We start from the raw sequence: 144,179 nt of genomic DNA on the forward strand, positions 1-144,179 counted from the left end.
GGACCCTCCAAAAATGTTAGGAGCATACACAGTGAGCTCCGCTGTGATGAAAACAGACCTGAAGAATCCAGAAACACTGTCCCAATTGTACTTCTGGAGAGACCACACATGACTTTGCACTCTGACAAAGTAACATATCTTTAAAGATTTATGAAATTTCAAAAATAAATTCTTCCTCTCTTTCCTACTCAGTAATATCATTTTAAACTGTTTGAATCACTGGTATGACTCAATCAAATTCAAATCATTTGACAGGTAAAAATGACAGAAAGAGATAAGTTCCATGTTAAAATAAAACTAGTTCAGTGCTCATGTGGTTTTCCTTGGGTCCTATAAAGCTACATCAGGTTAAGCTTTCTCTCGATCAGCTTCTCGAGTGAGTTTCATAAAGTTTTTCTTTTTCCCTTTGATACATTCAAGTAATCCACTCTCGTTTTAATCATTTGGGCAGATGTTATTTGATTTTTGTATGAACTGACTTTTCTAGGTGCTGGAAAGATATGAGAACACGTCATCAAGTATAGCTTTGTTTTGTCTATTATCAGTTTCCCTCATTCTTCCAAGGCAAGAATAAGAAATGAAGAGGTGATTGAGAGGCTTTCAGGAGAGAAAAACTACTGCACATCTTATCCATCTGTTCATTCAACAAATAATTATGAAGCACCTCTCATCTGGTGATGCAATACAGAGAGCTAAAGGAGACAGCCATGATCTCTGCCCTCATGAAACACTTTGGCTAGGAAGACATTTATTAAATATATAATCACAAGCACACTGAACTTTGTAATGGAGTACAAAGTATATTGGGTGTGTGTGAAGAGCTAATCAGGAAAACAAAAACCCCTTGAGTGTTTAAAACAGCATGGATTTATTGCAAAGGAATGGTGATAAAGGTGATGACAAACTGAGAAGCCCAACAGAGCTTCTATCAATGAGGCTATCAAGCCAGAGGCTAGAACAATAGGAACCCATTCTCCTCCCACTTCAGTCTGAAGGGACATAAAGGCAGAGATGGCATTATGAGAACACAGGGGCCAAGGTCACCTGGCCAAGACCAATTTGGCCTTGGCCAAGGCCAAAGCCTCCTGGAAGCTGGAGTCACATTAGGAAGCACAACTGCCACCAATTATGAAACCATGTGCCAGGAGATGGGAAAATGCCATCACTCCTACCTTCTTCCCACCCTTCAGTTTATCTACAATAATCTCCTGTCATTATGTTTGTGTGCTTGTGTGCTCAGTCATGTATGACTCTTTGTGACCCCATGGACTGTAGCCCACCAGCCTCCTCTATCCATGAGATTTCCCAGGCAAGAATACTGCAGTGGGTTGCCATTTCCTTCTCCAAGCCTGCCATTACAAACAGGAGATGACAAGAGTGAACATCGACATTCTAGGAATCAGCAAACAAAGATGGACTGGAATGGGTGAATTTAACTCAGATGACCATTATATCTACTACTGTGGGCAGGATTCCCCTAGAAGAAATGGAGTAGCCATCATAGTCAACAAAAGAGTCCGAAATTCAGTACTTGGATGCGATCTCAAAAACAACAGAATGATCCCTGTTCGTTTCCAAGGAAAACCATTCAATATCATGGTAATTCAAGTCTATGCCCCGACCAATAATGCTGAAGTAGCTGAAGCTGAACGGTTCTATGAAGACCTACAAGACCTTCTAGAACTAACACCCAAAAAAGATGTCCTTTTCATTATAGGGGACTGGAATGCAAAAGTAGGAAGTCAGGAAACACCTGGAGTAACAGGCAAATTTGGCCTTGGAGTACAGAATGAAGCAGGGCAAAGGCTAATAGAGTTTTGCCAAGAGAATGCATTGGTCATAGCAAACACTCTGTTCCAACAACACAAGAGAACACTCTTCACGTGGACATCACCAGATGGTCGACACAGAAATCAGATTGATTATATTCTTTGCAGCCAAAGATGGAAAAGCTCTATACAGTCAGCAAAAACAAGACCAGGAGCTGACTGTGGCTCAGATCATGAACTCCTTATTGCCAAATTCAGACTGAAATTGAAGAAAGTAGGGAAAATCACTAGACCATTGAGATATGACCTAAATCAAATCCCTTATGACTATACAGTGGAAGTGAGAAACAGATTTAAGGGGCTAGATCTGACAGACAGAGTGCCTGATGAACTATGGACAGAGGTTCATGACATTGTACAGGAGACAGGGATCAAGACCATCCCCATGGAAAAGAAATGCAGAAAAGCAAAATGGCTGTGTGAAGAGGCCTTACAAATAGCTGTGAAAAGAAGGGAAGCTAAAAGCAAAGGAGAAAAGGAAAGATATTCCCATTTGAATGCAGAGTTCCAAAGAATAGCAAGGAGAGATAAGAAAGCCTTCCTCAGTGATTAATGCAAAGAAATAGAAGAAAACAATAGAATGGGAAAGAGATCTCTTCAAGAAAATTAGAGATACCAAGGGAACATTTCATGCAAAGATGGGCTCAATAAAGGACAGAAATGGTAGGGACCTAACAGAAGCAGAAGATATTAAGAAGAGGTAGCAAGAATACACAGGAGAACTATACAAAAAAGATTTTCATGACCCAGATAATTATGATGGTGTGATCACTCACCTAGAGCCAGACATCCTGGAATGTGAGGTCAAGTGGGCCTTAGAAAGCATCACTACAAACAAAGCTAGTGGAGGTGATGGAATTCCAGTTGAGCTATTTTAAATCCTGAAAGATGATGCTGTGAAAGTGCTGCACTCAATAAGCCAGCAACTTTGGAAAACTCAGCAGTGGCCACAGGACTGGAAAAGGTCAGTTTTCATTCCAATTCCAAAGAAAGGCAATGCCAAAGAATGCTCAAACTACCGCACAATTGTACTTATCTCACATGCTAGTAAAGTAATGCTCAAAATTTTCCAAGCCAGGTTTCAACAGTATGTGAACTGTGTACTTCCAGATGTTCAAGCTGGATTTAGAAAAGGCAGAGGAACCAGAGATCAAATTACCAACATCTGTTGGATCATTGAAAAAGAAAGAGAGTTCCAGAAAAGACACCTCTTCTGCTTTATTGATTACGCCAAAGACTTTGACTGTGTGGATCACAACAAACTGTGGAAAATTCTGAAAGATATGGGAATACTAGACCACCTTACCTGCCTCCTGAGAAATCTGTATGCAGGTCAAGAAGTAACAGTTAGGACTGTACATGAAACAACAGACTGATCCCAAGTTGGGACAGGAGTATGTCAAGGCTGTATATTGTCACCCTGCTTATTTAACTTATATGCAGAGTATATCATGTGAAATGCTGGGCTGGATGAAGCACAAGCTGGAATCAAGATTGCCAAGAGGAGTATCAATAACCTCAGATATGCAGATGACACCGCCCTTATGGCAGAAAGCAAAGAAGAACTAAAGGGCCTCTTGATGAAAGTGAAAGAGGAAAATGAAAATGTTGGCTTAAAACTCAACATTCAGAAAACTAAGATCATGACATCTGATCCCATCACTTCATGGCAAATAGATGGGGAAAAAATGGAAACACTGAGAGACTATGATTTGGGGGGCTCCAAAATCACTGCAGATAGTGACTGCAGCCATGAAATTAAAAGACGCTTGCTCCTTGGAAGAAAAGCTATGGCCAACCTAGACAGCATATTTAAAAGCAGAGACATTACTTTGCCAGCAAAGGTCTGTCAAAGCTATGGCTTTTCCAGCAGTCATGTATGGATGTGAGAGTTGGACTGTGAAAAGAGCTGAGCACCGAAGAATTGGTGCTTTTGAACTGTGGTGTTAGAGAAAACTCTTGAGAGTCCCTTGGACTGCAAGGAGATCCAACCAGTCCATCCTAGAGGAAATCAGTCCTGAATATTCATTGGAAGGACTGATGCTGAAGCTGAAACTCCACTTTGGCCATTCGATGCGAAAAACTGACACGTTGATGCTGAGAAAGATTGAAGGCAGGAGGAGAAGGGGATGACACAGGATGAGATGGTTACATGGCATCACTGACCTGATGAACATGAGTTTGAGCAAGCTTAGGGAGTTGGTGATGGGCAGGGATACCGGGTGTGCTGCAGTCCATGGGGTCTCAGAGAGTCAGACACGACTGAACGACTGAACAGAACTGTTCTGAATCACTTCACAGTTACTGTGTGTGTGTGTGTGTGTGTGTGTGTGTGGTGAGAACACATAAGATCTACTCTTTTAGCAAATTTCAAATTTTTTAAAATAAATTTATTTATTTTAGTTGGGGGCTAATTACTTTACAATATTGTAGTAGTTTTGCCATACATGGACATGAATCAGCCATGGGTTTACATGTGTTCCCCATCCTGAACCCCCCTCCCACCTCTCTCCCCATCCCATCCCTCTGGGTCATCCCAATGCCCCAGACCTGAGCATCTGTCTCATGCATCGAACATGGAATGGTGTTCTGTTTCACATATGATAATATACATGTTTCAATGCTATTCTCCCAGAACGTCCCACCCTCACCTTCTCCCTCAGAGTCCATAAGACTGTTCTATGCATCTGTGTCTCTTATTCTGTCTCGCATATAGGGTTATCGTTACCATCTTTCAAATTCCATATATATGCATTAGTATACTGTATTGGTGTTTTTCTTTCTGGCTTACTTCACTCTCTATAATGGGCTCCAGTTTCATCCATCTCAATAGAACCGATTCAAATGTATTTTTTTAATGGCTGAGTAGTATTCCATTGTGTATATGCACCACAGCTTCCTTATCCATTCGTCTGCTGATGGACATCTAGGTTGCTTCCATGTCCTGGCTATTGTAAACAGTGCTGTGATGAACATTGGGGTACACGCGTCTCTTTCAATTCTGGTTTCCTCGGTGTATATGTCCAGCAGTGGGATTGCTGGGTCATATGGCAGTTCTATTCCCAGGTTTTTAAGGAATCTCCACACTGTTCTCCATAGTGGCTGTACTAGTTTGCATTCCCACCAACAGTGTAAGAGGTTCCCTTTTCTCCACACCCTCTCCAGCATTTATTGCTTGTAGACTTTTGGATAGCAGCCATTCTGACGGGCGTAAAATGGTACCTCATTGTGGTTTTGATTTGCATTGCTCTAATAATGAGTGATGTTGAGCATCTTTTCATGTGTTTGTTAGCCATCTGTATGTCTTCTTTGGAGAAATGTCTGTTTAGTTCTTTGATCCATTTTTTGATTGGGTCATTTATTTTTCTGGAATTCAGCTGCAGGAGTTGCTTGTATATTTTTGAGATTAATTGTTTGTCTGTTGCTTCGTTTGCTATTATTTTCTCCCATTCCGAGGGCTGTCTTTTCACCTTGCTTATAGATTCCTTTGTTGTGCAAAAGCTTTTAATTTCAACTAGGTCCCATTTGTTTATTTTTGCTTTTATTTCCAATATTCTGGGAGGTGGGTCATGGAGGATCCTGCTGTGATTTATGTCGGAGAGTGTTTTGCCTATGTTTTCCTCTAGGAGTTTTATAGTTTCTGGACTTACGTTTAGATCTTTAATCCATTTTGAGTTTATTTTTGTGTATGGTGTTAGGAAGTGTTCTAGTTTCATTCTTTTACAAGTGGTTGACCAGTTTTCCCAGCACAATTTGTTAAAGAGATTGCCTTTTCTCCATTGTATATTCTTGCCTCCTTTGTCGAAGATAAGGTGTCCATAGGTGCGTGGGTTTATCTCTGGGCTTTCTATTTTGTTCCATTGATCTATATTTCTATCTTTGTGCCAGTACCATACTGTCTTGATGACTGTGGCTTTCTAGTAGAGCCTGAAGTCGGGCAGGTTGATTCCTCCAGTTCCATTCTTCTTTCTCAAGATTGCTTTGGCTATTCGAGGTTTCTTATAGCAAATTTCAATTATACAACACAGTCATCATGATATATGTTAGATCTCCAGGATTTAGTCATCCTATGTTATTTAAATTTTGCATCTTTTGACCAATATCTTCTCATTTTCCCCACCCACCAACCCCTGGTAACCACCTTTCTAGTATCAGTTTCCATGAGTTTGACTTTTTTATATTTTACAAATAAGTGATTTTATGCGGTATTTATCTTTTTTGTCTGACATTTCACTTACCATATCCCTCAAGATCCATCCATATTGTAGCAAATGGAATGACTCCTTTCATTCCTATGGCTGAAAAATATTCTTTTATACATCTGTCTATCTATGTATGTGTATATGCTGCTGCTAAGTCACTTCAGTCATGTCTGACTCCTGGCACCCACCAGGATCTGCTGTCCCTGGGATTCTCCAGGCAAGAACACTGGAGTGGGTTGCCATTTCCTTCTCCAATGCATGAAAGTTAAAGTGAAGTCGCTCAGTGGTGTCTGACTCTTCACGACCCCATAGACTGCAGCCTACCAGGCTCCTCTGTCCATGGGATTTTCCAGGCAAGAGTACTGGAGTGGGTTGCCATTGCCTTCTCCTCTATGTGTATATATATGTGTGTATATATATATACACACATATATACATATATATCCAACAGGTATAGATGTTAGTATATATAGAATATATTAATTTATATTTTTAGAAATGCTCATATATTAGCAGTTTTCACTGTGTGATGTGACTAGGGAATGTTTTTATTGCCTTTTAAAATTTTTCCTATGTGCACAGTAACATTTTATTCCTAAGCAGAAAAAATAGTTATTATTTTTTTTCTAAAGCCAGCAGAGAATTACACTATCTGTTAAAAATAGATGGGAGAATAGAAGGGAATATCTCTTGCTATCTTGGATGTGGTGAAGTGTCCGAATGAGAGAGAGGGAGAAGGAAAGGCATGCACAAGAAAGAAGAGAGCAGAAAACAGCAAAGTAACAGAAGTTATACCAATTGATGCCCCTCATATTTGATAAAAATATCTACATTTACTTCTCAATTGAGTTTCTCTTGGACATTCAGACTCTTTAGAAAGGGATGAATGGTGACCTATTCAGATATAACATTGGGTCAAAATACTTTTTAAGGTTTCAAAAAGTCTTCTAGGATTGTTATAAACACACACACACACACACAGAAAGTAATTAAGCATGACATAAAAAATAAAATTTTATGTACCTCAAGATTGAAAGCTATTTTGAGCCAATCTCTCAGAAGAGTAGACACTCAAAAGTCTTGACTGCAGAACATGAGATGAAGTAAAAGGAAGAAAGGCAGTTTAACAGCAAGTCAAGTGAAGGGGGATAAGAATAACTGGATAGGTATTTTATGAAAATTCATACGGCAGGGAAGCCTGGTGGGCTGCTGTCTATGGGGTCGCACAGAGTCGGACATGACTGAAGTGACTTAGCAGCAGCAGCAGCAACATCGAACAATTAAAGAAATGGCAAACCAATATTTGCAGATTGAGCCAGAAGTTAAATGTGGACTAGGCACTGACTTGGGCCACCTGATGTGAAGAACTGACTCATTGGAAAAGACCCTGATTCTGGGAAAGATTGAAGGCAGGAGGAGAAGGGGAAGGCAGGAAGAGAAGGGGAGGACAGGATGAGATGGTTGGATAGCATCACTGACTCAATGGACACGAGTTTGAGCAAGTTCCAGGAGTTGGTGATGGACAGGGAAGCCTGGCATGCTGCGGTCCATGGGGTCGCAAAGAGTTGGACACGACTGAGAGACTGAACTGAACTGAACTGAGGCACTGACATGGTAATATTACAGAGCATTAGTTTTTCAGTCTGTGGTTTGGCACAAAGGTTATTGTTATAAAAGTTATATCTATGCTAAGTTGTATGTAAAGATACACCGAAATGCTATAATACAGATGAGCAACCAGAACACCACTGGAAAACAAAAGAATGAGAAAGACTAGGTCTTGGAATAGAAAGCTTTTCCTACAGAATATGAGAACCAAATATCAGACATCCTGGGCTCAGCCTTCCCAGCTCCCAGCTCCCACCTTCCTCTCAGGACACTTAAATTCTTTTCTGTGGTTTAGAGTCAAAGTAGATACCAGAGCGGGGCTAAGATGGTGGAGGAATAAGATGGGGAGACCAATCTCTTCCCCACAAATTAATCGAAAGAACATCTGAACACTGAGCAAACTTCACAAAACAACCTCTGAACGCTGGCAGAGGACATCAGGCATCCAGAAAAACAGCCCATTATCTTCATAAGGAGGTAGGACAAAATACAAAAGATAAAAAGAGAGACAAAAGAATTAGGGACGGAGACCCGTCCCGGGGAGGGAGTCGTAAAAGAGGAGAAGTTTCCAAACACCAGAAACCCTCTCACCGCGGGTGTGGGGGAAGATTTCGAATCTCAGAGGGCAACATAACTGGGAGGAAAAATAAATAAATAAAACCCACAGATTACGTGCCTAAAGGCAACTCCAAGTAAAGTACCCCAGACGCTCGCATCCGCCACCAGCAAGTGGGGGCTGAACTGAGAGGAGCGGGCGGCACTGCTTAGGGTAAGGACCGGGCCCGAGTGCCCTGAGGGCAATCTGAGGGAGCTAACGTGAGATAGCAACCTAAACTGTAGGACACCCAGAGACAGAGAACTATCCCATGAAAAGCCCAAATCTAAGGCACTGCCAGCCCGCTCACAGAACAAAGGACTGAGCAATACCAGAGGAGAACTAGCCGGCTGCAGACCGCTCCATCCCCCGCCGGACGCAGTGGGCAGGCGGGGCCAGCCAGAGCCTGAAAGGGGCAAACTCGGCCCCAGAGAGGGCACCCTCTACCAAACTGCAAACAGGCTTCCAGTTTCTAAGCAAAGACTGCCTGAGATCCTGGAGGGTTGACATCCGCCGGGAGGGTCACAGCCAGAGACCAGCTCCCCAGAACTGACACAAGACACACCGGAGCCGGAGGCGTCCAGAAACCGAGGCGGGGACCAGGGAGGTGGTAAGTCGCACCACCCCAACAGGGGAGAGCGCGCTCGCCAAACACCTGGCTGCCTGAGCTGCTCCCACCGGATCGGCACAAACCACGAGCCCAACTGAGTCTGCACCTTTGCAGAGTACCCGGGAACCTGAACCTGAGCGGCTTAGACCTGGGAAGTGCACGCGTCTCAGGGCCCACTCCCTGGCAGAGTAACCTGAAGCCTGAGCAGGGCAGACTGGGAAAGCACACACACCGTGAGTGGGGGCAAACCTAGTGCGGCTGAGACACTGCGAGCTCTCCACACACATGTCAGTGATATTGGTTTGCAGTGTTCCCCCCTCCTCACAGCACGACTGAACAAGTGAACCTAAAGAGACCACCTCCACCCCCTTGTGTCAGGGTGGAAATTAGACACTGAAGAGACCTGCTGCTGCTGCTGGTAAGTCGCTTCAGTCATGTCCAACTCTTTGTGATGCTATAGACGGCAGCCCACCAGGCTCCACCATCCCTAGAATTCTCCAGGCAAGAATATTGGAGTGGGTTGCCATTTCCTTCTCCAGTGCATGAAAAGGAAAAGGAAAAGTGAAGTCGCTCCGTTGTGTACGACTCTCAGTGACCCCATGGACTGTAGCTTACCAGGCTCCTCCGCCCATGGGATTCTCCAGGCAAGAGTACTGGAGTGGGGTGCCATTGCCTTCTCCGGAAGAGACCTGCAAACAGAGCCAAATAAACAGAGGGAACCGCCTTGGAAGTGACAGGTCAACAGATTAAAATCCCTGTAGTTAACACTGACTACATTGAAAGGGGCCAATAAATCTTGAAAAGCATAAGCAGGAACAAGGATCTATCTGAAACTGAACTGACCCCACACTGCCTACAACAGCTCCAGAGAGAGTCCTGGATATATTTTTACTATTATCATTTTTTTTAATTAAAAAATTTTTTTTCTCTTTTCTTTAAGTCCTTTATTACACCTTTAATTTTCATTTTTATAACCCACTATTGCCTTGCAAAAAAAAAAACAACCTTATTTTTAAAGCAAACTGCATGCATATATCTTATACTTTTTGTGATTTTTTTATACTGTATTTTTTTTAAGAGTCTAACCTCTACTCTAGATTTTTAATCTTTGTTTTACATATTTGATATCAATTTTGTACATTTAAGAACCCAATCTTTAGTACCCATTTTTACTCAGGAGTGTGATTACTGGCTTGATTACTCTCTCCCCCTACTGACTCTCTTTCTTCTCCCTCAGGGAACCTTTATCTCCCCCACCCCTTCTCTTCTCAACCCAATTCTGTGAATCTCTGTGGGTGTTACGGGCACTGGAGAACACTTCGGGAACAGAATACTGCCCAGATCTCTCTCTCCCTTCTTGATTCCCCCCTTTCTACTCATGCTAACCTCTATCTCCTTCCTCCCTCCTCTCTATGTATCTCCGTGAACCTCTCTGAGGGTTCCAGAATGTGGAAAGCACATAGGGAAGTGCTTACTGGCTAGACTGCTCTCTCCACATTTGAGTCCCCCTCTTCTCCTCCTGACCTAGATCAAATCCCTTATGAGTATACAGTGGAAGTGAGAAATAGATTTAAGGGACTAGACCTGATAGACAGAGTGCCTGATGAACTATGGACAGAGGTTCGTGACATTGTACAGGAGACAGGGATCAAGAAAATCCCCATGGAAAGGAAATGCAAAAAAGCAAAATGGCTGTCTGAGGAGGCCTTACAGATAGCTGGGAAGAGAAGAGAAGCGAAAAGCAAAGGAGAAAAGGAAAGATATTCCCGTCTGAATGCAGAGTTCCAAAGAATAGCAAGGATAGATAAGAAAGCCTTCCTCGGGGATCAGTGCAAAGAAATAGAGGAAAACAACAGATTGGGAAAGACTAGAGATCTCTTCAAGAAAATTAGAGATACCAAAGGAACATTTCATGCAAAGATAGGCTCGATAAGGGACAGAAATGGTATGGACCTAACAGAAGCAGAAGATATTAAGAAGAGGTGGCAAGAATACACAGAAGAACTGTACAAAAAAGATCTTCATGACCCAGATAATCATGATGGTGTGATCACTCACCTAGAGCCAGACATCCTGGAATGTGAAGTCAAGTGGGCCTTAGAAAGCATCACTACGAACAAAGCTACAGGAGGTGATGGAATTCCAGTTGAGCTATTTCAAGTCCTCAAAGGTGATGCTGTGAAAGTGCTGCACTCAATATGCCAGCAAATTTGGAAAACTCAGCAGTGGCCACAGGGCTGGAAGAGGTCAGTTTTCATTCCAATCTCAAAGAAAGGCAATGCCAAAGAATGCTCAAACTACTGCACAATTGCACGCATCTCACATGCTAGTAAAGTAATGCTCAAAATTCTCCAAACCAGGCTTCAGCAATATGTGAACCGTGAACTTCCAGATGTTCAAGCTGGTTTTAGAAAAGGCAGAGGAACCAGAGATCAAATTGCCAATATCCTCTGGATCATCGAAAAAGCAAGAGAGTTTCAGAAAAACATCTATTTCTGCTTTATTGACTATGCCAAAGCCTTTGACTGTGTGGATCACAATAAACTGTGGAAAATTCTGAAAGAGATGGAATACCAGACCATCTGACCTGTCTCTTGAGAAACCTGTATGCACATCAGGAAGCAACAGTTAGAACTGGACATGGAACAACAGACTGGTTCCAAATAGGAAAAGGAGTACATCAAGGCTGTATATTGTCACCTTGCTTATTTAACTTATATGCAGAGTACATCATGAGAAACACTGGGCTGGAAGAAACACAAACTGGAATCAAGATTGCCGGGAGAAATATCAATGACCTCAGATATGCAGATGACACCACCCTTATGGCAGAAAGTGAAGAAGAACTAAAGAGCCTCTTGATGAGAGTGAAAGAGGAGAGTGAAAAATTTGGCTTAAAGCTCAACATTCAGAAAACTAAGATCATGGCATCTGGTTCCATCACTTCATGGCAAATGGATGGGGAAACAGTGGAAACAGTGTCAGACTTTATTTTTTTGGGCTCCAAAATCACTGCTGATGGTAATTGCAGCCATGAAATTTAAAGATGCTTACTCCTTGGAAGGAAGGTTATGGCCAACCTAGATAGCATATTTAAAAGCAGGGACATTACTTTGCCAACAAAGGTCCGTCCAGTCAAGGCTATGGTTTTTCCAGTGGTCATGTATGGATGTGAGAGTTGGACGGTGAATAAAGCTGAGCGCCAACGAATTGATGCTTTTGAACTGTGGTGTTGGAGAATACTCTTGAGATTCCCTTGGACTGCAAGAAGATCCAATCAATCCATCCTAAAAGAGATCAATCCTGGGCGTTCATTGGAAAGTCTGATGTTGAAGCTGAAACTCCAATACTTCAGCCACCTCATGCGAAGGGTTGACTCATTGGAAAAGACTCTAATGCTGGGTAGGATTGGGGGCAGGAGGAGAAGCGGACGACAGAGGATGAGATGGTTGGATGGCATAACCGACTCGATGGATATGGGTTTGGGTAGACTCCGGGAGTTGGTGATGGACAGAGAGGCCTGGTGTGCTGCAATTCATGGGGTCGCAAAGAGTCGGACACGACTGAGCGACTGAAATGAACTGAACTCCTCCTGGTCATCCCTATCTCCTTCCTCCCTCTTCACCTCTCCATGTAACTCAGTGAACCTCTCTAGGTATCCCTCACGGTGGAGAATCTTTTCACCATTAACCTAGAAGTTTTATTATCAGTGCTGTATGGATGGAGAAGTCTTGAGGCTACTGCAAGAATAAGACTGAAAACCAGCAGCAGGAGGCTTAAGCCCAAAACCTGAGAACACCAGAGAACTCCTGACTCCAGGAAACATTAATTAATAAGAGATCATCTAAAAGCCTCCATACATACGCTGAAACCAAGCTCCACCCAAGAGCCAATAAGTTCCAGAGCAAGACTTACCATGCAAATTCTCCAGCAACGCAGGAACATAGCGCTGAGCATCGATATACCGGCTGCCCAGAGTCACACCAAACCCACAGACATCACAAAACTCAATACTGGATACTCCATTGCACTCCAGAGAGAAGAAATCCAGCTCCACCCACCAGAACACAGACACAAGCTTCCCCAATCAGGACACCTTGACAAGCCACCCGTCCAACCCCACCCACAGTGAGGAACCTCCACAATAAAGAGGAACTTCAAACTACCAGAATACAGAAAGGCCACCTCAAACACAGCAATATAAAAAAAGATAAAAAGGCAGAAAAATACTCAGCAAGTGAAGGAAAATGATAAATGCTCACCAAACCAAACAAAAGAGGAGGAGATAGGGAATGTATCTGAAAAAGAATTTAGAATAATGATAATAAAAATGATCCAAAATCTTGAAAACAAAATGGAGTTACAGATAAATAGCCTGGAGACAAGGATTGTGAAGATGCAAGAAATGTTTAACAAGGACATAGAAGAAATAAAAAAGAGTAGTATGTAATGAATAATGAAATAAAGGAGATAAAAAACACTCTGGAGGGAACCAACAGTAGAATAACGGAGGCAGAAGATAGGATAAGTGAGATAGAAGGTAGAATGGTGGAAATAAATGAAGCAGAGAGGAAAAAAGAAAAAATAATCAAAAGAAATGAGGAAAACCTCAGGGACATCTGGGACAATATGAAATGCCCCAACATTTGAATCATAGGAGTCCCAGAAGAAGAAGATAAAAGGAAAGGCCATGAAAAAATACTCGAGGAGATAATAGTTGAAAATTTCCCTAAAAATGGGGAAGGAAATAGTCACAGAAGTCCAAGAAACCCAGAGAGTCCCTAACAGGATAAACCCAAGGTGAAACACCCCAAGACACATATTAATCAAATTAACAAAGATCAAACACAAAGAACAAATATTAAAAGCAGCAAGGGGAAAAAAAAACACAAATAATACACAAGGGGATCCCCATAAGGATAACAGCTGATCTTTCAATAGAAACTCTTCAGACTAGAAGGGAATCACAGGACATACTTAAAGTAATGAGAGAGAATAATCTACAGCCCAGATTACTGTACCCAGCAAGGATCTCAGTCAGATATGAAGGAGAATTCAAAAGCTTTACAGACAAGCAAGAGCTGAGGGAATTCAGCACAACCAAACCAGCTCTCCAACAAAGGCTAAAGGATCTTCTCTAGACAGGAAACACAGAAAGAGTGTTTAAACTCGAACCCAAAACAACCAAGTAAATGGCAATGGGACCATACTTATCAATAATTACCTTAAATGTAAATGGGTTGAATGCCCCAACCAAAAGACAAAGACTGGCTGAATGGATACAAAAACAAGACCCCTATATATGCTGTCTACAAGAGACCCACCTCAAAACAAGGGACACATACAGACTGAAAGTGAAGGGCTGGAAAAAGATATTTCATGCAAATGGAGACCAAAAGAAAGCAGGAGTCGCAATACTCATTTCAGATAAAATAGACTTTAAAACAAAGGCTGTGAAAAGAGACAAAGAAGGACACTACATAATGATCAAAGGATCAATCCAAGAAGAAGATAAAACAATTATAAATATATATGCACCCAACATAGGAGCACCACAATATGTAAGGCAAATACTAACAAGTATGAAAGGGGAAATTAACAACAACACTATAATAGTGGGAGACTTTAATACCCCACTCACACATATGGACAGATCAACTAAACAAAATTAACCAGGAAATGCAAACTTTAAATGATACAGTAGACAAGTTAGATTTAATTGATATTTACAAGTCATTTCACCCCAAAACAATCAATTTCACCTTTTTCTCAAGTGCACACAGAACTTTCTCCAGGATAGAACACATCCTGGGCCATAAATCTAGCCTTGGTAAATTCAAAAAAATTGAAATCACCCTAATCATCTTCTCTGACCACAATGCAGTAAGATTAGACCTCAATTACAAGAAAAAAACCATTAAAAATTCCAACATATGGAGGCTAAACAACACTCTTCTGAATAACCAACATATCACAGAAGAAATCAAAAAAGAAATCAAAATAGGCATAGAAATGAATGAAAATAAAAACACAACAATCCCAAACCTATGGGACACTATAAAAGCAATGCTAAGGGGAAGTTTCATAGTAATATAGGTGTACCTCAAGAAACAAGAAAAAAATTAAATAAATAACCTAACTCTACAACTAAAGCAACTAGAGAAGGAAGAAATAAAGAACCCCAGGGTTAGTAGAAGGAAAGAAATCTTAAAAATTAGGGCAGAAAGAAATGCAAAAGAAACAGAAGAGACCATAGCAAAAATCAACAAAACTAAAACCTGGTTTTTTGAGAAGATAAACAAAGTTGACAAACCATTAGCCAGACTCATCAAGAAACAAAGGGAGAAGAATCAAATCAAGAAAATTAGAAATGAAACTGGAGAGATCACAAGAAACTACACAGAAATACAAAGGATCATAAGAGACTACTACCAACAGCTACATGCCTATAAAATGGACAACTTGGAAGAAATGGACAATTTCTTAGAAAAGTATAAGTTTCCAAAACTGAACCAGGAAGAAATAGAAGACCTTAACAGACCCATCACAAGCATGGAAATCAAAACTGTAATCAGAAATCTTCCAGCAAACAAAAGCCCAGGACCAGACGGCTTCACAGCTGAATTCTACCAAAAATTCAGAGAAGAGCTAACACCTATCCTACTCAAACTCATCCAGAAAATTGAAGAAGAAGGAAAACTTCCAAACTCATTTTATGAGGCCACCATCACCCTAATTCCAAAACCAGACAAAGATGCCACAAAAAAAGAAAACTATAGGCCAATATCACTGATGTACATAGATGCAAAAATCCTTAATAAAATTCTAGCAAACAGAATCCAACAACACATTAAAAAAATCATACATCATGACCAAGTGGGCTTTATCCCAGGAATGCAAGTCTTCTTTAATATCTGCAAATCAATCAATGTAATACACCACATTAACAAATTGAAAGATAAAAACCATATGATTATCTCAATAGATGCAGAAAAAGCCTTTGACAAAACTCAACATCCATTTATGATAAAAACCCTCCAGAAAGCAGGAATAGAAGGAACATACCTCAAGATAATAAAAGCTATATATATGACAAACCCACAGCAAACATTATCCTCAATGGTGAAAAACTGAAAGCATTTCCCCTAAAGGCAGGAACAAGGCAAGGGTGCCCACTTTCACCACTACTATTCAACATAGTTTTGGAAGTTTTGGCCACAGCAATCAGAGCTGAAAAAGAAATAAAAGGAATCCAGATAGGAAAAGAAGAAGTAAAACTCTCACTGCTTGCAGATGACATGATTCTCTACATAGAAAACCCTAAAGACTCCACCACAAAATTACTAGAGCTAATCAATGAGTATACTAAAGTTGCAGGATATAAAATTAACACACAGAAATCCCTTGCATTCCTATACACTAATAATGAGAAAACAGAAAGAGAAATTAAGGAAACAATACCATTCACCATTGCAACAAAAAGAATAAAATAATTAGGAATATATCTACCTAGAGAAACAAAAGACTTATATATAGAAAACTGTAAAACACTGATGAAAGAAATCAAAGAGGACACAAACAGAAGGAGAAATATACCGTGTTCATGGATTGGAAGAATTAATATAGTGAAAATGAGTATACTACCCAAAGCAATCTATAGATACAATGCAATCCCTATTAAGCTACCAATGGTATTTTTTCACAGAACTAGAACAAATAATTTCACAATTTGTATGGAAATATAAAAAACCTCAAATAGCCAAAGCAATCTTAAGAAAGAAGAATGGAACTGGAGGAATCAACTTGCCTGACTTCAGGCTCTACTACAAACCCACAATCATCAAGACAGTATGGTACTGGCACAAAGACAGAAATACAGATTAATGGAACAAAATAGAAAGCCCACAGATAAACCCACGCACCTATGGACACCTTAACTTCGACAAAAGAGGCAAGAATATACAATGGAGAAAAGGCAATCTCTTTAACAAGTGGTGCTGGGAAAACTGGTCAACCACTTGTAAAAGAATGAAACTAGAACACTTCCTAACACCATACACAAAAATAAACTCAAAATGGATTAAAGATCTAAACGTAAGACCAGAAACTATAAAACTCCTAGAGGAAAACATAGGCAAAACACTCTCCGACATAAACCACAGCAGGATCCTCTATGATCCACCTCCAAGAATATTGGAAATAAAAGCAAAAATAAACAAATGGGACCTAGTTAAAATTAAAAGCTTTTGCACAACAAAGGAAACTATAAGCAAGGTGAAAAGACAGCCTTCAGAATGGGAGAAAGTAATAGCAAACAAAGCAACAGACAAACAATTAATCTCAAAAATATACAAGCAACTTCTGCAGCTAAATTCCAGAAAAATAAATGACCCAATCAAAAAATGGAGCAAAGAACTAAACAGACATTTCTCCAAAGAAGACATACAGATGGCTAACAAACACATGAAAAGATGCTCAACATCACTCATTATTAGAGCAATGCAAATCAAAACCACAATGAGGTACCATTTTACGCCCGTCAGAATGGCTGCTATCCAAAAGTCTACAAGCAATAAATGCTGGAAAGGGTGTGGAGAAAAGGGAACCGTCTTACACTGTTGGTGGGAATGCAAACTAGTACAGCCACTATGGAGAACAGTGTGGAGATTCCTTAAAAACCTGGGAATAGAACTGCCATATGACCCAGCAATCCCACTGCTGGGCATACACACCGAGGAAACCAGAATTGAAAGAGACGCGTGTACCCCAATGTTCATCACAGCACTGTTTACAATAGCCAGGACATGGAAGCAACCTAGATGTCCATCAGCAGACGAATGGATAAGGAAGCTGTGGTGCATATACACAATGGAATACTACTCAGCCATTAAAAAAATACATTTGAATCGGTTCTATTGAGATGGATGAAACTGGAGCCCATTATAGAGAGTGAAGTAAGCCAGAAAGAAAAACACCAATACAGTATACTAATGCATATATGTGGAATTTGAAAGATGGTAACGATAACCCTATATGCGAGACAGAATAAGAGACACAGATGCATAGAACAGTCTTATGGACTCTGAGGGAGAAGGTGAGTGTGGGACATTCTGGGAGAATAGCATTGAAACATGTATATTATCACATGTGAAACAGAACACCATTCCATGTTCGATGCATGAGACAAATGCTCAGGGCTGGGGCAATGGGATGACCCAGAGGGATGGGATGGGGAGGGTGGGGGGAGGGGGCGTTCAGGATGGGGCACACAAGTAAACCCATGGCTGATTCGTGTCCATGTATGGCAAAAACCACTACAATACTGTAAATTAATTAGCCCCCAACTAAAATAAATAAATTTATTAAAAAAAAACAAATAAAACAAAGTAGATCCCAATATATCAAGGCTACTTACTTGGTGGCTCAGTTCGTAAAGAATCTCCCTGCAATGCACGACACCCAGGTTCAATCCCCAGGTGTCACGGCATGACACCACTGACATGTCACTGCAGATTCTCATCGCTTCCAATTACATGCCCATAGCTGTGGTTGAAGAGGCACTTCTGTGGGTGGAGCATGATAAGAGAAGAGAAATGCTGGCTAATCTCTTAGCATATTAGTTACAGAACTGAAATGCATATGTGTCATCTGTGCTACTTCCCATGATCTTCACTAGTTGCCAGACTTGTTCTTCCTCCAAACTCCTAAGTGCTTTGGACCCCTTTTGATTATGTATATAATTTTATAACCATATATATTAATACATGTGTAAAACTTTACATATTTTATCTCCTCAATTTGATGCTAAGTTCTTTGAGAACTGGCAAGTAACTAAATACTCAGAGAAAAGATAAGATATTGGATAGACTCATCCTTAAATGACACACTTTAAGAAAGAAAGATGCTATCAGGGATCTGTCAACCTTGGGAAAATGCAATATCTTTACTCCCATTCATTATGCAAAGTAGTTAGTGCTCCTGAATCACCTTTAAATCAAGTGCATATCTTGTTCAACAGCGTGTAATGGCCCAAGTTGCTCATTTCATATTTACAAGTGTATGCTCAGTTATGTCTCTTTGTGAGCCCCACGACTGTAGTCTGCCAGGTTCCTCTGTCCATGGGATTTTCCAGGCAAACATATTGGAGTGGGTTGTCATTTTCTCCTTCAGGAGATCTTCCCCACCCAGGGATCAAACACAAGCCTCCTGCATCTCCTTCATTGCAGGCAGATTCTTTTACTGCTGAACCACCGGGGAAGCCCCCCATTTCATACTGCTAGGTAGGAATTTACTCATGACAAAGAGAGGTGGCCTAGCAGAAAGGGATACAAGCTGACCTTTAAATCCCATCCAGGTACTCCCAGGAGAGCTCACAGATATGCTACAAAAATAACCACAGAGATTTTTCCAACTCCTGCACATGCACCCTAAGCACACAGTGGATACAAACTAACCACAGGGGCTTCCTCAAGTAACCATAGGCAGCCAGGAGCCAATTCACTTCAGTTCAGTTCAGTCGCTCAGTCGTGTCTGACCCTTGCGGCCCCATGAATCGCAGCACGCAGGCCTCCCTGTCCATCACCAACTCCCGGAGTTTACCCAAACCCATGTCCATCGAGTTGGTGATGCCATCCAACCATCTCATCCTCTGTCGTCCGCTTCTCCTCCTGCCCCCAATCCTTCCCAGCATTAGGGTCTTTTCCAATGAGTCAACTGTTTGCATGAGGTGGCCAAAGTATTGGAGTTTCAGCTTCAACATCAGACCTTCCAATGAACAACCAGAGCTCATCTCCTTTAGGATGGACTGGTTGGATCTTCTTGCAGTCCAAGGGAATCTCAAGAGTCTTCTCCAACACCACAGTTCAAAAGCATCAATTCTGCGGCGCTCAGCTTTCTTCACAGTCCAACTCTCACATCCATACATGACCACTGGAAAAACCATAGCCTTGACTAGACGGACCTTTGTTGGCAAAGTAATGTCTCTGCTTTTAAATATGCTATCTAGGTTGGTCATAACCTTCCTTCCAAGGAGTAAGTGTATTTTAATTTCATAGCTGCAATCACCATCAGCAGGGCTCATAAATAATCTATACATATACACATCTGATTATAACAGACTAAATTATGGGAAGACGTACACAACTGAGCCTGTTGTTATATAACTCGAAATTGTCAGTTGGCCTCGAATATATGCCCATCTGCATCCCCTTTCTTGATTGGTGGTGGGTATAAGCCCTATTTTGCACAGGGCACAACCAAAAGGAGGCTATGGGAAGTATAAAAAGGGGGATGCTGAGAGGGAGTATGAAGACTATGACCCCTTCAGAGTTGGCCTGCTCCCATGCCTTAGGAAGGTCCAAGGAGAGATCTGTCTGAGTTGAACGGAGCTGTGACTTGTTTATTGCTTTAAACCCTTTAGCCTGTCATTCCAAATTTATGTTGTGATAAGAACCGAGGAAGAGACATGAACTGCCCCAGTCATATCAAATAGAAATGAAATACTTCCAATAAGAACTTCCTATTGGTTCAATCTTGGTTGCCACTGCCTCCTTATTGTACACATCCTATTTATCAATCCTGTATTTACTGAGACCCACCTTCAGTCCTTCTCTTTGACAGTTCAGTCGCTGAGTCATGCCCGACTTTTTGTGACCCCATGAACTGCACCACACCAGGCTTCCCTGTCCATCATCAACTCCTGGAGCTTACTCAAAATCATGTCCATCCAATTGGTGATGCCATCCAACTATCTTATCCTATGTCTTCCTCTTTTCCTCCTCCCTTCAATCTTTCCCAGCATCAGAGTCTTTTCCAATGAGTCAGTTCTTCACATCAGGTGCCAGAAGTATTGGAGTTTCGGCTTCAACATCAGTCCTTCCAATGAATATTCAGGACTGAGTTCCTTTAGGATTGACTGGTTTGATCTCCTTGCAGTCCAAGGAACTCTCAAGAGTCTTATCCAACACCAGAGTTCAAAAGCATCAATTCTTCGGCACTCAGCTTTCTTTATAGTTCAACTCTCACATCCATACATGACAAAACATCCATCCATCCTCTTTGACAAAACAATCCCAAATACCAATCCTGGAGAAACATAAGGCTCCTTTCAGCCACCTTCCAAAGCATCTCTGATTGCCAAAGAACTGTAAGCTTGTTGAGCAGTATACAAATTGCCAACATCCGTTGGATCATCAAAAAAGCAAAAGAGTTCCATAAAAACGTCTACTTTTGCTTGATTGACTATGCCAAAGCCTTTGACTGCCAAGTCTTTTGACAAACTGTGGAAAATTCTTAAAGAGATGGGAATACCAGACAACCTGACCTGCCTCCTGAGAAATCTGATGCAGGTCAAGAAGCAACAGGTAGAACTGGATATGGAACAACAGACTGTTTTCAAATCAGGAAAGGAGTATACCAAGGTTGTATATTGTCACCCTGCTTATTTAACTTATATGCAGAGTACATAATGAGAAATGCTGGGCTGAAGGAAGCACAAGCTGGAATCAATATTGCCAGGAGAAATATCAATAACCTCAGATATGCAGATGACACCACCCTTATGGCAGAAAGTGAAGCACTAAAGAGCCTCTTGATGAAAGTGAAAGAGGAGAGTGAAAAAGTTGGCTTAATACTCATTCAGAAAACTAAGATCATGGCATCTGGTCCCATCACTTTGCGGCAACTAGATGGGGAAACAGTGGAAACCGTGAGAGACTTTATTTTGGGGGGCTCCAAAATCACTGCAGATGGTGACTGCAACCATGAAATTAAAAGATGTTTACACCTTGGAAGAAAAGTTATGACCACCCTAGACAGCATATTTAAAAGCAGAGACATTACTTTGCCAACAAAGGTCCGTCTAGTCAAAGCTATGGTTTTTCCAGTAGTCATGTATAGATGTGAGAGTTGCATTATAAAGAAAGCTGAGCACTGAAGAATTGATGCTTTTGAACTGTGGTGCTGGAGAAGGTTCTTGAGAGTACCCTGGTCAGCAAGGAGATCCAACCAGTCCATCCTAAAGGAGATCAGTCCTGAATATTCATTGTTAGGACTGATGCTGAAGCTGAAACTCCAATACTTTGGCTACTTGATGGGAAGAACTGACTCATTGGTAAAGACCTTGATGCTGGGAAAGATTGAAGGAGGGAGGAGAAGGGGACGACAGAGGATGAGATGGTTGGATGACATCACCGACTCAATGGACATGAGTTTGAGTAAGATCTGGGAGTTAGTGATGGACAGGGAGGCCTGGCGTGGTGCAGTCCATGGGGTCGCAAAGAGTTGGAGAGGACTGAGTGACTGAACTGAACTGAACTGAGCAGTATAATGAAGCTTCCTGGTGGCTCAGACGATAAACAATCTTCCTTCAGTGCAGGAGACTCAGGTTTGATCCCCAGGGTCCAGAAGATGCCCTGGAGAAGGGAATGGCAACCGATTCCAGTATTCTTGCCTAGAGAATTAGATGGACAGAGGAGCCTGGCGGGCTATAGTCCATGGGGTTGCAAAGAGTCGGACATGATTGAGAGACTAATACAGACACACAGACACACACACACACAGACACACACACACACAGACACACACACAATGCCCTTATCCCATGTGGTACATATGCTCAGTCTTTATCAACAAATCAACAACAAAAAATCTGTCTGCTCAAGAATGCACAACTCTGCTCAAGAGATGTTTAAGATACAGCCTTGACAACTTCTCTCCCCTCTTTGGAAATTCTCCTGAGCGGTCTTCCTTCTCTTCCACGTTTACACGGAAGCCTGAAAAAAAGCAGGACTGCAGGATTTCAGAGCTTCGGGGCCCCAGCCCTGCGTAGCGAAGCTCGGGCCCAGGGACCCGCTTTCCGAGCTCGCTTACTACACGAGCACCTGCGGGCACCTGGCAGAGAGCGGGGTGCTCCGCGTCGGGGGCGGGGCTCCAGGGTCTGGGGTGCCCCCCCAGGAGTGGAAAACCCAGGCGCCCGGAGAAGAAGCAGACACTTAAGACAGGAACCCGGACGCCGCCGGGAAGAGAGAGGGCGGCCAGCGCTGCGAGGGCGGGACGGGAAAACGGAAGGGGAGCCTGGCGGAGCGGCAGAGGGGCGCGTCGGGGCGGAAGAGGGCCGCGTCGGGGCGGAAGAGGGGCGCGTCGGGGCGGAAGAGGGACGCGGCGGGGCGGAAGGGGGTGTCGTCGCCCGTGCGGTCTTCAGGACTGTGTGGCTGCGGGGGCTGCACTTTAAGGCGAATGTCTTGGCGAACCCTAGCAGTCACTGTGTAATGGACTTTATCTCTTCTTCTCTGGAATTCCAGACTGCAACCCGCGGGGCTTCGGCGGCGCTGTCCGTGTGAGGCCGTACCACTGGCCCACTGCCCTGTGCTGGGCGCAGGGACGCTGTGCAGAGCGACGCAGAGCCCTTTGCCAGGTGAGGGAAGGTGATGGGGAAAGGTCAGTGGCTTTCCTGTGAAGGTGAAGAAATAGCTGATGTTGACGTTTTCAAAAGGATAGAGACGCGTGATTTCAGTGCTGAATTTATTTATTTAAATTTCATTTAAATGCTGCATAGTTTCCAATTCCTGTACTCAGTTGTTGTTCAGTGGCCAAGTCGTGTCGGACTCTCTGGGACCCCGTGAACTGCAGCACACCAGGCTTCCCGGTCCTTCAGTGTCTCCCTGAGTTTGCACAGTCTCATGTCCATTGAGCTTGTGATGCCATCCAACCATCTCATCCTCTGTCGCCGTCTTCTCCGCTTTCCCTCAGTCTTTCTCAGTAGTGTTAGAAAAAAAAAAAAAAAAGACAAAAGAAGATAATTTAGGTGATAAATTTAAGTTCACACTGCCATGAAGTGGGCAGCCCCCTTTTGGAGAAATGCAAAATAAAGTGGAAGGCATGAAGCTTTCAAGATAAAAATAAAACAGCCAGTTCTTTTACCAGCAAAATGGTCTTATTTGGGTGTAGCCAAGGAATTGGAGTTGGGACAAGCGAACTATAGCAAAAGCCATAGATAGGTTCAACAAACAAAGGAGAGGCCCATTATGTTAAAGAAGAGGAAGATAACAGGAGTTGCTCTGAAGAAAGTCCCTGGGTTGAGGTTAGAGTTCAGGTGTGTGGTGATGGTTTCTCATAGGCTAAGTAGCTGGGTACACAGAAAATGTTCCCTGGGTACACAGAAAATGGGTCTGTATATGATGCTCTCTTGTTGGAGTATGTAATTAACAAGGAGTAATTGATGCCTCCTTTGGTAGTGTGTCCTTCCAGGTAGTTAAAATGATGTTTTCTTTATTCAGTTTGACGTTTTCTACTTTTCTCTGAAAGCATCGCTGATGAAGAGTCAGGGTTTCCAGTTTCAGTGGCCTTTGTCCCCTGCTGCCAAGAAGGACTTCTTGCTGGGTGTTGTGCCCCACCTTGGAGAGGAAAGTGCAGCAATTGGAAACCTATTGAGGAAACCTAACAAGGAGGAGTAGGAGGTAGAAATTGTGGTCTAATCTTAAGATTTTAATCATTAGAGATCGTTCTCATCATTTTGAAATGTGGAGCAAGCATCACCTTGTTGGACAAACTGGTTTTACAAAGGTTTGACAGGCAACAAAATACAGAACTTAAAATAGTTATACAAAGCAGAATTAAAAGTAAAAGTTTAGAACCAAATTGTATGATGGTTCTAAACTAGGACCTTAAGCCTGAGAGTAGCCAATAGAAGAAATCATGCTGGGGAAGGGGGAGTGTCAGGTGACTCTGTTGCAGGTGGTCTTTCTCTCTGATTCTTCTATGCAGTTGAGTTTCTGCTTCTCTAATCATGTTTTCTTTGACATTTACTCGGACCCAAGGTAAAAAAGGCTCTTCCTACTGAGGCAAACCTGGAGTCACGTATGCTTCCTGGAAGTTCCCACTCAAGATGACCATACATGCATACTAATTCGTTTGAGTTGTCTCTGACTCTTTGTGACCCTATGGACTGTAGCCTGGCAGGTTCTTCTGTTTATAACATTCTCCTGACAAGAATACTAGAGTGGGTTGCCATGCCCTCCTCCAGGGGATCTTCCCGACCCAAGGATCTAACCCACATCTCCTTCACTGGCAGGTTCTTTACTACTAACACCACCTGGGAAGGCCGTTAAAATAGTATTGTTATTTCAAAAGAACTGTTTAGAACCAAATGTATTACCCAATAATACAGGCTGTAATGTTGCAAATTCAGAAACCATGAATCTGGGTAAGAATCCAGAAATAGTTAATAGTCCAGACAAAGAAAAGTGAATTCTGAACCTCCTAACTCTTAAAAAAAAAAAAAAAAAAAAAAAAAGGCAAGTGAAAAGATTAATTTGTCATGGGGATTCTGAAAGGCCATAATCAAAAGAAGAGGTTATCCCCTTTCGCAATAATTTGAGAAATACCAATAAGAGTATTGTCTTTCCTTGAAAGTGAGAAAGAGAAAAGCAATAGTGATGAAAAGGGTATACAAGCCTGGTCAGATCATCTTTGGAAAGCTGGCTGCCTCAGTTATTAGCTGCTTCTCTTTCTAATCAGTTTGATTTGGGCATTTCCGGTGTTTGTACAGGACCACGTGTCAGGTGCAGTCTTCTTTAGCTGTGAGATGTGTACTCAAGTTTCAAGTCCCTGATGTTTGGTTACCTTCCAGGTCGTGAGGAGGACCTGGTATAGACTGTTCTAAGGAAATTCAAAAGCAGTCTTTTTTCTTACTGATTTCAAACCAGAAAAGTGGAAGAAAATTGAAAACATTAGTTTGAAGAGAAGTAGCCAGTCATTTAAGGATAGTAAAAATATTTGACCAAAGAGTTACTTTGGCCACCTGCTGCCAAGAGCTGGCTCATTGGAAAATACCCTGATTCTAGGAAAGACTGAGGACAGAATGAGAATGGAGTGACAATTGAGATACTTGGGTTGCATCACCAACTCAATGGACATGAGTTTAAGCAAACTCTGGGAGGTAGGGAAGGACAGAGAAGCCTGGTGTACTGCAGTACACGGGGTCGCAAAGAGTCAGACATGGCTGAACAACAACAGCAGAAGAATTTGGGATCCAGTCTGGCATACAGGTATGTAACAAAACCTTAAAGATCACTGGTAGGACTGGAACTTAATATCTGTGTAAGTGAAAACATGATTTCTTTCTCCATGATTATCCTTTTGTTAAAGACAATCATAGTAAAACTAACTTGTTGGTATTGAACTTGGTTTGATTATTTGCATAAATGCCATGAGAATAGTGACTGACCATATAAGCTCTTTTTCAGAATTGTTTTGCTTGAACCTTGTAAACAAGGTACCCGGCCAATTTATTTATTTATTTTTCTTGAGTAGGCCCTTAAATCTGTCTGGTCATATCTGAGTCTATGTACACCTTTCTTGAGTATGATAATACAGCCAAAGCCATGGTAGTATAGCCAGTATTTCCAGTGGTGTCTTGTTATGAGGAGAACAGATTCCTAATGAATTTATGCAAATATACATATTGTCTTGAAAAAATACGTAGATTTTTAAGTTCTGGAGGGATCAGGAAGGGAGAAAAAAAATAAATGGTTTAACTCTTGTTGTAAAGATACATTTTCTTAAAGGAGAGGAAAAAAGGGGTCCTTTAAATCCAGTTCTGTGCAGTATCTTAAATTTATCTAATACTTTCATCCTAGACTATTTTTCAGGATCTTTTCCATGTATTTCTTTGAAGATAAATACATTTGCAAAAGCCTCGGAGTGTAAACAATAACTGTCTATAAATGACAAAAGACTTAAAAATAGTAATTAAAGATGAAGGTTCAATTTAATGTAATCGACAAGTCTGGTCATTTCTGTGACCACAGCTTTAAAACCATGGCTATATATCGTCAGCCTGCTTATTTAACTTATATGCAGAGTACATCATGAGAAATTCTGGGCTGGATGAAGCACAAACTAGAATCAAGATTACTGGGAGAAATATCAATAACCTCAGTTATGCAGATGACCACACTTATGGCAGAAAGGGAAGAAAAACTAAGGAGCCTCTTGATGAAAGTGAAAGAGGAGAGTGAAAAAGTTGGCTTAAAACTCAACATTCAGAAAACTAAGATCATGGCATCTGGTCTCATCACTTTGCAGCAACTAGATGGGGAAACAGTGGAAACCGTGAGAGACTTTATTTTTTGGGTCTTCAAAATCACTGCAGATGGAGACTGCAGCCTTGAAATTAAAAGATGCTTGCTCCTTGAAAGAAAGCTATGACAAACCTAGACAGCATATTTAAAAGCAGAGATGTTACTTTGCCAACAAAGGTCCATCTAGTCAAAGCTATGGTTTTTCCAATAGTCACGTATGGACGTGAGAGTTGCATTGTAAAGAAAGCTGAGCGCTGAAGAATTGGTGCTTTTGAACTGTGTTGTTGGAGAAGACTCTTGAAAGTCCCTTGGACAGCAAGGAGATCTAACTAGTCCATCCTAAAGGAGATCAGTCCTGGGTGTTCATTGGAAAGACTGATGCTGAAGCTGAAACTCCAATACTTTGGCCACCTGATGCAAAGAACTGACTCATTGGAAAAGACCCTAGTGCTGGGAAAAATTGAAGGTGGGAGGAGAAGGGGATGACAGAGGATGAGATGGTTGGATGGCATCACTGACTTGATGGGCATTATTTGAGCAAGCTCTGGGAGTTGGTGATGGACAGGGAGGCCTCGTGTGCTGCAGTCCATGGGATCTCAAAGAGTTGGACATGACTGAGCGACTGAACTGAACTGATAACATTATACTAGGACACATGATGATTGTCGGAATTTTCATACAATATCTAGAACATTTATTTTGATAACATTCATGTATACAAGATAACCTAAGAAAGTTTATTATAATTTCTTTGACAAAGCTTCCCATAAAATTTGACATATCAAATAAACCTAATTACCATCTCCTTTTATAAGAAGAGAGAACATGTCCTTTAAGAAGTTCTAGAGAGCCCTCTGGAGATTCCCAAAGTTATTTTCAGGTCAAAAAAATTTAATTTAGAGTTTGAATTTTTGGGGAAAGTTTTTCAAAAATATCAAAAGGTTTTGGACAATTCAACAAATAGGATTACAGAAGATTACAGAACACTAAGTATCTGTTTAATCAAAATGACAAAAAGATTTCAGAAGACAAATAGAGAAGGTTACATAGCTGCAAAACAAAAAAGCCAAACCAAACACTTAGCTCTTCTTTATAAAAAAAAGACAACTTTTAACATAAAGCACCTGAAATAATTTTAATTAATATTTTGCCAAAAGTTTTCACTTTTGTCTCAGGTTCAAAGAGTTTGTTAACCTAATAAGCCACTCATTCTATACAAATTAAATAATACCAATATTTATTAGAGAATTTTCTAGCTTACTTTCAATATATAATAACATTAAAAGAAAAGAGAAATAGAAATAGCAGAGGATACATCACCAAATTGGGTTTTAACCAACATCCAGACTAAAACAGCATTGGGAAGTCCCGTGACACAGCACATCTGGAGTCCTAATTGGGAAAAGATCCCAGGTAGTGTGTCCACTTCATGGAAGAGACGTCAAAGACTGCAGTTCAGGCTTCCTGCTTATAATCCTTGGACACAAACTGATATCATCCTCAACCTGTGAGCAAATTGCAGCTCTGAGTTCCTGTTTATCCTTAAAACTTGGAATGTTGTTAAGCCCTGGACTTGACTGGCCAGCCCGTCTTGAGGGGCTCAACAGTCTCAAGATTCGTCCCCTGTCTTATCTATGGTGCTGCAATTCTTACAGTCACAGCTGTCACAGTCAGGGCAGTGTCCAGGCAGCTTAGAAGCAAGGTCACAGGCCTGCTGTGTTTTGTCTCTGAAGCCTAAACAAGACTAATTTCTCTAACAATGAAATGGTCTCTTGAGGAAAATGAGAGATGCCAAGGGAACATTCCATGCAAAGATGGGCACAATAAAGGACAGAAATGGTATGGACCTAACAGAAGCAGAAAATATTAAGAAGAGGTGACAAGAATACACCGAAGAACTATATGAAAAAGATCTTAATGACCCAGATAACCACGATGGTGTGATCACCCACCTAGAGCCAGACATCCTGGAGTGTGAAGTCAAGTGGGCCTTATGAAGCATCACTACGAACAAAGCTAGTGCAGGTGATGGAATTCCAGCTGAGCTATTTCAAATCCTAAAAGATGATACTGTTAAAGTGCTGCATTCAATATACCAGCAAATTTGGAAAACTCAGCAGTGGCCATAGGACTGGAAAAGGTTGTTTTTCATTCTAATCCCAAAGAAAGGCAGTGCCAAAGAATGCACAAACTACCACACAACTGCACTCATTTCACATACTAGCAAAGTAATGCTCAAAATTCTCCAATCTATGCTTGAATGTATGTGAACCGAGAACATTCAGATGTTCAAGCTGTATTTAGAAAAGGCAGAGGAACCAGAGATCAAACTGCCAACATCCAATGTGTAGAAAAAGCAAGAGAATTCCAGAAGAACATCTACTTCTATTTCATTGACTACGCTAAAGCCTTTGACTGTGTGGATCACAACAAATCGTGGAAAATTCTTCAAAGAGATGGGAATTCCAGACCACCTTACCTGCCTCTTGAGAAACCTGTATGCAGGTCATGAAGCAACAGTTAGAACTGGACATGGCACAACAGACTGGTTCCAAATTGGGAAAGGAGTATATCAAAGTCGTATATTGTCACCTTGTTTGTTTAACTTACATGCAGAGTACATCATGTGAAATGCCAGACTAGATGAAGCACAAGCTAAAAACAAGATTGCTGGGAGAAATATCAGTCACCTAAGAAATGCAGGTGACACCACCCTTATGGGAGAAAGCAAAGAGGAACTAAAGAGCCTCTTGATGAAGGTGAAAGAGGAGAGTGAAAAGGCTGGCTTAAAACTCAACATTCAGAAAACTAAGATCATAGCATCCAGTCCCATCACTTCATGGCAAATAGATGGGTAAACAATGGAAACGGTAAGAGACTTTATTTTTGAGGGGGTTCCAAAATCACTGCAGATAGTGACTGCAGCCATGAAATTAAAAGATGCTTGCTTCTTGGAAGAAAAGCTATGACCAGTCTAGACAGCCTATTAAAAGCAGAGACAAAGGATGAAACAGAAGCGTTTAAAAAAGACACATGTAGGTGGGAAATTAGTGTGCATGATAAAAACAATTCTAGTCAATCATGTAATTTATCTTAGCAAAACTGACATCTTCAGTTACTTCAAAAGATTTCAGTATGCTATTTTTAAGTACATATATCATAAAATATAATTGTTCCACCTAAAAACTCTTATCCCATTTTCATCTATCTGAATTATTTGTTCCCAACATTTATGTTTAAGTTACTCACAAAAACTTAATGAGTCATTAGACAAAATCAGCCATCATCTCAAGAAAATTTTTTTTCTGACAGATTTGCAGCAGAGATAATGTGAATTTATCTGACTAGTAAATGCATGTGGAATAAAAGTATTATATTCAGTGCTGATGACTCTAGAGACATGCCTGTTTCAATTAGACTAACAAATTTAAACCATCACACGTCACATGAACCACAAAAGCATTTAAGTGAGTTGCTCTTATATTTCTGATAATTTATATAAGTAACATTTTTAGGCCAATTAAATGGAGCTCTTTTTATAAATTAATTTTGGCAGTACCATCTGAAAGTATAAAAATCAGACATACCTGTGACATAATGTACAGAGATCTTTTAGCCTGGTACAAAACTCAAAAGAGAATATTTAGATACAGATTGTACTTCTGACAGATGAACTAAGTTAAGCTTACCTGTTTATTTGCATGCTGTAAGGACCCTCTTAGAGCTGTCTTTTCATACTCATTGTGTTTTTTTAGAAATTTCTACATACCAATTAAAGAAAGCATTCCATTGTCTTTGAGATTAGGTGCCCTAAATATCAAACCTGAGTTTGAGCAAAACTACAATTTTTTGGAGACTTATATCCCCTTGAGGCCAAATGTTTTAAAAGGTAGGTGCTGTCTTCCTATGAAGAAATTGAGATATTTCAGGGGGGCAGGAAGAGAAACAGATTATTTACATAGTATAACACATAAAGTCTTCTTGTAAAATTTGATCTCAGTAAGAATGGATGTCAGTAGCATGTAGAAGTTGGAAACAATCAAGTGTCAAGGGATAACAGTGTTATTTATTGCTCCGACGTTCTGGGCAAACCTATCCTTCTGGCCTTGGGTTTTCTCACAGGAAAAATAGATGTGTTACAGGGAATGCGTTTATTGCTTTGAAAGATATTTATCTGCTGTCAAATTCTAGAATTATTAATTATTTCCTTTTTTGGGGAGAAAGAAATCCCAGCATGATACTTTTGTAAAAAGTCTTGGCCTAATGAATGAATAGGGCTGAGGAAGTTAAAGAGAGTAGAGTGAGTATTTCTCAAAAGGCCTGAAAGGAATAGGCATGGAGGTAGGAACCTAGGGTAGAGACTTCCATGGTCTGAACCATATTAGTACCTGTCCTGGAGAAGGTAAGGAGGAAGTTGGAACTGGAGGCAGGGCCTGAGACAAAGTGAAGGAGGGAAGAAGACCGCAGAAGACATGTTGTCTTTTTTTATTTGTTTGAAATGTTCATGAGAAAGAACTGCATTTTTTTTTTTTTTAATATTTATTAACTTGGCTGTGCCAGACTTAGTTGCAGCACACAGGATCTTTGATCTTCATTGTAGTATGCAAAATCTTAGTTGCAGCATGTGGGATCTAGTTCCCTGACCAGGGATTGAACCTGGTCTTCCTGTGTTGGTAATGCAGAGTCTTATCCACTGGACCACCAGGGAAGTCCAAGGGCTGTAATTTTTAAATACAACACCACCCAGCTATGATAGACTGTCAGGAAACATTTAACAGGAGGCTTCCTGTGTGCTGTTTTCAGTCTTGCATGAATTCTATGTTCCTTAACAGCACCTGAATACAGGTGCCAGAGAGCTGGCAAGCCAGCTTTCGGGAATAATAGAAATTCATGTATCTCATTCGTATGGCGGAGAAGGCAATGGCACCCCACTCCAGTACTCTTGCCTGGAAAATCCCATGGATGGAGGAGCCTGGTAGGCTACAGTCCATGCGGTCGCTAAGAGTCGGACACAACTGAGCGACTTCACTTTCACTTTTCCCTTTCATGCACTGGAGAAGGAAATGGCAACTCACTCCAGTATTCTTGCCTGGAGAATCCCAGGGACGGCGGAGCCTGGTGGGCTGTTGTCTATGGGGTCGCACAGAGTCGGACACGACTGAAGCGAAAGAGCAGCAGCAGCAGCAGTAGCAGCATTCGTATGGAAATTCCATATGGTGAACAGCAGCCATTTACAACTCTCTTCCCTTCTGATATGTAAAGTAACTTTCACAACCCCCTCTCTTGAGAATGATTCTAGCCTCTGGCTTTCTGGGTGACTTGTTAGATTTTTGATCCCTGTCTCAAGGGCTATCTTGTAGGAGTATATATATGCCCACAATATGTTAAATAAACGCCTTTGTTCCATCAGAGCACTGGTACCCGTGTCTTTCTCTCTCTCTCCTCTCTCTCTCACTCTGTCCCCTTCAGGCGGCTCAGCCTCTTTTCTTCCTTTTTTCACTTTCTTATTGGTCGACTCTGTACCCCCAAGTTCCGGTCCATTAAAGGACCACAACAATTGGCGCACCAGAACAGGGACTTGGGATACGGCAGGTCAGACAGAGTGACCCCGGAAAGCTTATTGAAGCTGGTAAGTACTAAAGACATGGGTATAACGGCGAGCCTGTTGAGGCTGGAAAATATTAAGGATGTAAATATAATGGTGGGAAATCCCAATCACTTTTTTACTTTATCACTTATTTTTACTTATATAAACTCAGGGATTTTTAGTTTTGCGCCAGAAAATAGAGACTGGCCTTCAAACAGTGGTTGAATGTAACCCTTGGTTCCCTGAGGAAAGTGATATTGATTTAGAAATTTGGCACCGGGTCAAAAAGAATGCTAAATGAGCCACCAGAAAGGGAAAAAACATTGCTACAGATTTCTGGCCTTTAAGGGCTCCTATTGAAACTATGATTCTGCCACTTCAAGGTAATCCTGGCCCTCCTGATATTCAACAACAGGCAGAACACTTATTACATAAACTAAATGATAAAACTTTACAAAAGGCCCAATTGGAACAACATAATATATTTACTAACTCTCCCTCGGTTGTCCAAGCGCTCCCTGTCTGTCAACAGAGGCAAATTTAAAAGCCTCTCCTTTGCTAGAACCTAATGATTTTAGCAACGACTCCCCTAAGCAATCTCCTTTGCGACAGAGGCCTTCTGAACGGCTGGCTTCTCAATCACATATCTCCGAAGCTGATGGTTTTTCCGCTTTTCTAGTTTTAAGAAATCCTGATGCTCAAGGGCATGTAATACCTCAATATAACGCTATTAACTTTTATCATATGCAACAAATAAAAAAGACTATACCTATGTACGGCACATATTCTTGAGTACAGTGCCCTCCATTGTTGCATGAACAAGTAAAAACAGTGGCCCTTAAGGCTTGGGAGCGAATTACTCCTCAAGGGGAGCCTACAGGTAGCTACACTAAAATATTGCAAGGACCTAATGAAACGTATGCTGATTTTTTAATTAGGTTAAAAACTGCTATTCCCCATACTGTAATTGGAGAAAAAGCTAAAAGACAACTAGAGAAACTACTCGCTTATGAAAATGCAAATCAGGAATGCCAAAAAGCCATACCTCTTATTTGGGAGGCAAAGACAATTATAGATTATTTGAAGGCTTGTTGCACTCTAGGATCAGAAACTCAAAAGATGCAAATGCTAGCTAAAACAGTGGTTGCTGTCCTTAATAAGGGAAATGAAGGATGTTTTACATATGGAGATAAAAGCCATTTAAAAAGGGATTGCTCTAAAAAGGTTAATAATAACCCCCCCAAAATCTGCCCTCGCTACCATAGAGAATGCATTGGGCCAAAGACTGTAAATCTAAATTTGACATTGAAGGGAAACCTATTCCGAAAAACTCCAAGCAGGGGACCCCCCAGGTCGCCTCCAACAATAACCAGGGACAAATTCCATCTTTTCCCTCAAGCCTTCAAACAGTCCCCTCTCCAACACCTACCAGACTGTTTGAAGAACTGCCCCCACAAACTTTCGGTCTTTTACTTGGCCGATCTAGTTTGACTTCTAAAGGAATTACTGTTCATCCTGGAGTAATTGATTCAGACTGTAGAGGAGAAATTCAAATTGTGATGTCATCCCAGATTTTATGGCAATTTAAAAAGGGAGACAAAATGGCTCCATTATTTCTTTTACCTTACATTTCTATTACCTCCTCTAAAGATGTACAGACGGGCGGATTCAGCAGTACAGATCAAAAACAATTCTTGTGGACTTCATTAATATCTGAATTTGCCCGACCAAATATAAATATCAAAATTAATGGTAAAAAATTTTCTGGTCTCCTCGACACTTGATCTGATATTACTATCATTTCCAAACATTTATGGCCCAAATCTTGGCCTATGCAAAAAATTTCTTGCCAAATTGCAAAAATTTCTCAAACTAAAGTACAGGAGGTTTATCAAAATACTCAAATATATCCATGTGAGGGACGAGAATGCCAACCTACAACATTAAAACTTTATGTGATAGTTCAGTTCAGTTCAGTCGCTCAGTCGTGTCCGACTCTTTGCGACCCCATGAATCGCAGCACGCCAGGACTCCCTGTCCATCACCAACTCCCGGAGTTTACCCAAACCAATGTCCATCGAGTCGGTGATGCCATCCAGCCATCTCATCCTCTGTCATCCCCTTCTCCTCCTTCCCCCAATCCTTCCAGCTTTAAGGTCTTTTCCAGTGAGTCAACTCTTCACATGTGGTGGCCAAAGTATTGACGTTTCAGCTTCAACATTAGTCCTTCCAATGAACACCCAGGACTGATCTCTTCTAGGATGGACTGGTTGGACTCCTTGCAGTCCAAGGGACTCTCAAGAGTCTTCTCCAACACCACAGTTCAAAAGCATCAACTCTTCGGTGCTCAGCTTTCTTAACCGTCCAACTCTCACATCCATACACGACTACTGGAAAAGCCATAGCCTTGACTAGACGGACCTTTGTTGGCAAAGTAATGTCTCTGCTTTTAAATATGCTATCTAGGTTGGTCGTAACCTTCCTTCCAAGGTGTAAGCGTCTTTTAATTTCATGGCTGCAATCACCATCAGCAGTGATTTTGGAGCCCAAAAGAATAAAGTCTGACACTGTTTCTACTGTTTCCCCATCTATTTCCCATGAAGTGTTGGGACCAAATGCCATGATCTTAGTTTTCTGAACGTTGAGCTTTAAGCCAACTTTTTCACTCTCCTCTTTCACTTTCATCAAGAGGCTCTTTAGTTCTTCCTCACTTTCTGCCATAAGGGTGGTGTCATCTGCATATCTGAGGTTATTGATATTTCTCCTGGCAATCTTGATTCCAGCTTGTGTTTCTTCCAGCCCAGCGTTTCTCATGATGTGCTCTGCATATAAGTTAAATAAGCAGGGTGACAATATACAGCCTTGATGTACTCCTTTTCCTATTTGGAACCAGTCTGTTGTTCCATGTCCAGTTCTTACTGTTGCTTCCTGACCTGTATACAGGTTTCTCAAGAGACAGGTCAGATGGTCTGGTATTCCCATCTCTTTCAGAATTTTCCACAGTTTATTGTGATCCACACAGTCAAAGGCTTTGGCATAGTCAATAAAGCAGAATTAGATGTTTTTCTGGAACTCTCTTGCTTTTTCGATGATCCAGCAGATGTTGGCAATTTGATCTCTGGTTCCTCTGCCTTTTCTAAAACCAGCTTGAACATCTGGAAGTTCACGGTTCACGTATTGCTGAAGCCTGGCTTGGAGAATTTTGAGCATTACTTTACTAGCATGTGAGATGAGTGCAATTGTGCAGTAGTTTGAGCATTCTTTGGCATTGCCTTTCTTTGGGATTGGAATGAAAACTGACCTTTTCCAGTCCTGTGGCCACTGCTGAGTTTTCCAGATTTGCTGGCATATCGAGCACAGCACTTTCACAGCATCATCTTTCAGGATTTGAAATAGCTCAACTGGAATTCCATCACCTCCACTAGCTTTGTTCATAGTGATGCTTTCTAAGGCCCACTTGACTTCACATTCCAGGATGTCTGGGTCTAGGTGAGTGATCACACCATCGTGATTATCTGGGTCATGAAGATCTTTTTTGTACAGTCTTCTGTGTATTTTTGCCACCTCTTCTTAATATCTTCTACTTCTACTAGGTCCATACCATTTCTGTCCTTTATTGAGCCCATCTTTGCATGAAATGTTCCCTTGGTAACTCTAATTTTCTTGAAGAGATCTCTAGTCTTTCCCATTCTGTTGTGATAGATGCCTTAATTTAATAGGGAGAAACTTTACTCACATTGTTGTAGCCATGCGTTCTGGGAAACAAACTCACTCAGAAGGACAACGCAGATAGTGGAGTACAGTTTGTTACATCGGCGGGCCCAAGGCAGAGTCTTCTCTTAGCCAAGGACCCTGACCAGCATTTGTGAAAATCTTTTATACCTCATGTGTATTCGTCCAAACTCACCACTCCAAATTCCTTGAGACTTGCGTAAACTAGGAAGGGTAAATGCAATCACAGTAATACCATCATTCTTGTGTTGTGTGGTCAAACAGTTAAACAATTGGCCAATAATCAATAAGCCCGAAGTTATACTCCCAGAAGTACAGAAAAATTTATGGCCTGTCTGGAGACAGGGGTGATTAGTGTATGTTCTCTAAAAATTAAAAAAGGGGGAATACACAGGACAGTACTGTCTCCCCTACCTAAAGCAGACTTTACTAGAATACAGCTTTATTTGTTTTAAAGTTTTTAAGTTTGCCACAGGGAGATAACTAGAGCAGAAAAACATTTTGAGGAATTGAGGACACTTCTCTTCCTCTGCTCGTTTGGTAACAAGACGGGTTAACAAAACAATGGAAATCTGGGAAACTAGTCTTACAGGGAAAGGGGTATTCTTGTATCTCCCCAGAAGGATCCAACGAACTCACATAGCTTCCTCTTCAGAAAATTGGACTCAAGGTGGCCCCCAGCCTTCAAAACAGAGACAAAACAACAAAAACCCCAGGAAGAAGAAATTCCAATACGGGTCATGGCAGCTCTAAAGATCTCCAGGAATCGCTACCCTTGGCGACATCAACCTTATAACCTCCCCACTTGGGGACAAATAAAAGCCCTTACTAATCGAGCTGAAAATTTGGTCTCTCAACAGAGAATGCTGCAGAATCCAGAAGATATTTTCCTAGCCATGCTTAGCTTGATTGCTTGTGCCACCCCTTTGCCCGAGGCAAATTGATCATACCCAACCCCCTTTTTTACTACAGGGGGTAAAATGGACAGAAAGAAGATCAATTGTTTCTACTAATGACTCTATACATATGCTTTCTCCCTAGAGCATTAGAAGGCCCTCACACCCTGAAGTAGAAGAAAAAACTAATTAACATTTCTCTAGGTTATGAAGTCCTTCCTTTGTGCATGGGACCAACAGAATTCCGACAAACTTGGGCTTTTGCCCTGACTCCCAAAAAAGACTTTCAGACTTTGCTTAAATTGTAAACCATGGTTACACTACAAAACCTTAGGGGAAGAATTCATTACCATGACAAAGGACTTCTTCAGTGACTTAACAGAAAAATCTCCCCACCTCGCCTTCAAATCAATAAACAGATTGGGCCTAAACTACAAGACACCTGGAAACTTGTTGCGAACACCTAAAAACTTGAAACTTGGAATGGACATTTTGCAAGGACATGCTAATAAGACTTTACCTTCTGTAACATGTATTAATTGCTATCTATATACTTGTTAAAAAATGATTCCCTTTTGATTGTGATTGAGATTCTATTCAATATTGTGTTACTCCTGTTCAATCTAATTATAGTACCTACAGCTGGGTACAAGTCAAAATTCATTTATGAAACATACATAATAATGCCTTGCTGTATGTACAAAAAGAACTCCTTGTTAAAATGTCTGCCTTCTTCCACTAATCTAGAGACTTCAGCTGAGCAACTAGCAGTTTAATTATCTGGGCTAAACCCACAAGGTTGATTTCAAAATATTATTCACAGCATCAGGTCTGAAACTGTAACTTTGGTGTTTGTCTTGGTGACTTTATTTGTTGTTTACTGTTGCCTTTCTACGAGATTGGTTGATACTAAACAAACTTATATGGTCAGGACCTTTTTTACAAATATAATAAAGCAAGGGGAGTTGTCGGGATACATTTAACAGGAGGCTTCCTGTGTGCTGTTTTCAGTCTTGCATGAATTCTATGTTCCTTAACAGCACCTGAATACAGGTGCCAGAGAGCTGGCAAGCCAGCTTTCGGAGATAATAAAAATTCATGTATCTCATCCGTATGAAAATTCCATACAGTGAACAGCAGCCATTTACAACTCTCTTCCCTTCTGATATATAAAGTAACTTTTACAACCCCCTCTATTGAGAATGATTCTAGCGTCTGGCTTTCTGGATGACTTGTTAGATTATTGATCCCTGTCTCTGCTAAAAAAGGCTATCTTGTAGGAGAGTATATATATGCCCACAATATGTTAAATAAACGCCTTTGTTCCATCAGAGCCCTGGTCCCCATGTCTTTCTCTCTCTCTCTGTCCCCTAAATGCTGCTCAGCCTCTTTTCTTCCTTCTTTCACTTTCTTATCGGTCGACTCTGTACCGCCAAGTTCCGGTCCATTAAAAGACCACAACAATAGACCTAGACAGCATACTAAACAGCAAAGACATCATTTTGCTGACAAAAGTCTGTATATTCAAAGCTGTGGTTTTTCCATTAGTCATGTACGGATGTGAGAGTTGGACCGTAAAGAAGGCTGAGTACCAAAGAATTGATGTTTTTGAACTATGGTTCTGGAGAAGACTCTTGCGAGTCCCTTGGACTGCAAAGGAGTTCCAACCAGTCCATCCTAAAGGAAATCAGTCCTGAATATTCATTGGAAGGACTGATGATGCTGAAGCTCCAAACCTTTGGCCACCTGATGAGAAGAGCTGACTCACTGGAAAAGATCTTGATGCTGGGAAAGATTGAGGGCAGGAGGAGAAGGGGATGACAGAGGATGAGATGGTTGGATGGCATCACTGACTCAATGGACATGAATTTGAACAAACTCCAGGAAATGGTGAAGGACAAGAAAGCTTGGCTTGCTGCAGTCCATGGGGTCACAAAGAGTTGAACACAACTGAGTGACTGAACAACAACAGAGTCCCTGAAGGGGGAAAATTCCTAAACAAATTGCAGGTCATAGCCCAGCACAATTCCAGTGGGAACAGCTTAATTTCAAAGGAGTTGGGCCAAATGCTAAGTGCGTGAGTGCTCACAGGAAGGATAAAGCCTTTAATACAGAAAGTTACCTGCTGGAGGTTGTCTAAGTTGCGATTTGCTGATGAGGCAGCCCTGGCAGCAGCAGCTCTATTTTGTGCCTAGAAATTGATTTCAACTGTCGATAATGTTCTCTGGAAACTCTATAATTGTCCTTCTCACTGCCCATATTAAGTTAACTTGCTTAAGTAAAATTTGCATCATTCATTTCATGCAGCCAGCTTTTCAACAACAAAAATGTATAACTCATTTTTGGTAAATGTTCTTTCATTTTAGTATTCTTTTTGAGCCTCAGCAATTCTTTTAATGCTGCACACATACATGTAATTGTGAAATCAGCTGGGAGAGGGAGAAGCATAGTAATAAAACAGCTGATCTTTTCTCGGTATTTTATTGGTCTGACCTGAAAGATGAGTAGAGCTTAGTTAGCTTGTGAGTTGGCAGTGATCAGCATTCCAAGAAGAGAGACCAGCTTGCAGAGAAGAACGGAACTGAAACGGTGTGAGTGGTGGGATTAATGAACAGGGTAGGTAGAGTTGACTTGTGGACAGATTCTTTAGCCTTGTCTCGCGTTGTGGATTCTCAAGCCTTGTGTGCCAAATTGTTATTGGCAAATATTATTTGTTAAGTACTGTACTAGGCATTGCAAACGTCCTCTTGCGGCTAAATCTAGTGGGAAGATTTTGTTAAAGGAGTAGTTAGAACAAAGTGTGAGTGAAGATTAATGAAGGATCTAAACATTGTGAGAGCAGACAGAGTATTTTGTGTAGTTGAGCGTATTAGAGGAATTGATTTGGAGTTGCTCTGAGAAAGAAAAAAGTGTAATGGGGAATCACATACTCAGAGGGTTGGAATGAATAGAACACATGAAGGATATGAAAAACTGAAAGAAGTTCATTTTGGCTGGGAGGAAAAAAGGTATGTGTGGCATACATACAGTAGTGTATGACTCAAGTAGTGAAACTTGAAAGGCAGGTTAATTAAGAAGGAAAGAAAGTGAAGTTGCTCAGTCGTGTCTGACTCTTTGTGACCCCATGGACTGTAGCCTACCACGCTCCTCTGTCCATGAGATTTTCCAGGCAAGAGTACTGGAGTGGGTTGCCATTTCCTTCTCCAGAGGATCTTCCTGACCCAGGGATCGAACCCTGGTCTCCCGATTGTAGGCAGATGCTTTACTGTCTGAGCCACCAGGGAAGTGAAGTGTTAATTAACGACAGCCTAAAACCAAATTCAAATGCCTAAAACCAAATTCAAATGCCAAAAACGGGTCATAAGCTGACAGTCTGAAATGGAATAGTTCTGATTTCTTGTTGTTTACTCCCTGCCTTATACTTACTGTTTTCTTGCTCAGTATGTGTTTGTGTTTACTTTCTGGATATTTCCAGCACCTGATGAAACAGGTTACAGCTTCTAAGAGAACAGAGAGCTTAGTCTCTGTGCAGGGAGGGGCGCTTACTTGTTCGCCTTTGAAAAAGTTAGAAAACATGGAGAGAGTGAAACCTTTGATCTCGGATCTCTTCTCTTTCCCCTTTCTGATGGCATGGTTGTGAGCTTGTTCAGCTATGCTGAATCTGCTTGTGGTAGGACAGCAAAGCAACCAGCAGGATGGGTTAGCAACCCTGACAGGCTACAGTCCATGGGGTTGCAAAGAGTCAGACATGACTGAGCGACTGAACTGAACTGATCCATGTGATAAGTGGTAAGTTGCTCAGTCGTGTCCAACTCTCTGCAACACCAAGGACTGTCACCTATCAGGCTCCTCTGTCCATGGGGATTCTCCAGGCAAGATACTGGAGTGGGTTGCTGTGCCATTCTCCAGAAAGTATTCATAATAGGCTCTTATCCAATGTCAAGGATTGGACCCCTAATCTTGGGGTCAGCAAACTTGAGAGGCTTAGCAGTGTCCTTGAGTTTCTCAGGTACTACTCTCTGCCACAGACAAGGGGATATGAGGAGAGAAAAGAAGGGAGAGTTAGTGGAAAGAGGACAGGAGTTTGGAGGGGGGAAAAAAATGGAATCAATAGAGAAAAGGATCCATGAGGTTTTTATTTGAGATTTCCATGGAAAAATCAGCACATCCAATATGTCCAATGAGGCAAAAATATTAGTGACATAATGTTTAAATTTGGTAATGATTTAAGTGTAAAGAGGTACAGATCTGATAATGTCTATACTGATTGCTCTTGTTTTGGGTATTGGAGTGGGGTGCCATGCTAAGTCACTTCAGTCATGTCTGACTCTTTGCAACCCTATGGACTGTAGCCCTGCAGACTCCTCTGTCCGTGGGATTCTCCATACAAGAATACTGGAGTGGAAATGGTTGCCATTTCCTTCTGCAAGGGATCTTCCCAACCCGGCGTCTCTTACGTCTCCTGCATTGGCAGGTGGATTCCTTTACCACTAGCGCCACCTGGGAAGCCTCATTGAAAGTGGTGGTGGTGGGGGGGTGGTGTATGTGAAGACAGAACAGACAGACTCCTTACAATGACAAAAGATATGTTGTTTATTGATTCTATTATCCCTTCATAATAATTAAAAATGCTAATGACTTTACAAGTCTTACTCCTCCTTATTTTCTAGTTTAACTCTTTTTTGTTTTCCCTTAACAGAATACTATGGAAAACATAGGCAACTTTTTTCTTTTTTTAAATAGCCTTCTAAGTTCTCATCTGTTGTCGTCCTTTAATGGACTGGAATGTGGGGGTACAGAGTCTTCCGATAAGAAACTGAAAGAAGAAAGAAAAGAGGCTGAGCCGCCTGAAGGAGAGAGAGAGAGAGAGAGAGATGGGGACCAGGGCTCTGATGGAACAAAGGAGTTTATTTAACATATTGTGGGCATATATATACTCTCCTACAAGATAGCCCTTTTTAGCAGAGACAGGGATCAAAAATCTAACAAATCATCCAGAAAGCCAGAGGCTAGAATCATTCTCAAGAGAGGGGGTTGTAAAAGTTACTTATCAGAAGTTACATATCAGTTACATATCAGAAGGGAAGAGAGTTGTAAATGGCTGCTGTTCACTGTTCACACACGAATGAGATACATGAATTTTTATTACCCCCGAAAGCTGGCTTGCCAGCTCTCTGGCACCTGTATTCAGGTGCTGTTAAGGAACATAGAATTCATGCAAGACTGAAAACAGCACACAGGAAGCCTCCTGTTAAATGTATCCCGACAACTCTCCCTGTTTTATTACATTTGTGAAAAAAGTCCTGACCATATGAGTTTGTTTATTATCAACCATCTCATAGAAAGGCAACAGTAAACAACAAATAAAGTCACCAAGACAAACACCAAAGTTACAGTTTCAGACCTGATGCTGTGAATAATATTTTGAAATCAATCTTGTGGGTTTAGCCCAGATAATTAAACTGCTAGTTGTTCAGCTAAAGTCTCCAGATTAGTGGAAGAAGGCAGACGTTTTAACAAGGAGGCTTTTTTGTACATACAGCGGGCATTATTATATTTGTTTTATAAATGAATTTTGATTTGTACCCAGCTGTAGGTACTATAATTAGATTGAACAGGAGTAACACAATATTGAATAGAATCTCAATAACAATCAAAAGGGAATCACTTTTTAACAAGTATATAGATAGCAATTAATACAGGTTACAGAAGATAAAGTCTTATTAGCATGTCCCTGTAAAATGTCCATTCCAAGTTTCAAGTTTTTAGGTGTTCGCAACAGGTTTCCAGGTGTCTCCAGGTGTCTCGTAATTTAGGCCCAATCTGTTTATTGATTTGAAGGCGAGGTGGGGAGATTTTTTTGTTAAGTCACTCAAGAAGTTCTTTGTTATGGTAATGAATTCTTTCCCTAATTTTTTCCCTAATGTTTTTGTAGTGTAACCATGGTTTACAATTCAAACAAAGTCCGAAAGTCTTTTTTGGGAGCAGGGCGAAAGCCCAAGTTTGTCGGAATTCTGTTAGTCCCACGCACAAAGGAAGGACTTCATAACCTAGAGAAATGTTAATTAGTTTTTTCTTCTGCTTCAGGGTGTGAGGGCCTTCTAATGCTCTAGGGAGAAAGCATATATATAGAGTCATTAGTAGAAACAATTGATCTTCTCTCAGTCCATTGTATCACCTGTAGTAAGAAAGGGGGCTGGGTATGAATGATTAATTTGCCTTGGGCAAAGGGGTGGCACAAGCGACCAAGCTAAGCATGGCTAGGAAAATGTCTTCAGGATTCTGCGGCATTTCCTGTTGAGAGACCAAATTTTCAGCTCGATTAGTAAGGGCTTTTATTTGTCCCCAACTGGGGAGGTTATAAAGTTGATGTCGCTAAGGGCGACGCTTTCTGGAGATCTTTAGAGCTGCCATGGCCCGTATTGGAATTTCTTCCTCCTGGGGTTTTTGTTGTTTTATCTCTCTTTCGAAGGCTGGGAGCCCTCTTGAGTCCAATTTTCTGAAGAGGAAGCTATGTGAGTTCGTTGGATCCTTCTGGGGAGATACAAGAATACCCCTTTCCCTGTAAGACTAGTTTCCCAGATTTCCATTGTTTTGTTAACCCGTCTTGTTACCAAACGAGCAGAGGAAGAGAAGTGTCCTCAATTCCTCAAAATGTTTTTCTGCTCTAGTTATCTCCCTGTGGCAAACTTAAAAACTTTAAAACAAATAAAGCTGTATTCTAGTAAAGTCTGCTTTAGGTAGGGGAGACAGTACTGTTCCTGTGTATCCCCGCTTTTTTAATTTTTACAGAACATACACTAATCACCCCTGTCTCCAGACAGGCCATAAATTTTTTTGTATCTCTCAGAGTGTAACCTCGGGCTTATTGATTATTGGCCAATTGTTTACTGTTTGAACACACAACACACGAATGATGGGATTACTGTGATTGCATTTACCCTTCTTAGTTTATGTAAGTCTCAAGGAATTTGGAGTGGTGAGTTTGGACAGGTACACATGGAGTATCAAAGATTTTTATAAATGCTGGTCAGGGTCCTTGGCTAAGGGAAGACTCTGCCTTGGGCCCGCCGATGTAATAAACTGTATTTTATTATCTGCATTGTCTTTCTGAGTGAGTTTGTTTCCCAGAACACTTGGCTACAACAATGTGAGTAAGAAATTGTTGTTGTAATTTATTTTGTACTAAATAGAGTTTTTCTCGTGCCTTTTGAGAAAGTGAATGAGGGCTATTTAAATCAGGATCTCCTTTTAAAGTATTAAATAGGTTATTGGTAATTAGCAATGCCTAAAGGTCTAATTTAATTTATATCACCTAAGGGCTTTAGCTATGTTGTATTGACACATGGAACAAGATTTTTTAATATGTTTTAATTTCAGTTGTGTATCTATAAGTTTTTTAGCTGCCTGTAATTTTTCTTTCGTGAGGGGCCACTGCTCTGTCCAAATCGGCTCGTCATTTTTCCAACTTATTTTAATACATGCATTGTTTGTTAAATGAGCAGTGTTCCTTAGGAAAAATGTGGAATGTGAATTTGAGTCTGCCATTGCATAAGTAAGTCTCTCTCTATTAAATTAAGGGGGGCATCTATCACATAAGGTTTTAGTGTTGTAGGTTGGCCTTCTGGTCCCTCACATGGATATATTTGAGTACTTTGATAAACCTCCTGTACTTTAGTTTGAGAAATTCTTGCAATTTGGCAAGAAATTTGTTGTATAGGCCAAGATTTGGGCCATAAATGTTTGGAAATGATAGTAATATCAGATCAAGTGTCGAGGAGACCAGAAAATTTTTTACCATTAATTTTGATATTTATATTTGGTCGGGCAAATTCAGATATTAATGAAGTCCACAAGAATTGTTTTTGATCTGTACTGCTGAATCCGCCCGTCTGTACATCTTTAGAGGAGGTAATAGAAATGTAAGGTAAAAGAAATAATGGAGCCATTTTGTCTCCCTTTTTAAATTGCCATAAAATCTGGGATGACATCACAATTTGAATTTCTCCTCTATAATCTGAATCAATTACTCCAGGGTGAACAATAATTCCTTTAGAAGTCAAACTAGATCGGCCAAGTAAAAGACGGAAAGTTTGTAGGGGCAGGGCTTCAAACAGTCTGGTAGGTATTGGAGAGGGGACTGTTTGAGGGCTTGAGAGAAAAGATGGAATTTGTCCCTGGTTATTGTTGGAGGCGACCTGGGGGGTCCCCTGCTTGGAGTTTCCCGGAATAGGTTTCCCTTCAATGTCAAATTTAGATTTACAGTCTTTGGCCCAATTCATTCTTCTACGACAGTGAGGACAGATATTGGAAGGCTTTTTATCAGCCTTTTTAGGGCAAGCCCTTTTTAAAATGGTTTTTATATCCACATGTAAAACATCCTTCATTTCCCTTATTAAGGGCAGCAACCATTGTGTTAGCTAGCATTTGCATCTTTTGAATTTCTGATCCTAGATTGCGACAAGCCTTCAAATAATCTATAATAGTCCCTGTCTCTCGAATAGGAGCTATGGCCTTTTGGCATTCCTGATTTTCATTTTCATAAGCAAGTAGTTTCTCTAGTTGTTTTTTAGCTTTTTCTCTGATTACAGTATGAGACATAGCAGTTTGTAATCTAGCTAAAAAATCAGCATACGTTTCATTACGTCCCTGCAATATTTTAGTATAGTTACCTGTAGGCTCCCCTTGAGGACTAATTCTCTCCCAAGCCTTAAAGGCCACTGTTTTTACTTGTTCATGCAACAAAGGAGGGCACTGTACTTGAGCTTCTAAAGCGTCAAATGGTCCTGTACCAGTTAACATCTCAAAAGTAATTTGATTTTGGGGAGTGCCAGCTCGATCATTTCTGTTAGCATGATCTCTGGCTATGTCATGAAACTACATTGTCCATTGAAGATATTCTCCTGGTTTAAGGAGAGCTTTTATTAAAGTATGCCAATCATGGGGAACAAAATTTCCCAGAGTGGATGTAATAGAATTTAGAAGTACTTTAGTAAAAGGTGAATATGGGCTGTGCATAGTTATAGCCTTTTTTATTTGTTGCATATGATAAAAGTTAATAGCCTCATATTGAGGTATTATGTGCCCTTGAGCATCAGGATTTCTTAAAACTGGAAAAGCGGAAAAACCATTGTGATTGAGAAGCCAGCCGTTCAGAAAGCCTCTGTCGCAAAGGAGATTGCTTAGGGGAGTCGTTGCTAAAATCATTAGGTTCTAGCAAAAGGAGAGTCTTTTAAGTCTGTGTCTGCTGGCAGATGGGGAGAGCTTGGAACAACCGAGGGAGGGTTAGTAAATATATTATGTTGTTCCAATTGGGCCTTTTGTAAGGTTTTATCATTTAGTGTATATTTATGTAATAAGTGTTCTGCCTGTTGTTGAATATCAGAAGGGCCAGGATTACCTTGAATTGGCAGAATCATAGTTTCAATAGGAGCCCTTAAAGGCCAGAAATCTGTAGCAATGTTTTTTCCCTTTCTGGCGGCTTGTTTAGCATTCTTTTTGACCTGGTGCCAAATTTCTAAATCTATATCGCTTTCCCCAGGGAACCAAGGGTTACATTCAACCACTGTTTGAAGGCCAGTCTCTATTTCCTGGCACAAAACTAAAAATCCCTGAGCTTTAAATAAGTGATAAAGTAAAAATAAGTGATAAAGTGAAGTAATAAATGATTGGGCTTTCCCGCCGTTACATTTACATCCTTAGTATTTACCAGCCTCAACAGGCTCGCCGTTATACCCGTGTCTTTAGTACTTACCAGCTTCAGTAAGCTTTCTGGGGTCACTCTGTCTGACCTGCCATACCCCAAGTCCCTGTTCTGGTGCGCCAATTGTTGTGGTCCTTTAATGGACCGGAACTTGGGGGTACAGAATCGACCGATAAGAAAGTGAAAGAAGGAAGAAAAGAGGCTGAGCCGCCTGAAGGGGGCAGAGAGAGAGAGAGAGGACAGAGAGAGAAAGACACTGGTACCAGTGCTCTGATCGAACAAAGGCATTTATTTAACATATTGTGGGCATATATATATATACTCTCCTACAAGATAGCCCTTGAGACAGGGATCAAAAATCTAACAAGTCATCCAGAAAGCCAGAGGCTAGAATCATTCTCAAGAGAGAAGGTTATAAAAGTTACTTTACATATCAGAAGGGAAGAGAGTTGTAAATGGCTGCTGTTCACTGTATGGAATTTCCACACGAATGAGATACATGAATTTTTATTATCTCCGAAAGCTGGCTTGCCAGCTCTCTGGCACCTGTATTCAGGTGCTGTTAAGGAACATAGAATTCATGCAAGACTAAAAACAGCACACAGGAAGCCTCCTGTTAAATGTATCCTGACACTCATCAAGTTTCTTTGGCACAGTTCTCTTACATTAAAGTCGTGGTCAACATGGAAAAGACCTCACCCCCAAATGAATTTTCTGTTTAACGGTCTCTTCTATATATGACTTATCACTAGGGGCAAAACATGCGGAGAGCATATTCTAGGCAAAAGCCAGCTTGGTCATGCTGTGTTTGGCTCTCTCTGTGTAGTAGGACTCTCAGTTTTGTGAACTGATCTGGCTAGTGACCTTGAGAGCTTATTTTTCCTAGACTAGAAGCAGGCCTAAGGAACCCTGAGCCCTACAGCTTTAATCTTCTTCAAATGCCTTCCCAAGATAAAGGCAGCCCCTGGTTCCATGTCCCACACAAGCCGAGAGGCAGAGACGGGAGCGTGAGAGAGAAGGCACTAGAGACGAAAAGGAGGAAAGAAGGGACATCAGAACAAAGCAAATCCAAAGTGGCAGCAGTACCAGTGGAAATGGTTTCACTTTGTTGCCTTCTGTGGAAAGCTGTAGTGCAGTGATTGAATGACTTATCTTGGCTCAAAACCAATAGTTTTGTTCTTTGGAAGAAGGACCCAGGAAAGTAGGGGAAAGTAGATCAAGTCAGCGATTCTCCACTTAAGTTTGCCACTAACAGTTACTAGGTCTTAGCCTTAGTACTCCCTGGGTAAAATGCCTCTGATTCTGAGAAAGTCAGAGAATGTAACCGCCTCGCTCTAACCCTTGTGAGAGAAATCTGTTACATAGTTAAAGTATGAAGTACACTACTAATCAAATCGTTGTAAAATGTGAATCACTAACCACAGACATTATAAGTAGGTAATGTCGTATTATCTATAACTTAACCGCATTTCTTAAAAAGTGTCAATATTTTTATTAATGATCTGGTAGAGATTGTGTTGTATGCAAACCTGATTTGTATACCTGGAAAAAAAAAAATCAGACCCACAGCTCTTGTCTTTCTTGTGAAGACGTGTAGGGACTCCTAAGCTGGTACTGATAGTGGAGTAGTGGTTCTGCATCAAACTGACCAGGGGTCAGTGAAAAGGAGACCTTCTTCTCTGGCTTACTATAACACCCTTAAGCACTTGGAGCTACATATTCTGGACTTGGAATTCCTAGAATCCCCACAATGAAACAAACTTTTTCTATATGGCAAATAGAGATCTTTTATTTAGTTTGGGAAATGATGGTTAGGTATACGGTATTCACTGGGCTTCCTAGGTGGCTCTAGGGGTAAAGAATTCGCTGCCAGTGCAGGAGATGCCAGAGATGCAGGTTTGGTCCCTGGGTGGGCAAGATTCCCTGGAGGAGGAAATGGCAACCCACTCCAGTATTCTTGCCTGGAAAATTCCATGAACAGAGGAGCCTGGAGGGCTAACAGTCTGTGGATCACAAAGAGTTGGACACGACTGAGCATACAACGATAACAACAACTGTAGTAATCCCTATACAGTAATAACCACATTAGGTATCATTTAGTACCAAAAATGTTAAATGTAAAAACTCTGTGCATTAAAACCATGAATAAGATGTGGTCCCTGCTGATAGGAGTTTTTTAATTTACTGGAGGCAGGAGCGTCATTATGAGTCATTATAATTTACTGGAGGCAGGAGCATCTCTAATTCTTTCTTATCTGGTTTCTGATCATACATCAAGTTTTAAGAAATATTATTACCATTAATGAGGACACTTCTTAGTTTTCAGAACTGCCAGAGACTCCAGATGCCTATGTGGCCACCTGTAGCAATATTTGTGTTATTAAATATCTTCTATGCAAAAAAACAGAATACTTAGAAAAATTAGTTTTGAAATTGGTATTTTAGAAGTATTGGGAGAGATTATTGGCAAAGGCAGAGACAGCTCTCCATTCCAAATTTGAAGTGGTATCCTTTAATAAAAAAAAAGTTTAATGAGAAATGTAGCATACTTGAGCATAGTTAAAAAAGCATAAGAAGAGTTTAAAGAACAGCAACAACAAAAATAAATACCTGTGTATCTATTGTCTAGGTTAAGAAACACAACACACTCATTCTGAAAACTAACTTTTTCAAAAGTATGTTAGGTTAGCTTTCTTCATGTCTATGTTTATTTTCATTCTAGACACTGTAATAAAACCTGATTTCAAATTTAAGATAGCAGTCTTTTATAGAAGTAATTTAGGGATAATAGTGTCACAGTTTCATAACATAAATATTTTTATTTCATCAGATACATATTTTATGTGAAATATATTCTTATCTATTCAAAAGATTTGTGATTCTGGGCAGCTGTTTAGTTACTTGAAGTGATGTCTCATGTTTTAAAGCTTTTTAATAATATTCTGCTATAAAAATATATGTATTTATTTGGAGAAAAAGAGTAAGAACTTTGAGATCTTTCCTGTTGCTTCAGAATTTGACAGTAAGTAGGTGGACTCCCTAGAGGAAAGCTTCACACATAGGTAAGCTTTCATTACTTGTGAAATGGAAATGTGGGCCTTGTTTCTTGTTTTCCTAGATTTGTTTTGGAAGGGGAGTGGGGCTGTATCATTTTCATTCTAATTGATTAGTGCTAATATAGTTAGATGAAGAACTGATACTCTGAAAGTATGTAAGATGAGAGTTTCTTAAAGGTAGCCCCCTCTGCCAATATTTTGGCTACAAGACACTGTAGAGAAAAGCTAATTTGAGTTTACTTTTTTCTTTTGTTACTTCCCAGCAAATTAGGATGTTGCTTAATTTTTGTTCTACTTTAATGAAGGGAAATAAAATGTAATCCTATACATTGATTTAGTATCTTCAGGTCCCTTTCTGCCTATAGAAAATTCTTAGACTTCATGACAAAAGTTTACTGGTGAAAAGAGGAAAAAAAAATCAAGTCTCTAATAAAGCTTAATAAAAGGAGGAATTTTGTTCTATTTTCAGTTAGAGAATTGAGTTATTTTTGCTTAGTGTGTACATACTTCGTTTCTTTGATAAAACTGAAATTTTGTTGAGGGTAAATTTTGTTTTCCTGAAATAGCTAGTTAATAAAGGGGAGATGACTAATAAGAACTCAGTTAATTTCCATTGAACTGTTAACCAATTATATCTTACCAAATGTATCTTATCATATGCACATGTGTTTATATACTAGGATCCCAGTCCTATGAATTTCTTGACTATAAAAACCTACATGTAGTGTGTTAATTTACTTAATGGCTGTTATGCACAGAAACTCTTCAACCCATTTTTTATTCTTAGAATGAAACTATTGTCTGCTTTAAATAATCCAATAAAGAATCCTGTCCTGTTTTAAAAGATTTATCTTAATTGCTAATCTAGTCGTTATGTATGTTTCTCAAATTTTGTCTTCAAAAAAGCAAAAAGGCTTCCAAGCTCATTTTGAAATGAAGTACAGTATTTTGATCTATTTCTTTACTTTTCCCACAAACGTTGATCACTGAACTTGAATCTGGGGATAGTGAAAGGGGAGATGAAAAAGAAAGAACAGTGTTTGGGGTCGAGATGGATTTTTTTATGCACGTGGCTAGAGTTATGAACTTATGTCTGTTGCAGGAAAGGGTCTGCAGGAAGGGAGAGGCCTTCCAGGGTCCAAGAGTAGGCTCTTGTCTAACACTTAGAAATGAATTGTTCCAGAAGATAAACGTGTTGACAAAGCAAGAGACTTCATTGGGAAGTGGCTCCCAGGTGAAGAGCAGCAGGGTAAGGGAACCGAGAACTGCTCTGCCATGTGGCTTGCAGTGTTGGGTTTTATGGTAATGGAGTTAGTTTCTGGGTTGTCTCTGGCTAATCATTCTGACTCAGGTTCCTTCCTGGTGGCCTGTGCATTGCTCAGCCAAGATGGATTCCAGCAAAAAGGATTCTGGGAGGTTGGCAGGACATATTAGTTGGTGGCTCACTCCTTTTGACTTTTCCCGAGTTCTTCCAGTTGGTGGTAGCTTCCGTGTTCCCTACCAAGGTCTCCTGTTGTAAGATAACTCATGCAAGTGGTTACTGTCGACCCTAGCCAGGGTAGGTGGTTTGGGGCAGTGGTTCCCCTAATATATATATATAAAATATATAGCCATGAGAATATAAGTTTTGTTTGCTGATTTGTTTCTAGCCCCATTGCTTGTCATTTCTCAACAACTCCTGAAATTTTTAGTGTAGATTTCCTCTGCTAGCTAAGAGAATCTTGAGAAAGCTTGATATTTACGTTTAGTCAATAATTTAGAAAGCCTCTAAAATCCTTTATTTTTTCATAGCTATTTCACATTTTAATTAGTAAAAATATTATATTTTTGAACTTCACCTTCCATTTCCCATAGACCTAAGTTTACCAACCTTTATCACTTTATTTCTTCTTCATGTTCATTTTTTAGGTTCATGCTGAAGTCCTGAGAAGTCACCTGTTTTAAATCTTTTCCGTTTCTTTGAAAATGTATTTGTAGATTTGTGCTTTTAGAAGCATACAGTAGAAAGACAGCTCTGATTTAAAGGAGTAGTGTGAAACTAATGGTGACCATTGTATTCATCCAGAGACATAGGTTTGAACTTTGTTGTAGGGGAAATAAAGGATTGGAAAAATAAAAAAGGTAGGTTGCACATGAGAAATGAAGGAGGGGAAGGAGATTGGCTTTTCTATTCTGGCTTTCTGTGTTGTTGATACTACAGATAGTTAAGGGAAGGAATAAAGTAGTTACATGTTTTAGTAGTGTGAGTTCAGGTTTAAACTGATTTTGAGAAGCCTGTGGTGCATCTAGAGGTGAGGAATAAGGAAGTAGATTTTTGTTTGATTTAAGAGTACACAGGCATAACATTTCCAATGGAGATGGAAATGCAGGATTTATTGTCTTAACAGCTTTAATAAAAGCTATAGGCAAATGAATAAAAGAATTTCTACAAGTTAGTAATAAAAGGTTCAGTTCAGTTCAGTGCAGTCACTCAGTCTTGTCCGACTCTCTGCGACCGCATGAGCTGCAGCACGCCAGGCCTCCCTGTTCAACACCAACTCCCGGAGCCTACCCAAACTCATGTCCATTGAGTCAGTGATGCCATCCAACCATCTCATCCTCTGTCATCCTTTCTCCTCCTGCCCTCAATCTTTCCCAGCGTCAGGGTCTTTTCAAATGAGTCAGCTCTTCGCATCAGGTGACCAAAGTATTGGAGTCAGCTTCAACATCAGTCCTTCTAATGAACGCCCAGGACTGATCTCCTTTAGGATGGACTGGTTGGAGCTCCTTGCAGTCCAAGGGACTCTCAAGAGTCTTCTCCAACACCACAGTTCAAAAGCATCAATTCTTCGGCACTCAGCTTTCTTCACAGTCCAACTCTCACATCCATACATGACCACTGGAAAAACCATAGCCTTGACTAGACGGACCTTTGTTGGCAAAGTAATGTCTCTGCTTTTTAATATGCTGTCTAGGTTGGTCATAACTTTCCTTCCAGGGAGTAAGCGTCTTTTAACTTCATGGCTGCGATCACCATCTGCAGTGATTTTGGAACCCCCCAAAATAAAGTCTCTTGCCAGAGTCCCACTCCAGCTGGTCCAGGGGCCCCCAAGGGATGAATGGCATTGGGGAAAGGAAAAGAAAGGAGACAGAGAGTTTTTGATGGCCCAAAGACCATAATCTTTATTGCTTTAGTCTCTATTTATATAGCACATGTTCTTCTATGTAATGATTCTTACAATATTTTTCCATTCAGATCAACATGTCCTGATTCTAAGATGTGTTAAAAGTTTTTTCCTAGTCTTTTGTCACATTTTGGTTACATGTTTACCCCGAAACCTATTTTTATTCTATAAATCATATTATTCCATCTACTTATCCTGTACAGCCTGCTACTACAGCGAATACAGCGTCTTGCTTCAGTGAATAAGTACTATAGCGGTGTCTAAGGGCAAAAGTTTCTCATAGTACAGCCATTGTCAGCGGTGGTTTGTTTACCCACATACCACACGACTATTTCTGGCAGGGGCAAATCTTTTGCAGTTTACCTAGAAACTATTTACAATACAATTCATATATTTCTTTTCCATTTACGCTTAGATTCTAAGGGGCACAAACATCTCTAGCATCCCAATCTTTATGAGAAAAGGCAATTGGCTTAGTTTCTGTAATTTTCCCTGATACATGACCCAAGTTTTCCAGTCATCAATAACAATCTCCTCATGAGGCCAGGTCACAATAGGCTTAGGGCTTGTTTTCCAAATGATCATGGCCTTATTCCCTGGCTGAATGTTAGGGACCCACCAGTCAGGGGCCTCAGTAGGTTTAATCATTTTTGGAATGTTTCTCTGGGGCAAGGGATCATTTTTCTTTTTCCTGGGCTCTTATGACCTCATCGTGGAAGCCCCTACAACTCCAGCCGTCAAAGAATGAAACAGAGTTAGCCACAACAAAAGCATAGAAACAGGAAGGAGGGAAGGTTCCGATCCTGGAGAGAAATCGCTTTGCAGTTTCTTCTTGAGTGGTGCCATGACTTTGTCATCCGGCAGTAGTTCCAGAACGGCTCCCAACAGTCTGTCACTGTTTCTACTCTTTCCCCATCTATTTGCCATGAAGTGATGGGACCAGATGCCATGATCTTCGTTTTCTGAATGTTGAGCTTTAAGCCAACTTTTTCACTCTCCTCTTTCACTCTCATCAAGAGGTTCTTTAGTTCTTCTTCACTTTCTGCCATAAGGGTGGTGTCATCTGCATATCTGAGGTTTATTGATATTTCTCCCGGAAATCTTGATTCCAGCTTGTGCTGGAATAAAAGGTAAATAAATAGAAAAAATGGGTAAAAAAAACTTGGAAGAGACACTTTACAAAAGATGATATACCAATAACAAATTAGCATATGAAAATGGAGCTTCTCTTCATTAGACGTCATAGAAATGCAAAGTGATACCACAATGACTGTACCACTATCTAGAATGCCTAAAATGGAAAGAAAGGAAATAAAAAGATATTAGCAAGTGATTAATAAGATCGTGGAGCAACTGGAATGTTCACTCTCTGTGGATATGAAAACTCTTATTAGCCAGTATCTCTTAAAGTGAACAAATGAACTGATGTGATCATTATGACCAGTCCTTGGAAAATGGAAAATGGCAATGTGTGTGTGATGAGTGTGAGAAAGAGAGAGAGATTGATATGTAGAGTTTGCTAATACTTTCACCATGAGTAATTTCTGTGGGAAATAAAGCCCACCGGCCCAGACTGAAAGAATGGACTTGCAGACACTAGGTGCAGCTGGAAGAGAGGCTTTAATGACGGTCTTGCAAGATCTGGTGTTGGTGGGTAGGCATACACAGTGTCATTAAAACAAGCAATTTTATCCCCTAGCATGCAAGTCCTTCCCCAAGTTCCTCTTGGCTGACTACTGTGGGGTGAAGAGTCTTCCCAGACGTTGCCTAGGTTTGTTCCCTCTCTCTTTATGGGCTGGCCCCTCCCTGACATCTTGTTTCTTCCTTTCCTGTGCACCTATTCCTGTTTTTCTGTTTTGAATTCACCAATAGAATGAGCCTCCACAAAAATCCTAGACATTCCACCCTCCCTTTGTTTGCCCAGACTTTCCAGTTTTATAACCCTTACGGTTTCTACATCAGTAAGCTGTTAGGCAACTTTGGCTAGTAGTAATTTTTCCACCCAAAGCCAGCACCCTTGAAAATGGACCATTTTAAAATTTTTTATTTGTTACAATTTCAAACTACCAGTGGTTTAAAAAACACAACTTGCAAAATTCTTCAATGTTTAACAATCAGTTTTAGCCAGCTGCTGCCTGATCCAGCACTTCTAGTTTTAGATATAGCCAACAGAAGTGCATATGTGTTGACACAAAAGACAGATACTAAAATGTTCACAGCAGCTCTACTTGTAATGCCAAAACCCAGAAACAACCCTAATGTCTCTTTACATCGGAATTGATGAATAGTGGTATATTCATAATTGAAATGCAACAATGAAAAGAATGGACTATTTAGAATCTCATTACACATAATAATAGCAATAGGTGTCACAAACATAGTTGAAACCAGACAAAAGAATATATGCCATATTTTTCAATTTATATAAAGTTCAATAGCAGGCCAACTAATCTTGAGTGTTAGAAGTCAAGATAGTTGTTATCCTTATTTGGAGTCATGACCAAAAGTTGACACAATGAATGGTGGACCTTGTAAGGTTCATGTTCTGTTTCTTGATCTGAGTGCTATTTACTTGAATGTATTTGCCTTGTGAAAATTCATTGAACTGTAACTTATGATTTGTATCATTTCTGAGTGTATTTTTTATGTCAACAAAAATACTTACAAAAAAGCATTTGAACAAATATGCGATTACCCAGAGATGAGATATATAAAATGAGAAGAGTTGACAGAACTTTGGGGAATGCAGAAACCTTGCACATGTGTTCCTATTTCTTTCCCCATTTTCCTCGGGACTCCTTCCAGCTTTTTCTGTGAAAGCATTACCTAAGGTAAGGATAATACCAAGAATACTGCTCTGTTGCATTTCTGCCTAGAGGTTGTTTCCAAAGGGACTTTTGGACTGAATTTTTTCTTAGATTTAGTGTTAGAAGAAGGACTGCCATCATGAAGAAGACTCCCTGAAGGCAGGAGATGGTGCTAACTACAGAACAGCAACAGTTTTCTAAACCCTCCTAGTGTGTTGGATCTCAGGAAATGCCCTGTAACTATGTCACCATCTCCCAGTGATGTACTGAAATAATGTACTTTGTGAATTGTTTGGTTTGAGAAGCTGGGAGAAGGGAAGAAACCCCATACTTAGAGTGCTTTGAGAAGTAGGGAAGTCCTTCCAGTAAACAGAAAGGTCTCTTGCTAAAGCCTATTAATGTATTATATTAGAAGAGTGTCTGTTTAGCTAGACTACTGCATACTTTTCTCTTTTTTCCAGAAATGGCAAGAAGTCTTTTGAAGACATCACCTAACCCTGTAAAGACAAAATTGCTGCATCAGATAGGATTGTCACTTTATAATACTTCTCATGGCTTCCATGAAGAAGAAGTGAAAAGAAAACTTGAACAGTTTCCTGGTGGATCCGTTGATCTTCAGAAGGAAAACAATGGCATTGGCATTCTTACTCTGAACAATCCAAGTAAAATGAATGCCTTCTCAGGTATAGAGATCTTTCTTATATTAAAGAATGATACCAAATCTAACCTGCTATCTTGTGATTTCTATCCTTAAACTCTGTAGACAGAATTCTTGAAAGTCATGGTACTCTTTGTAGACCATGAAAAAACAAAAAGTTGTCACATGAACCAGGAATATTTTTAAAATTTATTTATTTTTAATTGGAGGATAGCTATGTTATAATATTGTGTTGGTTTCTGCCATGCATCAATCAGTCATAGGTATACATATGTCCCCTCCCTCCTGAACCCCCCTCCCACCTCCCACCTGATCCCCTCTATGTTGCCACAGAGCACTGGTTTGAGCTCCCTGCATCATACAGAAAGTTCCCACTGGCTATCTGTTTTACATATGGTAATGTATATGTTTCCATGCTACTCTCTAAATTTCTCCCAGCTTCTCCTTCCCCTACTGTGTCCACAAGTCTGTTCTCTATGTCTGTGTCTCCATTGCTTCCCTGCACATAGGTTCATCAGTACCATCTTTCTAGATTCCATGTATATGTGTTAATATATGATACTTGTTTTCCTCCTTCAGACTTACTTCACTATGTATATTAGGCTCTAGGTTCATCCACCTCATTAGAACTGACTCAAATGCATTCCATTTTATGACTAATATTTCATTGTATATATGTACCACATCTTCTTTACCCATTCATCTATTGATGGACATCTAGGTTGCTTCCATGTCCTAGCTATTGTAAATAGTGCTGCAGTGGACATTGGGGTACATGTGTCTCTTTCAGTTTTGGTTTTCTCAGGGTATATGCCCAGTAGTACGATTGCTTGGTCATATGGTAGTTTTATTTCTAGTGTTTTAAGGAATCTCCATACTATGCTCCATAGTGGCTATACCAGTTTACATTCCCACCAACAGTGCTAGTGGGTTTCCTTTTCTCCATGCCCTCTCTAACATTTATTTTTGTAGTTTTTTGATGATGGCCATTCTGACCTGTGTGAGGTGATACCTGTAGTTTTGATTCGTATTTCTCTAATAATGAGTAACATTGAGCATCTTTTCATATGTTTGTTAGCTATCTGTATATCTTTTTTGGAGGAATGTCTGTTTAGGTCTTCTGCTCACTTTTTGATTGAGTTGTTTGTTTTTCTGGTATTAAGCTGCTTGAGCTGCTTATCTATTTTGGAGATTAATCCTTTGTTAGTTGTTTATTAGCTGTTATTTTCTCTCATTCTGAGGGTTGTCTTTATACCTTGTTTATAGTTTCCTTTGCTATGCAAAAACTTTTAAGTTTTTTAAGGTCCCCCTTGTTTGTTTTTGTTTTTATTTCCCTTAATCTAGAAGGTGGGTCATAGAGGATCTTGCTGTGATTTATGCCAAAGAGTATTCTGCTTATGTTTTCCTCTTAAGAGTTTTATAGTTTCTTGTCTCATATTTAGTTCTTTAATCCATTTTGAGTTTATTTTTGTGTATGGTGTTAGGAAGTGTTCTAATTTTCATTCTTTCACATGTGGCTGTCCAGTTTTCCCACAACCACTTATTGAAGAGACTGTCTTTTCTCCATTGTATATTCTTGCCTCCTTTGTCAAAAATAAGGTTCCCATAGGTATGTGGGTTTATCTCTGAGCTTTCTATCTTGCTCCATTGATCTATATTTCTGTTTTTGTGCCAGTACCATAATGTCTTGATGACTATAGCTTTGTAGTATAGTCTGAAATCAAGAAGGTTGATTCCTCTAGCTCCATTCTTCTTTCTCAAGACTGTTTTGGCTACTCAGAGTCTTTTGTGTTTCCATACAAATTGTGAGATTTTTTTTGTTTTAGTTCTGTGAAAAACACCACTGGTAATTTGATAGGGATGCATTGCTTTGGGTAGTGTAGTCATTTTCACAATATTGACTCTTCCAATCCAAAAACATGGTATATCTCTCCATCTGTTTATGTTGTCTTTGATTTTTTTCATCAGTGTCTCACAGTTTTCTGTCTACAGCTGTTTCATCTCCTTTAGGTAGATTTATTCCTAGGTATTTTATTCTTTTTGTTGTGGTAAATGGGATTGATTCCTTAATTTCTCTTTCTGATTTTTCATTGTTAGTATATAGGAATGCAAATAATTTCTGTGTATTGGTTAGTTTTGTATCCTGTGACTTTACTAAATTCAATGGTTGACTCCAGTAATTTTCTGATAATATCTTTGGGATTTTCTATGTATAGTATCATGTCCTCTGTAAGTAGTAAGAGTTTTACTACTTCTTTTCCAATATGGATCCCTTTTATTTCTTTTTCTTCTCTGATTGCTGTGGCAAGTACTTCTAGAACTATGTTGAATAATAGTGGTGAGAGTGGGCACCATTGTCTTGTTTGAACTAGGAACATTTTTTACTAATTGTGTATATTTTAATTTTTTTAAAAAAGTTTTACTACTTCTTTTCCAATATGGATCCCTTTTATTTCTTTTTCTTCTCTGATTGCTGTGGCAAGTACTTCTAGAACTATGTTGAATAATAGTGGTGAGAGTGGGCACCATTGTCTTGTTTGAACTAGGAACATTTTTTACTAATTTATTAATTTTTTAAAAAAATATATGAATACAGATGTTGATAAAATTAATCAAATTGAGTTTGATTATTTTTTCCATGGAAATTTTAAGTGCTTGATAACTTCATTTGTGTTCAGCTAATGTCACTAGGAGACAAAAGGAGGATATTTCAAAGATTAAAAACTAAAGAGAAAAGCCTAAAATGAAAAAAAAAATTAGTTTAATTTTTTTGTGAACTAAAATAAGACTGTCATTTTAACCGTGTAATTCTAATAATCAGTGAAAGCACTGCACTTGCCTGTTTGTTGCCCCTTTTCTAACTCTGAGATATAGGTAAATACCTTTGATTGCTAGGCCACACTCTTGGCATATAAGAATTTTACATTTAAGAGACCTCAAGGTCCAAGACCTGGATAAATTACAGATTATCCAGTAATTTTTTCCCAAAGCTCAAATTAGAGTTATTCTACCATGATGTAATACAGAATCAATGAATAACCTTGCTGACTACCCAGCACTCTCATGTTTCAAGGTGATTTTGGCAGTCTCTGTTTATCAGTTATATGCTTCATGGAGGGAAGGGGTTGTGAATTATACTTTGTAGTACCATTTGAAATATTGGGTTCAAAAATATCCCAATAAAGTTTTATGTGTCTTTATATATTCATAACTATAGACATAATTTGATAGACTGTAAACTTTGTAAATTATCAATGATGAGTCTTTAAACACAAGATGACTTCTCTTTACACACAGCAGAATTCAGAGATATCTCTTCCTATTAATGTTAATTTAATAACATTTGTTATTAGTCAAGGCTATGGTTTTTCCAGTGGCCATGTATGGATATGAGAGTTGAACTATAAAGAAAGCTGAGCACTGAAGAATTGATGCTTTTGAACTGTGGTGTTGGAGAAGACTCTTGAGAGTCCCTTGGACTGCAAGGAGATCCAACCAGTCCATCCTAAAGGAGATCAGTCCTGGGTGTTCATTGGAAGGACTGATGTTGAAGCTGAAACTCCAATACTTTGGCCACCTGATGCGAAGAGTTGACTCATTTGAAAAGACCCTGATGCTGGGAAGGATTGGGGGCAAGAGGAGAAGGGGACGATAGAGGATGAGATGGCTGGATGGCATCACCAACTCGATGGACATGGGTTTGGGTGGACTCCAGGAGTTGGTGATGGACAGGGAGGCCTGGCGTGCTGCAGTTCATGGGGTCTCAAAGAGTCGGACACGACTGAGTGACTGAACTGAACTGATTAATGTTAATGAATAGAAATATAATGCAGGACACAAGTGTCAGCTATATACATCATTTAAAATTTTCTGGTAGCCCTATTTTTAAAAGGAAAAATAAGGGTTAAATTAACTTTAATAATATTGTGTTTAATCAGTGTATTCAGAATATTGCAACTTGTGATTGATATAAAAAGTATCAATGAGATCTTTTCCTCTTTTTTTCATGCCAAGTCTTTGAAATCTGCTATGTATTTTACACTACTGTTAGCGAATTGGGTCTGGCTGCTTGCTACTCAAAAATCAGCATTCAAGACAAGTGTTGTTAGGAAAGAAATTTGCTTTTAGTCAGAATGCTGGCAGTCTGGGGAGATGGTGGACTCAGTTCAGTTCAGTTCAGTTGCTCAGTTGTGTCCGACTCTTTACGACCCCATAACTGCAGCACGCCAGGCCTCCCTGTCCATCACCAACTCTCGGAGTTTACCCAAACTCATGTCCATGGAGTCGGTGATGCCATCCAACCATCTCATCCTCTGTCGTCCCCTTCTCCTCCTGCTCCCAATCCTTCCCAGCATTAGGGGCTTTTCCAAAGAGTCAACTCTTCACATGAGGTGGCCAAAGTATTGGAGTTTCAGCTTCAACATCAGTCCTTCTAATGAACACCCAGGACTGATCTCCTTTAGGATGGACTGGTTGGACTCCTTGCAGTCAGCAGTCTTCTCCAACACCACAGTTCAAAAGCATCAATTCTTTGGCACTCAGCCTTCTGCACAGTCCAACTCTCACGTCCATACATGACTACTAGAAAAACCATAGCCTTGACTAGATGGACCTTTGTTGGCAAAGTAACGTCTCTGCTTTTAAATATGCTGTCTAGGTTGGTCATAACCTTCCTTCCAAGGAGTAAGCATCTTTTAATTTCATGGCTGCAATCACCATCTGCAGTGATTTTGGAGCCCCCAAAAATAAAGTCTGACACTGTTTCCACTGTTTCCCCATCTATTTCCCATGAAGTGATGGGACCAGATGCCATGATCTTAGTTTTCTGAAGGTTGAGCTTTAAGCCAACTTTTTCACTCTCCTCTTTCACTCTCATCAAGAGGTTCTTTAGTTCTTCTTCACTTTCTGCCATAAGGGTGGTGTCATCTGCATATCTGAGGTTATTGATATTTCTCCCGGCAATCTTGATTCCAGCTTGTGCTTCTTCCAGCCCAGCGTTTCTCATTATGTACTCTGCATATAAGTTAAATAAGCAGAGTGACAATATACAGCCTTGACGTACTCCTTTTCCTATTTGGAACCAGTCTGTTGTTCCATGTCCAGTTCTAACTGTTGCTTCCTGACCTGCATACAGGTTTCTCACTAGGCAGGTCAGGAGGTCTGGTATGCCCATCTGTTTCAGAATTTTCCACAGTTTGTTGTGATCCACACAGTCAAAGGCTTTGGCGTAGTCAATAAAGCAGAAATAGATGTTTTTCTGGAACTCTCTTGCTTTTTCAGTGATCCAACGGATGTTGGCAATTTGATCTCTGGTTCCTCTGCCTTTTCTAAAACCAGTTTGAACATCTGGAAGTTCACGGCTCACGTATTGCTGAAGCCTGGCTTGGAGAATTTTGAGCATTACTTTACTAGCATGTGAGATGAGTGCAATTGTGCGGTAGTTTGAGCATTCTTTGGCATTGCCTTTCTTTGGGATTGGAATGAAAACTGACCTTTTCCAGTCCTGTGGCCACTGCTGAGTTTTCCAAATTTGCTGGCATCTTGAGTGCAGCACTTTCACAGCATCATCTTTCAGGATTTGAAATAGTCCCACAAAAACCACCTCTGAAGATTCTGCTCAGAAGGAAAAGATTCTGCTCAAACTTTTTCCTTGAAAGTTTTAAAGGAAGAAGGGGACGTAATCTCAGTCACTGAGTAAGGTGTCTGAGTCATTGCCATCCCCCAGTGTGTGCTGGCTTGTTGACTTCTTGTGATTTTTCTTTAGATGCTCTGTTCACACAGTTTGTTTGCACAGATTTGTTCTTGAGATTTCTGAAGAAGAAGCTAGGGAAGAGATCTAGTCCTCTGTTACTTATTCTTCATCTCTACTTATCTGATCTATGGAAAGAACCAACAGGTTAGGCAATGTATAGTGTCATCCAGAGATCTGATAGTTGTGCCTAAGGCCAGAGATGAGTAGAGGATGGGGTTGCCTGGCCTAAGGTTAATGACAAGACAGAAGGGGCTTCTTGCAGAGAGCTCTTTCCTGCCAAAATCTGTTTACACTACTGCACATCTCAGTTTAGACTAGCTATATTTCAGGTGCTCAGTGACTTCATGCAGGTGGTGGCTACTTCACTGGACAGTGCAGCTCCATACCTTCAATTGGTTTAGAGAATAAAAGGCAACTTTTATATGAGCCTAGAAAAAATAAAATTAGAAAGGTAAGACTGTTCTAGAGATTTTAGACTAGTAGCTACTGATTTTAACTAACTACTGAATAGCTATACTTTATGATTTATATTAGTAAAGCTTTTAATTCAAATGGAAACAAGTATTAATTTGATGCCTAGTGTTTAAAACTAATACAAGCAGAGCTACTTTGATTAGAGTGATGGGGTTGGGTTGGGTTGAGAGATGATGAATGAGCCCTTCACTCACAACTCCCAGATCTTTGCCTGAAGATCACCCAAGCAGAAACTCTTCATGGTCCATTTCATCTCTTACGTTTATTTCACAGAGTCAATAAGATTAGTTGAACTACTGGTATAGGTTTCTCATACTCAGGGCCAGCTTTTTTTTCCTACCTAACCACATATTTATGTGGCTTCTTAGTTAAGGGGGAGAGAGAGATCACTAACAAATTCTAAATTTTTAAAACAGAGAGACTGTCATGCTTATCTTCTTTGTATATACTCAGTACCAACATTATAGGCATTTGATAGACAGTGAATATTTGTAAAATTTGTGATCTAAGAGTCTTGTTTGACACCTTACAGTTTCTAAATTATTTCTATTTGTCCAATATTTTATATGTCTGTGATTCCCCCTTCCCTCTCTGGCAGGCATTATGATGCTACAACTTCTGGAAAAAGTAATTGAATTGGAAAATTGGACAGAGGGGAAAGGTCTCATTGTCCGTGGTGCAAAAAATACTTTTTCCTCAGGATCTGATCTGAATGCAGTGAAAGCACTAGGAACTCCAGAGGCAAGTATTATATGAATTATGCAATAGATTCTACATGTTTGTCAGCCATCTATGGCTAAGATATTTATATTCTGCTTATATGGTTATTATGATGACAGCTGTTCTCTAATAGCTTCCCAAAGATCAGAGTTTTTGTTTTGTGTCTTAAGGATTAGCTTGTAATAGTGTGAAGTAATGGGGAAAAAATGAAGGACAGGAAGGTTAGCAATAAAACGTCCACTATTAAAACCAGCAAGGGTGTGAATTTTTTAAGTGGAAGCCCCTTAGCATTTCATGATATGGAGTTTTGCATGAGGTACATATATAAAATACCTAGCATGGCTTTGGCACATGGTAGGCTCCAACAAGTGCTGGCAGTTGAAACATTTGCTTTTGAATTATGGTGACAGAAAAGCAGTCTGAATCATCTCTCAGTATTTGTCCTCCAAGGAAGCTGTTTTTCTTGAATTCAGCCCTCCACTAACATTCCCTAGGCAGGAAAAAAAAAAAAGCAGATGAGAGAGAGAGAGAGGAAAAAGGGAGAAAAATGTATCTGTTACCATTTAATGATAGATGTGAACTGTATGTAGGTAATAATGTTTTAATGTTATTGGACAGCTCTTGCACCACTCTATGTAGTATAAGGATTTCTATTTGCATAGTATCTATGAGGAAAGATCTCTCTGTTTGTAATTTTGATAGATTTGTATTTGAAAGTTGGTTTCAACATTTTCTGGCAGGCAGGAGGGTGCCAGCCTAAGAACCGAGTGAGCTCCAGTTTTATAATCTAAGGAAAAGTGGAGACAGGGAGAAGACCGCTGTCTTCCTTATTCTTTAGGATTCCTTCATCAGTTCCTCCTCCATGTTGGGTGGGGGATTTTTCTTGTCCCTACGTGGTCAAACTGGCACTGTCACGGCGCAATGGAAATGAGCAAAATGGTGCTAACATATGCTAAAATATGGTAAATCATCTCAGGTTTCAGTATATATCACCTTTTCCTTATATTTTTGTTTTTACTGTGTATAGAGAACCATGTCATAGAAATCATTAACTTACTGAGCTTACTGGGCAGTATATGGGTCTCATTCCACTGTTATTTTATTATTTTGGGCCACATCTTATACATCTGTTGCATGATTTTGCTGCTAAGGAAGCCTGTTTGGTTTCGTGGTGAAGCAAAACTGCTGTCTTAAATGATCATTAACTTACTGGCTCTCCCACACTTTGGTTTTACTTACAATCCCCTCCTGGGATTAATTATTTAACCACTTGCTTTGTCCCTTTACTCTATCCCTATCAAGAATACTAAGCCAGCAATCTAAATATATGGATTCTTACCCAGGCTTTACTGGTAATTAACTATGGGCTCTGCAAGTCATTATAATTTTTCTCCTCTAGAATGATTCTGTTGCTAGACATCTTATTCTGTTCACAAAAGACACTGTAAGGATAGAATGAGATATTAATGATAGAATATTGTGGGTCTGGTATAAGTCAGTGTTGGGCTGTACTCTCAGGCCTATAAAGCCTGCACTTGCCCAGCTTCAAGACCAAAGAAAGAGCCTGGAGTCAGTGACAGGTATCAGTGGGCCAGTGGAAAGGGGAGCTTACATGTCTGAAGCAACACCCCACCAGCTGCGGCAGACAGAGCAGGACAGTCTTTGCTTCATGGAAAAGGGGAGCCACTTATAAGGGGAATTAGCTTCACGTTGGCTCACTGGTTACCAGGGAAACGAGCAGAATGCCCCTCCCCGCACCTTTGAGGAAGACAGTGACTTGCAGGTATGTAGAAAGGTCAGCCGTGTGAGTAGGGTGTGAGTGAGGCAGGCGCTGGTCGAGGAAGGGATGCCCAGAGAGCCAGAGAAGAGCCGCCTTGAGTGGCCTGACCTTCCGGTCTGATAGGAAATCATCCCTAAAAATGTGAAAGGTTATTTTTCCTTCTTCTAGTTAGAAGGTTGTTTCTGTCTCTTTAAATCATGTGGGCCAGCATTTTTTTCCTGCTACATATGTAAAAACTACAAGTGGAAACATGCTAATTGTTTCACATACATATAGTGGGCCTGATGTAATCAGGTAGGAAAATATCAGACTTCAGATAAGATACCACTTAATAAAGTTTATTCTTTCCAGTGAGGACCTTCTCCAAATAACATGCTGTCTTGAATGTTTGCAGCAGAGTGAGTGTAGATTTTGATCTACGGCTGAGAAGTCGGGTGATGTGACCCCAGTGCTTAAATTGCACTGCAGGTGTCCATCCCTTGTAGTCACGCACCTATGCCAATATCGTTTAAAAAAAAAAACCCCAAAAAACCTGGAATTGTGATTCTGCTTTACAGTGTGTTATTTTTCAGGCCCAGATTGGTTTTAAAATACCTTATTTCAAAATATTGTCTTGTGTAGGTGAATCCTTTATTGTACTTCTATGAAATATCATTAGTCATGGTTATAGGAAATATATAGCATAGAAATAAATAATTTGAATAAATTCTCTTTATAGATAATATTGGGCTTCCCAGGTGGCATGGTGATAAGAGAATCCACCTGCCAATGCAGGAGATGCAGGTGACATGGGCTCGATCCTTGGGTTGGGAAGATCATCTGGAAGAGGAAAGGGCAACCCACTGTAGTATTCTTGCCTGAAAAATTCCATGGACAGAGGAGCCTGGCAGACTACAGTCCATGGAGTCATAAAAGAGTCAGACATGACTTAGCACCCACATGTGTAATGTATATGCATGCACGGGTGTATTTGTCACATGATGACTTTAAAATTAACAAGAACTAGAAACAGTTTAAAATTCCTGATAACTGTTTCCATTTCTCATATAGAGCTTATTTCTATATGCCTGAAAAGTAACTATAAATGTGTAAAGCTGAAATTTTAAATGGCCTTGGGATTTTTGAGGCTCACACATGTTTATGAATTGCAGCTGCACATATGAACACGCCTGTACCTCACAGCTAAGAGATTCTGAGATGCTTAACATGACTTAAAGTTATACACAGCCTTTCTCTGAACAAAGCTCTGTTTTATCTAGCATACTGACTCTTTGTTCTCAGAGATGTGTCACTGCATCTGCTTGTTTGGTGAATTCACTCTTCTGAGGATGGATAAGTAAAATAGATGATGATTTTAGTAATTGGATTTCTTTTCCTTCAGATTATTAATAAGGTACTTGAAAGTGATTATTAAATGCCTTTTTTTTGAAATAGATAATTATGTTGATGTTTTTGCCACTGTGTTTTCTCAAAGCTTTGAAAAATATTTTGTTAATGAAAACTACCAATTACTAACAAAAGTAGACTTGTTGACTGTAAGAAGATGGGCAACCTAGAAGTTGCGAGTTAACATTTTATTCTGCGGACATTCTTAGGACTTCAAACCTAAGGGGAGACAGTATTTCATAACCCTGAGAAATCGCTCTGAGGCTGTGAAGGGGACCCAAGATATATGGGCGTGTTTGCAACAAAGGGCAAGTAGTCAGGAGATTATTGTTACAGAATAAGAGACACAGATGCATAGAACAGTCTTATGGACTCTGAGGGAGAAGGTGAGGGTGGGACGTTCTGAGAGAATAGCATTGAAACATGTATATTATCATATGTGAAACAGAACACCATTCCAGGTTCGATGCATGAGACAAATGCTCAGGGCTGGGGCAATGGGATGACCCAGAGGGATGGGATGGGGAGGGAGGTGGGAGGGGGGTTCAGGATGGGGAACACATGTAAACCCATGGCTGATTCATGTCAATGTATGGCAAAAATCACTACAATATTGTAAAGTAATTAGCACCCAACTAAAATAAATAAATTTATTAAAAAAAAAAGAGAAAGCCAGACATCTGAAGTTAAGGAATTCAGCGCTTTTCTGTGTATGGGTAGATTTAAGAGTCTGGGCTCACTGAAATCATTTCCTTTGGTATGTGCCTCAGCTGTAGGAGCCAGTATCCTGTTTTCTCATCCTAAGTTTCCTCAAGCTGCACTGCTGGGAGTGACTGCAGTGTGATGACTGCTCGATGGGGATGCATTCCTTGTTTGCATTCTGAGCTCCCTTAGGGCTCACCGTCAGGGTTGACTGTAATCCCTGATGACCGCCCCATCCTTTGTTTACCAATAGGATAGACAGTATTTTATTTTTCAGACTAATATGTTGAAACCCTCCTGTACTAAGAATCAACAATCATCAGCATTGTATTTGCTTATCTATCGTTAGTTTTGTTTTTTTTTTTCTTTAGGACCTGGTCTCAAGAGGTTGATTTCATTTTGATACCCTTTGTTTAATGAGCAGGGAAAAAAGCTCTCATTGTTCCTAGTGAAAGAAAGTGAAAGTCACTCACTTATGTCCGACTCTTTGCCACCCCTATGGACTATACAGTCTATAGAATTTTCCAGGTCAGAATACTGGAGTGAGTGGCCGTTCCCTTCTCCAGGGGATCTTCCCCACCCAGGGATCGAACCTAGGTCTCCCGCATTGTGGGTGGATTCTTTACCATCTGGGCCACTGGGGAAGCCCCTAATTGTTCCTATTAGACAGTTAATCCTTCATTAAAATGGTCCAAGCAGAGAGATGAATTAGCATAACACAAGCATGAGCCCTGAAAAGTTATGGAACAGAAAAAAAGAATAAAAGAGGAAAAAAATCTAGTGCAGTATTAACCCATTTCTAAGATGTGACTTGATGCTGCAGATGTTCTGCAGACTCTGAGAAGTCATTTTTCAAAGGACAGAAATAATAAAAATCCAGTTAAAGCTTTAAGATAGGGGGAAATAAAAACCTTCTTACTCTGCAGTGAATGGGTTTGATGCCTCAAGGAAAATTTGGCCTTTTAGAAACCTGTATATTCTCTATCTACCTTGAAGATAGTATTCTTCTTTGTCGAATGACTTCCCTTGTTAAGTTTCTGCCAGTCTGTTGCCCCCTATTTCTCTGTTGCCTAAATTTTTGCAGCAACCTCAAAGTTCTCGTCTAACTTCTTTGCTTTTGCTGTGATTATTGTACAGTTCCATTGTAGCCTTATTGATTTGTAGACAAGCTGTTATAAATTTCTCAAAACCCTTCTGTGTATTTTGAGGAAATTAGTAAATTCATACAACAGGCACTTAGGGAAAAAAAGGAAGTCTCATTTGTGGTTCTCTTACTGGAAGGGGGACCGCTTCCAGGGCCCAAGAGTGGGCTCCTGTCTAACACACAGAAATGGATTGTCCAAGGAGACACACATACTGACAAAGCAAAATGCTTTATTGGGAAGGGATGCCCAGGCAGAGAACAGTAGGGTAAAGGCACCCAGGAGAACTACTCTGCCACATGGCTCTCAGTCTCAGGTTTTATTGTAACTGGGAGTTAGCTTCCCAGGTTATCTCTGGCCAGTCATCTTGCTTATATCCACATTTGGTCCGATATCTGGCAGCACATACATCTCTCAGTCTCGATGGTGTCCAGCAAAAGGATTTCTGGGAGGTTGGCAGAACATATTATGGGCTAGCATCTACTCCCTCCTTTTGGCCCCTCCCAAATTCTTCCCAGCTGTATAATACTGGTTTTTTACTACTCATTGATTGCCTTTGTTTTATGAATCAACGTAGTTCTCCATCTCAGATTCATCTGAGTCAGTTAACTTCAATAAGCATATTCTATTTGCAGAACGTTGATAACACTGCTAGCTTCTGAGGATAAAGAAGGCATTTTGTCAGCCTCAAATTATCTAGCAAATGCCATCTCCCCTTCTCCTCTATAAAGCCGGCTACACCAACTACTCCAACCCAGTGAACTGTTTCTTATTTGCCACTATTCTCAGCTTGTTTAAGCATTTCTCAGAATACTTAATGTACTATACCTTGATGCATGATGCATTTCTTTTTTCTCACAAGATTTTTGAAGACTGGGAACTGGGGCCACATTCTACTGATCATGTTTCCTATCTTTATCTTGTACAGATGATGTGACTAATAATAAATCTAAACACAATGTATACAATCTATAAATTCTCTAGTTAAGTTAGAAAAATGAAAATACTACAGAAACACAAAGGAGAAAGCTGTTACTGTGGGATTTAGAAAATCTTGTTGGAAAAATATTTGATTCAGGCATTCCTTGAAATAGGTAGAGAAAAAGACCAGCTGTTCCAAATAGTGGGAATGATGTGAGCCAAGACATAGAACAGTAAATGTAAGGTGTTAAAGGAATGGCAAATAGGTTGTTGCAGAAGAAGTTAGGATGCTTGACTGAAGGGTACAGTAGTCAATAAAGTTGGTAAAATAGTTTGGGATCAATCCTTCCCAAGGAATTCTGACCTTATTTTATTGGTGATGTGAAATTATCATCCTGTAAGAAGGTTTTTCAGGCAGGATGCTAGATATATTATAGAGGAAAAAGAAATTAAATACAGATATGCCAGTTAGGAAACATGGCTGTTGTAATAATCTAAGCATGAGTAACACAAGTTCAAACTTGTGAAATTAGAAGAAGGGATTTAAATTGGAAATATTTCAAAAGAAGGATTGAGGTGACATGCTTGGTAACTCAGCAAGCACAGGAAAACTGTGAAATGGAAGAGTTAAAGATAATGCCAAGAATTCTGAACCTTTTGGACTAGAAAAACCATTCCTGTTAATTCAGAACTCACTCTGTGATCTATTACAGAGCATCTAGGTACATTTTCATCTTTCCAACCATTCTTTAAATCAAATAGAACAAGTTTTAAAAATTTTTCATTCCTTCCTTATTGTGTAAGAAAATTAAAGTTCACAGCTATGAATTGCTCAAGTTTATGTTTTTATTATGTGGTAATACTTGGCTTAAAAGTCAGCTTTTTCATAACCAGTTGGTTTTGCCATGCCAAATTTAAAATATTGGCAGACTGTGAAATTTCTTAGCAGGTTTTGGGACTCTAAAGGAAACAGTAGTTGAAGCAATGGGAATGGATGAGACTTCCAAGGAAGAAATTGTAGATGAGGGAGAGAAAGAGAATTATGGATTGGATTTTTGGTAACATGTATTTAGCTGAATAAAAAAGAGACAAAGAAGAAAACTAGAATATAGTAATCAAAGAAATAGGAAGAGGATCAGGAGTTGAAGTGTCGCTAGAAACTGAGACTATCAAAATGAAAAAACTGATCAAAGGAAGATGCTGTGTATGTTATGGAGACACAGAAAGCGATGAGGATAAGGAAAAGCCATTTAATTTAACAAATAGGAAATTGTTAGAAACCTTTGAGGAAAGTCTTTTGAGAGAAGGCTGAAGACCTTCTCTCGGTCTTAAACCAAGACATTATACTTGATTTAAGAAAGTACATGAGGGTAAAAAGAAGAGGCAATGAGTTTATACTACTATTAAGAAATTTGTTTTTTATATGTTTATATTCTTAGGGGGTCAGAGTTTGGGATAATAGGCGGGTATGTCTTACGCCTTGTCCTCCCAAATTACCCTGAGTAGAACTCTACACTTTTCTGAGACCTGACTCTTACACCTAAGTCTATGGTAATACCTCATACAAAGCTGAGTTCAAAGAACCACTGAAGATCAACACAATCAAACACAGTATCATTTGCATTTCAGACAGCTTTAAAGAGTTTTTAAATGAAAACCTCATTTTTAAAATTTCATATATTTTTGGCTTTATTACTTTCTAAATCCTAAAAGTGTTTTTTTTTTTTAAATTTATGTAAAACATTTACATTGTATCTTTGTGTTTATTCTTATTTAAAGGATGGAATGGCCGTATGCATGTTCATGCAAAACACCTTAACACGATTTATGAGGTAATGTATCTTTGTTTTTAAAACATGATTTCTATGCTTGCTTCTCTGTAACCACCCTCTGTGTTTTTTCAGGCTTCTAACTTTATTGAGGCTTTCAGTGGCTAAGTCAGAGATCACTCTTGGTAAATGTCACATGGTACTTGAAAATATGTGGGTTATTTTCAAATATCTTTTGATACTGATTTTTAGCATCATTCCACAGTGGTAAGAGAACAGACTCTGATTTCGATACCTTTAGATCATGAAATTTTTGCACCTTGTTTTATGTCCCTGGATATGTTCCAGGGTCTCCTAGTTTATAGTCTGTGAGAACTTGAATAGAATTTGTATCCTCCTGTTGTGTGAAAATTGTATAAACCTTAATTATGTTGAATTGGTTCATGGTGCTTTTCAAGTCTCCTATATCCTTCTACTTTTCTGTATATTCAGTCCATTAATTTTTGAGAGTTTGATATTGAAACTCCAACTAAAAATCTTTATCTATTAAAAAAATAATTGTGATATATAGTGGAACTGTATGTAACTTTGCTCTATATTTTCCAAGTCTCCTATAAATGTCTTATATTTTCATAATTTAAAAAATAAAAGTGATAATTATAAAAAGAACACAATTTCTAAAAACCCAAAATAACTCTTTATTATTCTGTGCTTTGCACTGGTTCAAAAATAGTCACTGATATTCTATTCATATTTAGAAAATATGAATTCAGTATTCATATATTCTGGTTCATATTTATTCTAATGATGAACTATTTATTTTGGCCATCAAAGACAGTCATATAATTAGGTGTTAGTGAAGTATATGCAAATATTTTAAAAATAAGAGCCTTGAGATGTAAAAAGAGTTTAAGACTTAGCTGTTTTCCCTAAAGAGTTTGTATTTAGTTATAAGCTGGCTGTATTTAAGTATAGACATGTGAAAGTTAAATACTGATACTAGAGCAGAAAAGATACATAAAGATAACCTAATATTCAAAATTAGTAGAATGTATAGTGAAGTGGTCTGTATCCACAAGGAGAGAGAAAAAGAGTTACCAGTTAGAGAAAGCTTTTACATATTTCTGAGAAAGATGGATTCACTTTGCACTTAGAAGAGGAAGAAAAGGGAAAAAATTTGAGTCCTGTCATTATGAATTTGGGGTTACAAACTGTGACAGGATTGGGGTGATTAGCTTTCTACTTCCATATTCTGAATGTAAAAAAAGTTAAAACTCGGGAAAACTAAGGAAATTCATACTTGTCTAGCACACTTATTAACTGGACATCAATGTATTTTTGTTACTCTTTATATGTGAGAGTCTAGAAAGAGTGAATACTGTCTTCATTGTCTTAGTTCCTATTTACCTACTTCTTACCACATTTGACCTTTTCTTAAGTAAATCTTAAGTTTTTTTCTCTAGATAATCCTTTTTATTTGGAAGCAGTATGTGTTAAATATGCAATTACTTTAGACCTGTATCTTTTCATTTTGGTTAGACCTGCAAAAAAGTATATATTTTTGAAACATTTTAAATTCACCTTTTAATACACAGTTCTGCAAAATGGGTCTTTGCAAACATGAAAGGTGAAGACTATTTTTACTTCAGAACCATTCTTTTATGTAGGATCAGTCTCTGGATCATTTCAATGAGGAATGAAAAGATTTTTGATAGGAACCTGCCATACCACATTTCTTCCTTTTTGATACAGCCTTAATTTTCCCATCTATAATTTCATATCAACAAAAATGGACTAAGACAATAGCACACTGAATAATTCCCAATTGTCAGGTGCTTCGAAGTTCCAGGAGTTCTATACAAGCTTGTTAGTTAGTCACTCAGTCATGTCTGACTCTTTGGACCTCATGGACTGTAGCCCGCCAGGCTTCTCTGTCCATGGAATTGTCCAGGCAAGAATACTGGAGCAAGTTGCCATTCCCTTCTCCAGGGGATCGTCCAAACGCAGGGATCAAACCTGGGTCTCCTGCATTGCAGGCAGATTCTTTACCATGTGAGCCACCAAGGAAGCCTGTATACAGGCTTACCTCAGAGATATTGCAGGTTGGGTTTCACACCACCACAACAAAGCAGTATCAAAATAAAGCAAGTCACAGGAATTTTTTGGTTTCCCAGTGCATATGAAAGTTATATTTATACTCTACTGTAGTCTGTTAAGTATGTGATAGCATTATGTCTTAAAAAGTGTACATATTAATTTAGAAACACTTTATTGCTAAAAAAAATGCTAATCATCATCTGAGCCTTCAGTGAATCTTAATCTCTTTGATGGTGCAGGGTCAGTATTGATGGCTGCTAACTGATCAAGGTGGTAGTTGCTGAAGGTTGAGGTAGCTGTGGAAATTTCTTGAAATAAGACAAGAGTGAAGTTTTCAGCTTCAATTGACTCTTCCTTTCATGAATGATTTCTCTGTAACATCCAGTGCTGTTTGACAGCATTTTACCCACAGAGGAACTTCTTTCAAAATTGGAGTCAATTCTCTCAAACCCTGTGGCAGCTTTATCAAATATGTTTGTTTAATATTAAAATCTTTTGTTGTCATTTCAATAGTCGTCACAACATCTTCACCAGGAGTAGATTCCATCTCAAGAAACCACTCTCTTTGCTCATCCATGAGAAGCAGCTCCTCATCTGTTCAAGTTTATCATGAGATTGCAGCAAAATCAGTCACATTTTCAGGCTCCACTTCTTGTTCTCTTGCTGTTTCCACCACATCTGCAGTTACTTCCTCTAATGATGTCTTGAACCCCTCAAAGTCATCCAAGAAGTTTGGAATCAGCTTCTTCCAAACTCCCGTTAATGATGATGTTTTGAGTTCTTCCCATAAATCACAGATGGTTTTAATAGTGTCACCAGGCTCCTCTCCCCATGGAATTTTCCAGGCAAGAATACTGGCGTTGGTTGCCATTTCTTCCTCCCTGGATCTTCCCGACCCAGGGATCAAACTCCAGTCTCTTGGGTCTCCTGCATCCCAGGCAGAGTCTTTACCTGCTGAGCCACTGGGGAAGCCCTGACAGCATCTTGAATGGTGAATCCTTTCCAGAAGGTTTTCAATTTACTTTGCCCAAATCCATCAGAAGAATCACTCTCTCTGGAAGCTAAAGACTAATGAATTGTATTTCTTAAATAATGAGACTTGAAAGTTAAAATTACTACTTGATCCACAGGCTGCAGAATGGATGTTGTATTAGCAGGCATGAAAAACAGCTTTTATTTCACTGTACACCTTCATCGGAGCTCTTGGGTGATCAAGTGCATTTCATTGTCAATGGGCAGTAATAGTCTGCAAAAAATCTGTTTCTTCTGAGCAGTTAATCAGCAGTGGACTTAAAATATTCAGTAAACCACATTGTAAACCGATGTGCTCACTCAGTCTTTGTTGTTCCTTTTACAGAACACTGAGTAGATTGAGCATAATTCTTAAGAGCCCTAAGATTTTCAAAGTGGTAAATGAGCATTTAGTTTCAACTAGTAACTAGCTGCCCCTAAAAGGAGAGTCAGCCTGTCCTTTGAAGCTTTGAAGCCAGGCATTGACATCTCTCTAGCCGTGAATGTCGTAGATGGCGTCTTCTTCTAATATAAGGTGGTTCTGTCTGCGTCCTCACCTTCATGAATTATCTTAGTTAGGTCTTCAGGATAACTTGCTGCAGCTGGCATCTGATCTGCGTCAGCACTTGCTGCCTCACCTAGCACATTTATGTTATGGAGACAGCTTCTTTCCTGAATCCTCATAAACCAACCTCTGCTATCTTCAGACTTTTCTTCTGTGTCTTTCACATCTCTCTCAGCCTTCACAGAACTGAAGAGAGTTAGGACCTTGCTCTGGCTTAAGGAAATGTGGGTAATTTGATCTAATATCTGGACCAATAAGACTTTCTTCCTATTAGCAATAAAGTTGTTTTGCTTTCTTACCTTTCATGTGTTCACTGGAGGAGCACTTTTAATTTCCTTCAAGAACTTTTACTTTGCATTCACAACTTGGCTGACTGTTAGCCAAAGCCTAATTCCAGCACAATAAGTGAAAGTGAAAGTTGCTCAATCGTGTCCGACTCTTTGCAACCCCGTGGACTATATACAGTCCATGGATTTCTCCAGGCCAGAATACTGGAGAGGGTAGCCTTTTCCCTCTCCAGGCGATCTTCCCAACCCAGGGATCGAACCCAGGTTTCCCGCATTATAGGCAGATTCTTTACCAGCTGAGCCACCAGGGAAGCCCAGTAAAGTGAAGCGCAATAAAATGAGGTGTGCTTGCATTATACAGAAACAACTGTTTATTTGGAAGAAAGTTAATATGCCTATAGTTTAAAATAAATAAGGATTTGGGGAGGTATGTTGATCAGTTTGGGGCTTCTCTGGTGGCTCAGAACAGTAAAGATGGCAATGCAGGAGACCCAGGTTCGATTCCTGGGTCAGGAAGATCCCCTGAAGAAGGGAATGGCTACGCACTCCAGCATTCTTGCCTGGAGAATTCCATGGACAGAGGAAGCTGGCAGGCTACAGTCCATGGGGTGGCGCAGAGTTGGACACAACTTAGCTACTAACACCTTCACTTTGATAAGTTTGCATAGCATTTAGTATGAATTATTATATCTTCATTATTATACTGTTTTGCTTGTCATGATTTACAGGCTAATGGTTCTACTGTACTTTGAGGTGTGCTTGTTTTTGTAAATATAGATCAATAATTTTGTTTCTACTATATCTCAAGTTTTTAAAATATTTGTAAATTAATATCAATATTAATTTAAAATATTAACATCCATTTTTCCTTCTTCCTTCAATACACAGACTTCCTTTAATAAGTGTTGCACTGGTTCAAGGTCGGGCATTGGGTGGAGGAGCAGAAGTTACTACAGCGTGTGATTTCAGGTAGGGTAAAAATTGTATTACTCCTCGTACAAATATAATTAACGTGTGAAATTTATTTCTTTGCCTGAATTATAGGTATTTCATATATTTTTAAATAGGATAATCGATGAGCAAATATTTTCTTTCTGCCAATCATATCATTAAAGTAGATAATCAGTCCAATATAACTCTGTAATTACTTCATTGCTGTGCATTTCAAAAAGTTAAAATGATTTTGAAAAAACAAATCCATATTAACAAAGTCCCTGGGGAATGAAGCCAAGCAAATATATGAAACTTTAAGAGTCACAAGAATTATGTAAGAAAAGAACTAAAAAACCCCAAAGAAGTAAAGAGAATGGGGAAAGGGTCTGCTTAAGTCTTCCTCTTACTAATAACAGGAGGTTTTCTGAGACCCCATCTTTACTGTGATTTGTAGAAACTTTGTGGGGTTTGGGGCTGATTAGAGAATTCATTTAGAGAAAATTATTTGGTACCAATTAACTCTTTAATCCTAGAATTCTTTTTAGTATTGGATAGCTGTACTTTTGGAGAAGGGAATGGCAATCCACTCCAGTGTTCTTGCCTGGAGAATTCCATGGATGGAGAAGCCTGGCGGGCTACAAGTTTGTGGGGTCGCAAAGAGTCGGAAACGACTGAGTGACTGACACACACAGCTGTACTTTATAGGAATGATAAAGTTTTATAAGGCTTTCTATATTTTGGTTTTGTGTGTATAAAACATAAATGTCAATTTAATGACTTGCTACAAAATAGGAAGCTGTGTAACCATAGGTCAAGAATTGAAACATTATCAGCATTCCTGAACTCCCTAAATCATAATCCCTTCATTTCCATCTGTGAGAAAGTAGTACCCTAAATTTTATAATTACTTTCTCATTTTTCCTTTATAGTTTTATAAGTTAACCATTCTATAACCAATATATTCTATTTATTTTCCTTTTGAACTAAATAGAAATAGCATACTAATAGAAATACTATGAGGAAAGATTCAGTTAGCTAATTCATGCAAAAGAGGTAACATTTTATATTAATTTTTCGTCTTTTTTAAATTTATGACTTAGGTTTCAGTTTATAAGTTGAAACATGTCACTTTGTATTCAAATAAATTGAGATTTTAAAATAGTTTGGGTGTATAAGACAAATTACAAAGATCCCAGTCTCTTTGAAAACAGTGCTAAAGTTGCTTCAGTTGTGTCCGACTCTCTGACCCTATGGACTGTAGCCTGCCAGGCTCCTCTGTCCATGGGGTTCTCCAGGCAAGAATACTGAAGTGGATTGCTATGCTCTATTCCAGGGGATCTTCCTGACCCCGGGATTGAACCTGCGGCTCCTACATTACACGCCGATTCTTTCCCTTTGAGCCACCGCCACCTGGGGAAGCCCCCTTTGAAAACTAGTTCTTGCTAATTGGGGAGGATGCTCGTATGCAACAAAAACTGGCCACTTCACATGACAGTGCCCTCTGCTGTCATCAATGCAGATTGCATTCAATTCAGTTCAGTCGCTCCGTCATGTCTGACTCTTTGAGACCCCATGGACTGCAGTACACCAGGCTTCCCTGTCCATCACCAACTCCTGGAGCTTACTCAAATTCATGTCCATTGAGTCAATGATGCCATTCAACCATCTCATCTTCTGTCGTCCCCTTCTCCTTCTGCCTTCAATCTTTCCCAGCATCAGGGTCTTTTCTAAGGAGTAAGTTCTTTGCATCAGGTGGCCAGAGTATTGGAGTTTCGGCTTCAGCATCAGTCCTTCCAATGAATATTCAGGACAGATCTCCTTTAGGATGGACTGTTTTGATCTCCTTGCAGTCCAGGGACAAGCAAGTGTCTTCTCCAACACCACAGTTCAAAAGCATCAATTCTTCACTGCTCAGCTTTCTTTATGGTCCAACTCTCACATTCATACATTACTACTGGAAAAACCATAGCTTTGACTATACAGATCTAATTCCAGATTCTATCAGGAAGCTACATTTCATTCTGTGAGGAGGAAGCAGTTATATTGGCTTTATGGACAATATGAGACTAAACAGAAAATGTGTGTGAAAGGATTAAATGCTTTTCTCGCTTTACCCTGAAATAAAGGTACTTATGAAATATATCATTTACACATATAATTATATAATATATAAATATAAAGTATATATTTAGATATAATTCTAAAGAATCCTAAGCTGTATACATTATTACACTTAAAAATCCTATACATAAAACTAAGTGAAAATTAAAACTTTATAGATGTACTCTGGACAAAATGTACCCTCTAACACACAGTTGTGTGCTCATCTCTAAGCATTTGTTAGACTTTTGCTTCATCTTTTATACTCATTCCTGATCTGTGTTTGGGTAGAGTTAGGGTATAGGACAAGAGGCAAAATCAAAGAAAAAATAATTAAAGATTACTTAGTCCTTTAATACTGTGTTTGCTATGTTTTCCTATAAATGAAGTGTGTCATATGTCCTAGAACCTCATAAAATACTGAGTTTTTTTTTGATTATGAGAAGTCTGAGGGTATTACCCTCATCAGATATATTCAGTATCATAAACAGATATAGTCACTTTTCCATGAAGACATATTCATTTGTGGATCAACTACTTGGCTTGTATAGGTCCTCATATTAAGCTGCATTCAGCCGAGTCACTCATTAAACATATGTTTAGCACACATTTATGATAGCTTGGCACTGCCATTCAAGAAAGTTGTGTGTCTTGGTTTTTTGTTTAGTATTTTTAGTAATACAGTTTTATTACATTTGATAAAATTGTTGGATGACAACTTACAAGAATTTTAAAAAACATAGAAACTTATCCTTCACAATAGAAGTGTGAAAAACACTCTCCTAGACTATTCAGCTCTTTTAAATGTGCACACTCAATACAAGAGTTCTTAAAGGTAAAGGGTAATAGAGAGGCTTGTATAACTGAAGTACATTACTAACCACTAGTTATAAGGCAGTGATAAATCAATATAAATTACTCTAGCTGATCGTCCACCTAACTTTATCATTGCTCTGTCGGTTATTTTCTATAAGAAACTGGAAACTATTTTAGGAGATGAGAAATACTTTTTTTTTGAGAAGTACTTTTAATATGAACATTCCTAATAAATGAGCTTATATAGCATTCCAGCATTACCCCACTCCCTGCCCCAAAATCCTTTAAGCACCAGTGGATAATACATGTAATAAATTAATATGTTAGAAACACTCAGGTGTAACATATATTGACTCTTATACTGAATTGCCTTCAGTTGAGTCATAATTTTCATGTAAAACTTGCTTAGAGAAAATGGCTCTTAAAAAACATTTTCTAAAGCTGGTAACTTAAAAATTGGCATTCCACAGTGATCAAAAACGAGTCACTCAAACATTATGTTTCTCTTTAGTGACAAAATTGATAAGCAAATAAAAAGCTAGAACTGTGATAAAATCATCTGCTTCTAACTTTTAAATGTCTCGATTAAATGAAACACAAATTAAGAAAATATGTATTTGAATATTAGTTTTCTGTTGCAGCCATAACAAATCACCACAAATTTAGTGGCTTATAACAGCACCCGTTTATCAAGATACATAGGTTGGAAGTCTGGCTGGGCTAAACTGGGTTCTCTAAACCTGGTCATGCAAGGCCCAAGTCAGGAGGTTGACCGGACTGAGCTCTGAGGACTTGGGGGAGCATGCACTTCCAGGCTCATCCTGGTTACAGCTGGCAGAATCCAGTCCCATGCACTTGTAAGACTGAGGTCTCGGTTTTCCTGTCAGCATGGCAGCCAGGGGTCAGTCTTCGCTCTCGGAGGATGCCTGTATTCTTTCTGATGTTTTCCATGTGATCCCCTTCAGCGGTGGGGGGTTAAGTTCCTTTCACACTTTAAATCTTTCTCACTTTTCCCTCTGCGGCATCTCTGACTCCAGCTGGAGAAAGTTTTCTGCTTTTAAGAGCTCTCTGGTTAGAATGAGCCCACTCAGATAATGTGGGATAATGCCTCTATTTATATATATTTAGGGCCTGGACGTCTCTGTGGGACCATTCTACCTTTGTCACAAGGGCTTGTCATAGAGAATATAGTTGCCAGTTTTTGTTTTTTGCTAACTTTTATATTCCTATTTGATCACCAGTTAAAATTGGTAACTTTGTTACTCTAAGTTACCTTTGTGAACTGCATCTTTTTAAACTTGTTTAGATACACCAAATTGATAAAGGTTCATTGATCCAAAAATTACTTAGTTATTATATTATTGTTTCTTAGATTGGTTTCAAGCTCAAGATTCTAGAGTGTGCTTTAGGAGGTTCTTAGAACACTCATTCCTTGATTCCCCTTGTCTTATTCCCTATCATTCAACAAAAGGAAGGGGGTGGGAGAGGGAAGGGGAAAGGAAAGAAAATCTCTCAGAAATATCCTAGAAAATAGAAAATGACAAACTCAGACTGCTTGAGTTTTCACCGTCAACTTTTGGCAGTCAGAAACATGTCAACAGTTTAATTACTTGTCTATTATTCAGTCTTTACTACTTAGTTTGGTATAAGAGAGAAATTGGAATTGTGTTTTTGGCTTGAAATTATGGTCAGCACTTTGGATCTGTGGGTTCCAAATTCACGATTTCAACCAAGCATTGAAAATACTCTGGAAAAAAAATTCCAGAAAATTTCAAAAAGCAAAACTTGAATTTGCCATGTGCTTGCAACTACTGATGTTCCTTTTACACTGAATTAGGTACAAGTAATCTAGAGATATTTAAACTATATGGGAGGATATATACAGGTTATATAAAAATACTACACCATTTTATATAAGGAAATTAACCATCTGAGGATTTTGATATCTGTGAGGGATCCTGGAACCAGTTGTGGAATGGACAAAGACTCCCTGTACCATATTATAATGTAACTTCACCAATTTTTAACATTTTGCTGTTCTGTTTTTCACCTCTTATGTGTGTGTGTATATGTATGTTTTATATAGATATACACACACATATATGTAAAATAATTTTTTATGAGAAATTTGAGAGTAGGTTGCAAACATCTTACCCTTTTACTCCTTTATACACACAAACACACACACACACACACACACACACAAATATATATTCTTTTTTCAAGAACTAGTTGTTCAGTTGCTCAGTTGCGTCTGACTCTTTGCGACCCCACGGACCGCGGCACACCAGGCCTCCCTGTCCATCACCAACTCCCGGAGCTTGCTCAAACTCACGTCCATTGAGTTAGTGATGCCATTCAACCATTTCGTCCTCTGTCATCCCCTTCTCCTCCTGCCCTCAATCTTTCCCAGCATCAGGGTCTTTTCCAGTGAGTCAGTTCTTCACATCAGGTGGCCAAAGGATTGGAGCCTCAGCTTCAGCATCAGTCCTTCCAATGAATATTCAGAACTGATTTCCTTTAGGACTGACTAGATGTCCCCTTGCAGTCCAAAGGACTCTCAAGAGTGTTCTCCAGCAGCACAGTTCAAAAGCATCAATTCTTCGGCGCTCAGCCTTTTTTATGGTCCAACTCTCACATCCATACATGACTATTGGAAAAACCATAGCTTTGACCAGATGGACCTTTGTCAGCAAGAGTCCATATAGTAACCTACTATACTCTAATAAAGAACTAGAGTGTTCTTTATATAACCACAGCACACAGTTGTCAAATGCTAGAAATTTAACATTGATGCCATACTTTTATCTAATATACTATCCATATTCTAATTGTGTCAGTTTGGCAATAATATCCATTATAGCACTCCTGGACATTTTCTCTACTGCTGCTGCTACTGCTAAGTCGCTTCAGTCGTGTCCGACTCTGTGCGACCCCTTAGACGGCAGCCCACCAGGCTCCCCCCACTGGGATTCTCCAGGCAAGAACACTGGCGTGGGTTGCCATTTCCTTCTCCAATGCATGAAAGTGAAAAGTGAAAGTGAAGTCACTCAGTCATGTCTGACTCTTAGAGACCCCATGGACTGCAGCCCACCAGGCTCCCTCGTCCATGGGATTCTCCAGGCAAGAGGACTGGAGTGGGTGCCATCGCCTTCTCCGTTCTCTCCTGCAGGATCATATACTGCACTTAGTTGTCAGAACTCTTCATGTTCAGAACTGAGATAATGTATTTTAAGCCACTAAGTCTGTGTGATAACATCAATAGTAAGTAATACAGATAATGATACTTTAAAAATGTTTATTGTGCTTTCTGATTGTAAAAGTATATTGTGTGCATTCTGGTGAATATGAGTCACCTGAGGATTTTATTGAAATGCAGTTCTAATTTCATCTCAGGGGTGAAGCCTGAGTTGATGCTGATATTACTGGTTCACAGACCACACATTGAATAGCAACGTTCTAGATTATTTTGTGTTGGTCATTCAGTCATGTCCGACTCTTTGTGATCCCATCGACTGCAGCCCGCCAGGCTCCTCTGTCCATGGGATTCTCCAGGCAAGAGTACTGGAGTGGGTAGCCATTCCCTTCTCCAGAGGATCTTTCCGACCCAGGGGTTGAACCTGGGTCTCCCACACTGCAGGCATATTCTTTACCATATGAGCCACCAGGGAAGATTATTTTGAAAATACTTATTTTGAACATATTGTAAATATTATAATAATAAAATATACCTTACTGTATATTAAAAATTTTTAAGACTATAGAGTTAGCTATAGCATAAAAATTAGAGTTGCAGCCAAAGATAATTAGCATTAGTACTGCAGTGTGCCTTCATGTCTTTTTAAAATAGACATATAATTTTCTATTTTTTAAAAATTAGGATATGACCTATAGTTTATATTTAACAACAGTGTTCCTGTATCACTTGTGTACTTGAAAAATATGAATTTAAAATTTTTTAAAATATTCCCATCAGTTTGGATGTACTAAAATATCCTCTTATGGCTGTTTCTAATTTTCCTCTATTATGATTAATGCTGTGATAACTGCCTTATATGTAAGGCTTTGTCATTTTGAATTATTTGGACTTATTCTATAAATCCTAACACTTACTAAGTAGTTCAGGTACTTAGTCAAAGAATGTGAACATGTTTAAGAGTTTTGATAAGTTTTGATAAGAGTGCCAAGTTACCCTCCAGGAAAGATTCTGCCAGTTTATGCTACCACCAGCAGTATATGAGTGTCTATTTGAGAGCATCCTTTTTTACAATAGTATTACTCTTTTAAAAGCTCTCTCCTAACTTTGATCATCAAAAATTAAATTTTGTGTTTTTTAAGGTTTTGGTGAGGCATAAATTTTCATATGTTCACTGATGTGTATCTGTGTGAATTGTCTGCATTTTCTTTTTGTTTTTCTTTGGAGTATCTTAAGATTTTGCTGTTTATACACTGGATGAAAAACACATTTTTATTCCATCATCTCCCTAGAGGAATAAAATTCTCAATTATGCAATTTAGAGCCTGCTATTTGTTTTCAATCTTGAACATTGATTTCATGAATATAAATAACTCTCAGCCAAAGGTATTAGCATTTCCAGCTGCTACCTATTAGTTCAAAGTATATTACAAAGAAAGGGAGCTGTAAACAGGCTTGTCCCAAGGGAGCTACTGTACATAGCCCTTTTCTTAAAATACTAACCTAATAAGTCAAACACGAAATACAACATAATATTCATACTTGCACAAATGGGCACACAAACACACACACACACACCAACCAACACATCCCATAGTCATTAAAAAGCAAATTCCATTTTTGCTGTGGCAGTGCCTGTACTCTGAATATGAGACGTCCACCACAGGAAGCAGTCACATTTCCTGTGCATATTGCTTTGTTCTGTATTATCACTGTATTATGTGAAAAGTCTTACTTCAGAGCCTGTGATATCAAGAACATCCCCTTCTCTGAGCATGCTAGGATTACAACTGAATATTAAAATTAGACTTTATATTCCCCAAACATTCTCCTGTTTCTCTCTCACTGTACTGCCACCATCACACACAAATGCACACATGCACAACTAGAAAAAACTTCATTCAACCACATACTTTCTTACTCAAGCAGTTACATAAAGTACATGGAGCCTCATGAGACCAATCAGCTAAGAGCAGGAAATCAGAAAGGTGAGATAAGGGGAGGATCTTTGAGATCTTTCCCTCTATCTTCTATAATTTGTCTTGTGATGTGATGGCAGGTAGACAACAGGAGGAAGAAAATGTCAGGAAGGTACATGCACAAACAAATAAGTGTCTTATGTTCAAGGCATGATTCTAAAAAGTATTGTTTGTGGTCAAAGATGTTGCTGCTTATGTACCATATTTCCCCATGTCACTACAGTTTGCTTTGTTGTATTTGGTTTGTTCTTCATGCCATGTAAATGACCAGCAATTTCTGACCCTGAAAGTTTGTTTAAATCAATGATTCCAGACTTTAAATTTATGATATCATGTGATTTAATTTTATAACAGGACTGCTGTCTTTAAAATTTTTAATATTTATGCTTTTACTTATATTGCACAATATTCCTTACATTAGTCTTAAGTATATGTCTATGTTTAAAAAAAAAAAATCAACTTGGAATCTTCCACTTCAGCCATATCTATAATGAAACACAGTATTATTTCTATCTTTATTTGGAAATTAAGAATTGTATATATTTTGTAGTCTCCATTAACAGATATTGAGGGAAGGTAGTATATCATTATTTGCTGGGCTTCCAGTGCAAGTATAGCTCTTTTACATTTCAATACTTTAGGGATTGAATGACTTTAGTCCAGGAAAAAACTTTATAATGCCATTCTAGTAGAAACACTGCTATTATTTGTAGTGAGTTACCTATTAAAGCAACCAACTTGATAATAATGAAAGCTAGTACACAGAGAATGTAATATGTGTACTGTGAAGCTATAATAGTTTTTATATACCAAATAAAAGTATAAATAATACTGTGTTCTATAGATGTGGCAGAGGCAGAACATTTCACACTGATTTTTTTTTTTCTGATGTGGACCATTTTTAAAGTCTTTATTGAATTGGTTACAATATTGCTTTTGTTTTATATTTTGATTTCTTGGCCAGGAGGCATGTGGGAACCTTAGCTCCCTAATCAGGGATCAAAGCCACATACCCTGCACTGAAAGGTGAAGTCTTAACCACTGAACTGCCTGGGAAGTCCCACAGTGATTTTTTTTTTTAAATATATATAAACAATTTCTTCTAGGATTATCAGAATTGTGGCGTATATAATATGTCCTAAGTAACTGTAACTTTGATATATTAACTCATTTATTATAGTACTCATGGAAATTCTAAGGCATAAATACTCTCTTTATATTGATTTGCTGAATAAGCATACACAGGCCCAGGGATGTTAAATAATCTACCCTTCCTCATCCTCTTTATCACATTCTTTGTCCTCTGCTGTGTTTTACAAGGTGTAAAATGCAGCTGGTCTAGTGGTCAGGCCTGGCAGTCTGGCTTAAGCTGTACTATTTCCCAGTGCAATTATCTATGTGTTTCTCATTTCTTTGCCACGGAGTTCATGAAAAGTACCTTTCTTTAATAATAAACATTTTTAACACTTTTAAAAAATAACTTTTACTAAAAAGTTTCCTATTTTAGTACAATTTGGTAATTGTTTTTCTTGAATACGTTTGTTCAAAGTCCTGAAACTTATAGCTAAACTCATCAGAAATTAGTAGCAAAATGAACAGTCCTTTCAGGTATCAACATTGACTTTGGGACACCTGTCAAAAGATACTCTTTCCCAAGTTATGGTTAGTTTTTTCTGATATATCCATACCACAACACCAGGTATATCCAAGTTCGATTAATTTCCTCATCACCCCTCTCGGTGGGTGTCACAGGAAATTTTCAACCTTGCCAATGATAATGACACTAACAGTCAGAGGATACTTACAGTTCTTTTACTTGTCAAAATGAGAGAGTTAATATGGTTTAATGAGTCTGCTATAAGGCTTCAGAATCTTAAGATTTGGGTCTTCCAGTTTTCTACATAGATTAATAGATTATCACTTGCAATAAACTACATTATAGGTGGTACCAGATAACTGCATCTAAACTAGCAGGAATTCGTGTATAATCCTTTAAGGGCTCTTAGGAAGAAGTTTCTATTTTTGGATATATCTTGTTGATATGACATCTTCTTCATAAATTCTGATTATCACCATTGAAAATTTTATATTTAAACTTGAACTTTTAGATTAATAAAGAGTCTTGTGAAAGGTTATCATCTGAATGTCCCATATTTCTCTCATTGTTAAACTACTTTATGTTCTTTTGTCACTAATAAAATTTTTGGTCGTATTTACTAATGTAATATGCACTTAAGTTCACAAGTACACCCTAGGCATGATGTATAAAGAATGGATGTCAGAGTTTGATGACAACAGATATTTATACAAGGACAACCTCAGGATTTGTTAAGAGTCCTTTACAAGTGATACCTCACCTTATAAAATGTAGCAAAAGGAAAACCACCACACATGGTATAAAGATGATGATAAACATTATTCTTTAGAAGCAATTCCAAATATATATATGCTTTATACATAATAACTTTTGTTGTCATAAGTTCATCTGCATTAGCCCAACATCTAGGACTTTTAACCAGCTTTTATGTTCAGCTGATTTTAAGTGAATTTTTTCCTGACATAGTCTTTCTTTGTATTGTAGACATAGCTCTGAGCCATCAGCGTCAGTTCCAGGGTATAATTAGGAACTGTGACAATTTTATCTGTGAAAAGCTTTATAGGATTTTCAATATTAATAATATTATTTCCAAGTCTATTAGATATTACTGTAATTTCTACTTTCTTTTGACCTTGATTTCTGTTTAACGAAGCTGTTCTTCCCTCACAATTTGGGGCTAGTTCAGATTCTTTAAGACACTTGGTTCCTTCTTCCCTCCCATTTGAAAATTATTTATTGAAAACTACTACTTTCATGGCTGTTTGCTTCTAAAAGCAGTGGTCCATAATTGAGGCAAATTTTTCCTCATAGGAATTCACAGCTGCAAGAACATCCTCTTTCCCAGTGGGTTAGTAAATAGGCTTTTGTGAGAATTCTCTATTGGAATATTTCTCTTGATTAAAGGGTCAAAGACTGAGAGTCTGTTGTTCTTGGTGCTAAAAGAACCAACCACCTGCAGCTGGGCATTGAACACTTTGGAAATGCAGAACTTAAGTGAAGTCTTCATTTTTGTAATGAGTAGCTTGAAAGCAATAATTTTTCTTAAAAAATTAACATTCAGACATGACCTTTAGACCAAATTCGATTTTAATAGTGAATGCATTGAGGCATGCAGACAAAAGACTGATAGGCTGCATTCCCTAAACAGTGTAGCTTTAGGCAGCCGATTAATAACAGCATACACATATTTAACTGGCAAATGTGATTGCTGTGCCTACTAGTATCCTTGTTTATTCCCTTTTATTGTTCCACTCGATTAATCACCCGGTACATAAAAGTCCCAATATTTGGGGAAAATGAATCCCTGCTGTAGGAAATCATCCCCTTCAAGTCCAACCCAAGCCACTGTCAACTTTCTTACTGGCATCCTCGCTTCCACTCTCCTCTAGTTACCTATTGTATGTAGTGGGAGGTTAACAGCATGCATGGGGAAGCTAACTTACTTGGATTTAAAATTCTGGCCCTGCTATAGCTGCATGGCCTTGGGTGTGCTATTTAATCAATCTGTTGCCTCTGTTTCCATCTGCAAAATGAGCATGTTACTATACCTCCAGGGTTGTTCTGCGGATTAGTTAACATAAAGTTCCTTAAATAGTTGGTGTGCTGTTAAATGCTAAATAGGCAACTCTTTCTTACAAAATAAATCAGATACTACTCCTTTGGACAGCCTCCTCCTCAAGAGCCTCACACTTAAAAAATAAAATGCTGACCTCCTATCCAAGTGCCTATAAGCTCGCTCTGATCTCATCCCCCATATCTCTCTGTTGGCTCTATTCTTGCTACGTAAGCCTGGTCCCCAGAGATACTACGCAGTTCTGCTTCAAGCCCTTTGCACTTGTAATTCCCTCTTCCTGGAATTCCCTTCCAGAATTTTGCATTGCTCACTCACTTGGGTAGTTGCTCAAAAATTCAGAGGCCTTTCCATATAAAATGGCACACACCCAACACATGTATCCTCATTCTCTAGTCCCTTGCCCCGTTTTCTTTGTAGCATTTATCTCCACTGACATTATATTGTTGTTCAGTGTCTTTCTCTCCTAACAGGAGTGTAAACTGAGCAGAGAGATTTTATTTTGGTCATTCCTGTAGTCCTGCATCTAGACCACTTGGCATTGGTAGAGCTTAGTAAATACTTGTGGGAAGAGTGGAGTTAAAAAACAAATCCCAAGATAGAACACAGTATTTTTACCCTGAGGACTACCGACTTTAACTTATTATACATGTTTTTTTATAGTATGCACCTAACATTTCCTACTCCCATATATTCATTTTAATCCGTTTTCTCATTAGGTTACCACTCACTTTAGATTGGGTTTTCAGAATAAACGTAAAGATTAGATTCCTATATGCAAAGTAAAAGATAAGCGAACACAAGATTGGTGACCTTGTTTTCAGACAGAAGCTCTAAATGCCGTGTAGTCAATTGAATTCTATACTTAGCCAGGTTTTTTGAACGTTATTTTTAATGACACAGCTACCTATAAAGATCTATGGAGGTTTCAGGTCAGATTATGAATAGGTAGTACTTTGTGACCAAAGCATACATACTTTCAATTAGTTTTTCTTTTCTTTTTTGCAGATTAATGACTACAGACAGTGAGATCAGATTTGTCCACAAGGAGATGGGCATAATACCAAGCTGGGGCGGTGCCACCCGGCTGGTTGAGATCATCGGCAGTAGACAAGCTCTCAAAGTATTAAGTGGGGCCCTTAAGCTGGATTCAAAAAAAGCATTACATATAGGAATGGTGGAGGATGTCTTGCAGTCTTCAGATGAAACTGAATGTCTCAAAGAGGCACAAGAGTGGCTACAGCAGTTTATCAAAGGGCCACCAGAAGTAATCAGAGCTTTGAAAAAATCTGTTTCTTCATGCAAAGAGCTTTGTTTAGAGGAGGCATTACAGAGTGAGAGAGATCTTCTAGGAACAGTTTGGGGTGGACCAGCAAATTTAGAGGCTGTTGCTAGGAAGGGAAAGTTCAATAAATAATTTTTAAAAATACATAGTGCAAGTTAAAAGCCCAGTGATTAATATGTATAAAAGTTAAATGATATCAAATATGAATGTCAAAACTACTTAGAAGGTAGTATTAGTATTTGTAATATTAGTATTAGTTTAACAACTATTTGACTACTTGAACTCAGTTGACCTAGTTTTCGGTTTATTCAGGTAGTTGCTAAGTAATTTTGAACCTCTAACTAAAATACACAACACTTTTGGCTTAAACATAATCATTAATTCCCAGATTCCATGATAGTTATTAGGCTATAACCAAAGATTAGTTTTTAAAAGGAAAAACTACACAAAACCTATTCCTGGTGTTCTTTCTCATAAAGTCTTTGTCTTGTCTTAACCTGGAAATAATTTACAAAATAATGTAATGAAGCTTAGAGAACAAAAGTGGAAAGGGGTCAGGGGACAGGAAGATACGCAAAGTTATGATTAGTCCTTTCTTCTGCTCCATGCAGCTGCATTTAAAGAAGTCATGGACTGGCCCTTCTTTTAAGGATGCTCCTCACCCCACCCTTCTACAAATTTGGACCTTACTTATTTGATCTTTTAAATAAATAATTACTAGATTTCTATTTTTGGTTATCTATGAAACAATGATGGCCACCACACAAAAAGTCTGTTGACTGTACAAAACTGGCCAGTTGATTTGTATGTACCAGAATTTCCAAGCTAGTAGTTACTATAGTTCATGTAGTAATCAAATTTTCTTTGATCTGAGACTCATGTAGCATTGTGTTACACATGAATCACATTTCTATTTTTTTTTCTGAGAAGTAGCTATCTTTTCTTCTTTCATAACTAGCTATATTTAAAAGTAAATTTAATAATGGACCACAAACTTTTATCATCTTGGTAATACAGACTTAAAAAAAAAATCTAAGTAAAAAATTAAGTCCTAATCTTATCACAAGAGGTAAAAGGTAATTTTATTAAAGTAGTGACAATTTATATTTGCTATTGTAACATTCAATTCACATTTGATAAACTGTATTAAAGACAACTTGCATATGCTTCATCAACATGATCCTGCTGTTTTGATTTAGGAAAATATAGAAGATAAACTCATGTTACTTTTCTGCAGAATCAAATTCTGGATTACCAGATTAACCCAACATCTCCAACCTTGCTGTAGATTCTACAACATTCTGTGTTGAGTCAGTTTGTATCTACTAATGCTGTTTAGAAATAAACCTACCATTTAATTCATATTAGTGCTAGCCATTAATGAAGACCGGCAAGGAAAACCCAGTATAGACATAGCCTCTACTATCAAGTTATTTAAGACAGGCTTTAGGTTTATTTCCACACATATTTATTCCATGAAAATTCCCTGGAGACTGTTTAAATATTCTCAATGAAGAAATCAAACTTTTCTGAGCAAGTGACCATGTAAGCTGAATACACCACCAATTCAAACCACCACCTTTTTAGTGACCTTTTGGCCACAAAATGTTTCCATCCCCTTCCAGATTCAAACAAGAGACAGATTAATTTTGATAAATTCTAGTATTTATTAAATTATAAAGTCTGTAATCAAAAAAAAAATGTGGATCAAGAGAAACCTCCAACTACAAGGACTAGACAGCAAAGCTTATGAGAATGCCATGAAGTGTGTTACAGACAAGATTCTGAAACATAGGTTATAAGCTGTTTTCTTTACATTTCCATTTAAGTAACTTTACTATTAAATAGTTGTTATTCTTCTATTTTAAAACCACAAATTCACATTTGTTCTCACATTAATTAAGCTTTCTGTTCATACTGATACCAGACATCTTGTAGGTGCCAAATTTTAGTGATGGTTTTATGTCAATCCATGCAGAAAAATATGAACCAGTGCAATAGTCAGATGAGGACCATTAATGCACAGATAATACACACACGCTGGCCAAAAGAACTGAAGATATTTTAAAAAACTATAAAATAAACAGACCTCAAGAAAACTGGGTTATTACTCAACAGCTCTCAACTATTAACACCCAAGTTCCTTATATTAAATAAATTTCTCAACAGAGATGTGTTAGACATTTTAATTACAGGTCTATCCTTCCCATACCCCTTCCCACCCCAACTCCCAAAATGCACTACTAGGGATGAGTATAATGTTACATGGGCAGAAATTTACAGATAACCATTTTCATCTTGAGCATGGATCTGAAAACTTTTTTATTTAAACTTCCGTTACTGTGCACTGTCCATCAGGCCTTCGAGATCTGACACTCACTGTTCCACCTGCTGCCACTGATCGATCAGATACTGTCTGATTTGGATTAGGAACCAAAAGTCTCTGTTGGGTCAAGGAGTGCTGTGCAACAAGCGCGGATACATCCTCACTATCACTACTGGCATCGGATTCGGTTTCTTCAATCGAAGTGTCTGGTGCTGGTACCCTGCCTGAAGATGGCGATTCATGCTCTTCTTCTCCTTCCCCTCTATGACTCCTTTCCGCTATGCTGTCTCCACCAAGTTGTAAATGTGCAAAAGAGTCTTCCAGAGAAGTGCTCGCGTCAGGGGATGGCGTGGCGGGGCTTGTTAGCTGACCATCTACTGACGTCTGGGGCCTCACAGAAGACTGAACAGAAGCTCCGCTCTGAGCCGGTACACTGTCCGCCCCGTCAGCAGAGCTCTCTCGTGCTAGGTTTACAGTATTAGCATCACAGTCCAGCCTAAGTCCGGCTACTCCCTTCTTTGGTATATCTATTATATCCCGCTTGATCTTCCTGCGACGTCCATGTTCGTTTCTCCTATACTGTACCATGTTTTCAAGATCGGCAACATACAGAAACCCAGCAATTAACATCTCAGTGCTCTTTTTACCTTTGGAAAAAGCATCTTCCAGCTCTCTGCTGGTGCGCTCGTCATACTGCCACCACCCGTTTCTCCCTTCGTAATACCAGGCATAGTCACCGTTTCCTCTACTTGCTGCCTTGAGTTCTTCTGGTGACAACAAGGTTGGCTTATCAAGGAAATCTTCGGGAATTTCTTGTCGACAGAGGGCACACCGCTTTCCAAGCCATGAAGCTCCCTTCACACACAGATAGCAGAAAACATGCTTACAAGGCAGACTGACTGGGTGAACACATGTTTGCAGACAAATGGCACATTCAGGGACAGTTAGAGAAGGTGCAGTATTAGAACAGGACTCATTTGCTTTCCTGTTCGTAGGAAGCATGTTTATAGAGTGATCAATTTCTCCACAGCCAGCCATCCTGAGAAAATGAGAGAAAATACATATAATACTAAAATCTTGTTTTAACTCTTCCAAAATCTTAATTGAACATTCAGAAAACACTTATTAAGCACCAATAATATGCAAGTCATGTCCTAGACAATAGGGACACAAAACTGAAAGTAGAGGAAAAATTTATGTAGAAAAATATTTTTGATTTGAATTTATTCTTATTTGTAGGGGGCAATGAAGCACAAATAAAAAGGTACAATCAAAGTATAGATTTGAAATAAATATACCATTTCTATTCACAGAACTTATAGGACTAAATGCAAAGATTTTAAAACATACAATCCATCTAGACTTTTAAAATCACTCTGGAAAGTAGAGAAAAACAAAAAAATGGTTAAAAATAAAAAATCACAGAAGTGACAAATTTTGTACCTTTTAGGATACCACTAAGTGCAACTGTGCAATACTTCCATGTATTAATGTACTTCTGGTACTTGACAAGTAGGCCATATAAAATGACTAGAGCTGAAATCCTAGAAACTCCCTTTCTCTGCTGTATAATCTTAAAAACACTGGTTAAACCAGTCATCTCATTCCCCCTCTGTGAAACACCTTTTAATGGCCTTTTTTATTGTTTCTGACTTTTTCTAAACCACACATATGTTCTTCTTGCTGTACTCTTTCAAGATGATCTCATCTACATTCATGGCTTCAATTGTTACCAACTCCTAAACTGATAATCACCAGCCCAGGTCTTTAGTTTCAGCCCTAGAACTATCTTTTAACTGCCTACTGTAGCTCTCTTCTTGGCTGTCTTAAAGGGACAAAAACTGAATTTATGATCTGTTTCCTCCTTATTTACTTACTCCCTAAATGCCTCTCTGGAGACACCTCTATTCATTTGCTTTTCAAGCCAGAAATCCATCACTGAAGCTGTCCTTCTCCTAACCCCTCCCCATCAAAACATCAGCAAGTCTTACATTTTATCTCCTAAATATCCCCTAAATCCAACTACACTCCATCTCTGCCCTTCCCAAGTCATCAAGTAAACACTATTTATTAAATTACTGCATATGCCTTTTAATGGGTCCAGCCTTATGTCTTGTTAAAAAGTTAGTTTCAGGTTAGAGACCAGGATCTATATGCCATGCATGGTCTGTCTGGATGCCAGCTCCCATGCCAGCTTCATCTCACACCATGCTTCTTGGACTTCAGTTTTCTTATCAGTAAAATGGGGAAAATTCATGTTTTAACTCAATTCCCTTTTCTAAGATATCTAATACACGCTTGCCACACACTACGTAATAAATACTTGCTAAACTGAATTTAGCTCCTCTCTTTTCTGTTTATTGGCAAAAGCTATATGCATGTTGTTCTCAGAAAAAAACAACTCTGAAAACAGTTGTAAGGCACTGATTGACTAGGTTTCATTCATCAGGTCCTACTGCTGCATTTAAATCACAGAATAACTTGAAACATTTTACTAACAAAAAGAACTAAAATTAGCTATAGAAAGGGTGAACAATATATTCTTTTGTCCCTTTCAATTAAAAAAAAATTCACTGTCAATAAAATTCTGAAAAATCTTTAATTTCCACATTTAAGGCCCAATTAAAAATAAGGAAGTCCTTCATCCACAAGTAACAATTTAACTGAGTAAGAGAGAGGTTTGCTTCTATTTGTAAGACAAAATGTTTAAATGAGCTACTGCTCATCACTACTTTGGAAAAACAATAGCAACATCTCATATACAGTAAGTCCATATCCTAAACTATCTAGGTACCTTCTGGGCAAAAGAAAGGCCAATAAATTTAAAAATTTTAAAAAGAAAAATAGAAGTCTAGTAAAATGTAAATCAAGTATCTAACAGTGCAACTTGGATGAATGCCATACTTTTAAAAGATACACGGTCTCAAACCCTGTTGTATTATAAGTAAAATTAACCTCAATTAATCCATATCAATTTTCCATTAGATGCAGTTACCTTATCTATGAAAAAGAAAGTTTTCAACCTAAAAGCATTACTCTCTATCCTGACCAATACCTTATATGAGTCTTACTCTTGCATGCATAAATAAATGTAAACATATAATTAACAAAGTAAACAAAAAAAAGATAGCCATCCCAGAGGAAGACATGAACTGTGAAAGTAACATACTTAAAAAGGCAAAACAATTCTGGTTCCCTCATTAGAATGAGATAAAACTGGATAAACATCATCAGAAAACAGGTAGAAGATGGTTAAAGCTTCATTATTTCAACTAAAGAACTTTCAACTATCAAGATCTCTTCAAAAAAGTTGAAGATAACAAGGGAACATTTCATGCAAGGACAGGCATGATGGGCAGAAATACTAAGGACCTAAGAGAACAGATAAAAAGAGGTGGCAAGAATACACAGAACTAGACAAAAAAGTCTTAATGACCCAGATAACCACAATGGTGTGGTCACTCACCTAGAGCCGGACAACCTGGAGTGTGAAAGTCAAGTGGGTCATACGTAGGAAGCATTACTATGAACAAAAGTAGTGGAGGTGATGGAATTCCAGCTGAGCTATTTCAAATCCTAAAGCTGATGCTGTTAAAAGTGCTGCATTCAGTATGTCAGCAAATTTGGAAGACTCAGCAATGGCCACAGGACTGGAAAAGGTCAGTTTTCATTGCAATCCCAAAGAAGGGAAATGCCAAAGACTGTTCAAACTGCCATACAATTCTCCTCATTTCATATGCTAGCAAAATTTTGTTCAAATCCTTCAAGCTAGACTTCAATAGTACGTGAACCGAGAACTTCCAGATGTACAAGCTGGGTTTCAAAGAGGCAGAGGAACCAGAGAGCAAATTTCCAATATGTGCTGGATCATGGAGAAAGCAAGGGAATTCCAGAAAAAACTCTACTTCTGCTTCACAGACTACGCTAAAGCCTTTGGCTGTGTGTGTCACAATAAATTGTGGAAATTCTTAGAGAGATGGGAATTCCAGACCATCTTACCTGCCTCCTGGGAAACCTGTATGCAGGTTAGAACTGGACATGGAACAGACTGGTTCAAAATTGGGAAAGGATTACGTCAAGGCTGTATATTGTCACCTTGCTTATTTAACTCTATGCAGAGTACATCATGTGAAATGCCGGGCTGGATGAATCACAAGATGGAATCAAGACTGCCAAGAGAAAGATCAATAACCTCAGATATGCAGATGCTACCAATCTACAGGCAGAAAGTGAAGAGGAACTACAGAGCCTCTTGATAAGGGTGAAAGAGGACAGTGAAAAAGCTGGCTTGAAAGTCTACAAAGTCTTCAAAGTCTACAAAGTCTTCAAAAAACAGATCATGGCATCCAGTCCCATCACTTCATGGCAACTAGGAGAGGAAACAATGGCAACAGTGACAGACTTTATCTTCTTGGGACTCCAAAAATCACTGTGGACGGTGACTGCAGCCATGAAACTAAAAGACGCTTGCCTGGAAGGAAAGCTGTAACAAACCCAAACAGTGTATTAAAAAGCAGAGACATCACTTTGTCAACAAAGTCTGTATAGTTAAAGCTATGGTTTTTCCAGTAGTCATGTACGGATATGAGTGTTTGAGTGTTAGACCATGAAGAAGGCTGAGCACTCAAGAATTGATGCTTTCAAATTGTGGTGCTGGGGAAGACTTGAGAATCCCTTGGACAGCAAGGAGATCAAACCAGTCAATCTTAAAGGAGAGCAACACTGAGCACTCTTTGAAAGGACTGTTGCTGAAGCTCCAATACTTTGGCCACTTGATGTGAATAGCTGACTCAGTGCAAAAGACCCTGATGCTGGGAAAGATAAAGGCAAAAGGAGAAGGGAACAGAGGATGAGATGGTTAGATAGCATCACCGACTCAATGGACGTGAATTTGAGCAAACTCTGGGAGCGAGCAGAAGACAGGAAAGCCTGCTGTGCTGTAGTCCCTGGGGTCACAAAGAGTCCGATATGACTTAGGGACCGAACAACAACTTTCAACTATCAATTTGCCATAGCAAATACTAAATTCTGATTCTGTGTAGCCCACCAAGTATACTCCTAGTGTATCCCAAGTAAGACATGGGGAGGAAAAACTTTAAGTACTTTTTACATAACTCTGTATTAAGTACATGCAGTAGACAAGATACCATTAAGATATGTAACAAGATAAAGACGAAGCAACCCAAACCACCAGCCTGCCCATCTGTAAGACACACTCCGTGCACGTGTCCTGTCGCTTCAATCGTGTCCGACTCTGTGACACTGTGGACTGTAGCTTGTGAGACACCTCTGTCCATGGGATTCTCCAGGCAAGAATACTGGAATGGGTTGCCATGCCCTCCTCTAGGGGATCTTCCTGACCCAGGGATCAAACCTGCATCTCTTACGTCACCTGCATTGGCAGGCAGGTTCTTTACCACTAGCGCCACCTGGGAAGCCTTCGATGATCTTCAAATAGGCTGGAGGCTAAATTTGTGCAGACAATCATATGAATATGTAAGGAAGAAATGCTTTTTTTCCCTTTCCCTTTTGTAGAGCAAGGACTTGATAAAGAGAGTGCTAATTAAAGAGAAATATTCCCTAAGTAATAAATGTCTTAGGAAACTTTAGAGATCATTTTTAAAAAGGGAATTTATTTCCTGGTTACTAAATTAATATGTAGAAATTTGGAATGAAGTTAGTCCAACTCTACTGAAGAACATAAATGTATCACTCACTTCCCAAGACATTTTTTTTTACCAACTGAACCCTTAATGTGCTATTATTACTTTTACGCATAAATTCCATTCTCCTAAATGAAGTAAAATATTTCTGGGAGACGAAAAAATGTCTATTAATGCTAGTTAAGACTTCTCTGCAACAAGACCAAATATAGAGGGATACAGGCAGATTCAGCGGAAATCTGTAAGTATTCAGATTTTGTTTAATCTTCTTAAAGACATCTAATCAAAAGAAAGATAAAATTACTATAAATGAGAAAGATCTTTAGCTTACATGGTATTGAACAACTTTGTGCCACCAATAAAAACTACAAACACTGAAAAACAGATTTTTTAAAAGTATGGGCTCAGAACTCAATTAAAAAACACGAAAGAGAACAAATAATAAAGTACTACAACATCTTTTGTGGAGACCTATCAAAAAAGAATGTCATCTTCCTTCCCAAAACTTTGACTTTAAAAAAAAAAAAATTCCTCAAATCTTTACTTCTATTGGAATATAGAGTCTGAACTTTAATACTAGTTAAAAATTTAACATTAAAATTTTAACAATGACCATTCCTAAGTCCTTAAGACAAAATTCTTAACTTTTCCTATTGTACAGTGTCTTGTAATTGGTAGATGTTTAATTTATGTTGGATGTCTACTGATGCATGTTTTATTATAGTAAGCTATTTAACAACTAACAATTACTGATTGCATAGTATGTGGCAGCTATTTTGTGCAATACTTTAATCCTCATATCACCCTACGAACAGACACCCCTGGGTCTGTTATTTTCCTTTTTACAAATGAGGAAACTGAGGTACAAAAAGCTCAGATGATATACCCAAAGTCAGAGTTCATTAAGTGACTGAGCCAGCCTCAAATCTAGGTTCCATAATCCAGGTGATCTGACTTCAAGAGTCTTTACTCTTAACTGCTACATATTGTTTCTAAAACAACCACGTCTATTCAAATATAAGAACCACCATCAGTAATTTTAGGAAAGATAAGGCTTCAGGAAGTTACAAGAAATTTCACAGACTGATAGAAGAATGACATCTTATCACCTGCTCCAAGAGCTGTCACGTATTTCTTCTCATTCCTTTTCAACTCTGAACAGAGAACGTGTTTGAGCATCTACCATGCCCATGGCACTAGGAAGGGAAATGCATAATAAAGTCTGCCATCAAAGTTAAAGAATGCTGCATTACCTAATGATTTTTTGATAAGTGTAACAGATACCAGAGAGTACAAAGGAAGAAATGGTAACTAGCAAGGAGGGGATAGATACATTTTGAATAGATGAAAAGTACTGTGCAAAGAAGTACAGCAGAGACCTTCTATATTATGGTATCTTAATAAAGTTTAAACATTTTAAATGCAAATGGTTCTTAAACACTTTTAGGTCACAGCCTTATTAAAAATTTAGCGAAATCTTACATATAATTTAAGGAGTTCAAGGATCTCTATGAAGTTGGTCCTTATACTAACTCCTAAGGAGTCAACAGGAATTCACTGAAAAGTTATGTTAGGAAGTGACAAGTCAGTTTACTAGTTTATCAACAACAGTTGGACAGAAGTTTGGAGGAAGACTTGGCAGCATGAGGCCAAAAGGAAACTAGAATTTATAATAATCCAGGTAAAAGATAATGGGAAGGAAAGGACAGATGTAAGGTTCTAACAGTAGAACATATGAAATACTAAGGAAATAGAAATGAAAGCACTTAGTTACTGATGGATGATCAAGATTCAGAATCTGAGGTGAGTTCTGACATTGTAACTCTGAGATATTTATAGTCTTCAGATGAAGACAGGCAGATGACAGTCGAGTTTACTGGACAGGTATGCTCAAGAAATCTAAACAGAAAGAAGTCTCTTGAGTCACCAACACATACATGATTACTGAGACATGAAAATGGATGAATGCCCATATTAAACCTGCACAGACAGCATACAAAAGGGCTAATCACAGAACCTTGGATTACTCCAACATTTCTAAGTGAGGCAGTGGACAAGAAGAACAGCAGAGGAGAGTGGGGAATAAAGTGAGACTACCTTCTCAAAAGCCACAAGGGAGACATCTGCAAAACGATCAAGCAAGGAGCGAAGTTACAAAAGTTACTCTTCAACTTATGAAAATTTCCACAATTGTAGTGAAATATATGGTGCAAAATATGTGAACACCACACACTGATTAGCTATTTTGAGTTCCCAGAACTCAAATGATACTATTCCAATGATACCATTGTGCCTGGTATCAATTACTTTTTACTTAGCCAAGACACCTTTCTTTCCCTATTGTCCCAAAGACGGTTACAAAACTTCCCCAACCTCTTAGTTAAGAGATATCCTGAACCCTCATATTAAGAAATTAGGTATGAATGACTCCCCAAAATTTATCTTTATCTTCATTCTATCTTATTCCTCTTGGCTCAGGATGAAGTACTGCTAGCTTTCAAAGCTAAACCATCCCAATTCCTCCAAGATTTCAATTAATATTCTATTCCTAAATTTCAAAATCAACTAACATGCTAAGTCTAATGATCTCTTTCAGTCTTATCTATTTGATTCCATTGCACTAAATGATAATATTAACCACAGACTCTGTCTAAAAATTTATATTATTTATTTCCATGATGGTACTCTGTCCCAGTTATCGGTTTTTACCCCCCACCTTCTTTAGTTTCCCTGAAATACCAGTATTCCTCACAGAGACTCTGAGTGACCAAATTTTCAATATTACATTTTATGCCTCGACAATCTACAGAATATTCCAAATTTATATGTATGAATGTAAATCTCATATCTCCAAATGTAATATCTGGAACTGTTCTGGATTCCTAAGAGCTATATTTCCAATTCTGTATTCAAAAGGTCTACCTCAATATTCTCCAGTCACCTGAAATCAAACATGACCAAAACTAAAATTATCTACTCCCTTAAACCCACATCCTCTTCTTTTGGTCTCTATCTTGGATAAAACTTGGCCGTCATCCTCAGCGCTCCCCTATCCCTTGGCCACTTTGTTTTTCTGCAACAAAAACCTTTATAGGATGTGTCCCCTTTGTTACTAAAGCCTGTGACCTTAATTTTGGCCTCCTGGGCACACTCTTATACAAAATACTGACCTCTCAAGTGGCCTTCCTGTCCTCAGTCTTTTCTTCCTCTCATCTTTCCTCAGTTTAATTATGTCTAATTAGTCTTTCCTCCACTCAGTCTTCAGTAGTTTTCTATTGCCTACATAATGTCATCAAAATTGCTAAGCACTGACTTTCAAGTACACTGAGATAGACTTCAGAGTAGAACAAGACTTAGTTAAAAATCCATCATTTATTCTTACTATGTTGACCTAGAACAGTGTTTCCCAAACTTCTCCAAAGATAAGAATTAGCTGATGTGCTATCTGTTGGAAATTTGGACTCATCTGCGTTAAGAGTCTAAAAATCCGTTTTCAGTAAGTACTCTAGCAGGTAATTCTGAGAAATTTGGTAAACACTGACCCAGGGAAAATGAGTTTTATCTAATTCTGTTTCTTCATCAGTAAATAAGGCTACTACAATCTTGTGACTTGAGTTCAATAATCCAAGTAAAACATCCAGTAAGCACCAGGCAACAAGTAGGTACAAATAAACACACTCATTCCCTTTAATAACTGTGAAGTCTCTATTTCCCATTGACCTTCACACATAGGATTGTTCCCTGACTCCCCTAAGATGCCTGGATATTTAGGCAGCTGTGCCCTTCCCCATTCCTTTGGCTTGAAAAATAATTCCTAATTTTCTCAGATTGTTAAAATTCTATTCATTCCTTAAGACCAAACCAAAAGTTCCCCTGTTTACTCTGAACTCTGCAGATGGAATAAATTCTCTCAGTTCTGAAAGTTTTACTGGTGCCTCAATATAGTATTTCTTCCACTGTATTAATTATATACATGTCTTACTTACTAGACTACAGTCTAATTCCTTGATGGCAGGGATAGTCTGATGGTCAGACTATCCGACCTACAGGATTAAAAAATATACAGAAGTATATAGACAGACAGATAACATGTAAACAGGGTTAAATTAAAACTATATTTGCCCCAATTTTAAAGAAAAATGCTTACTGGTTTCATTTGTCTTTTATTAAAATTCTCAACACTAAAAATGATACGGTAATACTTTTAATGGGAGTATATAATCAAAGCATCATACTGGAAAAGTAGTTAACAATAGTTACATGTCAAACTGGGAGAACATATGAAATAGTATCTATAAGGGTTACTCTTTGGTCAAGTATTTTAACTACTGTAATCACCAAAACTGTCAACTTGGAATATGGAAATATGATGTTGTGTAAAAAAGTTTCATCAATAACAGACTAAAGTTCAATATGGCCAAGACAGAGGTAGTGTTACCATTTTAAAGCATATTTCACCAAGAGAAACTGATAGGAAAATAGAACTAGTAAAACTGGGGACTAGAGTGACTCCAAAAAGAATTAAAATGCAATAATGTACTTTTAAAAAAAATAAATTAACTTTGGTTATTTAAATAAATTACTATGTAAAGAATAAGTAGAACCTAGAAGACCTGGGGATGTTTCCAGTTTTTTAGCCTTCTTTGTACAAATTTCTGTCTTCAGTTTCACTTTTATAGGGATTATTCCCTATGAAGAGATTTTTTTTTTTGGAAGCCTGTATTAATAGCAATTAAATGTGAATAAACTTGTCAATTCAATTAAAGATCTAAAAGTCAATATAAAACATTCATTTTGTTTGATTAAAACTAATTGATACTTGATTTGTTACATTTTATACCAGTCATTTAACTCGTTGCAGCTTTGTAAAAACCATGATGCCATACTTACATTTCTATTACAGACCCCACAGATGCCTGCCACAAAAATAAAATCTCATCTTCATGAGCAATCAGCCAGTTTGCAGTATTTTCTCCTCCACTGCTGGATCATCCTGTGCTGCAAAAGAAAAATTTCAACATCAACTTCTCAACAAAATTAGTCAATTATGTATGATTCTTTCACTTAACAAAATTCAGTGGCAAATTTTATCTCAAAAGTGGAAATATTTCAAGACAAGGATGCCTGCTTTCCCCACTGCTATTCAACACTTTACTGGAAGTTTTAGCCAGAGCAATCAGATCAGAAAAAGACATGAAAGGCATACAAATTGGTGAAGAAAAAGTAAAACCAGATCTATTTGCAGAGATAGTAAAATTTTCTCTGTTCTCTCTACAGAAAATTCCAGAGAATCCCAAAGAAAGCTGCTAAACCTAAAACAAACTTAGCATAGGTGCACTTTATAAGTTCGATGCACAAAAAGTCAGTTCTGTTTCTATATCAACAATTCAAACAAGAAATCAAGAAAGCATCCCCACTTATAATAGCATCTGAAGGAATGAAATACCTTAACCAAGGAGGTGCAGACTTACACACTGAAAAACTATAAAGCACTGCTTAAAGAGATTAAGAGCTAAATAATGGAAACACAACTGGTGTTCATAGATTGGAAGACTATGAAGATGACAGAACTATCCAAAGTGATCTACAGATTCAACATGCTGCTGCTGCTAAGTCGCTTCAGTCGTGTCCGACTCTGTGCGACCCCATAGACGGCAGCCCACCAGGCTCCCCCATCCCTGGGATTCTCTAGGCAAGAACACTGGAGTGGGTTGCCATTTCCTTCTCCAACGCATGAAAGTGAAAAGTGAAAGTGAAGTTGCTCAGTCGTGTCCGACTCTTAGCGACCCCATGGACTGCAGCCTCCCAGGCTTCTCCGTCCATGGGATTTTCCAGGCAAGAGTACTAGAGTGGGGTGCCACTGCCTTCTCCGCAGATTCAACATAATTCTTATCAAAATCCCAATAGTTTATTTTTTTTCCAGAAATGAAGAAGCTCATCCTCCAATTCATATGGAATTGAAAGGGGCCCCAAATAGCCAAAACAATTTTGAAAAGGAACAAAGATGGTGAATTCACACTTATAGATTTCCAAACTTATTACAAAGCTACAGTATATAGTGTGGTTTTAGCATAAGAATAGACAAATACACCAACAAAAGAGAGAGTGCAGAAATAAACCCATCTCTACGGCCAACTGATTATATTTTACAAGAAAAAAGAATTTTTTTTTAAGTGAAACAAGTTCTGTATGGACATATGTATTTCATAGCCTCTGCCTTCCTACAGGAGGTAATGTGTGGGAACGCAAGGTCATCACATTAACTAGGACCTCCTGGTACCTATATGAATGTCCCAGTTTACAAACCATTAAGTCAACCTTCTCAAGATGCCTGCTGTCCAGGAAATCCAGAGGCACCAACCAAAACATTATCTCAGTCATTAGTCCTCTTTCTTCACAGTTAGTGTTACCTCCGTCCACTTCATGCCCACTACAGGAGGCTCATTTACTGCAAAGAACATACTGATGATGACAGAGATAGGCTTTACAGTAACAAGACAGAATAGACAACTATTCTTTCAGTTCCATGCACCTCTTATAGTGTGGGAATCTATCTCCCTAAAACACTTGGTAGTGTTTAAGATTTTTTAGATATATGCCCTTTAAGATAAGCCAGCATATCTCACCAAATGTTTAACAGAACAGACCAAACAATATGTAATCTGTCTCAAAACTGAAGACCTTTCAAAGTAACTGACTAGAAAGTGTTTATAAACAACTTGACTTTTTATTTTACTCTGACTTCAGAACTTAGTCTTTCCATGACAAGGACTCCACCGTCCTGACTTCCCTCCACAACCCTTTCACTTTACTCTCTAAGTGCCTACAACTTCAGTGGCACCAAAGAGGACTCCATCATTCACTTCCCTCCTATAGTCTACTCAAAATATTAGAAACCGCCCACTTTCGCACACAGGACAATAGGAAACATTCTACTATTCTAACATCATTACTCTTAAACACAAACAAAACCCTACTTATTCTTCGAAGTCTCTAACCATTGGCTGTAATCTCCTAAAGCTCTTCTCTGAACCCTTAAGATACTGACAATCAACTCACTACTGGTCATCCAATTTATTATAATTCCTGACACCTGACTATGAATTTATTAAATATCCTTGAGAATAAACCAATCAACCCCTAACTCAGAGGTTCTCAAACTTGCCCCACAGAGACTGCTTGTTAGAAACACACGTCCTCAGACTCTAACCTGAGATACCATAGGCTAGCAGACATGGGTCTCAGCCCAGGAATCTCACAAGTGATACTGATGCAGGTAGTCCATCCAGTACAATTTGAGAAACACTGTCCTTATTTTTCAATTCCTAAATTCAATAAACTTTACCCTCTACCCCAACAAAATATGATGGCCACGTTTGGAACTAGATACCACCTAAAACTGCTGCCTCTCTAGAATCTTAGACTCACTCTCAGACCACAAGCTCTGGTTTTTCCAGCTCACTTACGCATTCATTCTCACACCTGCTCTTTAATTCCAAGTGCCTCTCCAGTCTCTTGCCCACCTCCTTTCCTTTCTCCAATACCTGACCCTATTTCCTTTTCTGCCCAATCTGGAGTCCAACCATTTTAACTTCTTGAGAGAATGCTTGGCTCTCTCACATCTCTCTCATCTACACATACTCTACACACTCCCATCTCTGCATGTATCTTACAACGTGACATCTCGGCTTCTGTGCCTTAACCAATGAGTGCCAATAGAGAAATACAAAATTATTTTTCTCACTTCCCTTTCAACACGTTACATTAAATTGTCAACTTTTAGTCCTAACACCTTTGGAATCTATCCTCCATTCTCTTGCCATTGCTAGTTCCCTAGTTCAGACTTTTACCATTACTGGACTACTGCTCCATCTGATTATTTTGCTTCAGCATCAACCCATTAAGTCTCCAAATGTGATACACTTAAAAAGAAAAATGAACCCTCCATACATGAAGCCATATATGGGCTCTCCAGCCTATAGAATAAAAGTAAAGCTCTTCAGACAATATTCAACAGCCTTGAAGACCTGAAACCTGAATAACTCTCTATTCTTATTTATCTCCCATAACCACTCATAGATTAATACTCTAGTTACACCAAATTACTCAGTTCTCCAAATTTCCCTTTGTAATTCTGTATTTCCTCCTACTTGTATAGTCTTTCTTTTAAGGTTTATGAATGCTACTACCTTTCTCTGACTGCCTCTGGAAAAGCTGTTCCTTCTCCTATATTTTGTAATTCTATTACTGAATTTATCATATGCATTGCAATTATCTGTTTGCTTCTGACTCTTCCAGTAAAACATGAGACCCCTGAGGTAAGGATTACTTATATCTCTAAGTGGCTAGTCAACTGCCAATCAGTTGTTGCTGTCTTGAGCTGGTATTTCTTGGATGAATGAAAAACTAAATTCATTTAATCACCTAACACAATATTTACATTCTGTGAACAGGCACCCAGCCACAAAAGCTATAAAGGTATATAACTTCAATCTTTTCTTTAAACAACTTAAAATCCAACAGAGGGAGTTACCACATTTACAAATATAAAACTGATGCCATCTTTATATCTTTTGACAAGTATATAATTTACCCAGCTATTGTTCACTGGCAGTGAATTCTCCAGAATGCTGCAGATAAAAATCCAGGAATAAAACCGATTTTAGTAAATCTTGTCAGCTATAGGGACCTTTCCAATCACTATCTCCCGTGGCTAAAATTTCAAAGCTGGCTGTAAATGAGTAATAGCTGAGGGGAGGAAAATGAACTATATAGTAATCTAGACTTCCAGATACGACAACTGTGGTCCTCAACCAGCAGTATCAGTACCACCTGAAAGTTCTTTACAAACAAATATCCAAAGCCCCACTCTCTACCAAGAGAATCAGATCTCCAGGTATTTCATATGCATATTGAAAGTCACTAAGTAGACGCATTATATCACTGAATCCTCAAAATGACTCTGTGAGAAATTTTATAAACGAGGAAACCCAAGCCCACAAGGATTCAGCCCCCAATTCACAAAGCTATCAATACTGGGAGATGAGATTCAAACTCAAGTACATCCTTAAAAAAATATTTTTCTCAATGTGCTGTATCTCAAAGAATATCATTATCTAATAGAAATACCATGCAAGCCACACAGGTAATTTCATATTTTCTATTAATGACAATAATAAGAAACAAGCATATTTAGAGAGTACATTTCATTTAACCCAATATATTCAAACCATTACCATTTCCACATGTACTTTATATGAATTATTAATGTGGTATTTTATACGTGTGTGTGTGTACGTGTGTGTACACTCCTTGAAATCTGATGCATGTTTTACTTTATAGCACAACTCAGTTCAGACTAGCCACACAGCTTGCTCAATAGCTCCATGTGGCTAGTGGCTAGCATACTTGCAATGCAGGTCAAGAATGTCTTGCATACCAACAGTCTTTTTTTAAAAAAAAAAGAACCTGCTATTTAGTGCAAGAATTGTTGAATAAAGAAAATGAACTCCATCTTACTTTACTCACACCTTTGCTTGCATAGATTAAAAAAATAATTGTATATTCTGCTGTGATCAAAACTGACTGGTTTAGGTATCCCAATTCCACCAATTAGATCCATCAACTCTAGCCTCTGAGAATTGTAATGCCAATTGGGCACAACATATGGTATGGCGTGTAATATTCAGAATAGTCACATGTAATATTCAGACAGTCAAGTGGCCCTCAGAAAACTTATACATTTGAAATCAAATAATTTTTTAAGGGAGGGAGGGGGAGTCTTTTACTTTTAACCAAAGATAAAAGAATAGTGTAATTCTAACTGCAGACCACAATTAATTTGGCAAACATAAATAACTCAAACATACATAATTCATTCTGCAATGAATGATTTGTAAATTATCACCAAGCTAAATACAATTTATGAATTATTCTGTAAAATTTACCATTATATTTTGACATGCATCTATCAGTTAAAGGGTTAAGTTTCCTTCTTAAGGTGCAAATTTATACAGAAACAAACTATTAGGAAGGTAACATAAAAAGAGAATAAGATTTGAAACTAAATCAGTTATTTCTGCACCTTAACAATTCTAAAGGAAAAAAGTGGCAGACTATTTTTTAAAATATATAAAAGTTTAGAGATTGTCAGTGAACTTAAATCATTTACCCATTCAACCAATCAAGTTTAACTGAAAATGAATATTGTATTATTTGTAATTTGTGACCACTCAACAAATTCATGAGCTTATTATTTGCACCCACTGTTATTTTCTCTGAAAATATTTAGGATTAATTACAATTCTACTTTTCAAATCAGTCATGGATCAAGTTTTTTTTTAGATAATAGATTCAAATAAATGAATATCTTTTTTAAAAAAATCGAAGAAAAGATAAGCATGTAACAGTTAAAATATCAAATTATAAAGATCTGAAGATTTTCTGTATTTTTCCAATTATTAACAGCTAATGTTTAATAAAAGTTATTACTCTTTATTCAAAATACACAAAACAGGAAATGTTCTACATAAAAGATAACAGTGACAGAAAAGAAAAATATTACACATCTTACAACTTTTGTTATACAGTCAAAAAAGAAAAAGGAAAAAAAAAATTAAGGACCAGTAAAAGGAACAGAGAGTGGGTGTAATTTAGCAGATACATCTTAATACTTCTTAAGAGAGAGTCTCAAATTGAGAGATGTAACTAAATGCCCTAACGTTTTTCCATTTTTAGCTTTCCTTCTCATCTCCTGTTAAAACAGCTTACAGAAAGCACATACTAGGAAACAAAAGTCTTCAGTCAAAACTCACTTCTACTAAATGGGGTCCAATATTTTACACTACTCTGTTAAAGAATTATTTCCACCACTTCATTTAATATTTCCCATAAAAAAGTTACTGTATGACAATCTCTGGGCTTCACAATCTTCATATCCAAGCATTAAACCTTTACACTTCTCACCCAAAAATATGGGCTTTGCATTTTAACATTAATTGTGAAACTGAATGAATAGTGTCTTTTAATCACATCAAACAGAAGCTGCATGGTCTGAAACCATTTTGTAAATAAGAAAGGTTCTGCTGCTAATTACCTGTATGACCTTGGTCAAGTCACAATTCCCATGTCTTAGTTATTTCACCCTATTCTGCACTTCCCTAATTCTAAATACTTAAATTAGCAGGCATTTAACAACAGGTTGTTTTAATTAACCCAAAAGGTAGTAAGCCGTGAACACTCAACACTGCATAAATAAGCACAGGTGGTTGTAGCAGAATGTAAATAAGATGGTTTCCATACCGTGGAAAGACTGTTTCTGATCCAGCTGGTCGCACAAAATCAGGTTCCTTGGGCACAATCAAAAACCAGGCAACAGAATGGAAAAGGTTCAGTACCAGCCTTTACCAACACTGACAGAGAAGCAACTATCCAACTGACAGTATGTCAGGTGTTTCATGCTAGTAAATTTATAATACATAAGGTAATATTCTCTAAGCAGATCAATATTGTGAAGATTCAATACTGTTTTTTTTTTCCTTCTATGGAGAAATCATTTTTAGATCATGTTCAAAAAATAAAAAAATCTGCCCTATCCTTCTGATAATTCAAAAACAAAATACTTTACCAGTTGATACATGTTTCCTTTAAAAAAAAAAAAATCTTTTCTTACTCTTGTCTAATGACCAGCTATTTGGAAGAACAGTATTCCTGATGATTATAATTCTATCAAGCTTTTAACAATGAGTAAATAACAAAATTCTACAAATGTTTACTACCAGGTAAACATTTGCAGAATTATTTTCATTTTGCCCACAATTTACATTGGCCCATTTGAAACAAAATTCTAAATCAAAGACTGAGCTTAACAAACGCTCCAATTTAAGATGTACAAGCGAAAACAAACACATCCAAAATCTATTTTTTGAGTGGTTTTTCACTCTTCCGGTTTGCTCTTTAAAATTACTGGATGTATTTTCATGTTTTGTTAGTGCACTCCACAGACTCCCAGACACTCAACACAAACAATATTTGCTGGTCACAAAAACAGCAAAGCCAACATCATAAATCCTGTTATTTGAGCAGGTGATTTTCTTCCTGTGTCCTATATGTCACATCTTTTAAAAGTATGAATATAGAATCACTTATTAAAAAACAAAATAGCCTTAAGTCTTCCAATTTCTGGAAATGTATACTGCTTTCAATGATATATCATATTTTCAAACCCTATTTTAAAATCATACACATTGTAAGCACTTCCACTTACCACATCACTCTGCTTGACCACCCAAATTGTATATAATTATTTTATAGTTAAGTTAATCATGTTCCTATTGTGGCTTGCAACTGTAATTATCTTTTATCTTGCCATTGATTGTGAAAACTGATAACATCTTTCACTATTGTGATTATGTAACTATTACTCACTTAATATTATTTATCATGATTGATCAACAGAAAAATAATAGAACTCTGTATCACCAAAACTATGATTTAATAGAAAAACCTGTATCACTTTTTTAAATCACTTTTTAATATCCAGATGCATATCCGAATTATCTTGAAATTTTTTGAGAAACATAAATGCCCAGGTATTGCTTTTTTTCTCCAGAGCTCCAGATATGTTTCTAATTAGCAGTCATGTTTAAAAACAACTGGACTATATGACGATCTTGTACTTTTACCTAGTTTGTTTCACTTTTTGTATTTCATATTCAGTGCTCCCATTTCATTTATATTTTCTAATTTCTCCATCTTTTCTTTTTGATGTTTTTTCTCAAGTCTTTATCAAGCGTAGTACAAAAGCTTTTGTGTACATATATACAACAGGCATATTTTAAAAAACTTGTGAATGTTTGACTAAAAAATTTAGGACATTTTGATTCCCCTTGCTTGACTCACTATGCATAGATTGCGGATTTCTAATTTAAAAAAATAAATACGCAACAAGCAACAAAAACTTACTGTATAGCACAGGAAACTACAGTCAATATCTTGTAATAACCTATAATGAGAAATAACTTCAAAAATAATGTATGTATAACTGAATCACCTTGCTGTGCACCTGAAACAGCGTAAGTCAAAATATATATTCAGTAAAATATATATGTTAAGTGAAAAAAAAAATCGTGAACTTAATCAAAAAAAAGGACACACATTGGAGGGGCCCCTGAAAATGTCAATCACAAAGACAATGCGTTTTTCTACCATTTCTTGGGTTTCTTCTCTCAATTCCAGTGTCACTATTACTTAACAAACAAAACATAACAAACAAAATGTACCTACTTCAGAAACTTGAGAAATAAGTGCTCAGTAAAATGGCACTTAGGGAACAGAAAGAAAGCCGTACTAAATCTAATATCAAGAAAAAAAGATCTAGTTGCCAGAAGTGTGTGTAAACTCAAACAATTTTTCTGCCTTTCTCTAGGTGCCCACAGAAAACAAAATACCGGCCACAATGGAACATCCATTTACCCTTTCAGACGGGATTGGGCGGGGGGGCGGGGGGGGCGGTAGGGAGAGAACTCCGCACCCAGCAACCAGAAGAACAAAGCAACAGCCTCGTCTTTTAAGATGCACTGAGGTTTTGGAGGCTCAGCGGGTACTGAGACACCTCTCAGCGGTTCTGATGCTTTAACAACAGTGCTGGCCTTTAACCCATACAAGACGAGGGACTGGACTACTCGTCGGATTAGGCAAGACCCACGAACTGAGCAGGAGGAGGGAGAGAGGGAAGAGAAAGATGCCAAAGACACTCCGGAAAAACAAAATGCAGGAACTGTACGTCCGGACCCAAGGCCCGGGTGGACGCCTCCGCACGGGATGTTGGTGGGGGCAGGGGGTTACCCCTCCAACCATCGCCGCCCCTACATCTTGAGGCCCATAAAGTCCCCATGTAGAGGCCTGACACTCGCGCTGAGGGCACAGGAAAGGGACCGGGCTGCCATCGAAGGCAGCGACGAGGACCCCGGCGGAAGAGGCTGCGCAGTAATGGCCGCTGCTCCGCCTCTCGCACCCCTACCGTGACCAGCTCCGGGCTCTCGCCCAGGGCAGGGGCTACGGCGGCCACTGGCAACACGGCGTCCGTCACAGTCTTCCTGCCTCCAACAGCACCCAAGCTGGGGGCGGCGGAAAGGGCTGAGCTGTGCCACGCCGGCTCGGCTCCACTGCCGCGGCCGCGCCGGCCCAAGGGCGTCCACCCACGTCCCAGCCCCTGACCCCGCCGCCGCCCCTCTCAGGCCCGGAGAGCAAGGACGACCCGGGGAGTGCCGCGCTTGGAAGTGACGCCGGGGGTCATCACTCCTCTCCCCGAGTAGGACCCAGGAATGGCTTGACTTTCACCCTGCCCCTCGAGCGGGCTTCGCCCCGACTCCCACCTCTGTGGCCACAGCCGAAGCCGCTTCGCCGTCTTTTCTCTTCGGCCTCCGAGCCCGCAGCGGCCGGGGACGCGCGCGCGCGGCCGTCACGTGACCGCCGGTCGCGTCGTGGGGGCGGGGCCGCGCGAGGCGGAAGCAGCGCCTCGCCACGGGAGCTCGCGCCGGCCCCGCCCCCGCCTTATTTCCCCACCCCCCGCCCCCGAAGCCCGCCCCAGGCGGCTCGTCTTTTCGGATCTTTGGAGACGTGCAGTTTCGCGGCTTGGATCTTTCTAATTTTGCTGTGCTTGTAATTAGGTGCCGAAGAATTCTGAAAGACTGCAAGTCCACCAGAGAGAGAGATTGGGGGCCAAGGAAGTAAGACGCGTGTAGGGCCAGCAGGTGGTGCTACTCAGAAACCCAGCTTCCATACCCAGGAGAACCCCTTGGGCGCCTAGCTGGGTTTGAGGTTAAGAGTCTGTGGCAACACTGCGCGTTCTCGTTCAAAAAAAAGTCCAATGTATTCCTCTTTTGAGCCATTGAGCAATTTAATCGGCAAAAAAGAATTACTTTCCTTTTGGGCCCATTTTTCTTAGACTGGATCACGTGTGAAAGTCGCTCAGTCGTGTCCGATTCTTTGCGACCCAATGGACTGTAGCCCGCCAGGCTCCTCTGTCCGTGGAATTCTCCAGGCAAGAATACTGGAGTGGGTTGCTAGTTCCTCTTCCAGGGGATCTTCCCAACCCAAGGATCCGACCCAGGTGTCCCGCATTGCAGGGGGATTCTTTACCGTCTGAGCCACCAGAGAAACGCAGAAGCTGGAAAAAGAGATTAATCAGTATACAAATCTAAAAACTAAAGAAATGGCTTAATTTGTTGGACGTGTGTGGTTTTAAATATCAAATTCCTGGCTGTATCCTCCATTTCATTTGAGCCTGTACGTTGTCTTTTTTGGAACTGATTGTACTTTCTTAATTCTTAGTAAAATGAAGGTGGAAGAGCATGGTTTCTTAGCTTTAAAAGAGCAGTATATATTTCAATATTCTTTGCCAGTATCTTCTTACTTCCAATGCTGTTGAATTTCCAACTCTCATTAACTCTTCAGTCAAGGTTGGAAATTTTTCATTTCTTATATGTAGAGAAATAAGTGCATTTTCTTTTATTCTGTTTATCTGTCTGCTGATCTATCCATCTGCATGCAGAAACGGAATTAGTCGACAGGAATCTCACTAAAATGCCCTTATGGGCTTCAAGCTCTGTCTCAGCTGCACTCGTAGTGTTAGTCATTTCAGTAGCTCCATCTTTCCTTGTTCAAACTGAGGCAGGATGTAGCTGCCCCACCGCCCCTCCTAAGGTAAAGGGATTGGCGATTCATCCCCTGTGGTTGAAACTCCAAGAGGAAAATTTTGTTGTCGTTCAGTCCCTCAGTCATGTCCGACTCTTTGTGACCCCATGGACTGCAGCATGCCAGGCTTCCCTGTCCTTCACCATCTCCAGGAACTTGCTCAAGGTCACGTCCATTGAGTCGGTGATGCCATCCATCTCGTCCACTGTTGTCCCCTTCTCATCCTGCCTTCAATCCTTCCCAGCATCAGGGTCTTTTCCAGTGAGTCAGCTCTTCCCATCAGGTGGCCAAAGTATTGGAGCTTTAGCTTCACCATCAGTCCTGCTAATGAATATTCAGGGTTGATTTCCTGAGACATTACTTTGGCCAAGATGAGATTGCAGGACAACTGAGAGAGGAGGCTGGGGCCTGCCCAGACCCCATATTAATAATGCTCATTCTTTAAGTCAGGAGACCTCCCTGACCACGGGCAGAAAGGCTCCTTGAAGGTCAAAGGGCTGTGATGAGAAGAGATGCTATACCCAGAGGCCTCTTTAGTAGAACCTTTTTTAGCGAAGAGGTTTGAATGCACACATGGGAGGAGCCTGAGATATACCAAATATGGACTCTGAACCAGGCAAATCAAAATGACTGACCAAAGGAAAATCAGAAGAAATGACCCATAAAAGTAATTCAGATTACCATGAGGGTTCGATTCAGAAACTCTGAGTCTGCCCGTGTGTCTATCTACATGTACTATACTCTTTTTCCCTCCCAATAAATACTTCACTACATTCTGTCTTTGTGGGAATTCTTTTCTGCAAAGCCAAAAAGCCAGGGCCCTTGTCACTGACCACTGGTCCAGTGGTTAGGATTTGCTGCTCTCACCGCCACGACCCAGCCTCTATCTCTATTTGGGAACCCAAGCCCCACTTCAAGTCATTGCAGGCTGAGGCCATCTGAGATGAAAACCTGTCTTTAATTTCTCTCTTTCTCTTATGCCCCATATCCACTTTGCAAATAATCTGTTGGCTCTTCCTTCAAAACACATTCAGAATCCGACTCCTGACCTCCTCTGCTACAACCTACCTTATCTGTTTCAAATGGTTTACTGAAAGAGATTAAATCAAGAGTCCAACAGATTCAAGATATTTCTGTAATAATGTTACTATCATTGGCATTCTATTTTGCTTCATTGAATCAGAGATAAAGAAGTGGCAACATACTGCTAGGATCTGCTCACTATTCATAACTCTTTCCCACAAGCATATAAAATGTGTTCATAAACACCACATATCTCAGGCACCCCTTCTTCCCCATACCATCCCCCCAACATATAAAAATGTTTGATGTTGTTAGTTTAGTGATCAAAATATTCTGTTCGGTTAATTCTGAAGACATCCATGAAAATGTGCTTGAGAAAATTATGTGTTTCAGTGGAAAATGTGTTGAAAACCATTGCTGTAACTAGTTTAGGGCAGTGGTTTTCAGAGTGTTTCCTAGTGTTCCCTGGGGGTTGTTGAGATCCTTTCAGAGGTTCCTAGAGGTAAAAAAATTATCTGGATAATAATACATAAACTCTAGCTGCCTTGTTTCTCTTTCTCTCTCTTTCTCCCACCCCTCTTCTTTCACTTTACCACAGTGGAGTTTTCCAGAGGTCACATGATGTGTGACCATCTATGTGGCCAACAGATTGAATGTAGAAGCAGATTCTACAATTTGCCTATATTAATTAGGCCAGGCACTAAATAAATTTGGTAAAACATAAGATAATACTGTTCTTTCTCACTGTTAACTTTGCTTTGAAAAATACAGTTATTTTTCAGGAAATATTTATGTACTTACTTTAACATTAATGGGATTATTATTTTAAATGACTTAATTTTAATTGATGAATTAATTTTAATGAATGTAAAGTATTCATGAATATTTTAAACGGTTCTCAGTTTTAGTTTGGTAACTATTGATAGATTAACTTATATAAAGCAGTTCTTTTGAGGCTTCTATAATTTTTTTTTTTTTTTTTTTTTTGAGGCTTCTATAATTTTTAAGAGTATAAAAAGTTCCCAAGACCAAGAACTTTGAGAACTCTGGCTCTAGTATAGCCTGGAATAGTCTGGGACCATTTTGTGCACCAGCCCTAAGCTAGATTTCTTCCCACATGCCAGCAATCATCTGATAACTGTGGACACAACTTTCTCATATGTTTGGAAACAGAACAAACCAGATTCAGGAATGCACCTAGTCATTATAGCTAGCAGATGAATAGAAATAAAGCCAAGAGGAAGTTTTGGAAAGCAAACTTTTCCATTTCCAGTTGAAGATTTTGCTTCAAGAGCTGATATATAGCTTGGTCTCTGTCCTACTATTTGACATGTTGTTCAGTAATCAAAAATATTTACTCTTTGAGTAGAATTCCTTTGTAAATAGTAGCAGACTGGACAGTTTTGCTTGTGCTCATCCTTTACCTAACATGATAACCAGTGTTCTTCCTTTGGCTCATTCTTAGTGTTTCTACAGCAGCCCTGGAAGCTACAGCTGAGTTCTGACAATGTTATGCCTGGGAAATAGCCCAACACAAAACAGTCCCTGAGTAAGATGTTATAGTTTGACGGTAAAGGCAAGCATGCCTTTCCTAACCTTGACTGCATGTATACATTATATATGTATTAGTTTTTAGATGCCTTATACTGACAACATTAGCTATTATCTCCAAAGTTCACATTTGGTTCATTGGACATGACCTCACTGAGCATTATGTTGAATAACTACTCTATTTTATTTATCGGCAGAATTTCTTATTATTTTAAAGCTAGATCATTATTTTAATAAAACTGACACAGTGCACTCTGTGGCATAAAGGAAAGAGCTTACAGTCATACGGGCAGCAAATATGTTTTGCAATGCCACATTTTCCTCCATCTGACCTGTCTCTTGAGAAACCTGTATGCAGGTCAGAAAGCAACAGTTAGAACTGGACATGGAACAACAGACTGGTTCCAAATAGGAAAAGGAGTACGTCAAGGCTATATATTGTCACCCTGCTTATTTAACTTATATGCAGAGTACATCATGAGAAATGCTGGGCTGGAAGAAACACAAGCTGGAATCAAGATTGCCGGGAGAAATATCAATAACCTCAGATATGCAGATGACACCACCCTTATGGCAGAAAGTGAAGAAGAACTGAAGAGCCTCTTGATGAAAGTGAGAGAGGAGAGTGAAAATGCTGGCTTAAGGCTCAACATTCAGAAAACTAAGATCATGGCATCCGGTCCTATCACTTCATGGGAAATAGATGGGGAAACAGTGGAAACAGTGACTGACTTTATTTTTCTGGGCTCCAAAATCACTACAAATGGTGATTGCAGCCATGAAATTAAAAGATGCTTACGCTTTGGAAGGAAAGTTATGACCAACCTAGACAGTATATTAAAAAGCAGAGACATTGTCCACAGAGGTCCGTCTAGTCAAGGCTATGGTTTTTCCAGTGGTCATGTATGGATGTGAGAGTTGGACAGTGAAGAAAGCTGAGCATGGAAGAATTGATGCTTTTGAACTGTGGTGTTGGAGAAGACTCTTGAGAGTCCCTTGGACTGTAAGGAGGTCAAATCAGTCAATCCCAAGGGAAATCAGTCCTGAATGTTCATTGGAAGGACAGATGCTGAAGCTGAAACTCCAATATTTTGGCCACCTGATGTGAAGAACTAACTCACTGGAAAAGACCCTGATGCTGGGAAATATTGAAGGCAGAAGGAGAAGTGGATGACAGAGGAGGAGATGGTTGGATGCATTACCGACTCAATGGAGATGAGTTTGAGCAAGCTTCTGGAGATGGTGAAGGACAGGGAAGCCTGGCATGCTGTAGTCCATGGGGTTGCAAAGACTCGGACAAGAACTCCTTAGCCGTTCCACCTGGGGGACTACAAGGGAGAGGTTTGCAGCCAGTTAGAAGGCTCTAACCCAGTCATGCTGGCATCCTAATCTTGGACTTAGAGCTTCCAGAACTGTGGGTGTAAGTTTCTGTTGTTTATAAGCTACCCAGTCTGTGGTATTTTGGTATAGCAACCCGGATGCTGTTCAGTTGCTAAGTTGTGTCCTACTGTTTGTGACCCCATGGACTGCAGCATGCCAGGCTTCTCTGTTCTTCACTGTCTCCCAGGGATTGCTCAAATTCATGTCCATTGAGTTGTTGATGCTATCTAACCATCTCATCTTCTGCCACCCTCTTCTTTTGCCTTCAATCTTTCCCAGCATCAGGGTCTTTTTCAATTAGTCGGCTCTTCACATCAGGTGGCCAAAGTATTAGAGCTTCAGCTTTAGCATCAGTGTTCCAATGAATGTTCAGGGTTGATTTCCCTTAGGATTGATTGGTTTGATCTCCTTGCAGCCCAAGTGGACTAAGACAAATGTCTTTCCTTTGATCTTTGCTGGTTCTTTCTTGTCAATGATGTCTTAGCCTTAAATGTCACTTGCTCATAGAAGCTTTCTTCTGACTTTTCAAAATTCTTCAACATCCCTCAGCTTGTCATTCCCTATCATATCACATCCTTAATTTCACCAAAATATTTTTGTTAACTTGATATTTTAAAAATTTATTTCTTAATTTATTATGCTTTTTCTTCTGAGAATGTAAGTCTTTTGAGATTACAGGGTTCCTACTTTTTAAACCTTTATTGCTCAAAGCTCCTAGAACAGAGGCACAGAGCTGGTATGAATAAAAGTCTTAAATAATTAAAATCATTTTTGGGAAGTAAAAATGATAAGAATCACAAAATATACATACAATAATCATGGTATTACTTTTAAAAATAGTTTCAGGGCATGACAGTGTTAATATTGAACCCTTTAAATCTTCAATAAATAGAAACTCTCTGTGTTATATAAAATGTTTGATAGCCCAGAAAATGATGACCATTTATTCAGTTATACATTTAGAAAACCCCAAAAAATAAATTTCAAAATACTTAGAACTAGAAAAAACTTAAGTCAAATATTTAAATATAGAATAGATTATAAAAAATTAAAATTTTATTAAAATAGCTAAAAGAAATATTATTTATTTTACAAATATTATTTTAATTAATAATGATTTACTTTGAATCTAAAATTTCAAATAAAAATCTGAAAGGATGTTGTTGGAGATGGACAAGTTAGTCTTAAGTTTACCCAAATGTGCTGGTTGCTCAACTGGTAAAGAATCTGCCTGCAGTGCGGGAGACCTGGGTTTCTGTCCCTGGGTTGGGAAGATCCCCTGGAGGAGGGCGTGGCAACCTACTCCTGTATTCTCCTCTGGAGAATCCCCAAGGACAGAGGAGCCTGACGGGCTGCAGTTCATGGGGTTGCAAAGAGTGAGACACACAGTAAATAATAGACAGCAGCTAGTAAACAAGTGTACAATGTGTGATGAAGCAAGAGTAAGATCTTAAGAAAGTCTCTGTTTTCAGCAACCAGTTTGGGGGGAAAATTGCGTACTTGAAGAAAAAATATCTTCTCTCTACCTCTTATACTGTAAAGCCAAGATTACAAACTGGCCACCCTTTTACCATAATTGGGCCACAAATGTATATGTTTATTGCATTGTATTTTAAAAATCAGAAAATTTTACATCAAAATATAAAAGTTAAAAAAACAAAAAACAGCTTGGGAAGAAAGTAAATTGGAAGAGAGAGCAAGGCTGGACCCACATTCCCAGATGGCACTAATTGGCAGGAACAGAGGGGTGGCAGCCCTCCTGGTGCTCAGCAGTTGGGCACAGCTCTTCCTGCCTCCTGTGCTCTGCCAGCTTGCCTCACATGTTTATATGAGTGGCTCCGGTCCTGTAGTCATTTGAGATGAGAAACGCCAGATGGATCAAGAGTTAGATGTGAAAGATGAAACCATGAAATATATTAGAAGAAAACACAGGTGGATATTTAACTGGTGAGCTGGCCTAACCCTTCGATTATTCTTGTTAATGAATGGTTGGCTCCAAGGGTTAGGGGTGAGTGAGGATTAAGTACTTCCTCACAACGCTCTATCAAATTCTAGAGAAAGCAATCCTCACACCAAATTCTTCCCCGCAAGCAGCCATTTATCCAGCAGTTTTTATGAGAAAGTTGGCTAAACATCTCATTAGGATAAACGCTGTGCTGTGCTTAGTTGCTCAGTCATGTCTGACTCTTTGCGAGCCCGTGGACTGCAGCCTGCCAGGCTCCTCTGTCCATAAGGATTCTCTAGGCAAGAATGCTGGAGTGGGTTGCCATGCCCTCCTCCAGGGCATTAAGATATATAGGGCTCCCTAAATTCTTACATACATGCTTCCCAGGTGGCTCAGTGATTAAGAATCTGCCTACCAATGCAGGAGACATGGATTTGATCCCTCGGTCTAGAAGATCCCCTTTAGGAGGAAATGGCAACCTACTCCATTATTCTTGCCTGGAGAAGCCCATGGACAGAGGAGCCTGATAGGCTACAGTCCATCGGGTTGCAGAGTCGGATATGACTTAGCAACTGAACAAGCAAATTCTTACATCCTATTTAAACAAGAGTTGTAAGTGTCCCTGAAATTTTTTATCCAATGTGCATATCTCAAATGCCATTAATTTCACCAATAAGATGAGTTTGCCAATAAGAACTCATCTCACCAACAAAAACCCTTTTCTAAAATTTGTATTAGCCAAAGTTCTAGTAGTATTAGAGACAAACTCGCTGAAGCATTCAGAGTCTTTGGAGTTCGGCCTTTCTGATTGAGTGCTAGTTAATCACCATTTGCATGGGAAATTCTAATTAGGACAAATAGCTACACATAAGGAGTAGCTTAAGCCAAGAAGCGTGTATCTCGTAGCACACTGTCTATGCTCAGGTTCTTCAAAGTGAAGTATAAACACCACCACTGGCATTTGGCAGAAAAAGCCCTTTCCAAGTATAAAAGAAATGGAAGAAATTACAAGAGAAAAGGACAATATTTGATGCCACAAAAATGACAAGTTTCTGTACATCAAAAATCCCTTACATTAAAAGGGAAATGAACAACTGTTGGGATTATTAGGAGCAGTTATTTCTTAAGTGAAATACACATTTACATGTTACACACATGTGTGTGTTTCTAGTTTCCTCCTTATCTTTTTATATGAATCTCACTGTGCAAAAAATGGTTACATGACTTTTCACTAAATGCCTGCCTTGGACTAAGCAGCTTCTTTCATGCCAGCATTCTCATCTGACTTCTATGCTGTGTTGCTGCTGCTGATTCTCTTGAGTGTTACTCTGATGGCCACAAACCATCTATTGATCACTGTTGAGGAAACTCTTTCCTGATCTGAAGCAAAGAAAAAACTCCTACAGTCCAAAGGACTGCAGTTTTTTGTTGTTGTTGGAGAGAGCAGTTTGGGGGGGATGTGTTTATTTTATGTTTTCTGGGGTTTTTTTTGCCATGCACCAGTTATGACCGACCTGACGGACATAAGTTAGAGCAAGCTCCGGAAGTTGGTGATGGACAGGGAAGCCTGGTGTGCTGCAGTCCATGGGGTCGCAAAGAGTTGGACATGACTGTGACTGAACTGAGTTATTACTCAGAGGTGCCTTCTATGACACAGGAGAATTCTACAACCACTATCACAGATATAGAAAGCTCCACAAAGTAGCCTATCTTTCTTCATTGTTCCTGTTGCACCTCACACAGCACACAGAGATTCCCAGGAGCCACCCTAGGCAGAAGTAGTTCTAGGATAACGTCTTGGTGTCATCATGATGCCTTCAGCTCCAGAGAGTGAAGAAAGACCCTTCTTCTCCCAGATAGAGGCCCATCTCATTTCCTACCCTAGTATTAACCACTTCATGGAATGATTGATCTTGAAAAATCCTTTCTCTTACTAAAAAATATCATGGTCACGTACCAAGGTTTAACTTGCATCGCAGTGTTGTTCTATGTTGGTACAATTCCCAAAACCTGTGTTATTTAGTCATGCACTGGACATCTGTTATTTAAGGCTGCCAAAAATCCACTTCCCCTTCTTTTGAAATGGTGCCCTGAACTTAACATTGGGAAAACTACTCTTTCATTATTAGTTGCAACCCTGGAACGATCAATCAAGATGTCCCCATTTCCCCTGGCCAAGGGATAGACACATGACCCAAGCTATACCAACCAGATCCTTTCTCTGCTTGGAATTTGAAGCTCATGTGGAATGTGGGGAAAGGTGGAAAAAGCAGTTGGAGTGGATCAACTCCATCTGGCTGTGATTTTTCATTCCTTTTCATTTTTGCCATAGAAAATTTGGCTTCTGACTTTTCCAGGACTGAATCTGAAGTTGTGTAAAGATGTCCCATGTTCCTCAATCCTCCAATATATTCCTCTATGGTTGTTTCTTGCACCTAAAATTCTAAGTAATACAAGTTCTACTCATGACTATATTTTTATGTAAGTGTGCTTCTTCTCTAAACTTCCTGTTGTGTGTGTGTATGTGTGTGTTTGTGTTAGTCTCCCATTCGTGTCCGACGGTTTGCGATGCCGTGGACTGTGGTTCCCCAGGTAACTCTGTCCATGGAATTCTCCAGACAAGAATACTGGAGCAGGTTGCCATTCCCTTCTCTAGGGGATCTTCTGGACCCAGTGATTGAACCCACGTCTCCTGCATTGCAGGGGGATTCTTTACTGTCTGAGCCACCAGAGAAGCCCAATTTCCTGTTACTCTGCTGCATCTACCAGGATGGAATTCTAGAATGATTTTACCAACTCCATTCACCCATCTGGTCTACTTTTTTCTTGAGATGTTGGATCTATCCCAGCATGAGACCAAGATCAGATCATGCCTGGAATGTGGTTGGTCAAGTAAAATAACTCTCAGGACTCATTTTCAAGTAACAATACTTTCATTTTTGCTTTTTTATTGCTTCAAATCAAAAGGACTCTTTGAGTCCCTGACTGAAAGAGAAGAAAAGAATGGAAATAATGACCAGAGATGTGGAAGGTCTTTCCCCTGTCCTTGTCACCCAGCAGGAATGAATAGGTCAATGCAAGTGTAATCAGAACTGAGGCTTATGAATTCTGGGTGAAAAATTGAGTTTATCTTTGGGCAAGACAATCCTTTGTTTTGTATTATACTTCTTAAAAATGTCTCTTTAAGTAATTCTTTAATCTCTTTGGTGGTGGTAGCCTAAAAGTTAAAGTGAAAGTGTTAGTAGCTCAGTCACGTCCAACTCTTTGATATCCCATGGGCTATAACCCGCCAGGCTCCTCTTTCCATGGGATTCTCCAGGCAAAAATACCAGAGTGGGTTTCCATCTCCTTCTCCAGGGCATTTTCTTAACCCAGGGATCAAACACGGGTCTCCTGCATTGGAGGCAGATTCTTTACCACCTGAGTCACCAGGGAAGCCCTGGGGGTGATCAAATGGCTAAGTCATATCTGACTCTTTGAGACTCCAATGACTGTGGACCACCAGGCTCTTCTGTCCATAGGATTTCCCAGGCAAGAATACTGGAGTGGGTTTTCATTTTGTACTCCAGGGGATCTTCCTGACCCAGAGATTGAACCCATGTCTCTTGCATCACAGGTGGTCTCCTGCATTGCAGACAGATTCTTCACCGTTGAGCCACCAGGGAAGCCCTAATTGCTTTAATCACAGTTATAAAGCAAAAATCTGTCTGTGAGATAATAGAAAAAAATTAAGTGTGTTTGTGGGTCTGCCTTGAGTTCCTGGCACAAAGTTCCTAAAATTCTTATAACTTCCTAAGTGATAATGGAACTAGGCACATCCTTTGTTCTAATATTTGATGATTGACCTTATTCCGAACTCAGAGTTCCTAAATCCCTTGGAATCTCCTGGGTGATAATAGTGTCTTTCACTCTAATGAGGTGACTCCTGACGGGCTCCTCAACGTGTTAGTGATGATCGTGTCTACATGATGAAGCCTTAATAAAAATCCCAAAGATACTAGGTTCAGGGATCTTCTGGGCTGCCAAAGTGGAGGTGCTGGGAAAGTGGTGTGCCTGAGAGAGCTTGGATGCCCCACACTACTTCCCACATACCTTTCTTTCTGTGTCTCTTCCCTCTGGCTGGTCTTCTGTATTCTTTATCATATTCTTTTAAAATAAACTGGTAAATACTAATTAAACTCTTTTCCTGAATTCTGTTAAAAGCTATAGAAAATGAATTGAACCTGAGGAAGTAGTTACAGGAACTCTGATTTATAGCTGATCAGTCAGAGTACTGACTGATTTTTTTGGGCTCCAAAATCACCGCTGATGGTGATTGCAGCCATGAAATTAAAAGACACTTACTCCTTGGAAGGAAGGTTATGACCAACCTAGATAGCATATTGAAAAGCAAAGACATTACTTTGCCAACAAAGGTCCATCTAGTCAAGGCTATAGTTTTTCCAGTGGTCATGTATGGATGTGAGAGTTGGATGGTGAAGAAAGCTGAGTGCCGAAGAATTGATGCTTTTGAACTGTGGTGTTGGAGAAGACTCTTGAGAGTCCCTTGGACTGCAAGGAGATCCAATCAATCCATCCTAAAGGAGATCAGTCCTGGGTGTTCATTGGTAGGACTGATGTTGAAGCTGAAACTCCAATACTTTGGCCACCTCATGCGAAGAGTTGACTCATTGGAAAAGACCCTGATGCTGGGTAGGATTGGGGGCATGAGGAGAAGGGGACGACAGAGGATGAGATGGCTGGATGGCATCACTGACTCGATGGACATGGGTTTGGGTAAACTCCGGGAGTTGGTGATGGATAGGGAGGCCTGGCGTGCTGCGATTCATGGGGTCGCAAAGAGTCGGACACAACTGAGCGACTGAACTGAAATGAACTGAGTCAGAGTACAGGTAACAGCCTGGACTCTGGACTTGCTGTTAGCTTCTGAGGATGAGGGCAGCTTTGTGAGACAGCCCTTACCTTGGGGCTTAAGATGCTCTTAGTATATAGTGTCAGAATTGAATTCAATTGTAGGACACACAGATGGTGTCACAGAATTGCTTGGAGTTTGGAAAACCCCCCACATCTGGTGTCAGAAGTATTGTGAGTCTCATACATACTTCCCAATATTCATTGTGCACTATTTACAATAGCCAGGACACGAAAGCAACTAAATATCCATCTACAGAGGAATTTGTTACAGAGAATAACAGATTCTGACTCTATGTTGGAACTGTTTCTTTGATTTGCTTTTTGTTGCTGTTGTTATTATAATCATACATAATAGACTGCCTCAAAGGACCCTGCCCTCTGCCTGACTGTTAAAGTATCTTTGTTCAGCTCATAGAGAGATAATCTGACCCTGCCCTCCTGTGAATAGAAGGAATTACCACACCCCTTCTAAAGGCTGGCCCTTCCCAAAGATGTTTTGCAAGACTGTAGACTCTTTTTACTTTACCTCCTCAATGTCTCTTCCTCTCTATTCTGCCTTTTGACTTTAGTTCTTCATTGCTTCTCAAACCTCTAGTTCTATGAAAGGACCTGCATCCAGACCCGGACAAGATGATTACTTTGAGACATCAGTCTGCTGTCTTCTCGGTCAGCCAGCTTTCCAAATAATGTCGTATTCTTTGCCTCAACACCTCCATCTCTTGGATTCATTGGCCTGTCGTGTGGTGAGCAGAGCAAGTTTGGACTTGGTAAAAGAATGGATAAAGAAGATGTGGTGCATGTATACAACGGGATGTTACTTGGCCATAAAAAGAATGAAATAATGTCATTTACAGCAACATGTATGGATCTAGAGATTGTTGTACTGAGCAAAATAGACAAGAAATATACTGAGCGAAAAGACAAAGACAAGTATATGATATCACTTATATGTAGAATCTAAAAAAAAATGGTACAAATGAACTTGTTTACAAAACAGAAATAGAGTCACTGATGTAAAAAACAAACTTATGGTTGCAGGGGAGGGATAAACTGGGAGATTGGGATTGTCATACACACACTAGTGAAGTCACTCAGTCATGTCTGACTCTTTGTGACCCCATGGACTGTAGCCTACCAGGCTTCTCCATCTATGGGATTTTCCAGGCAAGAATACTGGAGTGGGTTGCCATTTCCTTCTCCAGGAGATCTTCCCGACCCAGGGATTGAACCTGGGTCTCCCGCATTGTAGGTAGACACTTTACCATCTGAGCCACCAGGGAAGTCCCATATACACACTACTATATATTAAATAGATGACTAATAAGGAAAGACCTACTGTGTAGCATAGGGAACCCAACTCAATACTCTGTAATGACCTATATGGGAAAAGAACCTAAAGAAGGGTTGATTTATGTGTGTGCATAACTGATTCACTTTGCTGTAGAGCAGAAACTACAGAGCATTGTAAATCAACTATATTCTAATAAAAATTTAAAAATGTGAAATATTGTGAGTCTGATAGTAATATGAAAGTAAAGGAGAAACACGGGAATGGTATAGGTTTTCTTTACATTTTCCATTATTCTTAGAAAAGCCATGTTCATATTTAATATATTGCATGTTTTACTCCTCCATATGATTTTTAGGATTATTTCTAAATTTCATTAAAAGCCTGTTGGGATTATTTTGGATCATATTAGATCAATAGGTGAATATATTATAGAGTTACCTAGTAAAATCCAAGATGTTCAGTTAAATTTGAAGTTCAGATAATAAAAATATATGTATATATTTGTATAATTGTTGTATGTATATAATTTTGAAGTATAAGTACAGTCCACATAGGGCTTCTCTGTTGACTCAGACAGTAAAGAATCTACCTACAATGCAGGAAACCCAGGTTCAATCCCTGGGTCAGGAAAATCCCTTGGAGAAGAGAATGGCTATCCACTCCAGTATTTTTGCCTGGAGAATTCCATGGACAGAGGAGCCTGGCAGGCTACAGTCCATGGGATTACAAACAGTATAATACTTGGGACATATTTAAACAAAAAAGCCTGTTTATTATTCATTTGAAATTGAAGTTTAACTATTTTCTATTTTAATTTGATAACTCTGGCAGTGTAAATCTCGGAAGAAATGACATCTGTAAAATACTGTCATCATTTTCACAAATACTCTATCCTCTCCATCTATTTAGTGTTTGTATCACTAAATCATTGTGGTTGTATATCTGCCTCATCTTGTTAGATTTATTCCTAGGTGACTTAAAATTTTTCAAGTTATTTTAAATGAGAAAATTTGTTACTGCCCAGAAATTCTATTAATTTTTGTTCAGTGATCTCATATTTAGTAGTCTTGTTGAACTTTATTAATACCTTTGTCTATAAACTATCCTGAATTTTTGTATTTACAATAACATCACTTAAAAAGAACGAGCTTTATTTACTTCTTTCTAATCCGTATCTTTTTTATTGTGTTTAAAAAAAATATATATATATATATATTAATTTGGCTATGCTGCTGCTGATGCTTCTGCTAAGTCGCTTCAGTCGTGTCCAACTCTGTGCAACCCCATAGACGGCAGCCCACCAAGCTCCCGCGTCTATACTAGGTCTTAATTGTGGCACACAGGATCTTTAGTTGCAGCATGTAAACTCTTAGTTGCAGTGTATGAACTCTTAAGTTTCAGCATGTGTGATCTAGTTCTCTGACCAGGGATTGAACCCAGGCCCCCTGCATTGGAAGCACTGAGTTTTAGTCCCTGGACCACCATGGAAGTCCCTAATCCATATCGGGTTTTTTTTGTTTTTTTTTTTTTTTTAATTGCAGAGAGAAGATCTCCAGTACAATGCTGGGAAGAAGAAGTGGTAATAACAGGTATCTTTGTCTTATATTAATTTTTAAAAAAATAATGTCTATAATTTTATCAAACTTTTATGTTTATTGAAGGTCTTTAATAGATAATTTGATACATATCAGGCTAAAATTTTTCTATTTCTAGTTTGCTAAGAGTTAATCATTATTACATTGAATGGGTGTTTAAACATCAAAAATACTTTCTGTATTGATAGAGATCATCATATGGTAGCTTTCTCTTTTAATTTCTCAAGGTGGTAAATACAGTAACAAATTTCCAGATATTCTCAACTTAGTCAAGGCATACACAGAAACAAACACACAGAAACACTGGTGGATTCCATTCGTTAATAGTTTGTTTAGAGGGTTTTTATCCCATGTGACATCAGCTTATAATTTTTCTTTCTTGTAGTATTTGTGTCTGACTTTGGGGTGAAGGCTTTCTTGACTTTATAAAATGAAGTCATTAGAGAGGGGTTTCTGTTTTTACTGTCCTTTAAAATAGCTTGTATAATTTTAAATTGATCTTTTCCTTGAAACAAAATTGTCGAACTTCTGCCTGCCTCATGTACAGACTCATCAGCTGTCACATGGGCTTGCTAATTTAGTGGGTGTGAAGTGGAACTTCAGAATTTGCGGGTCTGACAAGTTCTCAGGTGATACTCATGCTCATGCTCTCAGGGCTCAGCTTCAAAAACTACTGCTTTAAGTATTTGGGAGAATGTTATTTATAAAATCTGATGGGTCAAGTTGTTTAGTTTTGTTTTCTTAAGTAATGAGTGCATTTGAAACTATTAATTCTTTATAGACCTAATTCTATTCTAGTTTTCTTTTGGGTCTATTTGGAAAGATATAGTCCTCTAAGAAATTGTCCACAATTTCACTTATGTTGATAGAATTATTCAGGGTATTCTCTTATAATGTTTTAAGTCTTGGAACAATGTGCTCTGTTTTCAGTTCTGATAATATGTGTTTATGACTCCTCTCCAGCGGTGTGCTGGGGCTGGCTTGTGCCAGCTGCCCAGAGACACTTATGTGGTCTCTTCCTAGTATGTACAGTGACATTATGTCGGGAGATTAAAATCAGCAAAAGTGCAAATATTTACACTGTAGGAATCAGAAATCTTACAACTTAGAGCCTACCTCCACCACAGAGAGAGCTGATTAACCAGCATAACTCCCCTCTCTTTCTTTCTCTGCCCACTCCTTTTCTCCCCTTTTCCCTCTCATCTTCTCTGTTTTCCATCAAACTTAATATATATATTTTTCGTTTTATTAGTTTTATCAAAAAATAATTTTTGATTATTTTATTCTCTGGTTTGTATTTTTGTTTCTTAGAGTAATATATATTTGATATTCATTATTATTCTCCTTATTTATTTTTAGGATTTATCTTATTATTTTTCTAAGTTCTTGGATGATGGACTCATTCATTTTTAGTTTTTCTTGTGTGTAACATAATAATTTTCCTCTGAAAACTGTTAGGATTTAATTCCGCAAGTTTTGCTTTATGGGAGTCTAGTTATAATTCAAGACTGAATATTTGATAATAAACACTGTCCATTACAATCTCTTCTTTGACTCATGACTTATCTAGACTACTGCTCATTTAAATGCCCAGATATTTGTTACTATGATTTTTGATTTGTTTATTTTTTAGGCTATACATTATTGGTTTTTCATTTTGTATCAGAGTAGTTATTGAACACAGTATATATTATTCATTTTGGGGCATTTGTTAAGACTAATTTGTTGTCTGGAACCTAGTCAGCATTTGAAAATGTCTCATTTGAGCTTGAAAAGAATATGTATCCACCAATACATATTTAGTGCCTTCACTAAATTATTAATTTTGTTGCTCACATCTTTTAAAAAATGTTTTAACATTAACTATCAGTAGTAGGAGTGTTAAGTCGCTCAGTATTGTCCAACTCTTTGTGATCCCTTGGGCTGTAGCCCACCAGGCTCCTCTGTCCATGGGATTCTCCAGCAAGAATACCGGTTGCCATTCCCTTCTCCAGGGGATCTTCCCAACCCAAGAATTAAATCCGGGTCTCCTGCATTGAAAGCAGATTCTTTATCATCTGAGCTACCAGTGAAGCCCTAACCATCGGTAACTATGCATAACTGTCGGTTTCTTGGAGATTGGTGTTGAAATTTGCCATTGTGCAGATACCTTCTCACACTTCAATTTTCCTTTCTGCTTGCAAATCCCAGCCCCTACTGATATACCTGATTGAATACTCCATGGGCTGAGACCTAGCTTCACTTTTGTTTTCTACTATTGCTTTATTTCTATGTTTATGGCTCCTGGAATTTTCTTGTCTTCTTTTCAAGCTGAAAGTTGTACTAAGCCATTTAAAAAATATTTCATTCAGAATTTTCTTTATTGTCAGAGGGAAACCATCTATACTAGCTAGGTTTGCTGTGTAATGTTCCTGCTTTTCTTCTGCTTTCCAATTCTGCCTTGAATTTCCTTTAACTAAAATAAAAATTACAATGTTTATCTTTATTAATTCCTTTCATCTGTGTCTCCTTTATTTTCATTTACTGCATTCTTTTTTCTAATCTCTTGGATTGGACTCCTTATTTTCTTTTCATTCAGCTCAGTTCAGTTCAGTCGCTCAGTCGTGTCCGACTCTTTGCGACCCCATGAACCCCAGCATGCCAGGCCTCCCTGTCCATCACCAACTCCTTGAGTCCACCCAAACCCATGTCCATTGAGTCGGTGATGCCATCCAACCATCTCATCCTCTGTCATCCCCTTCTCCTCCTGCCCTCAATCTTTCCCAGTATCAGGGTCTTTTCCAATGAGTCAACTCTTCGCGTGAGGTGGCCAAAGTATTGGAGTTTCAGCTTCAACATCAGTCCTTCCAATGAACACCCAGGACTGATCTCCTTTAGGATGGACTGGTTGGATCTCCTTGCAGTCCAAGGGACTCTCAAGAGTCTTCTCCAACACCACAGTTCAAAAGCATCAATTCTTCGGCACTCAGCTTTCTTCACCATCCAACTCTCACATCCATACATGACTACTGGAGAAACCATAGCCCTGACTAGACGGACCTTTGTGGACAAAGTAATGTCTTTGCTTTTTAATATGCTATCTAGGTTGGTCATAACTTTCCTTCCAAGGAGTAAGCATCTTTTAATTTCATGGCTGCACTCATCATTTGCAGTGATTTTGGAGCCCAGAAAAATAAAGTCAGCCACTGTTCCCACCGTTTCCCCATCTATTTGCCATGAAGTGATAGGACCGGATGCCTTGATCTTAGTTTTTTGAATGTTGAGCTTTAAGCCAACTTTTTGACTCTCTTCTCTCACTTTCATCAAGAGGCTCTTCAGTTCTTCACTTTCTCCCATAAGGGTGATGTCATCTGCATATCTGAGGTTATTGTTATTTCTCCCGGCAATCTTGATTCCAGCCTGTGCTTTCTCCAGCCCAGCATTTCTCATGATTTTATACTAATTTTGTAAAAACACTCAAGAATTTTGATTTCTTCATGAAGAATTTTTTAAGGAGAGGTATATACCTTGAATATCATTTTCTTAGTTTTCATTTGTAGCATTGCTCTTTGTCCCTCTGTATCAGTTTTTTTAAAGTTAATTTTTTAACTTAAGTAGGTTTAGCTTGTACAAAATTACTCAATCAAAAATTTTTTTCCTATTACAGGGGTGCTTAAAAATGCTATGTGATTTCTGCAGAATTTAGTCAATACATAGTTATTATATAGCTCTTATTAATGAGATTATTCAGTTATACTCTATATTTATAATTTGTAGTCTAGTTGACCATTCATGACTGAGAATGACATGGTGCTTTTAATCTATGCCTTTTGTGCTTACAAAATTTTTTTCTTAAACAATTTTGTGTTGTATTTCTAATTGTATTTAAGTACGTGATATTTATTTAAATGGCAGTTAAATAAATTAGTTTACAAAGTGATATGTAAAAGATGCAATGATATATAAAGTCACATGACTTTACTTTTTATCACTACATATCAGTTTTCCTTGGAGAAGGAAATGGCAACCCCTCCATTATTGTTGCCTGGAAAACCCCATGGACAGAGGAACCTGGCAGGCTATAGTCCGGTGGGTAACAGGAGTTGGACATGACTTAGTGACTAAACCACCAACCACCACCATCAATTTTCGTATTTAAGATTTTTTGGCTTGAATTGCAATTTGTTTTTTGAGGATTCCACAAATAAATATAAATTTATTCTCTTATAAAATTTCATTCTCTTATTTTTTACATTTTCCTTTATATGTATGGTTTTTTTAAGATGATATATATTTATATAAGATCAATTTTGAAGACAAAGAAACCATATATACATCTCAGATCTGTGAAACACTCACTGTGTATCTCTATTTCCTCAACTGTAAAATGAAGATAGGTGTAGAACCTACTTTAGAGGACTGTATTAAATTTAAAGACTATATTACATGTAAAGTGCTTAGCCACTGTTTTATATGTAACCCTATATTACCTATCATCTACCTATGTATCAAACATATGTAAATAACACTTGAAAAATAGTGAACATTCAATAACTGTCAGATCAAAAAATGAGGAAAATATTCCTAAAACAAATATTGACAACTTAAAACAGCCTGGGTATTCATTGGAAGGACTGATATTGAAGCTGAAACTCCAATACTTTGGCCACCTGATGAGAAGAGCTGACTCACTGGAAAATACCCTGATGCCGGGAAAGACTGAGGGCAGAGAAGGGGACGACAGAGGATGAGATGGTTGGATGGCATCACTGACTCAATAGACATGGGCTTGGGTGGACTCAAGGAGTTGGTGATGGACAGGGAGACCTGGCATGCTGCGGTTCATGAGGTCACAAAGAGTCGGACACGACTGAGCGACTGAACTGAGCTGAACTGAAATATATCCCAGTTTAATATCTCTGGGCTTTTAAAAATTGAAAGTGAAAGTGAAAGTCTCTCAGTCGTGAGTCTGACTCTTTGTGACCCCATAGTCCATGGTATTCTCCAGGCCAGAATATTGGAGTGGGTAGCTGTTCCCTTCTCCAGGGGATCTTCCCAACTCAGGGACTGAACTCTGGTCTCCCACATTGCAGGCAGATTCTTTACCAGCTGAGTCACCAGGGAAGCCCTTTAAAAATTAGGCAGAATATAATTCTATTAATAATAACTTTTGTTTTGTGGTATAATTTAAAACAGACTTCCCTGGTGGCTCAGATGGTAAAGAATTTGCCTGCAATGCAGGAGACCCAGGTTTGATCCCTGGGTCGGGAAGATCCCCTGGAGAAGGGAATGGCTACCCACCCTAGTATTCTTGCCTGGAGAATTTCATGGACAGAGGAGCCTGGCAAACTACAGATAGTTTATAAGATAGTTCAAATTTTTAAAGTTTGGATTTAATTACATAAACATTAGAAATCTATCTTTCAGTTTTGAGCAGGATACTATGGTGAAGATAGTGGTAGAGAACAATCTATTTGGTACTGTTGGACAAGAGATCTGAGTTTATTTTAATCTAGAGATATATGATGACAAGAAAGCTGCAAGGGAAAATTGAGAAAAAAATAGGAAACACTGCCAAGAAATATCACATACATCTATTTAAAAAAAAACCTTTTATTGGAGTATAGTTGATTTACAATGTTGTCAGTTTCAGATGTACAGCAGATTTAACCTGTTATACATATACATATATCCACTCTTTTTTAGCTTCTTTTCTCATGTAGGCTATTGCACAGTGTTGAGAAGAGTTCCTTGTGCTAGTCGGTAGGCCGTTATTAGTTATCTGACTTACACATAGTAGTGTGTATATGTCAATCCCAGTCTTCTAAATTATCCTTACTCCCTGTTACTCCCAGTGACCATAAGTGTATTTTCCACATCTGTAATTCTGTATCTGTTTTGTATTTGTAGCCTTTTTTATTTTTTAGATACTGTGTGTAAGTGATATCATATGATATTTGTCTTTCTCTGTCTGACTTACTTCACTTGGTATGACAATCTCTACATCCATTCATGTTGCTGCAAATGGCATTATTTTGTTCTTTTTTATGGCTGAGGAAATTTTCCATTGTATATACGTACCACGTCTTCTTTATCCATTCCTCCATGTTGATGGACATAGAGGAGTGGATAAATGTCGATGGACATTTAGGTTGCTTCTATGTCTTGGTTATTGTAAATAATGCTGCAAATTAGGATGCGTGTATCTTTTCAAATTACGGGTTTCTTTGGATATATGCCCAGGAGTGGGATTGCTGGATCATATGGTAGCTCTATCTTTAGTTTTGAAAGGAACCTCCATAGTGTTCTCCTTAGTGATTGTACCAGTTTACATTCCCACTAACAGTGTAGGAGGGTTCACTTTTCTTCAAACCCTCTCCAGTACTATTGTTTGTAGATTTTTTGATGATGGCCATTCTGACCTGTGTGAGGTCATACATCACTGTAGTTTTGATTTGCATTTCTCTAATGATTAGTGATATATCACGGTCATCCAAGTCTATGCCCCAACCAGTAACGTTGAAGAAGCTGAACTTGAACAGTTCTATGAAGACCTACAAGACCTATTAGAACTAACACCCAAAAAAGATGCCCTTTTCATTATACGGGACTGGAATGCAAAAGTAGGAAGTCAGGAAACACCTGGCATAACAGGCAAATTTGGCCTTGGAGTATAGAATGAAGCAGGGCAAAGGCTAATAGAGTTTTGCCAAGAGAATGCACTGGTTATAGCAAACACCCTCTTCCAACAACATAAGAGAAGACTCTACACATGGACATCACCAGATGGTCAACACCGCAATCAGATTGATTATATTCTTTGCAGCCAAAGATGGAGAAGCTCTATACAGTCAGCAAAAACAAGACTGGAAGTGGACTGTGGCTCAGATCATGAACTCCTTATTGCCAAATTCAGACTTAAGTTGAAGAAAGTAGGGAAAACCACTAGACCATTCAGGTATGATCTAAATCAAATCCCTTATGATTATACAGTGGAAGTGACAAATAGATTTAAGGGACTAGACCTGATAGACAGAGTGCCTGATGAACTATGGACAGAGGTTCGTGACATTGTTCAGGAGACAGGGATCAAGACCATCCTCATGGAAAAGAAATGCAAAAAAGCAAAATGGCTGTCTGAGGAGGCCTTACAAATAGCTGGCAAAAGAAGAGAAGAGAAAAGCAAATGAGAAAAGGAAAGATATTCCCATCTGAATGCAGAGTTCCAAAGAATATCAAGGAGAGATAAGAAAGCCTTCCTCAGCGATCAATGCAAAGAAAAAGAGGAAAACAACAGAATGGGAAAGACTAGAGATCTCTTCAAGAAAATTAGAGATACCAAGGGAACATTTCATGCAAAGATGGGCTCGATCAAGGACAGAAATGATATGGACCTAACAGAAGCAGAAGATATTAAGAAGAGGTGGCAAGAATACACAGAAGAACTGTACAAAAAAGATCTTCACGACCCAGATAATCACGATGGTGTGATCACTCACCTAGAGCCAGACATCCTGGAATGTGAAGTCAAGTGGGCCTTAGAAAGCATCACTACGAACAAAGCTAGTGGAGGTGATGGAATTCCAGTTGAGCTATTTCAAATCCTGAAAGATCATGCTGTGAAAGTGCTGCATTCAATATGCCAGCAAATCTGGAAAACTCAGCAGTGGCCACAGGACTGGAAAAGGTCAGTTTTCATTCCAATCCCAAAGAAAGGCAATGCCAAAGAATGCTCAAACTACTGCACAATTGCACTCATCTCACATGCTAGTAAAGTAATGCTCAAAATTCTCCAAGCCAGGCTTCAGCAATATGTGAACTCTGAACTTCCAGGTGTTCAAGCTGGTTTTAGAAAAGGCAGAGGGACCAGAGGTCAAATTGCCAACATCCATTGGATCATCGAAAAAGCAAGAGAGTTCCAGAAAAACATTTATTTCTGCTTTATTGACTATGCCAAAGCCTTTGACTGTGTGGATCACAATAAACTGTGGGAAATTCTGAAAGAGATGGGAATACCAGACCATCTGACCTGTCTCTTGAGAAACCTGTATGCAAGTCAGGAAGCAACAGTTAGAACTGGACATGGAACAACAGACTGGTTCCAAATAGGAAAAGGAGTCCGTCAAGGCTGTATATTGTCACCCTGCTTATTTAACTTATATGCAGAGTACATCATGAGAAACGCTGGGCTGGAAGAAGCACAAGCTGGAATCAAGATTGCCGGGAGAAATATCAATAACCTCAGATATGCAGATGACACCATCCTTATGATAGAAAGCGAAGAAGAACTAAAGAGCCTCTAGATGAAAGTCAAAGAGGAGAGTGAAAAAGTTGGCTTAAAGCTCAACATTCAGAAAACTAAGATCATGGCATCTGGTCCCATCACTTCATGGGAAACAGATGGGGAAACAGTGGAAACAGTGTCAGACTTAAGTTTTTTGGGCCCCAAAATCATTCTGATGGTGATTGCAGCCATGAAATTAAAAGACGCTTACTCCTTGGAAGGAAGGTTATGACCAACCTAGATAGCATATTTAAAAGCAGAGACATTACTTTGCCAACAAAGGTCCGTCTAGTCAAGGCTATGGTTTTTCCAGTAGTCATGTATGCATGTGAGAGTTGGATGGTGAAGAAAGCTGAGCACCAAAGCATTGATGCTTTTGAACTGTGGTGTTGGAGAAGACTCTTGAGAGTCCCTTGGACTGCAAGGAGATCCAACCAGTCCATCCTAAAGGAGATCAGTCCTGGGTGTTCATTGGAAGGACTGATGTTGAAGCTGAAACTCCAATACTTTGGCCACCTCATGCGAAGTGTTGACTCATTGGAAAAGACCCTAATGCTGGGAAGGATTGGGGGCAGGAGGAGAAGCGGACGACAGAGGAAGAGATGGTTGGATGGCATCACCATCTCAATGGACATGGGTTTGGGTAAACCCCGGGAGTTGGTAATGGGCAGGGAGGCCTGGCGTGTTGCGATTCATGGGGTCACAAAGAGTCGGACGCGACTGAGCGACTGAACTGAACTGAATGATTAGTGATGTTGAGCATCTTTTCATGTTTTTTGGCCATCTGTATGTCTTCTTCGGAGAAACGTTTATTTAGATCTTCCTCCAATTTTTTGATTGATTTTTTTTTTTGATATTTAGCTGCATGAGCTGTTTGCATGTTTTGAAGCTTAATCCCTTGTCGGTTGCCTCATTTATAAATGAAATATCACATAAATCTTGATGAAAATCAACAGTTTCCAGGGTTTCAAAGTAAATCTTTAAAATTTGTACTTTATACATCTATAAATTCTCAGAATTTAAAAGGGAAAATTAGCTTTTATTTATATTTTAAAAAATTTGTGAGCACATAACTTTGTTTTAAATACAATTTAAAATTTTTGACTAGAACTTCCTCTTCCAGTCACAATGAACTAATAGAGACCAGATTGCTTTCAAGACCAGAAACCCACACCCTTTGCCTTAAACAACTAGAAAAAGAGACACATGAGAAATATAAGGTTTTGGACATTGGACAGCAAATAGCACAGGACTATGACCCCTGAGAGATGGGAAATAAACAGTGTAAGACTTATGTTTTTACCAGTTTATTCTCAGAGATAGTTTTCATGCTGCAATACAGTTAGAGGAAACTGAATAACCCAGGTCTTACTAAATTGAAGAGAAAAAAAGTAAGAGTTTGGGAGCCTGAATTGACTAGAATTTGCTGCTAAAATTTCTGAAGAGATAAAAAGATGCATAAAAAGAGTTCCAGAGATTTTTCAGAGGGATCTCTTGAGTTTTTAGCTAAGAAGCAATCTACACATAAGTAAGAAAACCTATCTGAGGATCATAGAAAAAACTGTCATGAAGAAGTAATCAGAATAATTCCTAGAGATCACTCATGGTTGGGAATGTTTCATGTTCTTACCAACAAATGTGTAAATACCATACAACACAAAGTTCATCAGATGACGTTCTCCAAAGAGCATCACGTTAGTGGGATGACTTTAGCTCTAGGCTGAAGGCTACTTTGGACGTTGTTCTGATGACCTCCTATTTAGCCTGTTGATGAAGGAGTGTTGATGAAGGAAGGTGACTTCACGTTAAATAGTATGAAATGGCCAAACATATGACACTCCACAATGGACAGAGGAGACTGGCAGAGGTTTATTGGCCACATACACTCACAGTTTGAGAGTGGACATGTGTGCACGCTAAGTCGCTTCACTTGTGTCTGACTCTTTGCAATGCTATGGATGTGTAGCCCACCAGGCTCCTCTGTCCATGGGTTTCTCTAGGCAAGAATACTGGAATGGGTTGCCCTCCTCCAGGGGATCTTCCCAACCCAGGGATTGAACCCAAGTCTCTGTATGCCATATAGGGATACATGGCGGGGGGTGCATGTGGGGGCAAAGTAATCTCAAAGGGCCAGGGGAAGCAGTTTTCAGGCTGTGGAGAGGGAGGAAATGGTTAAATTGAAAGACGTCAATCACCAAAGCTCATTCAAGCAGGAACAGATAATTTGAATGCTCCTACATTTGTTAACGAGATAACAATTATAACACTTCCCACAAAGATAGTAAAGCTACCACTAAAGTGATACCAAAACCAAGCAAAGTTGTGCCAAGAAACAAAAGAAAACAAATAAGAAAACTATGGATCAACATGCCTCATAAACATCTATAAAAAACTCCAAATAAAATTTTAGCAAATTGAGCCCCTAAATATATTAAATGGATAATATATCATAATGAAATGGGTTTTATCCTAGGAATAGAAAGCTGGTTTTACAGAAAATAAATCAGTGTATTTACTAAATCACAAGTTAAAAAAGAAAAATCATATCGAAAACATCTCAACAAATGGAAAGAATGCTTGACAAAATTACATCTATTCCTGGTAAAAATGCTAGTAAAGAAATAACAGAAGCATACTCCCACAACCTGAGAAAGGAAATCTGTAAAAAAAAAACAAAACAAACAAAACCAAACCTACAGCTGATGTAATACTTAATGGTAAAAGAACAAATGTTTTTCCTCTAAGGGCAGGAACAAGACATAAATGTTGGCTTTTCCTAAATTCATCATTGGGAGGAAGGGTTACATCATGACAGAGCTGCATATCTGAAGTGAAATTTCCCTTGTTTATATCTGTGAGGATACATGCAAGGGCCTAACTGTTTATTGCTCAGTGATAGGATGAATAGGGAGGCCACATATAGGAGGATTTCTTCCCAGAAGACAAAAGAAGACAACCTTTCCATGCTTTTTAAGAAATTTTGGTTAACCTGACAATTTTTAACACATGATGATTTTATTTTGGGTCCCAAATTCTACCTCACATTGATTCAATTTGAATTAAATGCAACTCAAATTCTACATAGTATTAGCCTAAAGTCTTTTTGTTTTGCTTAAGAGGAGATGGCTTTTTTTAGGGAGGTTACACTGAAAAAAAATAAATAAATAAAACACTGGTCTGGAAACAAAAGTTCTGATTGTGATCTTGGTTTTGCCATTTAGGCAATTACCTTATCCCTTCTTAGCCTCAATTTATCATCCAATAAATAAGTAAAAGGCTAGACTCAAAAGATCCTCTAACTCTTCCAGCATAGTTTTTCTTTTTTTTTTTTTTTAAAAAAAAAAAAGTATTTAACAGTATCTTTCATACTTTAACAGGCAACAAAATCACCTAGTGAATTTGTTAAAACATAGATTCCTGATTTCTGCATTGAGAGTTTCTGATTCAGTGGATCTGTGGTAAAGCCAGATACTTTGCATTTCTGACAAATTCTGAGGTCAAGATGCTATTGTGATGCTATTGTGGTCTTCAGACTATACTTGGAGTAACGCTGGTCTAAACTCTAGAAATTATAGTTGCAATTCTGTTTCAAGACACTAGATGATATATTTTTGGATTAAAACTAGTCAGGAATACTTCACTAAGGACAGTGTTTTGAATAGTTCATCATAAAAATATTTCTGTTGCTATAAAAAGCCAGTATTTATTGTTTTATATTATCATCTGGTTTTGGTTGGTTAATGAAGTACATGCTTAGTTTATGTGTATGTTTTAGCAAATTCCATCCCTTTTATTGAATAACTTTTATGTACAAAGATTCTTGACTTGTATTTTGGGCTATGTTTTAAGCATAGGTTAACGTCTTTAATCTTTTATGAACTCATTAGTAAGTGGGGGAGGCAGGCAAAAAACAAACAGATTTATATTAAAGCATCAAATAAAAATGTTAAAATATTTCTTTAAAAAACACAACATACCCCCTTTAAAAACAGAGGAGGATGAAGGAGAGATTAATTCTAACTGAAGTGAACAGAGAAGAGGTAACAAATAATATGTTACAACCTGGTGACCAGATCCTGGTCATAGAGAAAGTAGAAAAAGCTAGTGTAAGGGAACCTATAAAATAGATATGGGGAGGCCTATTTTATTTTTTAATATTTACTTACTTGACTGTATCAGGTCTTAGTTGTGGCACATGGGATCTGTGTGACGTCACACAGGATCTTTCATTGCAGAGCAGGGGCTCAGTAGTTGCTCTGTCGCAAGTTCCCCAACCAGGGATTGAACCTTCATCTCCTGCTTTGCAAGGCAGATTTTTAACCACTGGACCACCAGAGAAGTCCTTATAGGGACCTATTTTAAATTCTCTTCTATACTAGAAGACTCACTTTTGGGGGTCTTTCTTTTCTAGTGCTACACACATTTTTTAAGTGTATTCCTTTTAAATATGCTGGGGATGATCTAGAAATAATCCATCAAGCAGTCATTATGATCTTAAAAAGTCACTTTTAAATCTATTGCTTCTAATTAACAGTAATATCTTCTACATTTTCATGTTAATGAAGAATGGATAAGCAAATAGATAATCAGTAAAATCAGACACTAGTCAAATCAAATTTACAATAGAATGAACAATATTTCTAAAAATAAATTTTGGTGAAAACTTCAATGTAATGTGTGTTTTCTGATTTAAGGAGAGTACATAATCATATGAGTTATACATATAAACTATCTGCAAAATATTCATTTAATTATATGAGTTGAACTATAAAATAAGTAAAATATTAGAAATTAAAGTTCCAGAGGTAAAGAGGTTTAACTGGATCCAAGGGCTACACCTGTAGGTTTTATTCTTTTACTCTAGTTCCCTACTTGCATTGTGATATTGAGTTGTTATGATGTTCATAATGACTGGTACAATATGTTGAATGACTATTATGTGCTATCCATGTAACATGCATTTTCTTGAATAATCCTAACAATCTTAGAAAATAAATATTACTAACTTCATATTAAATATAAAATAAAAAAGTTACCTTTCAAATGGCATGGTAGATTTATACTTGACTCCAGAGTGAGTACTTTTCCCACACCATTTACTTTGTTTCAAATTATTCTATTTTCACCTTGGAAGAAGAAAATCCTGCTGATTTAATTACTAATTGGTCAGTACTATCAGCTTCCCTAGTGGCTCAGTCAGTACTCTTGCCTGGAAAATCCCATGGACGGAGGAGCCTGGTAGACTACAGTCCATGGGGTCGCTAAGAGTCGGACACGACTGAGCAACTTCACTTTCACTTTTCCCATTCATGCACTGGAGAAGGCAATGGCAACCCACTCCAGTGTTCTTGCCTGGAGAATCCCAGGGATGGCAGAGCCTGGTGGGCTGCCGTCTATGGGGTCGCACAGAGTCGGACACGACTGAAGCGACTTAGCAGCAGCAGCAGCAGCAGTGGCTCAGTGGTAAAGACTCCACCTGCCAATGCAGGAGACACAAGAGATGCAGGTTTGATCCCTGAGTCATAAAGATCCCCTGAGTAGGAAATGGCAACCCACTCCAGAATTATTGCCTGGAAAATTCCATCAACAGAGGAACCTAGCAGGTTACAACTACAGTTCATGGAGTTGCGAAGAGTTGGACATGACTGAGAAACAATACTGTTATCAGGCATGTATCCACTTTGTGTGTGACTTTAAAATTGTCTTTATTTGTTTGGCTGCACCAGGTCTTAGTTGAGGTATGCAGGATCTAGTTCCCAAGTCAGGGACCAAACTCCAGCCCCGGTATTGGGGGCGAGGAGTCTCAGTCCCCAACCATTGGACCAACCACCAAGGAAGTCCTTGTCTGTGTCTTCTGATTAACAAATCAAGCAGGGACAGGAGGAACAAGATGGTGGAGGAATTGGTGGACGTGGGGTACATCTCTGTCCTCGGATACATCAGGACCAAATCAAGCAGAAGAGTTATCCTGATGGTACTATATGTACATGCACGCTAAGTCTCTTCAGTTGTGTCTGACTCTTTGCGACCCTATGGACTGTAGCCAACCAGGCTCCTCTGTCCACTGGGCTCTCCAAGCAAGAATACTGGAGTGGGTAGCCATGCCCTTCTCCAGGGTATCTTCCTGACTCAGGGATTGAACCTGGGTCTCCTGCATTGCAGGCAAATTCTTTACTCTCTGAGCCACCAGGGAAGCCTCAATGGTTCCCTTCAAATCACACCAACAAAGCCAGTCCTGCACTAGGTAAAGTCTGTTTGCCTGAATTCCAGTTCCCAGTCTCCTTTAGTGGCCCATCATCCCATTCTTCTGAGTTCTGCTTGTTTATATGTATGTATGCCCTTTCCTGTCTTGGTTTGTATATTGATCTGTCTTTATAAAATGTACTTTATAAAGTACATGCCTTTTTCATATGTGTGGATCTCTCTTTGTGATTGTGTTACTGAATGAACTTTTTAATATCAATTTCCCGTTGCCTCTCTGGGATGTGTTTATGCTTCTCTCTGTTCGTACCTTCCTGCCCAATCCTTTATCTTTATGTATGGGTCAGTTTTTACATGTTGAATTCACTTTCTCTTCTTTTCCTTTTCTGTCTCTGCCACTTTCTACTTACTTCTCTCATTCTCTTCCAGGGCAGGTAGTACAGCAGAGTGGGTTAGAGGACATACACTGAAGTCAGATTGCCTGGGACAAGACCTCAGCTCTGCCACATATTGAGATGACCTTGGACAAATATCTTTACATCTCAGAGTTGCAGTTTTCCCATTTGAAGTATGCTGATGATAATAGCGGAGAAGGTAATGGCAACCCACTCCAGTACTCTTGCCTGGAAAATCCCATGGATGGAGGAGCCTGGTGGGCTGCAGTCCGTGGGGTCGCTGGGAGTCGGACACGACTGAGCGGCTTCACTTTCACTTTTCACTTTCATGCATTGGAGAAGGAAATGGCAACCCACTCCAGTGTTCTTGCCTGGAGAATCCCAGGGACAGGGGAGCCTGGTGGGCTGCCATCTGTGGGGTCGCACAGAGTCGGACACGACTGAAGCGACTTAGCAGCAGCAGCAGATGAAGATGATAATAGAGCCCAATCATAGACACAGACAAACTTCGAGATGGTCTGTCAAAAACTGTTCAGGACTCCAAGTTCACCCACAGAACTGTCACTCCTGGAATGTCATCTGTCAGAGGTGTCACTCCAAAAGAAAGCTTATAATCCCTCCACAATTAAGCCTGGATGGAGAATCTTTTTAACATATTCAGTCTTTCTGTCTTGGAAGAGAGAAAAAAAGTTTATCCGTTTCTCTCCTATTCAAGATAACATATTGTCTTAGGCCAAGTTTGTCAGAAGCACAGGAGCCCCCGGGTTCATGATTTGTAAAGGAAGTGCTCCGAGACCACAGGAAGGGAGCCATGTTAGCAGGACAGGGAAGCAAAAGAATCCAGGGAGGAGCCTCAGCCTGATTTGAGGGAATATCAGATTCTCCAGAATGTAAATTTCACCTCAACATTTATCCTGACTGTAGGGGGGAAGAACTGGGCTTTCATATTTCTATGTCAGTAGTTACAAGGGCTGGGACCATGGGAGGTACATAAGCTCTCAGGTGCCTTTGCTTGTTTGCTCCAAGTCTACAGGCAAACAACTTCAAGCAGCCTTAGGCAGTTTTCTGAGGAGACTCAGATAGAGGCTAGAAATGGGCAGAGGGCCACTCAGGGAAGGTAATGGGGACCCAAGGAGCTCTAGGCAGAACACTGAGAATGTCCCCAGCTCTACACATATCAAAATGCAGGATGAATTGACAACATTTTAGGAATAAAATTTGAATAGGTTCAAATTTACTTTTAAATTTTAGTCCTTCATAAGTGTTGATGCTTTAACACAGGTGGCATTTTCCTCATCTGGTTGTTCTACTTCTTGGGTCATGACAACACATACCTAGTTAGATCAGACACTAGTTCCGTTTTTTAAGAATAGCAACTATAGTCTGTCTGAAGCTTAATTCAGACTCATTTTTCTTATAATTATATTTACAAGTTGGCACAAGTGATAATGATGTAGGAAAGAGAAGAAGTTTTCCAAGATTAATACATATCAGAGGCTCATTAACATTTTCAGGTTAAGAAGACTTCTAAATGAGGGTGTGGTGGTGGTTTAGTCACTAAGTTGTGTCCGACTCTTGTGACCCCATGGACTGTAGCCTGCCAGGTTCCTCTGTCCATGGAATTTTCCAGGTAAGAATACTGCAGTGGGTTTTCATTTCCTTCTCCAGGGGATCTTCCCGATCCAGGGATCAAACCAAGGTCTCCCGCATTGCAGGCAGATTGTTTACCCATTGAGCTAAGAGGGAAGCCCAAATGAGGGGGCAAGAGGTAACTTCCAGTGATTGTGCTGGGCTCTCTGACAGGAGCCAGGTCATCACAAAACAATGGAAGTTAAGGAAGATGCCATCTCTTACTGATTCTTTGATTTCAAATGTACCAAATGAATCATTCAGTTCACTCCTAGGCCCTGCAAAGCCTTTCCCCACCTTATTCCAAAGGCCCAGAAAAGGCCAAGCAATGAGGCAGTAAAGTTTATACTTGGCAGCCTCAGTTTCTCTTTTCTGAGCCTTTTTTTTTTTTTCCTTAACTGGGGCTCCTGTGAATTTATCCTCAACCAATAGAGAAGTAAACTGAGTTTTAACTAGTCTAACCTCTTTGGTGTTGTGTGCGAAGCTGTTAAATAGACATGTCTGCAACTGCTATGGTCTGTGTTGACATAGGACATGTCATATATGATACTTATGTTTTAATCAATATCTAAGTTTTTATCAATCCATTTGGAGATAACCCGTCTTACCAATGTCTACAGAACATTTCTCTCTGAGGACTTTCTTTTTTTCTTCCGTCCTTTCTTTCTTTCTTTCTGTTTTCTTCCTTCCCTCCTTCTCTCCCTTCTTTCCTATCCATCCACTATCCATCCATCCATCCATCCAGGGAAGAAACAGATAAGGGAGAGAGAGGGAGGGGGGGAGAGGGAGAGGGGGAAGGAGAGAGAGAAGGTGCATTTCAAGGTTAAGAAGTAAAGCAGGCTGAAAGCATTTTATGGAACAAATTAGAGGAATTAACTCTCCATAGAAATCAACTGGTAGTGAAATCTGAGCATGTAGATAGAAAAAATGAAGATACTCTCAAAATAGTAACGAGTGCTTTCAAATAAGAAATACACAAATCCCAATGTAGGTGGCCTGATAAAAGTATCACAGCCATAGAAGAGAATATAAGAGAATTCCAGATTGAAGCAGTATATGTACTATGTATTCTCATCTACACCGACTAAAATGCTCTCATAAGCTCCTCAGTAAAAAGGAACTAAACGTCTAGTTTAGATGTATATCAGTCATGTCTGACTCTTGTGACCCCATGGACTGTAGCCCACCAGGCTCCTC

At 39.1% G+C, this 144,179-nt stretch overlaps 2 protein-coding genes across 4 annotated transcripts; one reads left to right on the top strand and one right to left on the bottom strand.

The window, feature by feature from the left end:
- Positions 1–23,006: 23,006 nt before the first annotated feature.
- On the top strand, positions 23,007–90,285 carry ECHDC1 (ethylmalonyl-CoA decarboxylase 1). Of its 2 annotated transcripts, none has more exons than XM_081529794.1 (6): positions 23,007–23,257; positions 56,331–56,552; positions 63,352–63,494; positions 71,184–71,236; positions 76,022–76,102; positions 88,834–90,285. In XM_081529794.1, exons 2-6 carry the CDS (start codon positions 56,333–56,335, stop codon positions 89,240–89,242), a joined length of 906 nt encoding a protein of 301 aa, XP_081385920.1. In that variant the 5' UTR covers positions 23,007–23,257; positions 56,331–56,332; the 3' UTR covers positions 89,243–90,285. The 2 variants fall into 2 exon arrangements, with proteins under 2 accessions (XP_081385920.1, XP_081385921.1); XM_081529795.1 differs by lacking the exon at positions 23,007–23,257 and adding an exon at positions 39,677–39,730.
- A 472-nt stretch (positions 90,286–90,757) lies between these two features.
- On the bottom strand, positions 90,758–111,535 carry RNF146 (ring finger protein 146). 2 transcript variants are annotated; one of them, XM_081529793.1, is made up of 3 exons: positions 111,475–111,535; positions 101,990–102,092; positions 90,758–92,475 (listed from the first exon to the last, which is right to left on the bottom strand). In XM_081529793.1, coding segments are annotated over exons 2-3 (1,041 nt in total). In that variant the 5' UTR covers positions 101,992–102,092; positions 111,475–111,535; the 3' UTR covers positions 90,758–91,436. The 2 variants fall into 2 exon arrangements, with proteins under 2 accessions (XP_081385919.1, XP_081385917.1); XM_081529791.1 differs by having other exon boundaries at positions 101,990–102,097.
- Between the last annotated feature and the right edge of the window lie 32,644 nt (positions 111,536–144,179).

Source organism: Giraffa tippelskirchi, chromosome 9 (genome assembly GCF_054371585.1).
Source record: "Giraffa tippelskirchi isolate mGirTip1 chromosome 9, T2T-mGirTip1v1.2.pri, whole genome shotgun sequence".
NCBI lineage: Eukaryota > Metazoa > Chordata > Mammalia > Artiodactyla > Giraffidae > Giraffa > Giraffa tippelskirchi.

Coding starts and splice junctions, on each gene's coding strand:
- ECHDC1 (XM_081529794.1), top strand. CDS start 56,333: ATGGCAAGAAGTCTTTTGAAGACATCACCTAACCCTGTAAAGACAAAA. Junction 56,553..63,351: donor TAAAATGAATGCCTTCTCAG/GTATAGAGATCT, acceptor CCTCTCTGGCAG/GCATTATGATGCTACAACTT. Junction 71,237..76,021: donor ACCTTAACACGATTTATGAG/GTAATGTATCTT, acceptor TTCAATACACAG/ACTTCCTTTAATAAGTGTTG.